This window comes from Danio rerio, chromosome 16 (genome assembly GCF_049306965.1).
Source record: "Danio rerio strain Tuebingen ecotype United States chromosome 16, GRCz12tu, whole genome shotgun sequence".
NCBI classification, from domain to species: domain Eukaryota; kingdom Metazoa; phylum Chordata; class Actinopteri; order Cypriniformes; family Danionidae; genus Danio; species Danio rerio.
The window spans coordinates 34168204-34312382 of record NC_133191.1 but is presented as its reverse complement, the minus strand read 5'-3'; the positions used below and the strand labels follow the sequence as shown (position 1 = coordinate 34312382).

General features: G+C 36.3%; 2 protein-coding genes, 1 long non-coding RNA gene and 1 pseudogene across 14 annotated transcripts; 1 reads left to right on the top strand and 3 right to left on the bottom strand.

The window, feature by feature from the left end:
* Nucleotides 1–50590: 50590 nt before the first annotated feature.
* Nucleotides 50591–92587, bottom strand: LOC141378225 (uncharacterized). 3 transcript variants are annotated; one of them, XR_012392192.1, is made up of 3 exons: nucleotides 92363–92587; nucleotides 91749–91827; nucleotides 50591–52409 (listed from the first exon to the last, which is right to left on the bottom strand). It is a non-coding gene; the product is annotated as an uncharacterized lncRNA (long non-coding RNA). The 3 variants fall into 3 exon arrangements; XR_012392191.1 differs by lacking the exon at nucleotides 92363–92587 and adding an exon at nucleotides 91905–92047 and having other exon boundaries at nucleotides 50592–52409; XR_012392189.1 differs by lacking the exons at nucleotides 50591–52409; nucleotides 92363–92587 and adding an exon at nucleotides 91905–92047 and having other exon boundaries at nucleotides 89869–91827.
* On the top strand, nucleotides 89797–142086 carry dgat1b (diacylglycerol O-acyltransferase 1b). Of its 6 annotated transcripts, XM_073924870.1 has the most exons (18): nucleotides 89797–90258; nucleotides 92437–92524; nucleotides 100006–100046; nucleotides 101832–101917; nucleotides 105300–105352; nucleotides 105905–106010; nucleotides 107311–107439; nucleotides 108585–108656; nucleotides 109052–109155; nucleotides 109568–109606; nucleotides 109686–109727; nucleotides 109816–109860; nucleotides 109991–110103; nucleotides 111683–111748; nucleotides 111926–112013; nucleotides 121234–121303; nucleotides 140687–140749; nucleotides 140916–142086. In XM_073924870.1, exons 1-18 carry the CDS (start codon nucleotides 90035–90037, stop codon nucleotides 141026–141028), a joined length of 1542 nt encoding a protein of 513 aa, XP_073780971.1. In that variant the 5' UTR covers nucleotides 89797–90034; the 3' UTR covers nucleotides 141029–142086.
* LOC137487861 (glutathione S-transferase kappa 1-like) lies at nucleotides 115197–120221 on the bottom strand (annotated as a pseudogene).
* gstk2 (glutathione S-transferase kappa 2) lies at nucleotides 122249–131260 on the bottom strand. 5 transcript variants are annotated; one of them, XM_073924438.1, is made up of 9 exons: nucleotides 131055–131083; nucleotides 130472–130752; nucleotides 128795–128866; nucleotides 128639–128720; nucleotides 128276–128389; nucleotides 126372–126517; nucleotides 125491–125607; nucleotides 125322–125415; nucleotides 122249–124218 (listed from the first exon to the last, which is right to left on the bottom strand). In XM_073924438.1, the coding sequence occupies exons 3-9, from the start codon at nucleotides 128864–128866 to the stop codon at nucleotides 124175–124177; spliced, it is 669 nt and encodes a 222-aa protein (XP_073780539.1). In that variant the 5' UTR covers nucleotides 130472–130752; nucleotides 131055–131083; the 3' UTR covers nucleotides 122249–124174. The 5 variants fall into 5 exon arrangements, with proteins under 5 accessions (XP_073780539.1, XP_073780538.1, XP_073780541.1 ...); XM_073924437.1 differs by lacking the exon at nucleotides 130472–130752 and having other exon boundaries at nucleotides 131055–131242; XM_073924440.1 differs by lacking the exon at nucleotides 128639–128720 and having other exon boundaries at nucleotides 131055–131135.
* Nucleotides 142087–144179: the final 2093 nt, after the last annotated feature.

The following is a 144179-nucleotide window of genomic DNA, read 5'->3' as shown; positions in this document are numbered from 1 at the left end:
ATGTTTATTTGCCACCCTTTATAGAAAGACTAAAATACTGGAGAAATACGGGAAAATACCTTTAAAGGACGATAGCTGGATAGAACTGTAAAATACAGGAAAATCCCAAGAAAAACGAGAGGGCCTGTTCACATAAAGGTTGAAAATGACAAATAGCAGTGCCCACACCACAAATGTAATACAGACTATGTTTATATTGCAGGCAAATGTAGCCCAAATCCAAATGTGAGTCAGATCTGTTTTTGTTATGACAGTGTGAGCAGCACAAACCACATGGAATCTAATTTTTTAATTCCGATATGTGCCACTTTTTCAAATGTGGTATTAAATCCAATACAGTTCTGGGATCTCATTTATAAATGTGTTGAACACAAAATCCAAATTGCAATGTGCGAGTCTGGAATGTGGGAGAATGTGGGCAGCTGTTAATAAACTGCAAGTAAACATGTTTAACTTAAATATTGACTTAATTGAACTACTTTGAATAGCCATAGGAGCAATAATCACTAATCAGCCCAAGCTCATTGTCAATACACACCCAGGTTAATTTGTGAAGACAGCAAAATATGTAACTGGAGGTACGTCTGCTTGCAGTTTTTGTTTTTGCAAATCCACCAGAGGCTACTGTCCTCCACAAGAACGTAAGCGGTTAGCTGGTATCACAAAAAGAAACCGCTCCGTAGCATTAAAGACAAAATGCAGCCACACACATACATAGACAGGGGTACGTATTCCCAATGAGCCTGTGTTGTCATTAATATATAAATGAAATTAATTCATTAATTAAATAATTTTTTGGGAAGGTTTCTATTTTATAAATTAGATGTTTTGCAATGTGACCATGGTGTGAAAAGCTGGAAAATGTTGGAATTCAGGCAACTTTTTCATAATTTTCAGTCGACATGTATTGCCATTCTGAACTGGTATAAACATCCTCTTATTCCTCAGGGGCTGCTGATTAACCCTTGAATATTTCACTACACGAGTGTGGTCAGTCTTGGGTGTTCTCTAGAGTGAACAATCACAAAAATAAATTCAAAACTAAAATTTAAATCTGCTTTCCCGTGAGGGCTGGCACTTAGCCAGAGAGGGATGCACACATCGCTTTTCATAGATCACAGCTTATGAGTGTTTTCAAAAACATTAACATTTTAGGTATCAGATATTGAAATCCACATTGATGCTGGCAAACAACCATTTATAGTTCAAACCAACACACTGCTGTTGTCTGCCAAACAGCAATACTAATTATGTTATTAATCTGACACCATGCTTTATTTACAGCATACACATTAGTACATAAATAGAAACTTTTGCACATGCGGGTCAATTTAGCACCATGATCAGTTCAAACTGAAAATCTAATATTGGCCAAATTTAAAACAACAATGTGAACAGCTATGGGAAAAAATCTGATCTGAGAAAGCTAATTTGAGGAACAAATTTCACATTGTAAAGCTAGTGTGGCATTTGTTGATTGAAATTAAACTATTTTCTTGTAGCACTGTAAAAATGAATGGCCTGTTGAAAGATGTACGCTATTTAAATGTGTAATAGAGCTGTCTCTATGTTCTATATGCATGGTTGATGAAATCACAGCAAGCAAGATCTCTTCAAGTCTTCATTTACTAGTCTTGCCAGATCTTGCTTAAAAAACATACAACTAAAAATGAACAACAAACATCTACTTTTTATACCTAAACCCAAATATCTTATTGTATATTAAGCCACATAACAAAATATCAAAACCTACGTTTTCCTACATTGTTCAACATGATTTTTTTCACTCCAATAAAAATTGTTTCAAATATGGTAACTGCTGTGTTCACTAGCGGCGTTGTATATGCTGGGGATCACTTCCTGTAGTCTTTTGTTATCGCCAGTGGTGTTTTTTCTGTTGGACATTACTTCCTAATGAACCACAGTACAACTCCCAGAACTCTTTGCGCTCTTCAACTTCTACAGCAGCTGACAATAATCGGAACACTCACACACAACTGTAGCTCATGATGCACTGATAACCAGGACTATAAGTACACCTCACCTTTACCTAAACATTACCGAGTCTTGTTTCTGTAGTGAACACTACAAAGCATTTTTCCTGCTTTTTTTCCTCGAACCTCATCATCGTGGTCAACTCCTCTCTGCAACCTGCGTTTACTTACATTATGTCCTTTATAAACTGAGATACTCTTTTAGTCCAAAGACTCCAATAAGAATTGTTTCAAATATGATGTTGGAGATTACTTCCAACTCCCAGATAACTACAACTCCCAGAACTCTTTGTGCTCATCAACTCCTACAGCAGCTGACAATAATCCGAACACTTGCACACAGTCACACCTGTAGCTCATGAAGTACTGATTGCAAGTACTATAAGTACACCTCACCTTCACTCTATTGAACATTACGAAGTGTTTTTTTTTTCTAGTTTCTTTTCCTGTGGCTTTTGATTCTTGTCTTCTGCCTCATTTTGATTTGTTGCCGCCTAGTCTGACCTCTTGCCTGTATTTTGACCTCGTCAGTTGAATTACCCTTCTGATCTTGTTGCTTCTGTTTTTGACCACTGCCTTATGACCTTGCCTTTAATAAACTGCTTTTGGATCCGCAAGTCTTTTGTCTGCCTAATAACAGTAATGCTTTAAATGTGTTTTCTGTCACGTTCCAAACGTACAGCACAGAAAACACAACAATTCTGCTAATGGCTAAAAGAACATTGTTTTTGGTCATTGTATAATATGATACATAATATATTCTATTTTAGTTACATATATATAATTTTTATACATACACTAAACATATATTTCTACATATGTATATTTTGTACATTGATGATGTCCTTTGTAATAGTCACAATATCATTATTGAATTATAATAAGAAGTGCATGAACAGACGTGCATTAGGCATTGACAATACACTCAGTAATGGTTGCAATGTGCCTACTGTGTCTTTAAGAGCAGGCTTTTTCTCCTTATTTTGTGTTTTGGGCATGTGATTGTTACTAAATATTTACTGCACTCAACACCCCCCTAAAGAGTTCAAACTCGGAGAGTGAAATCACACCAATTTCCGACGCGAGAGGGGCTATTTTCTGCCTTTGAAGCGTTTTCCAGTCCCTGACTATGCACCATCCTGTTGAGACGTGCCCAAAAATACACTTCTGCCAGCGTCCTGGCAGCACTGTAGCATATGCGCCGCGGCTGGCCTGCAGTGCCCCCCCGCAGAGCTGCCTGCGCTCGCATCATTGTCTTAAATACGAAACTGGCACACTCGACGGGCAGTCACCACATAATACCCCCTCTATGCTCTCCGCCAACACAAACATACATTTATATCTGAGGGACAGGATAAAACACAGAGAGTGGAGTGTTTTCTGCCATGGTGCGGCGAGGAACACTTTTACACCCACACAAAGGTCACAGACTGATTCAGTGTCCTCTGTTTGGATAGTTATCTCAGCGGGGATTAAGGGAAACGGTCTGTCTGATTGGATCTTGAGCTGAAGCTAATACTGCTGGCTCTCTCCGTTTGAGATATGGAGGAAGATTACAACCTGTGAGGGTGTCAAACAGCACAAAGTACACTGCATACTTCACCCCAGCCGTAGGTGAATTAATGCAATGCTTGGAGGGTATATTCTCGGAAATGGGAAAACGAGAGATATTTTTAAATGGCTTTTTCTTTTTGTTTTTTCCATTTTGTAAGCGTTAAGCAGGGCCTAATTTAGGCAAAATTATGCCTCTGTAAATATGTTAAACAACCCAGGCTCACTCTGAAAAATGTACCGCTATATACATTTCTAAAGAGCGCCAAATATGTCCTAGGAGCTACATTTTTTGCTGTTTTTTGTTTTCGTGAATCCACCAGAGGTAACTGTGTATGCTTTTTAAGATCTTAAATTTCTCTCGCAAGTGATATTCGCACCTGCTGTTTTTGCGTAAATCCACCAGGAGGCCGCTGTCAACTCACTGAGTGACTGACTAACTGAAAAACTGGCTGATCGATTAACCTTCCCTATACCCAACCGACAGTTTTAAAAAGCAATCCAGAAAATGAAATGCCCCCTGATTTTTTTACCACATTCTCGCCCTATTTACTTGTTTATTTAGTTTTTTGGCTTCTGTTTTTTTGTCTTAGCCACTTTCTGGACTCAAACCTCATCATCGTGGTCAACTCCTCTCTGCGTCTCAAGTCCGCCGACGTATATGGCGAGCCACTGGACAAACTAGTAACAGAGGGAAAGCCATCCATACAGAGGCAAGCAGTCAGCTGGTAAGCGCAAAAAGGAGCGATGTTATACCACCCCCTTTATTTTAAAGACGAAATGCAGACATGCGTCCTTCTGGCTACATAATTCAAAATCTGTAGAAATGCTATGTTTTCAGAAAAGAAGGTTCACTTTGCCATTGAATATGCACACTTTTGTAACGTAAAAAGGCTCCTTTTGCCACAGATCTATATTGCTGTGCAAAGGCAAAAGGCAGTAACTTTGTTTTTGATTGAAAATGTTATCGATTTTTTTTTCAGGACGTGCTTTATCACATGAATATGTTATCAGTGGTGGAAAGAGTACTGCAAAATCATAATCAAGTAAAAACTTGCCCAAAAATAGTAAAAGTAAATCTGTTCTAAATTTTACTCAAGTATGAGTAAAAAGCCTTTTTAAAAGTACTCAAGAGTAGTGAGCATTACACTGTGAAAAGTTGATGCGTTTACGTGCAGTTTGTGCAGGGATGTGTAAACGTAAAATTCTGTAGTGCATTTAGTGATCTTTCTATATTAGTTCATTCCTTCGAACCTTCCTTCCATTGTTTGTTTGTTCTGTCCTTTATTAATTTGTTGGTTCATTCCTTCATTTATTCCTTCCTTCATTTCTCACTTCATTCATTTGCTCATTTATTCAGTCGTTCGTTTATATTTTTGCTCTTCCTTCATTAGGTCCTTTGTTCATTCATTCATTCATTTTTTCCTTCGTTAGTTTGTTCAGTCCTTCCTTGAATCTTTCATTTATTTGTTCTTTCCTTCATTCGTTCTTTCAAATTTTGTTCCTTCTTTTATTAGGTCCTTTGTTCATTAATTAATTAATTAATTCCTTAGTTTGTTAAGTCCTTCCTTGAATTCTTCTTTTATTCATTCGTTCCTTCCTTTGTTCCTCTCTTTATTTGTGCACTCATTCATTCGCTCATTTATTCATTTGTTCATTCGTATGTTCGTTCATATTTTTGCTCCTTTCATTAGGTCATTTGTTCATTTGTTGTTTTCTTCCTACATTCGTTCCTTTCTACCTTCCTTCTTTTCTTCCTTACTTTGTTCAGTCCTTAAACCATTCATTCATTTGGTCCTTCCTTCGCTCCTCCCTTCATTTGTTCGCTTATTTATTTGATTGTTTGTTCATGGTTTTGTTCTTTCCTTCATTAGGTCCTTTGTTTATTCATTCATTTGTTCCTTGCTTCCTTCCTTAGTTTTAGTTTTAGTTTAGTGTTAGTTTAGTGATTGTTTAAGGCTGTTTGGTGATTTCATTCATCATACAGTTAACATCCTTCATTTTCTCATCACTAACATGGAGTCAATAAAAATTCTCTTGGTCATTGCATGCAAAGGTTTTAGACATCTTTTGGGGAATTTTAAAAGGTTACTAAAGTTTGTCCTGCGCGCTTGCGTTTTTTTTTTTAGTAACTTATTTGGTTTGGTGCGTTAATCTGATCGTTACTATTATTCAAAAGAAGGTAATGATTCTGAGTAATCCTCAGTGATGAAGGCTTTGTGCCAAAACGTCTGTTTGTCTGTTATCACCCGTAAAATGTAAGAAAAAGTAAAAATAAAAACAGTACGAAGCAATTGAGTGCGAATCATTACCTTCTTTTAAATTTTAAAAGGTTCCAAAAGGTTTGCTGCATTTATAAAGCGCTTATGTTTTGAGGTTGTTTGGTGTGATGCGATTTACTTTCTTTGTGTGATTTGATTGGACAGGAATTGCAGGACTGATTTTTGTACTTACAATCCCCATAGACAAGAAAGAAATAAAAGAAAGTAGTGACTGCAGGTTGAAGGAAATTAGTGGAGTAAAAGTATTAATGCAGCACTAAAAATATACTCAAGAGAAAGTAAAAGTACACATATTTAAAACTGCTTATCAAATGACAATTCATGTGAAAACTATTCAATTACAGTAATTGGAGTATTTGTAATTTGTTACTTTACACCGCTGTATTTTATCATGTGAATGTTGTTGTTTTTCTATAGTTCCTTAACTCCTGAATGCAATAAAAGTCACTCAGCATAATAGTCTACCAAATGTGTAAATGCATTGGATTTTTTAAAATATACACATACTTCTTAAATAGCTACAATGTAGTGAGCTACTTTTTGTTAGTATAGCCAGTAGCGCAGCAAAAACTACTTTCTCAAAAGAATAGCTCTATAATGTCAAACTACAGTCTCAAAGTGGCTTCCTCAACACTGTTATGGACTCTCATTCTCCAGCAGTCAGTATCTTGTCAGTCAGTCATTCTGTTAGACAGTACACTGCATATCAGCATATCAGATCTCAGTGAAGATCAACAGGGGCTCACAGTCAAAAAAAAGTGTCAGATGACTCACAGTCCCCCTGCAGCACTCGGTTTCTCTGCTGATGCTTCTCTATCACCTGATTTTATGATTCACACTCAGCAGAGATGCGCGATTCCAATTACACACATGCAGCACTTCTAAGTCAAGCACACTCACTAAGACACTGCATTTAAATGATGCTTTCTTACTTACAAAATCAACAGTGCACTATAAACGAACTTTTAGAGAGCAAAATCACATAGCAAAAGGCTATGTTCACACTAGTGCGTTTCATTTTAATATGGCTTTTTAGCCCAGCATGTACTTTGAGGTCAAGATTACATCAAAAATTCTAATACTGAAATTTGAGATCTAACATTGGCTTTAAAAAAAAACAGGTAAAAATGTATTACAGGACAGTCTTGTCATCGATTTTTTACACCAATATTTGTTGTCAAATTGACGTTGTTTTGACATTTGAAGAGCCTCTTTTATGGGTGAAAATATATTGAAAATGACCTTCCATACAGTGTGTAACACAGCCCTAAGTGAATAAAAACATCCAGCTGATGTTTAAATGTGAAAGTGCACCTTATTTACACATAAAATAATTTTAAATAAAAAAATTTACATAAAAGATTCAACTCAGAGTCATCAGAAAATGATTTGTCTTTCGTCAGGAACTTTTGCCTTTTGCATCGATGTCGACACGAAACAATACCAAATATAAAATGCTGGATCCGGTGAAATGTGAATTCGCCTTTTTCTCTTTAAACACTTGCACACTAGAGTGCAGATGTGTGTAGGATTTATCATGACTGAGATGAGTTTTTAGATTAAGTTTATTCATAAACTAATTTCGAGAGGATCACGTGATTATAATTGAACACGGCTGGTTCTGCATGAGCATGCATGATCCACCAATCAGGCCATTCCTAACCCACTATAAAGAGCCAGGGTTTTTCACTACAGTCATCTTCGATTTGAAGAATCCCCCCTTCCACCCCTAACTCTACACCTTTCCCTCCATAGGGTGGCACGGTGGCCCAGTGGTTAGCACTGTTGCCTCACAGCAAAAACGTCATCGGTTCTAGTCTTTTAACAGGCTGGTGGTCGTTTCTGTGTAGTTTGCATGTTCTTCCCATGCTCGCGAGGGTTTTCACCGGGTCCTCCGGTTTCCTCCCACATTCCAAAAACATGCACAAATTTTGCACTACAGTCAATCTCTCATCCTGCAGCATATATCTTCATAGCATTCAATTTTTAGTCATCAGTTCTTATCAAGGTGGAGTTGTCGAGATCTACCTGAGCTCAAGGCTCCCCTCTCGCTCTGCAAATGGGAGGGAGGCCAGGGCTCAAGGAACTTTTGGGCTCAGGGCTCTCTCACGGGACAGCATGCCAAACTTGCTTATAATCAATCATCAGCTAAGTTTGAACTCTTGAATTATAGTTAAGAATAGAGCAATGTGCTGGTGTTTAACTGCATTGCTTTAATGCGCTCCTGCACTGGGTTTACACATACTCTCTGCACTCTGATGTTGGAATATCAAGCCAATTCCATGTGTGTTCAATAAGAAAAGGTCTAAAGAGGGTTTTCTTCAATGCAAAAATTACTAGTAATTATTAGATAGAGGTTCGCAACAAACATACATTTCCCTGACTCCAGCATATTTACACAGCTAATTTTAACAGGTGGAGTTTTGGTGTAACGTGACTTATCAGTCATTCTGCAGTCCTTTGGCTCTTGTACCCCAGACATACTTCCTCTTTCTGCAACCCTACTCTGCATACTAGAACTGAACAATTAAGTGCATCTTCAATATATTTCACAACTTCTATTAGCAAAATGCTCCTTGTGACATGCATAGACTTCTTATTAGACAGCAGTCTAAAACAAGGGCCCCACACTATATTTATTCTTATTCTGCTATTTCCCTCTTGTTAGCAGTTTCAAGTGTGTCTGGGTAATATATGGTATTATACAAATGAAAAAGATTGATTATTCTGTTGTTAGTCTAAACACTTTTCTAATAAAAAATAAAGAGACAAAAGTAATAAAAATAGATTCCTTTTTACCACACTGACTACCTCAAAATTGTTGATAGCCCATGCTGGGCATTTCCCTCTGTCTCACGCTAAACATAGTCGACCAATTACAACAGACTGGGTCATCGGGCCAACCAGCGCAGATTAGCATCCCGGGGGGAGTTTGGGAACAAATGAATCGGTGAACAAATCATATGGGAGATCATACAGATTTTACTTTAAATTGTGTTGATTTACAACAAAAACAAAACATTGTGCTATTTGAAAATGAAGAAAATGTACAGGATGTGTTTATTGGTTTCATGACTCGTGTTATACAAAAATGAAACAAAATGAAATTGTCGATATGATTTTATAAAAAAAAAATAGTCCGTCTCCTCTGCAAAGCACAACCCTTTCATTTAGATTTTATTTTATTTTTTTGTTTGCAGTTTTTGTTTTCACGAAACCACCAGAGATGTTTTTTAGATCTCAAATTTCTCTCGCAAATGACATTCGCACCTACTCTTTTTGTTGCTGTTGACTAACTGACTGACTGAATGACTGGCCGATCGACTGACCCACCCTCCTCCTTCCCTAAATCCAACCAACTGACAGTTCTAAAAAGCAATCTAGAAAATGATTTTACCACATTCCCACTCTGTTATTTAGTTGTTTATTTATTTTTTGGCTTCTGTTTTTGTCTTATCCTCTTTCTAGAACCAGACCTCACCAGACTCGATCAACTCCTCACAGCATCCTAAATCTGCTGACGTACATGTCGAACTACTAGACAAACTGCTAACAGCGGGAAAGCCGTCCATACGGAGGTAAGCAGTCAGCTGGTAAACGTGAAAAGGATTGACATCATATTGGCCTGTAGCGTACGTTTTAAAGATGAAATGCAGCCATACATACATCTGGCTACATTCGCAATCTCCAGAAATGTATATAGGGAGACGTTTTTAGAATGAGCCTGTGTTGTAAAAGCAACCCCAGAGTCTTCAACCTAAAACAGCATCTGCAGTGTTTCTAAAATTGTCAGGTTTCAAATCAGTCTCACCGCAACTTATAATGTCTTGATTCAATGTTAATTTCATCCGTACATTTTTGTAAACTTTTCTCATCATCCAATGCGGGTAGGTTTAGGGATGAGGTTTTGGAACATGCCTTTTTTCATTAAATGTTTTCATATGAATGAAAGTGAATGGATTTGTACGGATTAGCCACATTTCTGACAATACATAAATAGTTTCATTTCTTCATGAGATGTAACATCCATTTTCGAGGTGTAGATGCCATGCATGACCTTGTCAAAAACGTATGTTTACAAAAAAAATGACTAGTGTAAATGGAGCCTAATAATAGAACACATATGCATCCTTTGTGGCTTCTTTATGCTCTACAGAGATTTGTTACACTAGAATAATAAGAGCAAGAAGAATGGTCCGTCTGTCAGATCTCACAATGTAATACATTATTTTCCAGTTTTTGGTCATGGCCGTAGGATGCACACAGGATCCAGAGGAGGGGAGGCATGGGGCGGATGGTCTTAAAATAAGCAAGTTCTGAAAGTCTAATTCAAAGACGGGCTAATCTGCAAGGGGGGGAGTGCGAGGGGCATTGTTCAGATGAAGATTGACAGGTGGAAGCAGAGAGAAAAGATCAAAGACCTCGACTGAGCCTTTGTGCTTTTGTCTAGACGAGAAAACTGTTGCCTAAGCATGTTGTAAGCAAGGACATCGAGATTAAGAGTTTACATCAGAGTTTGGGAGTGAAAAGTATTGCAGTTACAGTATAAAGTAGGCGCGATGTCATTTCACCAAAATATAGTTAAATTTATTTGTGCTTGTTCTATGTAAAACAAAACTAAGTCTATATCACAATGTATGAATCGTGACTCAAAGATTGACAATGATGCTACTGATTTTACAGCATGCTATCATTACAGAAATGTACTTCATGAAAAGTCGAGAGGTAAGCTTTTCATTTAATACTGTAAATATTCTGAAAGTACATAACCTCAGGTACAGAGAGCTGTAACATCTTCCATTACTAGAATACAGTAATTATACTTTATGTTCTTGTCATTTTAAAATTATAATAGTCGACATTTGAAGTAGATTAAAACCTTTCATCAAAGTTGTACTAAAACCAAATTGTCCTGTTATTGTCTTGGGACTGCTTTGATGAACTCTGATGATCTACTTATCCACAAATATTGACTATATTTAGCGATACTGTTTTGTTTTTACTTCAGTTTTATTTGTGGGTTGATTTTTGTTGCTCAATACAGTGTACAATACATATTCTTAATAATTTTCTTTTAACAACATTAAATTTTTTTTTTAAAAGTATTCCATTATTTTGACCACTACTGAGTAAACAATATAATTGTTCAATTAAATGATCACATTTTACAATAATATTTCTTTAGTTAATGTTAGTTATTGCAATTACCTGTACTAACATGAACTAATAAATAATACTTGTAAAGCATGCATTCATTGATTTTAACTAATGCATTAATTAAATCCTTATTCATGCAAGTTGACATTAGTTAATGTTCTGTGAGTTAACATGAATTTTATTGCAAAAAGATACAATTCACAACAGCAGTTAGACATTTTTACAAGAAATTATCTTAATTAAATTCCCTAATCAGGGACAGCAAACTAAAGCAACATATCCCTTATACAAGATCTTTTATTAATAGGAAATCGATTTTCAGAAGTAACTAGGCCATTAGAAAAAATACTTCTCTGTAAAAGTCTATAATTTCAATCTTAATGTTCTTAAAAGGGTCTTTATACGTCTTAAATGTGGCTTGAAGAAACCTGTAGAAACCCTGAACCAATATCAATAAAACATGACAAATATACAGTATACTGTAATAAATGTATTGTTCCTTTTTTGTTCATTGTACATTAATTAACATTAATACAATATTGGAAAGTGTTGCCAATTAAACTAGAATTAAACTAAATGAACTAAATAAAACTCTCTCAGTGTGGTCGAAAAAAAATTGCCTGCATGAATAATTAAAAATGTTTGAAATACTACAGCAATCTCCCACTGTCAGAACCTCACAAAAAATCATCTAAAATCAGCATCTTCTACTCATCCATAATCAAACCTTTAAGGCTCGCATTAACTGAAACCGAGCATTAAAACACACACAATTACAGCAGGAGAACCGTGGCGCTTCTCTGCAAACTCCTCCATCTCTCTCAGGCTTGTTCGTCAGCCAGAAGCTACTGGACTTATCTCGGCTCCAGCTCTGAAGAGAGAGGATCTCTTCCTGACAAGCCTGCTGAAGATAAAATTATCATATTTCACACCCGTGTCTCTCACAATCTGGCAAGCAGAGAGCAGGTGGTTTGCTCTCAGGGGAATCGTGCCTGATGCACAGCACTATATCACCAAACCACATCTATCAAATCCCTCTCCGCCTGCAGAGAAACGTTACAAGTGTGCCATTGTAGTCAACTTTCATGAGACTTATCTAAATCTACTTGTCACAAAGTGTTGACAAATTCTTAAGAAGCCATTTTGGCTTTATAGCACGCCAGGGGACATAAAAACATGATTGATCGCCATTAGGTGGTGTAGAAAAAAATGCTTCCTTTTTTCTGAAATCTACAATGCATGTGCTATTTGACAAAGACATTGCAGGTAAATAGGCTAAAAATGAATAGTTTAGTCTAGTGTAGTCTTATTTAGTTTTTGTTTTGTTTTGATTTGATTATAATGTAATGTCCGTTCTTCTTGTCACAGAGTGTAAATTTGTCTTGGTGACATAAATATGTCATAAATACATCTGGAATACTCGATTCTGATTGGTTAATTACAACATCCAAGGCATGTTATTTCAAGATAACAACCACTGAAATTGATAACACAGACTCATCTTGGTACTGTGAATCATCTTGAATATCTGTAGCATCCATATTGTTTATATTCTTGTCTGTCTCTCATTTTTGTTTACTTTTTGCTGCCAATTTAGGACTGAATAACATGTAGGTTAGTGTATGTTCCCTTTAGCTGTTTTCGTTTCTGTCAGAGTTGTGTTTAAGGCTGATGTTTTATGTTTATTTATTAGGTTTGCGGCAAGCAGCCATGTAAAAATGGGATAAAGTACAGTCCCAGTGGTTGTTTTCACAGGATTAAGACCTTCACGTTTCACGTCAGGCATCCAATAAGCCTGTCGATTTTTATTTACTTATAACAACCACTATTGGTGTAAAGTAGTCCTGCAGTCAAGTAGTTACTAATTTATTTTTTCTTGTCTTTGGGAATTAGAAAAATCAGTCCTGTAATTCCTGTCCAATCAAATCACACATAGAAGGTAAATTGCATCATAATAAACTAGTTCAAGACATGTGCACTTTACATTGCAGCAAACTGTTTGAAAGCATTAAGTGTCCAAGAAGATGTTCAAAATCTTTACACGCATTGACCTAGAGACTGTTTAGATCAGGGATGCCCAAGCACAGGCTGTTTCTCAATTCCAAGAATGCAGAGAACGGACTTGCGTTCTTGTGGAGACCAGTCTTGCCAGGTGTCCTTGGAAGAATGAACTTAGGAGACCACGAGGGCAGAGAACGCATCCTTTGAGATATGAGATGCTGCGATTTTTCTGATGGTCACATGACCATCACGCATTTTAAATGGTAAATTATTTAAACATTACAGCATTCATACAACGATTTATTATTTTTCCCCCTTTTCAAAATATTTACTTTGCATAAAAACATTATCAATATACTCTGCACAATACAAATAAAACTGATTTTAATACGAATTTCAGCAAACAAACACCCTAGTGTGTTTATTCCTTAATTAAGATGTCCATGGTAAGGTTTACTTTCACCGTTTTATTTAGGGAAACTCCTGGGATAAATAAGTTAAATCTCTGAACTTTAATAATAAATCTAGATAAAATGCTGTGCTTCCCACCTCCAGTCGTAACAACTTCTGGGACTTCCAAAGTGAGTTCGGTGCTCAAGTTTGCATCGGTGCGTCCTCGAATATCAAGATCACATCCGGGAAGTTTCACGTGTACTCTGTTCTTGCGGTCTTGAGCATTGGAACTGAACTTCAGCAGCTGATGATGATGTTACACGAGAACACGAGGACGCAAGACCGCTGAAGAACGCATATTGAGAAACAGCCACAGTCCTGGAGGGGTGATGTCCTGCAGATTTCAGCTCCAATTTGCCTCACACCTGCACGGATGTTTCTAGAAAGCCTAGTATGAGATTGATCAGCTAGCCCAGGTGTGTCTAATTGAGATTGGAACTAAACTTTGCAGGACACCGGCCCTCCAGGACCAAGTTTGGGCACATATTTACTGTATGATGACCGAAATGGCCTTAAACACCCAGCAGGCACAAGACGTCAACATGCTGTCAGATTGATATTGTACCCTAATGTCGTGGAGACGCTGCATTTTGTTTGAAAATGAAAATTGGGTTTACATCAGAACTCAAAGTCAGCCCGATGTCAATGTCCAACGTCCAACCTAAAACCAACCAAATATCAATGTCTAATTATGTTACAGCTTGACGTTGTGTCAATGTTACCACTATAACATCTATCAGATGTTGAATTTTGGTTGCCATAACTGATGAATAAATGTCCGCATTTGACATCAAAATAATGTTGTCCTTAGACGCTGGCTAGACATTGAATTTTGGTCACCTGACATCATAACCTAAATCTAACCTAATGTTAACGTCTTATGACATTGTGTGCCTGCTGGACATTAACTAAATGCACTACAGAATTTTACATTTACACAGACACATCCACAAAATTACATGTAAATGCATCAACTTTTAAAAGGGCTACTTTTTACTCCTACTTTGAGTAATATTTACAACAGGTACTTTTACTCTACTCACACAACATTTTTAGGCAAGTAATGGTACTTTTACTTAAGTATGCTTTTTCAGTACTCTTTCCACCACTGACAACCACCTGGATGTACTTTATCCTTTACATAACATAATAACCGCAGATGATAAGAAAATTTCAAGAGTTTAGATACAATCTTTTACTCTCTTTTTTAAAAATATCATTCTTAAAGAAGAAGAAGAAGAAGAAAAAAACAACTGCAATTGTGATATAATTTTTTATAAGCATTTCATTTGGCTCATTGCTGAACAAAAAAACAGCTTGCGAAACTAAAAAAAGTTAGAACCCTTTATTAATACGGAGTAGCCACAGCAGAATGAACCACCAACTTATTCAGCACATGTTTTATGTAGCGGATGCCCTTCCAGCTGCAACCCATCTCTGGAAAGCATCCATACACACTCATTCAAACCCATACACTACGGACAATTTGGCCTACCCAATTCAACAGTGACACATGTCTTTGGACTGTGGGGGACAGAGCACCCAGAGGAAATTCACGCGAACGCAGGGAGAACATGCAAACTCCACACACAAACGGCAATTGACCCAGCCGAGGCTCGAACCAGCGACCTTCTTGCTGTGAGGCGACAGCACTACCTACTGCGCAACCGCCAATTCTTGCTTTAACAGGATCAAATGAAAATGAAAATTAAAAATTTGCATACAGTGAGACAAATCATGAACATGTTCCTTTGGTAAAGACTTTAGAATATAGAGATGAGTTTATCCTGGTTGTACTTTGTCCTATTTTCAAAATGCATTGTAAATTATGCTGGAGTGTGTAGAAATGTATTTTCTTAAAAAGCTTTTAGCAAAACAGTCTTTAAAAATATTGAATGTACACTTGGTAAAGTGCAACAAAGGTATAACTTAAACATTCATTTTCAATTATTTTATTTTACATTAAACTTAAAAAAAAAAAAAAAAAAAAGAAACATGCTAAAATAGCCCAAAATCTCAGAAATGACATGCCTGCAGCGTCTTACCTCAAGGAACTATTTTGGTTTTGCAACATTTATTAGCAATTTATCATTGTTGTTTTAAAAAGAGATTGGTTTTTGAAAAGAGCATGATGTCATTGCTTGAGGTGGGCAAAAGTTATTTTGCACATCTTACTAATGTCATGTAAACAGATGTACTTTTAAAAATCATTTTGTGCTTACTTTGCCTTCGAAAAAAAACTTGGCAATGGCGCAAAAAAAAAAAAAAAACAGATCCACTATGGCAGAAACACTTGACAGCGGCAACTTTTTACTCAAGATTTAATCAGCTTTGCTCAATCAAAAACAGTTGCTGTCAGAAAATAAATAAATAAATAAATATTGTTTCTTTTTTTCTCTCATCTTCCTTTATAAATGATGCTAACAGCAGCTGTTGGTTCAAGAATAATTCTGTCTCTCTGACTCTAAATGTGTGAGTCTCGCTTTGGTGAGAAAACACAGACAGATCTGGAGCTGATCTACAGTTAGACATCATGTTGAATAAATGTTCGAGACCTCTCTATAAATAAAACATGTCTATTTTAAGCCCGTTTACTTTCACAACCAGGGAAATGCTCTCTGTGTGCTGTACCATCTTCAGTTATAGAATAAATACATATTTTATACATAGAGCAGGTGATGTTATGCAAGTCTGGAGAATAAAATGACCAATGATGTGGTTTCAAATATTAATAATACAGTGAGAATTAATTATATACAGTATTATTAATACAGTATTATTAATTATAATATAATATAATATAATATAATATAATATAATATAATATAATATAATATAATATAATATAATATAATATAATATATGAGCAATATCACACTTGTAGCAGTGTGATATGGCTGTATATCGACCCTTGTGTGAGGCATGCATTAGTGCCCCCACCAGTGATTGTAGCAATGCTACATGTGTGATATTGCCCTTATACAACAGCTCGACAACACAATCACGTGTATAAAAAAGAAAATCAAATACAGAGAATTTCAAAATCTTTAGAATTTTTGTATGAGGAACTACTTTCCTCCACCCTTACTTTCACCAACTGTTCTCATTCACTTCTACAGCTGATGGTCAGAACAGCAGAGATCGCTGCTACTTTACCAACATCACTTTAGAGCTAGTATTTGAATGATTCTCTAGCATAATGCCTAAAGTGATGACAAAACAGGTGATTTCGCTCACATTTTAAGTTCATAAGGCTGAACGGCATAAAATGTCATCAGTCTACAAAGATTTCCCATTTTTTTCTCTGTTGCAAACAGGATTTCCTTACTATTAACACAGAAAAAGTCAAAGCAGCACAAACACTACCAGTTTGTTTGTATAAATACAGCAATGTAAAATACAAGAGAGAGATCAACTCAGAATGTCACTTATATGATTTATATTAATGTGTTCTGCTGTAGTTTGTAATTTATGTCGAGAAAATGCTGTTTTTCTCCCCTAAGAATTTATAATGCAGTCTCTGTCTCCATCTCCATCTAAACAACTACATTCTCGACTAAATAAGCCTAAAAAGTACATTTTGTTGTCCAACAGGAGCAGTATTCGTCAAACTGTAGTGTCCTCTGCTTGTTGCTGTATGTGGGCGTAGTAATACACATGGGTGATGCTTTGAGACTGAACGAGTGCTGTTATTTGCAGAATATCACACGGCTATCAGCCAATCAGATTCAAGAAACCAGACAGAACTTTTGTATATAATATAATATAATATAATATAATATAATATAATATAATATAATATAATATAATATAATATAATTTAATATAATTTAATACAATATAAGAAAGTTGATTTTCTATTTTTCTTTTTTGCATGTGTCAAATGAGCCAATACTACATAATTTTCTGACTTTAAAACTGACAAGCAAAGAAAATACTGCAATTTTTCTGTTTATTTTTTACATATTTATTGCCAACTTCATCCCTATTGTGATTATATGACACTAAAGACTCAAGTAATGTCAAATTTAGCTGTGCAATAACAGTAAATACATTTTATATATAAAAATAGAAAATAACTATTTATTTAACTATTATATTATATTATATTATATTATATTATATTATATTATATTATATTATATTATATTATATTATGAAGCTTTATCAATTTCAGCTAGTGAGCCTGTTGCACTGTCATCACTGATATATATATATATACTTTTGCATGCGTCAGGTGAGTCATATATTCTTCTCTGACTTCCCTTTGACAAGCCAAAAGGAAAAACTGGCTAAATAGATACCGACATCACAAAGAGATTGCCTTCCCAGGGAAATATTAGAAATTTCAGCACACTCCCACAGCATTTCCATACCCACTTGACAAGTGACATCCATCAGTTGTGCCTCAGTGCGGCGCAGACCCAAAAAACGCTGCAATTACTGCTCAGACCAATGCACAAAATAATTAGGGGGAAATATGTTATTCTCTGACATCATTTTACTTCATTCTCTTATTAAGCCTCATCCATCACCAGAAGTCAAGACTGACTGTTTCGCTTTCTGACAAAAACAGCGGCTGAGCAGCCGCACCGTTCACCATCATTCTCAGGTTTGGACATATAAATGTGCCTCTTTCAGCAACAGGCGCGCCGAGTCTGCTAGCGCTTCATTGCTAGGATTAATTAGCTGGATTTGTATGACAATGGGGCTAGTGACATATGCTCCGCGGTTATGGCAGTAAGTGTTAATGAGCTTTGGTTCAACAGCCAGAGAATGTTGAGTCCATCTATAACGCTGCCGAACAAAAGGCTGCACGCTGTCTCCACGCGGCGAAGGTTGGGTGTTTACATTTCTCATGAAAGACTGTGATCCTTAATCGTGTTTTTCTGACATATGGCGACATGTTTCGCACAATGACAGGATTTCGTGCTCGCATGCTGAAGACGAATGTGTCGGAGAGAGGAATACATCAGGTCCATCTGTTGGGACCACACCGAGCTTAGTTACCAGTTTTGGATTGGAAATCTTTCGACCCACAGAAGAATGGCTCTTGGGCTTTCTTAAGTGGGGCTTGGTTTTTTATGGCCTGAAAGAATAAAGGTTTTCATGACTCATTAAATATTCAGAAGAAAAAGCTAAGTTCAGGCCAGAAGGAAGGAGCTTCGGGAGGCAATGAGTAACGATAATCACCAAAGCCATTTTCAGACAAATACATGCACATAATAATAAGACACTCAAGGGTGGATCAGCTATAAATAGAGCATCAACTGCAGATTGATTTGAGATAGGAGCTCTGGATGTGATTCAACCGATAACTCCTTGGCAAAAAAGGAAGAAGTGGAAGAAGTAGCACACGTCTTTTTCATCTGGTATTCACGATTGACTCGGTAGATATGAGCTCTAATTTATTTAGTCAAACCAATTTTACTATATAATGAGTTGGTCTAGCATGCTTCATCACGCTTGGCCACCAGAGCAGGACCACAGTGTATATTTCAATTCAATTACTTTTTAAATGAACTTAATTTTAAGAGATTATTCTTCATATTATAGTTTGGAATGATGTGGGTCAAGAAATGATTACAGAATGTTCATTTTTGGCTGGACATCCCTTTAGAGACCTAAGTTTTTTGGCACACCATGCATAAAGTGTCCATACTACCTGTACTGTCTGACAGGTATCACTGAAATAGGTGCCATGAGAAATCACACCTGTCTCTGTGACAGCCGAGGCTTGGTAAACAAACCATCATGCTTTTTCCAATCAGAAACACTCTCTGCGAATCATGGTGCATGTGGGTGTTTCTTCAAAAATGGCTAATTTTAGTCTGTGGACTTTTACAAAACTCTTTTAAAGGCACAAGGTGTAATTTTTATTAAACAAAGAGTTTAAATGAAGAGTACTTACATCACAAATCCCATCCAAATCAAGCTTTTGCTTTGTTTTTAATTTACGAGCGAACATGATTATGCTATTTTTGTATTTGTTGTGCGTTGTGAGAACATGCAGTGAGTCTTATTAATTTATTTGTGGTTGAATGAAAATGCAGCATGTTTTTTCAAATGTGTATGCGTTGTAAGGATTTTCAACTTGTGTGCTGTCAAATGGATAAAGATCTTTTTTTAATTTAGTGCCGTTTTTTATAATTGCATGTGTTTTCTTAAATTGTAGCACGTTAAGCTCTCTCAGCCACTATAGTTTTTAGACACCTTCGGAACTACCAACCCATAGTATAGTAACCAATCACTTATTTTTTATAGAGGTGTTATGGGGATATGCTGGATTTTATATTGAACAAGGCATTGTGTACTGTAAATTATAAACATTGACGTATCAAATTAACAATGTTATCAGCTGTCCAAATAGCCAACTAGAGATTTTCTATCAAAACAATCTCTTGAAATTGTGTTTTGCTTGTTGTTTCATCCATGGAGGATCAGCATTTTTGCAATGTCATTTTTAAAGTCAATTTTTCAATTTCTCAAAACAACAGTATAAAATGTACTTACTCAGATGACTCACTCTGGTCTTTTTTAGATTTTATTGTATATATCAGTGCCAAAGACCACAGTCACAAACAAAACTATAATTTGAAGACTGCAGTTTTATTAATCTAGATTGTCAAGCATTACAAAGTTTACATTTGTTAGTATTATGTGCCTGATGCACATTATAAGAATTTATAAAATGCACATTAAATGAATTTTTTTGGTTTTCAGTACATTTCATCTCGAGCACGATGTGTATCCCTGATAACAGAGTACACTAACTTTCCAAAAGGAAATGAAAGAAATCTAAATAAATAAATAGAGTAAAACTATTCATAAATATATGCATTTATTCAAATCTAATCTATGTACAATCTTTTTTTGTACATTTTTGTAACATTTTTATTTTAATTGAACCTAAAATCATTTTTGCTTTATGAAATGTTAAAACACAAATTCCCTCAACATGCAGACAGAATTTTATTTCTTTAAAAAAGTGGTGCATTGTGATAATGTGCCTCATTGATTCTGCCATCTGATTTAAAACCCTTAGAAAAAACATGAAAAAAACATTTTCCGGAAAAATCCAGTTATTTAATTGTGTTTACTTTATCTAAATGTACATGATCAATAGGTTTACGTAAGCTGTCAGTGACAGATATCATATTGATCTGTTTTTTTGGTTTACTCTGGATGCTCCCCAGACTGCAATGGATCATTTGTTTATGTGCCGCTCGTTAAACTTGGCCTTCAGCCTGTTCTTAGACAAACACACAGGCATCTACATGTACGAGCAGCACACTAGAACAAAGCATGTTTGCGAAAAAACAAACATCAAAAGGTCTGAAAATCTGCCACACTCTGAAACTTGATGGTAAGCGGTCGCTACAGAGCCGTTGCTGAAATTAGCTTGACTGTATAGCATCGGATGCTCTATAAGCATCTTTGATTTTAATGTCTACGATTTTCTCGCTCATTTTTTTGTTGTTGTCGTTATGGTTGTTTGATGTTTGACCCCTGTTACTTGGATCCAGACGTTTTCTCCCTTCCCTGTCTGAGTCTGGAGCGTAATTAGCATCAGGTTCTTTTTCCATACTCTTTAGCTTTTGAAGCTTCTGTGTTTTCCCCAAAAGACGGCGTGAAAGGCAGTCTGATCTTTCTTGATTGTTCCCTAGAGTTCTTTCAAACCATGGAAAAACATGTCATTTGGCTGTCTATCAACAAAACAATGAAATCAACCCAAATTAAGACCAAAATACACACACATTATTGCAAACACAGCTAGCACTGTCCTAAATAGCAACTTTAAAAAAACTCAGTCCACATTGTGTACGTTTGAAGTCAGACACTGTTGGACACAAAGGCATATTGGCTTTGTTTAAAAGAAGTAAAACCTCAAAAGCACTGAAATTACATCATACACATTCACCAAGTGCCTGTAGACTAGAGTAACAAGTAACTTGCTACTTTTTAATTTAATACTTTATTCTACTCTTCAAGTAACTATTACAATTATTATTACTATTATTGTACTGTTGTACTATTGTCAAGCTAATACACTGTACTTTTACTTTTACATTTGTACAGTTTTTTGAATACTCTACACTAGTAGGTTTCAACCAGTAGGCCATGATGCAACTCTTGTTAGTAGAAATATAATTGCTAATATATGTAAAAGTCATATTTTGATGCATAATTAAAAAATAAGAAACAAATATTAAATAGTTTCTATGCGTTCACTATTCAACTTTGCTGCTTGGTTTAATAACAAACCCACTAATTTTTGGGTTGAATACAGTACATGGCTGTTAATGGGTCCAATAGGCCAGTTCTGAGCCGGTTTTGACTGCTTGTCTGGCTTGAGACCTCCACTCACTGAACCTGTTACAACCAGGACAAGATTTGATATAAAGGCTAGGTGAATGCTGGGGTGGACCTTAAGATACTCATGCTTGTCTGGGTTGCAGGTGCTTAAAATTATCAGCAGGAATATGGAGATGAAATAGATACGTATATTAATAGATTTAAAAGGCAAAGTAATTGTTATTATCTAGCTCACAGAAGAAACATGAATAGATTATTAGGGCCCTTTTTCTATGTGGTCAAAGCATTTGTCCAAACATGAATGCACATTGCGGTTTCAGGTCAGACATTGCCAATAAAGGAGCCGATTCTCATGTTATCACTTGATACTACCTGCTGGTAGGGCTCGGAAGGCTGTTGTCATCCATCCACATGGTTAATCAGCTATAAATCACATACAGCTGTGGCCAGAAGTTGACTTATTCATTAATTCATTCGTTTATTCATTCATTCACTTTACTTTCGACTTATTCCCTTTATTAATCCAGGGTCACCACAGCAGAGTGAACCGCCAACTTATACAGCATATGTTTTTCTTCTCTTAAACTCCGACAAAACAGAATTATTACTTATTGGGCCTAAATCTTGTACTCAGCAGATCTCGCAACTCAATCTACAATTAGAGGGATACAAAGTTAGCGTTAGCTCTACTATAAAAGATCTGGGTGTCATATTAGACAGCAATCTAACTTTTGAAAACCATATATCCCTTGTCACAAAAACTGCCATCTTTCATCTGAGAAATATCCCTAAATTATGAAATATGCTATCCATCTCAGATCCAGAAAAGCTAGTCCATGCTTTTATGACTTCGAGGCTGGATTACTGTAATGCTCTATTTGTTGGCTGCCCAGCATCCTCTATTAACAAACTTCAATTAGTACAAAATGCAGCTGCCAGAGTTCTGACCAGGTCTAGAAAATATGATCATATCACCCCAATTTTATCCTCCTTACACTGGCTGCCTGTTAAGTTTCGTATTGAATTTAAAATATTACTTCTCACCTATAAAGCTCTAAATAATCTAGCTCCTGTTTATCTAACCAACCTTCTGTCTCGCTACAATCCAACTCGCTCTTTAAGATCTCAAAACTCAGGGCTTCTGGTAGTACCTAGAATAGCAAAATCGAGTAAAGGAGGTCGAGCCTTCTCTTTCATGGCTCCTACACTCTGGAATAGCCTTCCTGATAACGTCCGAGGCTCAGACACACTCTCCCAGTTCAAAACTAGATTAAAGACCTATCTGTTTAGTAAAGCATACACTCAATGCATCACCTAGCGGGTTCCACACAGGCTTCTGCATCTTGCTTATATACACTATGAACAGCAGCTACACTAATTATTCTCTTTATTCTCTATTTTCACCTGGGGATACTCATCCCGAGGTCCTCAGATTATGCAGAGTCACTGATTGGATCCAAGACCAGCGACGAGATGATCCCAAGGTTTCCATATCCGGGACCAGGCCATATCCTGAGCTGCTCCTGCGCTGATGGTCATGGGGAGTGGAGAACATGAGTCTGATTCCAGCGACGCTCCAGGGACAGACAAGTCTTCGCTGAGGCCATCTTCCAGCCTCCACCACGGTGACTGAAGCTCTGTACAAGACTTTTGGCCAGCGGAGAAATTAAAATGGTCGTGCCCAACTGAGTCTGGTTCTCTCAAGGTTTTTGTTTTTACTCCTATCAGGTGAAGTTTTTTTTCCCCCTCCGCTGTCGCCACTGGCTCGCATGGTTCAGGATTGGTAGAGCTACGCATCAATGAATTTGCTCTTCAGTGTTTGGACTCTCAGTAATGATTTCAAATCACACTGAACTGAGCTAAACTGAACTGAACTGAACTTAAACACTAAAAACTGAACTACACTGTTCCAGTTACTATGACCATTTATGTGAAGCTGCTTTGACACAATCTACATTGTAAAAGCGCTATACAAATAAAGCTGAATTGAATTGAATTGAATGTTTTACACAGCGGATGCCCTTCCAGCTGCAACCCTTCTCTGGGAAACATCCATACACACTCATTGAAACTACGAACAATTTAGCCAATTTACCTGTCCCGCATGTCTTTGGACTTTGGAGCACCCGGAGGAAACCCAAGAGAATACAGGGAGAACATGCAAACTCCACACAGAAATGCCAACTGACTCAGCCAAGGCTCGAACCAGTGAACTTCTTGCTGTGAGGCGACAACACTACTTACTGTGCCACTGGTGTCGCCAAGAATTATATACATTATTAATTATATTTCTCCTTCATTCATTCATTAAATTTTTTTGGCTTAGATCCTTTCTTAATCTGGGGTCGCCACAGTGGAATAATGCTGCATATGTTTTACGCAGCAGATGCCCTTCCAGCTGCAACCAATCACTGGGAAACACTCATACACAGATTTGGATCTGGAGTATTCTCTATTAGTATAGCTGATTATCATGTTGATGGATGATAACAGCCTTTTGAGCCTACCAGTAGGCGTAGAAGGCCCCTTCTGGCCCATATCTATCAGCTGATAATCACTGATAGCTCATTCAATCAAGTGATAACATTCAAAGAGGTTGAATAAAGTTACAATGAACACAATCTAACACAAATGTTGCAGGGCAGCAGGTTAAAACTTCAATGTAGGGGTAAAATCTGTCCCACACACAGGTCTAGTCTGAATGCGTTCTGCCTGATCTCTGATGTTCCACTGATGGTCTACCCGCTTATGGCATCTGCCAATTTCTGCCTGGTTTTTGGTTTTCCCTGTTTCCTTAAAAGTGACCGCCTGAGTCTGTCTGGCCTTGGTACCCTGATATATACAGTATAGTAAATGTTATGTTTATTCAAATTATTGGCAGTTTATTCAATAAATACAGTTAACAGTATTGTGTCTGAGTAAGTTACCAACCCTTCACAAATAGTAAGTCAAATTTATTTCTATAGCACTTTTCAAGAACAAGAGTCAAAAACGGCTTTACAACAAAAATTTTAAATGAGCAATAAAAAACAATCAATGCACGTTTCAAGGTTTAAGACACCCTAGAAGTACTTTTTTAAAATTTTAATTGTGGGGAAATTTGATTATTTTGAGCTTTTGTCAGCTAATTTCATTCTCCGGGTTTAAAATCATTTTTAGGGCGAGATTAAAATCAGAGACGTAGTGCAAACCTGCTTGGATATGAGTGATGGAATGATGACGTGTCAGTTTCTCATTATAATTCATAGTGGAATTTTCTTATTTTATAAGAAGAACCTGCTTCTTAAATGTTCACGAGAGCATGCCAAGACAGACCTGCCAAGTTGTAAGACCCAATGACTGAGTAAGACTGTGTCTGCACACAGCATGGGTTGTATGTGTTTGTTTCCATGATCCACAAACTTTGTTGCATGTTGTTCCCTGTGATGCTGTCAGGGCTGATACAGCAAAGCTGTTGGTTTGCAGCAAGCATTTATGTCGGAAGAGCTGTATGAGAGGGCGAGGTAGTGGTGCAGTAGGTAGTGCTGTCGCCTCACAGCAAGAAGGTTGCTGGGTCGAACCTTGGCTCAGTTGTCGTTTCTGTGTGGAGTTTGCACATTCTCCCTGCCTTCGCGTGGGTTTTCTCCGGGTGCTCCGGTTTCCCCCACAGTCCAAAGACATGCGGTACAGGTGAATTTGGGTAGGCTAAATTGTCCGTAGTATATGAGTGTGTGTGAATGTGTGTGTGGATGTTTCCCAGAGATGGGTTGCGGCTGGAAGGGCATCCGCTGCGTAAAAACTTGCTGGATAAGTTGGCGGTTCATTCCGCTGTGGCGACCCCGGATTAATAAAGGGACAAAGCCGACAAGAAAATGAATGAATGAATGAGCTGTATAAGAATTGGAAAATGGCGGACTTGTCTTTTATCAATTGAGTTTGTTACCATTCAGACACATCGCCTATATCCAAGCTGCGTGTTTGCCTATGTTTAAAATCCTCCAGATTACCGGCAGACCTGCTGCACTGTTATCAACTGTGTCTGCTTTTAGACCAAGGGATTCAGGAGGAGGAGAGAAGTCCTCCTCATTTATAGTGTTTATTTAAACATGATAATCTTTATAATGATATAACAAATAGTGGTTATTTGTATATGAAATTCCGAATGACAAATGTCGCAGGACATTAAATGACTTGCTGTTTATTTCTTTGCATTTAAACTATAAAATCATGGGTCTCTTAACGGTTTGTGTCTCATTTTGTGAGCCAACTGACAACAGTTTTTCGCTCCCTTCTTTTTCCCCTGCTCTGCCGGCCATGCCTACTTCTGCTCTACTTCATGCCTACTTTTACCACTGCTCACAGCTCTCCAAGCCCATCTCGAAGCATTATTTTGAAAAAATTCTGAGGTAGACTTGAAGCGAAAGAGGGGGGTTTCATGGCCCTTTAACAGTAAAAAGTTATTTTAAACAGGTGAGTAATAAAGCTGCACAATTAATCAAAACAAGATCGCAATCTCGATTCGACCCCTGGACGAACTTAATCCAGCACTTCTACGATTCTGTCAATCATATTTTTAAGTTCAGGAGAAAAGCAAAGGCGACTGCACAAGTCTTTTCATTGTTTCACATACATTGATCAGTGACATGGACACCTAGAAATGATGTTGAAAGAGTCACATACTGTATTTATAAGGTATAATTCATCTAAAAATGTTGTTTTTATCTTCATATAATGCTATTCGCAGCCGGGAAATCACACATGACGTAAGCTGCTGATTGTGAGCTGTTAACACAGAGAGGGCGGGCTCTACTTAATGACAGACGCACGTGGGTATACTTTAGAGAACAGAATCTGCATAGGCTGTAAGTTACAGGTAATAAAGTTGTAAATAATATTTAATTTGTGGCACACAGTGATCGTTTGAGAGTCGCGTGCAAAGTATGAACAGCACTCAGCAGTGAAAATAAAACCGAAATTGTGCACATCATTTAAATAATCATATCGCATTATAGATTTATGATTGTGACAAGCATTTGATATGTTTTTTCTTTCATAGCGAACAGAGTTGTGCATGAAAATAAATGTTTAGAGTGTCAGTATAACTACTCTAGCCTATATAATGTTGATTTTACCAGTGAATTAAATGGTCTTATAATGTTTTCAATGAAAGATTGCAAGCATAGGCCTATATCTCAAACATAATTAAACATCAAAATTATTATAAGTAAAATAGAATTATTTATAGAAACCAGTAGACCTACACATAATAATATTATTGTTGTTGTTTTACCATATGTTTGAGAAAAAACAATAATAATTGCAGACTCATATTTACCTTTATTTTACATCTACAGAATCGTGAGAAAATCATGATCTTCATTTTAAGCAAAAAAATCGCGATTCTCATTTTAGCCAGAATCGTGCAGCTCAAGTGAGTAATAAGCAGTAAATTGTAAATTTATTTTAAAAATAGAGTGTGCCACAGAAACATTTGGTTTTGTGGGCCACGGGTTGAATAAGTTTATGAACCACTGCACATCTCTGCTTCCTGTAAGAAAGTGTTAACAAAAGTGAATCAGGTCTAAACAGAACAAATCTGACCTGGCCACATACTGTATAGCTATATACTATATACTGTATACAATTATTTACATTTTTTTTTTTTGCCTACTGTGTAAACCGAACCTTTGTCTACTATTTGTTTCCAACTGAGCTCAGGGAGTATTTTTCACTGAGCCTTCAACAGTATTATTGCATTTTCTGTTTACTGTTCATGCAATGCTACTATAAAACTTGGCCAAAAGCAGTCATCTTAGTATGCAGCATAATTAGGTTGCCTACTTTTGGGAATAACCTTCACAGGCAGCACGCTAGGTTTTGGAACAGAGTGGAATTGTTACACCAGAGACGCCTTTCACTGACTGTACTGCTCTCTAAACTGGTGTCCAAATGTGAGGAAGTATAAGACTGGCGGCAAATCCCTCGTTACCGGAGCTTTTGGACAGTGTGGCGCTGTTTTGAGTGAGATGGTGCCAGTGAGTAGTAAGGAGAAAGGGAAGTGACTCAACAGCTTCAGGCTGGCTGGCAGAGGCTTTTGGGGTGGTGAGGGCGAGGTCAGCCAGCATGGACGGATCTGACAGCAGGCAGTGCCAGCTTGGCATCTCAGGGGCTCGGAACACGCTGCCAGCTCTCCCTGCAGAAATACAGAGGGACCACTCTCCTCTGGGATGGAGAAAGAGAGAGAAACAAAGACAGGGGTAAGGTGACGAATGTTTGCTTATGTGTGAGAGACAGAGAGAGCGAGAGAAAACAGGAAGAAACGGAGGCCAAATCTGCTGCCCCAGAGTTTAGCACCGCAGGCAATGGAAAGAGGGTAAAGACAAAAGAACAAACAAAGGCAAAGCTGCATAGCTGCATGGCTGCAGGTTGTTGACATTTAGCTGAGCTCAGTCCTCTATGTTTCCTCTCAGATAATGCACTGGCTTAAGCAACACTCTGGATCGTCAAGCAAAGAGACAGATTACTCAGCTAAATCAAGCATTTCAGAATAAATTAACGTCTTAAGGACGCCTTTATTTGCTGCTTAAATACAGTTTATTTTTGGCACAGCTGTTTCCAATCTTTTCCCCTCATCCATATGTGATGCTAAAGATCTGGGAAGATCTACTATGACTTGAATGTCAGGAGGAACGGGAAAATGCCACTCGTTGTTGTGGGTTGTGTAGAGTATTATACTTGTCTGATGACGAACTTAAAAGATTATGCATCTTCAGTTGCATTTCAAGAACTCACACTTAGCTGATGATTGATAGTAAAGTTTGTTTGGCATGCTGTCCTGGGTAAGATCTCTGAGCTCAGAAGATCCTCGAATCCAGGACTCCCTCCTGTTTGAAGGGCAAGAGGAGAGTTTAAGCTCAGGTAGGTCTCGAGAACTCCCCTAGTTAGTTAGGGCCTGTGACAAATAGATTGCTATGGAGAGATAAGCTGCTGACTAAAGGCTGATTTATGCTACTGTGTTAACATCTGCCTTGTGCGTAGTCGTGCAATTTACTTCTGTGTGCTCTTTGTGTTGCTCTGGAATAACTCTTCCGAAACACTAACTGGCAGTAAGTTTTTATGTTCCCCTGTGTCGTGTTTCTTAATGGGTGTTTTGTTTTGTCTGAACGCTATCTTAATGTACAAGAAGCTACATCTCAATCAGTGGCGGGATCCGACGGATGTGCAACAACATTAATCATAAAGTGAACACCAAGGTTATAATAGTTTTGGATTTTTCATTAGTTTTAGTTTCTTTCGTTTTGACTTTTTATTTTCAAATTCAGTTAGTTTTAATTAGTTTTAGAGGTAGATTTCTAGGTTTACACCTAGGATCCAGGAGGAACAATGCGGTTTTCGTCCGGCCTGTGGTACACTGGACCATCTCTATACCCTCACCAGGGTGCTCGAGGGTTCATGGGAGTATGCTCAACCAGTCCACATGTGTTTTGTGGACTTGGAGAAGGCATTCGATCGTGTCCCTCGCGGCATTCTGTGGAGGGTGCTCGGGGATTATGGGTTCAGAGGCGATCTGTTGAGGGCCGTCTCTTCCCTGTATGAACAGAATGAAGTCTGGTTCACATTGCCGGCAATAAGTCAGATTTGTTTCCAGTGCATGTTGGACTACGGCAGGGCTGCCCCTTGTCACCAATTCTATTCATAATTTTTATGGACAGAATTTCAAGGCACAGCCTTGGGCTGGAGGGGTTCCTGGTTAAGGGAACACAGAATTTCATCTTTGTTATTCGCAGATGATGTTGTTCTGTTGGCTTCATCAGACATGGACCTTCAGCATGCACTGGGGGGATTTGCTGCCGAATGTGACGTGGCTGGGATGAGAATCAGCACCTCCAAGTCCATGGTGCTCCACCGGAAAAAGGTGGTTTGCCATCTCCAGGTTGGAGGAAAGTCCTTACCCCAGGTGGATGAATTTAAGTATCTCAGGGTTTTGTTCACGAGTGAAGGAAGGATGGAACATGGGATTGACAGGCGGATTGGTGCAGCGGCAGCAGTAATGCAGTCGATGTACCAGTCCGTTGTGGTGAAGAAGGAGCTGAGCCGAAAGGCAAAGCTCTCGATTTAACGGTCAATCTATGTTCCTACTCTCACCTATGGTCATGAGCTTTGGATCATGACCGAAAGGACAAGATCTTGGATACAAGCGGCCAAAATGAGTTTCCTTTGAAGGGTGGCAGGGCGCACTCTTATGGATTGGGTGAGGAGCTCTGACACCCGGGAGGAGCTCGGAGTAGAGTCGCTGCTTCTCCACATCGAGAGAAGTCAGCTGAGGTGGCTCGGGCATCTGTTTCGGATGCCTCCTGGACGCCTACCTAGGGAGGTGTTCCAGGTATGTCCCACCGGGAAGCGGCCTCGGGGAAGACCCAGGACACGCTGGAGGGACTATGTGTCTCGGCTGGCCTGGGAACGCCTCGAGATCCCCCCGGAGAAGCTGGAGGAAGTGTCTGGGGATAGGGAAGTCTGGGGTTCTCTCCTAAGACTGCTGCCCCCGCGACCCAGCCCCGGAAAAGCGGCAGAAGATGAATGATTTCTTAGTTTTTATTAGTTTCTATATTTTAAAAATGTCTTCGTTTTAGTTAAGTTGAATTTGCAAGATTTAAAATCAACAGTATAAATATTGTATAATAACAACTCAGCCACACATTTTTGAAACATGTATTTAGAGAACACATGAACACTATCATCTACCACAACCATCTACCCATCCTCAAGTTAGACACACAGTAGTGATGTAAAGGGCCGGATTAACCTATGGGCATTATGGGCACAGGCCCAGGGGGCCGCCTTAGATTTTGCCTACTTTTCATCACGAGAAAGACAAGCGGGAATCATTAATAAGTGTGTGTATTATGGAGGACTCAAATTCCTAGAACTGGATTGGAGAGGTGTTATCCAAAATCATGTGCATTATAAGTTTGTAGAAGTTATACATTAAAAATACCCTTAAATATAAATTTTAGTACTGCTTCAGTGAAGTTGAAAAAGTATATTAAAATCCATTAATTTCCCCTAGTTGTATTAGTATTTTTTTTTCAAAGTGTGCTTTAAATGCTTTAAAAATAAGTTAAATCTTTGTAGTGTATATCAATTATTTAAAAAATGTGGGCAATACATTATAAATTAATTTAATTTAACAAATATTATATTAATCTTATTTTTTAAATCAACTATGGGGTGCAGCTATAGGGGGCCTTCAAGACATTGTGCCCAAGGGCCTCTGCATTAATAATCCAGGCCTGGTGATGGGAAGTTCAGATTTTTAACGCGGATGTTGGGACTCAACATTATGTAGTTAGCAATAGTAATTTCAGTCAATTAAAATGATCAGAAAAGTCTTACAGTAAAGTTTTGCAACCCAACTGAATCATGATTCACTTATTTAAATTCCATTACGATTGTCAGTTATGAAATAAACGTATGTTTTTTTTTCACTAGATCCTCTCATTTAAGCCCTCGGTTTACCCGCGCTGCAGTTTCAGTTCAGTTCAGTGGTTCAGTTCAGTCACACAGCAGGCTGGGGGCTGTACTGCCATTTGTTTGGTTCACTGAAACACGCATGCGCAGTATTAACAGTTCACCGCTTCTCAATGTAACGTTGCTGTTCTAATAACTGAATGAGAGTATTTATTGGATTATTTAGAGTTAGAGGGGGGCATTAGGCTTGTTATAAAGTAAGTAGTTGGTGGATAAGTGCTTTTTGGAGACGCGAATCGTTTAAAATGATTCAGTTCGATTTGGTGAACTAGTTCAACCGGTTCACTTGGAAGATCCGGTTAAAAAGATTCGTTTGCGATCGCTATAAAGAAATAAAACCCATTATTGGGCACAAACGTGTAAAGTAATACTTTTAAGTGTCTTTATTTAATGTTGTCACCGTGCTGCTGTCATGTCCAATCGTTGTTTTTGTCGTGGGAGCAACAATGAGGATGACTGGAGGAGAGCCAGCTCGATCTGGCCAATGGCAGCAGGAGACACTGAGGTACGAAAGGGTCAAACACAAACACCTGCAGCACAGAATATATTTACTTCTAAAAGACTTACAGTAAGATTGTGTATTAAATACATTTACAAACACGAAAACGAAGGAGGTTTTTGCTATCATTTTAGTTAGTTTCAGTTAGTTTTATATGTACACAATACAGTTTCAGTTCTAGTTTTTGAAAGAACTCATTTTTATTTTTATTTCAGTTAACGACAATTATTTTACATTTTAGTTTTCATTTTTTTCGTCAGTATTTGTTAACTATAATAACCTTGGTGAACACAAAACAAAAGTTTCCATCTAGAGCTCCTTCACAGGACTCGACACTTGTAAACACTCGCTCCAGTTGGTTCCCGCCCTCACTGGTCCCAGCTACCCACTCGACCAATCACAGAGCTTGTGTTACACGTTGTTATGATGTGTAGGTAAATCTTTTGGAGAGGTGCACATCAGTGTCGACGACTACGCGAAGGCTATGTCTAAGGATATGTGTGCGCTTGATGCAGAAGTATAAATCAGCTTTTAAGCATAGGAGCCTGACTAAGAGCTCATCTGTAGTGCCAATTTGATTTAGTCAATTCACTTATGTCCCATCATGAAACCGGGCAAGCACAGGGAGAAAATGTAAAGTCCACACAGAAACATCGACTGGCCTAATAAGAACTTTAACGTAGACTAACCATATTCCGTACACAACGATGTTCCGTACAGACGACCTTTTAAGGTTAATCTCTGAATAAATACTTATGGGTCGTAGGCAAGCTATATATCTGTGTAATCTTTCATTCTCACTCTTTCAGCCCCAACCACAACAGAGACATTCCTAATATATGTTTCCGAGTAAAATCAGTAAGTTTGCTACGTCCACCTAATGCGCTTGAAAACAGAAAGTGGGCAAGCTTAAAGTGCGAGTGTCGCCTGGGAAGGGGAGACATTTAAAGCCCCGACAATATGCTTTTGCATTTAATTCATGCATCACACGGTATTACAGTCTTTATGAAGTGAATATTATGTTATCACAAATTGTTAAATAAATTATCTTTTGTTGAATAAATGCTTTGAAATGGGGATGTTTAAACATCAATTGTGGGTAAATACCGCATGTCGCAACTCTCCGCCTGAGAGACAGGCTGCAAACGCTGTTTGGATCCTCCTTTTGCAGTAATGATGTTTATATTCATAAAAGGTCAGTCAAGTTAGCTTCAATGTGCATGAATTTAATGTTTTAATATTTTAAATTTTCATGCTGTAATAAAATAAACATGATATAAAAAGTAAATGATTTTGAAGATATTTCATTTAAAACTTTCATAAAAGAGTTATTTAATATATCATTCACTTCAAGTTAAACACAATAATAGTATATTCTGACATAAGATTTTAATAAGACTTCAAACAATGCCCTGTACGGAACACTATTTTAGTCGTGTACGGAACACCGTTAATACCTATCATCTTCCGTACACATGCGAAGGCGGTACTTATCCCATCTTTTCTCAAAAACTACTGGTCCAAAAGACATCAATCAAGATTTGGATTGTGCAATAGGTATTCTCCCAGAGAATGAACACACAAGCATGCTTATCTGGCTTTCAATGACGGAGGAGTGGTCGTTTGAGTGCGCTGAATAGCGAAAAGTGTACGGAACATGGTTAGTCTACGTTAACCAGTGACCTTGCTGTGAGGCAGCAGTGCTAACCACTGAGCCGTCATAAGAAGGAGTAGGGGTGGAAAGGGAATTCTTCAAGATGAAGATAACTAAGGTAAGAAACTCTGGTTATTAATAGTTTGTTAGGATTCATCTGATTGATAAATCATGTGTTAGCTAATGTGGGACCAGCCATTGGTCAATCATAAGCATGTGATCCTTTCGAAAACTTCACTTGTAGGTTTTCAAACTTTGTTTTAAATTCATGTTAAATATACTGTGTGGAATGCAACAAGAGAATGAACAAAACACTGTGAATCTGTGATGCAAACGTCATGTTAAAACACACAGTATAACATGTTTTGAATGGTGTGTTAGGACAGGAAAGTGTCAAGAGTTCAGTCAAGTTAAATCAGGATCTGAAAAAACTAAAAATTTTTATTGAAAAATACATTTTTAACAATAACTGATTAACCATTAAAGACAGACTTTAAAGATATTGTGTCTTAAAAGTCTATTAAGTGGCCTCAGCTATTATGTATGTAAAAATAAGTACAATGTACTCATTGTGTTCATATTGTTTTGCACAACACTTGAAGTGGATACAAATAAGAGACAGGAACGGAGGTGTGTGTAGTTGTGGGTTAAGGTTTAAATGATGGGTGAACATAATAATAATAAATGTAACACAATGTAAAAAATATGTGTGTACATAATACGTGCATAGTACCAAATTGTTCAAATGTAAGTACACAGTAGTTATGGCCAATTAATGTAAAGTGAGACCACATTAATAATTGACTTTACACAACAACTTTCCAATCAAAAGTCTACCAATGTACTCCATAACCCTGTTTCTATTGTAGGCCATGGTTTAATTCACTACCGTTAATCAACCCCTGACCCTTAAAATGAAAGTCATTTGAAAGTCAATGTGTTCTCTAAGATTATCCCAAATCTTCAGACTATATTTCTGTATAAAAAACGGCTTCAGCTTAATTACAATCTCAGTGGACCAGGGAGTGAGTTTTTAAAAAGTATGCAATGTCCACATGTACTTAATGAACACTTTTATTTAAAAGGAGCAAGGGGAGTCTGGTTTTTCATGCTTTGACCCCTCAATATGATACAGATTTGAATTCATTAGGCAAAAAGTCCAGTCTCCACTCCAGTCTCAGAGGACCATTTAAAAAGTAGGTTTTTGCTGCTTGGTCAGTTTAGTGAAATGAAATTATGCTAATTCAGCACTATTCTTAAGGATTTAGAGCAACTTTATTTTACAGTACACTCCAGGAAGGTGCCAGGAAGAACCAAAAAAGGGTTTTCACAGTGATGCCACAGCACATCCAATTATTGGTTCACCAAAATGGGAAGAACATTTTCATTATCTAAAAAACGTTTTTCCATTGTAAAGAACCACGCCAATTAAGAACCATTAGTTTTTAAGATTGTGAAGTTGAATAGAAATAAACACAAACACCTTTTGAACCAAGCAGCATCTGTCCAAATATAGTCTATATATAGTTTACTTAGTTTAGGATTCTAAACTGAGCATGGATGAACCTGGAGATGGTGACTCTGGAATATCAAACTGTAAGGAACCCGAGTGTTCATCCCTGAGGGCCTGGAAAACTGCCAGGTGAACAATGCCTCCATACATCTGACTATACTGTTCTGCCTCATACACTTTCTCTCTCTCGCTCTCTTTCTCCCTCCTGAGCTGCTACAGTATATGATTCATTATTAAACCAACAGTATATCTCAAGCTTGTGCTGAGGTTCTCCAGTATCCCTTCGATCCCCTTGTAATTCCAGGGTGAAGCAAGAATTGGTTTTAAATTAGTTTCCGAGTGAACACTTGAATCGCTCTCTCTCCCTCTCAAAGAGTGACCTCATTAAACAGATGAGCCACAGGGCCTGAGAGCAAGTGCAAAAAAAAAAAAAAAAACATATACACACAAACACACAGAGACAAGCTAAAATTATGAACAATGTATGTTATTGCTTTACAGAAACCATTATGATGAAAACTGTTACAATGAAATGTTGAAAGAATATTAATGTTAGTAGGCGGCGTAGTGGGTTGCATGATCACCTCACAGCAAGAAGGTCACTGGTTCGAGCCTCAGCTGGGTCAGTTGGCATTTCTGTGTGAAGTTTGCATGTTCTCCCCGTGTTCGCATGGGTTTTCTCCGGGTGCTCCGGTTTCCCCCACAAGTCCAAAGACATGTGGTATAGGTGAATTGGGAAGGCTAAATTGTCCGTAGTGTATGTGTGTGGAAAAGTGTGCATGGATGTTTCCCAGTGATGGGTTGCAGCTGGTGGAGCATCCACTGCATAAAACATATGTTGAATAAGTTGTTGGTTCATTCTGCTGTGGCGACACCAGATTAATAAAGGGACTAAGCTGAAATGAAAATGAATGAATGTTAGTTAGCAACAGAACAAAATTTGACCTTTGATGCAATGTTAGCTTCTTAAATTAAAAGATACTTCAGATGTTTAATGAAATTGAAATGTATTGAAACCAACAAGAACTGAAATTTAATAGCAACTTGAAAAAAAGAAGAAAAAAATAAATAAACTGACAATGCAGTCAAAGACCCATACAAAATCGTATTTCCTTGTTTCAGCTGCACGCACATCAACAAAAAAACAAGTTGCCTAAACATTTTCCGCATAAATGATGCTGATTAGTGTAGCCCAGTTACACATGAGCAGAAACAAGACAAATTGCCAAGTCTGTGGAAAATTCCTCTTTTTTTTCCTCTCGGCAGTGGAGCTGACAGAGCAAAGGTCCTTAGAAGCAATTCTTGAGTCATCATTTTTTAAAACGCAAACCTCGATTTCAAACATTGGCTCGTAATCAAATAAAGACGTTGGTGAAAGTCCATCCATCTTAAAACGCTCAACAGCGTAAAAACCGAAGCCTAATGAACCAGTGGAGAGGGAAAAGAGCTAATTGGCTTGAATCCTCTTTTTTCAGCTAGATGCCATTCTGTTTTAATGTGATGATAAGTTTATTTAAGCTGCGCTTATGCTGACTGACATGGGACCCGAACAGATCAGTGTATAAGCATTTTTAATTGCAGTACCATGTTTTCATTTCAGTTTCTTTGCCAGGGTTGCACTTTTGTGCCTTCCCTCTCACGCACAGCAGGATGAAGACAAGAGAATGATTTGGTATGCTGTTCACCGTTCAGCCGCTGAAATTGAAGTTATTATATATAACAGAACTCTCAGAAGCATTACAGAAGATGCTTATAATGTTCGGTTTGAACACTTAAAGTGGTTTTGTCCTTGTTATTAGATTGAGCACTGCTGATCTAATATTCCTGTTATTACTGTAAGTGCTTCAGTTCCTGTTGTCTTGCCCTCTCCACAATGTTCTGCAGTTAATAGATTGTTTAAAGGCAGTTGTTTAAATCTAAATGCAGAATTGGGTTTGTTGGGAGCTGTTTATTTCATTAAAAGTTGACACAACCTCAATAAACACCGACATGGCAACTCAACAAACTGATAATTTAGTTTAAGTACAAGCCTACACTGGAATATGATTTATGATGTGCCGATTATAAGTGACGCACATGTATTGTTGGCTGGATCAGTATTGGTAAATATATAAATATATAAAATATATAAATATATATACGCTAATTTTTTTAAGTTATTGTTATCGGCCAGATAAATAGTATATTCAAAAAATAATAAAAAGAAAATAAATTAAAAAGAAAATGAAAAATCTGCCTATAGATTATGGATTATTTCTTCTGGGTGGAACCACCTCAACTCTTTTGCAGTAAGGGTTTCAAAATAAAAACAGATGTTCACTCTATCACAGTTATTTGTGACAAATAGCAAGATTTGTATTTAAATGCGTATATATTGATTTTAGCGTCCAAATATAGTTATCGGCAGTGCTTAATTTGTAAATTGCAAGGTCCCGGAACAAAGTGTGATGATGGATCCAGCATGTGATTAGAGTAAAAAGAGGTAACAGCAGGGTTTTATTTGTGCTGGGACAAGCCGGATTTGGACCTCATTTAGGCGAATTCCCCTTATCACATGCCAATGAAAAACATTCATGCTAACCTGTAGCTTGCATATAATTCATTTTAAAAAGCTCATATTATACAGATAATGTCAATAGTGTAATTGATGTCAGCCACAGTTTCCATGTCTCAAATAATTATACAACAGTTAACTAAATAAACAAGTTAGTAAGTTGTTAACTACATCTTAAACACTGCAATGTATTTTTGTCACACTGTTACAAACCCCTGATGTTAGTCTAGGGTTGTGGGGTTTGACATTTATTTAATTAAAATATATTTATATAAACAGTGAATGAGTGGAAAGACAACCAAAGTAATGCCAAAATATGTGTGTTTTTATTTACAATCCCAAAGTGAACAACAACAACGAATTAATCAAAAATAAAGAAAAGGTAAGTAAGGCAAAAATATACTATTTACAATATGTACAACACTGAGACAAATAAAGACGGGAAAAACAAGAGAGCTGGCAGAAGGGACGCGGGCGGCGCTAAAGAAATGAAAAGAACAAAACCCAAACTAAATCTAACTTCCCAGAAGTATCTAGCTAACTAACTATGTGAAAAACAGTATAATTAACACACGAAGATCTTCCGAGTCCTAACTATCTACACTATCTATCTATCCAAAAAGTACAAGGAGTGGCGCTCGCCCCTAACCTAGTGTACTAGACAGCAGAGTAGTCCTATGTGTTGCGAAATGTATGTCACGTGACCTTCTTACCTGTCCGCTTCGTCCAAGCCTCGTAAACAACGATAAACTAAGAACAATGTACGAATAAAAGACGGATAACGTGCACACAGAACGAGCAACAACAAAATACACAGTTAGACGGGTTATTTCAAAACGCACGCGGTAAATACAAACAAGCGACAAAACAGCGAAAGAGAAAAATGCAAGCAAGCGAAAGCGAGTGGTCTGGCGCGCGCTTTTAACACGGGTGGTCTTTTCTTATTGAATGTGACGTAAGAGTGACGTAACCGGGGAGGAATGACTGACAGCTGAATGGACCAATGAACGGAACCTGAGAATACACGAGAGCAAATACGGTAGAACAGAGCGAGAAAGAGAGAGAGAGAGAGAAATAAAAACACAGAGAAACAGAGCACAAAAAACACAAATACATAACACTCCCACCCATGAGAACAAACATATAATATTGTTTGTTAAAAAAAAATTGTGAAATAGAAAGAAAAAAATTCGCAAAACCAGGCGGTTTAATCACGACCAACTACACACACCTGGAAAGAGCATCGGCCACTATATTGTCGGTGCCTTTCTTGTGACGGATTTCCAGGTTGTAATTCTGTACAATCAAAGCCCAGCGCATGAGGCGCTGATTTTGATTGTACATACGGGAGAGAAAAACTAACGGATTGTGATCGGTGTAAACAATGATTGGAAACGAACTGGAACCAAGGTAAACTTCAAAGTATTGTAATGCCAATAGTAATGCAAGTGCTTCTTTCTCGATAGTGGAGTAATTAATTTGGTGTTTGTTGAATTTTCTGGAAAAATAACAGACTGGGTGCTCGATGCCATCACGGTCCTCTTGGATAAGTACCGCGGCAGCACCTAGAGCACTCGCGTCTACTTCCAGTTTAAAAGGAGTGGTGAAATCTGGGGCCACGAGGACAGGAGCGCAGCAGAGCAAAGCTTTTATGCTCTCAAAAGCATGCTGACACTCAGCTGACCAAACAAATTGCTGAGAGGGACTAAGTAAATTCGTGAGGGGTGAAACCACACTGGAAAAGTTTCAGCAGAAACTCTGATAGTACCCCGACATGCCCAAAAACCGGCGCAACTCTCGCCTGGTTTTAGGTACGGGAAATTCGGCTGTGGCGGAGACTTTCGCAGCGACTGGCCGAACTTGACCTTGACCAACTTCCTTACCAAGGTATGTGACGGTCGCCCTAGCAAATTCACATTTTGCCAGATTTAATGTTAATGTGACGTTGGACAGTTTTTCAAAAACAGCAGCAAAGAAATGTGTTCAGACCATTCAGATGAATAAACCACTAAATCATCCAGATATGCGTTACAATTTGGAACGCCGAATAAAACCGTTAATAATTAATCTTTGAAATGTGGCAGGTGCGTTTTGCAATTCGAAGGCCATAACTGAATATTGCATGAAGTGATCTGGTGTAACGAAGGCTGAGATAGCAGAAGCTTGCGGAGTTAACTTGATTTGCCAGTAGCCCTTTAACAAATCAAGTTTAGTGAAACTTTAGCGCCGCCCGCGGATTGGGCCTACTCTGGGCCTTTGTAAATTAGCAGGTTGCTTTCACACTCAAACAAACTATAAATACAAACTATTTTAATTGTTTAAAATGGGTTAATTGATCCCGGGCGAGCCCCCAAAAATGTTACAAGCCCCTGATGTTAGTCTAGGGTTGTGGGGAGCACTCACTGATTCCCACAGATGCTGTTTCTCTGCTATTGTAGCAGATTAACGCACTTGTCAGCGCAGATTATACCGTCAAACAGAAAAAAAACACAAATACATAACACACACCAAAAAGAGCTCTTTTCTAGACAACATCCAGTAGTGATGTTAAAGTCTTGAGTGAATCAGTGTATTGGAGAAATTTGTTTAAGATTTATTAAATCACCAACAATAATTAAACATACTAAATTCAGGGTCACTTATTATAATTGAGTTTTATTTACAAAATCAGCCTTCTTCCACCAAATATAGCCAAGTTAATAAATTTTATCTGCTTAGCATCTATTTACAGGGTAGGCGAAGGAACACTTCAGATTCTAGAGAGCATTTGATTAGACAGAATTACGATAAGCTGCAGAGTGGTGTAATTAAAATCACTGATCTGTAATGGTGAAAGAATAGACAACCTTAAGGCCACAAAAGTTTAGTTTTATTTTTTTTATTTTTAAGCATCATGTTCTTTAATAACACAAAACTCATTGGGCTCCTTAACTCTGGAATGGCTATTGAGCCACAGCACATCTAATCAAATACACAATAGTATCCCAGGTGAAAAAAAGTGCACTAAAATACACTTATTTAAATATACTTAGTACATTTTTCAGTAATGTACTAAAAGTGCTCTATTTTCTCACACTAATTTTGTACTTAATGTACTAAAAGATAGTATTAAGTATATGTTAAGATAAACATAATACCATCTAAGTGCACTCAACTGTGCTATTTTTAGACACCCTGAAATTGAACTAAAATGTGCTTTTAACATATTATATCTGTATTTTAAAAAATATATTTAGTTACAACTAGAAATACACTTGAACCCTACTTTTAAACATTTAAATACATTTATGACTAAATTACAGTATAATAGTAAAATATTAAAAGAATATACAAATTGTAAAAAAAGTGTGCTAAATACTGTATTAAAAGTGCTCTATTTTCCCAAACTAATTTTGTATTTAATGTACTAAAAATTAGTATTAAGTTCAGTTTAAGATAAACTTAAGTACATCTAAGTGTACTCAACTGTGCTATTATGAGACAAAATGAAGCTGATCTAAAATGTGCTTTTAACATACTAAACATACACTTAACTGCATACACTATGCAGAGTTATACTGAAACCTTAACCATTCTTAAATGAATCAGTTTTATGAATGAGCAATCACTTACTCATACAGGCGCTCACTTGTCGCCACCTACTGTAGTGTTGTAACAAAGAAACCTGCAGAAGGAGTCCAGAAATCTATACACTAGACTGAGACTTTATCTATGGATCTATTCAATCCATGGAACTAACTAATGTACAGCCTCTGAGGGCTTTTATAGTTGGGTCAGTGTGAATTAGCCTTAATTCTCTGTCACACAAATTGCTCAGCTCTTCTCCCTGGGGCTTGTCCTGTCTTTTATGTCCCCTGCAAAATGTGGCCCTGCGGATTGTAATTTCTCCACACACACACTCACTGATTCCCATGTATCTGCCCTGGCAGCTCTGTTTGCTCACTGACATTTGTGTAAGGATTTTTTCGGAGGTTTAGTATCAGCTGTACCCCTGGCTAATATCCAGATGTGTCTTGTGCTCCACTCTCTCTTTCTCTTTCTCCGGGCTGAATAGTTTGTTACGCTATTATTTTTCTACAACTCTCTGTGCATGTACCCTGAGGCTCCACCCACAGATGCTGTTTCTCTGCTATTGTAGCAGATTAACGCACTTGTCAGCGCAGATTATACCGTCAAACAGGCATTTTTAGCAGCAGGAGTCTGACACAGCAGTGAGTAAAGAAACTGCAGCGTCGTCATCTCTTGTGGAAATCAATAACGTGTGATCAGCGGAGGAGAACGCCGCTGCAGCAGCAGCAGCAGCAGAGCAGTGACACTTGAGTACCGCAGCCGCCAGACGAGGAAATACACATTCAGCTCCACTTATATTCCAAAACCATCAGTCTAATCCAATTTGCTCACTTGAGGATTGTGGAATTTCAGATTTATAAGTGTCTGACAATTGTGAAGGCCGTTATAGTTAACAAGAGTTCAAGTGGGGATAAGAAGTTTTCTCACTCCTGGGTGTTTTGTTGAGCAAGGTTTGGCCTAGTAGACTTTTACAGAACGAAATTGTTTAAAACACACTTTCTATACTCTCAGTAAATGCCTTCTAACAATGTCCATCAGAGTATATATACTACAGGTCAAAAGTTTGGGGATTTTTTAATGTTTTTAAAATAAGCTTATCCTGCTCACCAAGGCTGCATTTATTTAATCACAAATACAGTACAAATTGTAAAATAGTGAAATGTTACTGCACTATAACACAACTATTCAAAAGTAGTTTGTCATTTAATTTAATCATTTACTGTATTCCAGTCATTTTAAAGATGAATTTTCAGCTTCCTTACTCAAGTCCAGGGCTCTACAACAACATTTCGAGGGTGTGAAAAAAGTGAAAAACGGTGGTCGGTAGGGAGGTTTGTGGTAGCGGACGAAAGTTAAGAGTCTGGGAAGAGAGGGATAGGGGTTCGTTGTCAAACAAAGAGCGGGGGTGTAACGGAAGAAACTGAAGGGGGGGGCTTCATTTGGTGGGTACCAAATAGTTTCTCTGGTTGCGACAAAATAGTGGAATCATCCTAATCCCCTCCGCCCCCTAACTCCATAACATTGTGTGAGTATTTGCTTTTTGTTGAAATATTAAAAATTCCCCAAAACTTATGTCCTTTAAAAAAAAAAAGAGTCCCAATTTAATGATTTTTGTCACATTTTCTGACAAATTTTCCTATCTTATGTTTGGAAAGTGACGTTAACAAATACAAAATATAAAGAAATAAAAACTATTTCTCCAATATGTTAAAATATACTAATAATATAAATATAACATAAATGATATCTTAATATTCGAAAGAATGACAGACTTATAAGCAATAAGAAAATCTAAATGGAGGTCAATTAAAAAGCATTAAACATTATTGATTAATGCGAATAAAAAGTAAATGTGACCTTTCTAAATAAAATATTCGTAAAAATGTTCTAGTTGTGCAGTGCTAAAGAAGCTTCAGAAGTGGGCTCTTATATATGTGCTCCACTTATGGCTGAATTATTAAGATTCTACACTGTGATTGTTCAGTTTTAATACAGTTTCATGTTATCTTCTCTTTATCTGTTCTTTAATAATTAGGGAGCACATATATCTATGTCTGTTCTCATTCTAGGACTGACACATGCTCTCAACAAAGAGTGTAGTCATTTGGGGAAAAAAATAACTATTGTGTAGTCAGTGTCTTCGGTCCATTAAAATACAGTAGCTGCTGCTTTAACTCTGAGTGTTGCTTGCTTAAAAGGTGACCTATTATGCCCCTATATAGAAGATGTAAAATAAATCTCTGGTGTCCTCAGTATGCATCTGTGTGTCACATGCAGGGAACAAACTGGGGAACAACAGAGACAAGGAGCCAAGTGCAGGTAAAATAAGATTATATTTTAGGCGAACAGGGTCAAACAGAAGTGGCTGGTACCAAAAAGGGCAATCCCAAAACATGGTCAAAAAACTGGCATAAAATTGAAATAGGCGTTAAACAGGAACAAGCAATAAACAAGGCTAAGGTCAAAAACAAACAGAATCAAATCAATTAAATCAAAATAGAAGAATTAAATAAAAAAATGCAAACATACATCAACATCAAAGACTCCATCCTAAACTGATGTTTCTGTAGTGTTTAAATAGTCTGAATGATCAGTGATCACAAGTCTCAGTTGTGTGTCTTATCAGCTGTGATCAGCAACTGGTGTGTGTGACATGGCCTGATGGGATTTGTAGTTCCTAAACAAGACATACAGTTAAGTCAGAATTATAAACCCTTCTGAATTATTAGCCCCCCTGTTATTTTCCTTTTCCCAATTTTCTGTTTAACGGAGGGAAGATTTTTTTTTTAACACATTTTAAAACATAATAGTTTTAATAACTCATCTCTAAATTTATTTCATCTTTGCCATGATGACTGTAAATAATATTTTACTGGATATTTTTCAAGACACTTCTATACAGCTTAAAGTGACATTCAAAGGCTTACCTAGGTTATTAAGGTTAACTAGGTAGGTTAGGGTATTTAGGCAAATTATTGAATAATTATGGTTTGTTCTGTAGACTATCGAAAAAAAAAAAAAACTGTCGAAATCGGGATTTTCTCAATATGTCATCTTTAGAGGCAGCCGGTGCTCAGTGAAACATTTGTGACTTTCAGCAGTGGTCTGCTTAGCCCAGCCCTGCAGAATATATGCTGTGAATTAGTCAAATCTCCTTTTGCAAAACCTTGACCGTTATCACATGACTCAATTTCACAGTAGCGAAGGCTGCTGACGTACGTAATTACCATTCTGGGGATTAGCCATGCGTTTGCACTTCAACTTGTATTGACCTGCAGAAACACACACAGATGTGTCAGAACAAAAGTCAAGAAAACGGACAAATGGAAGGACTTTCAGATTGGCTGATGATGCTCTTCTCAGTTCTTCTGGCTGAGCATGCGCTCTTGTGTCTCTGGTGGTCATTTCAATGACAGCCTCCAAATGGAAAATGACAGAAATTTCAGGAAATTAAATTAACCAACAGGGCGCAGCAGTGGCGCAGTAGGTAGTGCTGTCGCCTCACAGCAAGAAGGTCACTGGGTCACTGGTTCGAACCTCGACTCAGTTGGCGTTTCTGTGTGGAGTTTGCATGTTCTCCCTGCCTTCGCCTGGGTTTTCTCCGGGTGCTCCGGTTTCCCCCACAGTCCAAAGACATGCGGTACAGGTGAATTGGGTAGGCTAAATTGTCCGTAGTGTGTTTGTGTGTGTGAATGTGTGTGGATGCTTCCCAGAGATGGGTTGCAGCTGGAAGGTCATCCGCTGTGTAAAAGCTTGCTGGATAGGTTGCTGGATTATTCCGCTGTGGCAACCCCAGATTAATAAAGGGACTAAGCCGACAAGAAAATGAATGAATGAATTAACCAACATTTTGAATTGATATACATTTAATCAATCAAATTGTGAATGTTATGCAATATATTAATTTAGGACTAGATTTAGACCTTTTTAAAAATGTGTAATTTAATTACTTTGATAAAATAAAACCCATGATACCCCATAGTACCCTGATTTTTCCTAACTGTGTCTATATTTCATCATTACAGTAATGGATAAATAAAACCTGCATTTCTTTCATTCTTGTACAAGTTTGGTTTACTTTGAGTTAGCAAAGGTTTTCAAGGTTAAATGTATGAATTACCTTATTGTTTATAATAAAAATACTATAAAATTTATTAGTTTCTGATAATAACATTGTTTAAATATTTTTCTGCACATTCGCTCTATTAAATTAGATTTATTTAGGGAGTCAAATAAATAATTGTAAATACATTTATATCTATACATTAACCTTTTTTTCACTCCGTGGACAAGAGATGCCCCCTTCCCCATATAGCTCAGTGTTTACTGATCATGCAGGAACCCTGCATTTTTTCTGAGTTCTCTGAGAGAATTAAACACTAAATCAATACACCTGCACACAGACATCATTCGGTTTTCAATTACAACGACCTTGTGGATCACTTTCCCCAGTGATTCCAACAGCAAACGCACACATAAGACCTGTGAAGCTGTTCTTTTGTTTACCTTTAAGCAGCGAATCAAGACAAAAAACACTTTTTAGATTCATGAGATGCACAATAAAAGCATCAGCTTCAAAACAACAGCCCACTGCTGTTCAGTTCTTGTGCAAGAATTCCATCAGTTGAATGCAATTGTAATTATATGGTACATTTTGCAATAAAAATGCAGCTTTTATTGTAATATGCAATAAAAATGCCTGTATTTAAACGTGCAAATGAGTCAAATTATCTTACAGTTAAATATTAGGCAACACGGTGGCGCAGTAGGTTGTGTTGTCGCCTCACAGCAAGAAGGTCGCTGGTTTGAGTCTCAGCTGGGTCAGTTGGCATTTCTGTGTAGAGTTTGCATGTTCTCCTTGCGTTCGCGTGGGTTTCCTTTGGGTGCTCCAAAGACATATGGTACAGGTGAATTGGGTAAGCTAAATTGTCCGTAGTTTATGAGTGTGAATGAGTGTTTATGGATGTTTCCCAGAGATGGGTTGCAGCTGGAAGGGCATCCGCTGCGTAAAAAAAAAGGGGGAATAAGTTGGCGGTTCATTCCACTGTGTTGACCCTGGATTATTAAAGGGAAAAAGAAAAAAAAGAATAAATTAATAATATAAATATAAATAAATATACAAATTGACAAAAAGAAAATGGTAATTTATCCTGTAATCACACAAATAAATTAATAAATTAATAAAACTGGAGAGTAAGCAAACAGAAAATTACATTTGAAACACGAATAAAATAATAAAATAAATGAAAACAGTAAATTCAGTTGAAATCTATTAGCCCTTCTTGGATTATTTTATTCTCTTTCAAATATTTTTAAAGTGATGAGCAACAGAGCAACAAAAAATTTTACAGTATTTTCAATAATATTTTTTTTCTTCTCGAGGAGATGTTTTTTATTGTATGACTGGATTAAAAACAATATAATTTTTTAAGCTAATTTTATGGTCAACATTATTAGCCCTTTAACATTAATATTTATTAGCCCTTTAACATTAATATATATATATATATATATATATATATATATATATATATATATATATATATATATATATATATTTGTCTATTTTTATAATAATTTATATTTATATTAACTGTGAGACCATTTTACTTACTTGCAAGTTTAAATACAGGCATTATATAGTATTTTCCATTGCATATGACAACAAAAATGCATTTTCTAGCCAAAATAAAACAAATAAAACTTTCACCAGAAAAAAAAATATATATATATATTATTAAACTTACTGTGAAAACGTCCTTGTTCTGTTAAACATAATTTGGTAAATATTTAAAAAAGAAAAAAAATTCAAAGGGTTTTTTTTATTCTGATAACAACTGTATATATATATATATATATATATATATATATATATATATATATATATATATATATATATATATATATATATATATATATATATATATATATATATATATATATATATATATATATATATATATACTGTATTTATTTACTGTGTTATTTTATTTTTCTTTCAAATATAATTTTCTGTTTGATTATTTTCTAGTTTTAGGTTGATTTTTCTGTACAAATATACATTTATTTGTGTGAGTACGGGATAAAATACAGTTTGTATTTATTTATTTTTATATTTATTTGTATTTATATTAACTGTAAGATAAAAATCGAATTGCAAAATATACCATTACAATAACATTCAGTTAATGGAATTCTTGCACAATAACCGAACGCCATATGCCATTGTTATATAAATATTGATTGGCTAGAGAACAAAACCACTGTTGGCCCAACAGTGGCCCAATTGCCTAGTTAACATAATAACCTAGTTGCATCTTTCAATTGCCCTTTATGAATGCCGAATACTACACTCTTAGAAATATATAGGTACGCGAGCTCACTGGGGTGGTATCCTTTCCAAAAATACTAACTTGTACCTAAAAGTTCCATTTTAATACCTTAAGGGTATATTAGTACCTAAAAAGTGCAAAAGTGTTCCACTTGTGTTCCAAAAGTGTTCCACAAATGTGTACCTTTTGAAAAGGTACCACCTCAGTTACAGTTCACGTATACCTTTATTTCTGAGAGTGTAGTATCTTGCAAAATGACTAGAAAAATATTGGGTAATCATGATTTTTTTTAAAAACTAATAGAAATTAGTTATTAAAGCTATCATGTTTAAAATGTGCTAAATAAATTCCTCTCTATATTAAATAGCACCTGGGAAATCAATTGAAAATTCATATTAGGAGAACTCTACATTCAAAATAATCACACATTTTGTGCTCTAAAATGTATGTTTTTCCCAACGCTAAAATCGAACACACAAGGCTGTACTTATAGCTTTCCACTGAAGCAGCAAAACAACATTTTTTAAGTGTCATGAGATGGACAATAAAAGCATCAGCTTCAAAACATGCTGTCCAGTGCCTGCGCAAGCAATCCATCGACTGCAAAACAGGAAGACAAGAAAATAATAAATAAATAAAAAATACACTCTTCCAGATGAAAGTGTTTCCGGAAGTCTTTGTGGCGTGTATGGCTGTCAGAGAGGCGAGTGTAGAGTTTTACGTGCTGTTTGTTTCTGAGTGAAAAGGAGGCGCAGGAACACAGAGCCAACAGCAAGGAGCCTCTTCAGCTGCCAGTGTAAAGAGGGCCTTTGATAACACCAGCACACTCAGTACACAGCTACGCCAAATACACTGAAGCACTCCATACACATGCAGTCGCTGGAAGAACCACAAGCCCTGTCACACTGTAGTAGATATGGGCCATAGAGGTATTGCTAATGCACTTCAGTGTTGTTCAATCGGCCTGTCCTCATGCGGGAGTCACACTTTAGTTTTGAGTCTTATCCTTGTCAGTGTTCATCATAATCATGCAGAAGGCTGACCCCCATCTCGTCTTTTTGTCAGGAAAAAAATTTGAATTGTGAGATATTTCAATTCTGAGTATACAGTAAGTAAGAATTCCTGGCTATGCAAGTTGCAACATATTGTATATACACTGTTAAAAATACTATAAAAATTACAGTAACGTCCAGGCAGGACTGTATATTTAAACATTGTACAATTAATTAAATAAATTACAATTGTAATCTAAAAAAATACAGCGCAGTTTGTATTATTTATTTACAGTGTGCTTGTGAATTTAACAGTCTTACAGGCAACCAAAATTACTGTTAAGTTACTGTAAGTTTTGTAGTAAATGTTTTACTCTGTACTGAAATCACAAAACTTATCAACACAAGGGTTAGTTTATCAAAAAAGTAAAAATTGGCTTATTGTTTACTAACTCCCAAGTCAATTGAGGTGTATCTGACTTTCTTTCCAACAAAGTTATTCTAAGGCCATGAAAAAGTCTTATTTGGTTTATTTTGGCTAGAATAAAAGCTGTTTTCTGTTTTTTTATACACCATTTTAAGGTCAAAATTATCAGCACCTTTAAGCTAATTTTATTTTCGATAGTCTACAGAACAAACCATGGTTATACAATGACTTGCCTAATTACCCTAACCTGCCTAGTTAACTTAATTAACCTAGTTAAGCCTTTAAATGTCACTTTAGGCTGTATAGAAGTGTCTTGAAAAATATCTAGTTAAATTTTATTTACTGTCATCATGGCAAAGATAAAATAAATCAGTTATTAAAGATGAGTTTTTAAAACTATCATGTTTGGAAATGTGTTGGAAAAAATCTTCTCTCCTTTAAACAGAAATTGAGAAAAAACATTTACAGGGCGACTAGTAATTCAGGGGGGCTAATAATTCTGATTTCAACATTACATGCAGGGCTTGACAGTACCACCTGCCAACCCGCCAAATGCAGGTAGATTTCAGCTGTGGCGGGTTAGACAGCCGCTCTTACTAGCCACTTTGGTTAGTTAAAAATTATTTTAAATTGCTGGCTCATCACTAAAGATTAGAATGTTAGTTTATGACCGTTTGTCAGTTGTGTGCAGATGTGATCTTAAGCAGGTCGCACACCAGAAGCGCCGCTCGGCGGCGCGCCGTGCAGCGCCACGCCGCGCCATGCATTTTAGAATTCTAAACATAGGTTTCTATCAGGATACACACACCGGCGCCGCAAGTCGGCGGCTGTCGGCGGCGCCCGGCGACGGCTCAGGACGCAGTTCATTTTTCAGCCGCGCCACAGAGCGCCATCTGATTAGTTTCATGTTAAATATCATTCGAATGTGCGCGTCTGGTGTGCGATACTTTAAACTGTCATGTATGCGCCGTGTCGCGGCGCCGAGCGGCGCCGAGCGGCGCTTCTGGTGTGCGACCTGCTTTAGAATCAAGAAGCAACATGACTGATAAATATTAACTGTTCATCTGTGCAAAAGAAAGCAGACGAATGAGAGGATCACACGCACAGTGAGACACATCCTCACTCACTGACGAGGGCTTTAGCGTTTAGCCCACACACAGCTATTTTGACATGTTTTAAAAGCTTGCGTGCTCTTGTTTCCTTGCGTGAACCAATCGTGCCTAGAAACACAACGGGTGCGATAGGTAGTCTTTAAAATAGACTGGAAAAAAATGCATGCTCATGCATCCACAGTCGTGCTACTTTCAAGAGCTTGAGATTCTTTGTAAGCAGCAGCAGTTGCCGATTTTACTTTAACCATTATTTGAACGAATTATTAATAGACCTAATCTTTACTGTGCGCGTGCTATCATCCTTTCATTATGGCACACGGAATGTTTTTAACCTGCTTTCATTTGCTTACAGTTATTTTTATAAATGATTTATTTATCACCCTTTAAAATAATGTTGGTTTAATAGGAGATTTATGTATAGTTAACTGGTGATCTGGGACCTTTGAGTCACTGCTGTTTTTTAAAAAGCATTTTTTTTTGGATAAAAATGTGTATGTATACTGCTATATTTTGCTTGTTTTGACACATTATATGGCAAAGAAATAATTAGTTTGATGTGGGCAAAAAAAAAGGTAAATCCTTAGTGTTGAGCCCTGAAAAGCCATGTGAAATAAAACTAATTACAATGCAAAACTACTGAGCAGGCTCATACACATGTGGACATAGCACAAAATTTAAATCAAGTAATTTTAGCATGACAAAGTCAAATTTATGCATATAAAATTTTCCCAACAACAAAATTGTGACTAATAACATTGGAAAACAACTAGCCATAGTGTCTGATGATTAAAAAAGTTATCAAGCCCTGCATACACGGGTATTATTACAAACAAAGTTTTTCCCACTTTCATTATTTTTTAAGTCTCTGTAGAAATGTAAAAGCGCACAGTGATGCATGTTATGGGCATGATGAACCAACATGGCGATAATGACACTTTTATACTGAGTTCACACCAAATTGCTAATTAAGTATATTTCGCAAATAAATTGCATTCATGTCAATGCAAATATGAGTACTGAGACGGATTACACTAATGTGCATGAGTTGCCCCCTCTGTTTGGAGTGAACCCAGATGCGTTGGCCAATCATAGAGGAGTAAACAGCACACACACTGACGTCATGAGGCTAAAACTAGGGTTGTAGTCCACATGACCACACTGTACCTAGAGTTTTGGAAAAATTTTTACTCTGGTTGGAGTTTTTAGAACAGCCTTTTCATGTGGACAAACAGCAAAATCACATAGAGAAAAGTGCAGTTTTGAAAATACCCATGTTCCTTTGGACAGGGCATAAAAGTGGTTGTTGCTAGATCAAATACCCTTACCCCAATCCTTAACCCAACTATCACAGTACTGTAAAAATATAAATTATTGTTATACAGCGTTACAAAAATGATGCTATATTGATGTGCGTATCCGCAGCTGTATCCTATCTACTCAACCCTAAAAATCTTTAATCTTCCAACTCCAAGTTTAAGAAAGGCAGTTAACTGTTGGGAAACTTCTTCATTCTGGAAGTTGAATACAGTGTATGCATTCATAGTAATGCTTCACATTTTTTATATTCATATTTAAAAACTTGCAAACACTTTTATGTCCCATAATTGTATTCACAAGAGACTGATTTCTGGTGGAAGTGCTGAATACAAAACAGTGGCAGGGAATAAGTACAACAGTAAAGGAAAAGCAGACTCAGAATTTTTTGAACTAAAGAAATTTTACATCTGCTGACTACCATTGTAAAGCTCGAAAGATCTGATTTTTTAATATAATGATTATTATATGCACATATTCATATTTAGTCATATACTCCTTAAATGTCTTGATGGTAAGTAAATTATGAGGAAAGTTTCATTTTTGGGTGAACACTTTAAAACTCTTTAAAACTTAAATGTTTTTATTAAATGTTGAATTGGCATATGTGAGGAAAAAAAAGTCACAATTATGAGTAAAATAAATCAGAAAATAGCAGAGATTTTTTTAAACATTGAATTGTCATCTGTGAAATATAAAGTTGCATTTATGAGCAAAATAAATCTACAAACAATCTGCAATTTTTTTACATTTAATTGCCAATTTTGAAATTAAATTAAGCAGATAAAATCTGAAATATTAAGTTCAGTATAACATTTTTGAAAAATATATCATCTTGAAATTCAAGATGTAAGAATCAAAGTTGTGAGAAAAAATACTGACTGCGACTTATTAAACTTAAGTTTCAAGAAATAAATGTGCAGTTAAGAGAAAGTTTGAAGTATAAGAAAAAGCTGTTATCCATGACTTGTAAACTCAAAATGAGAGAACTTAATGTAAATTTTGAATAAAGTTTACAGGTTTTTAAATTGTATTCCATCTTTGAGCCCACCACACACACACAAATCTCCTCTTTTCTCATGGTGTCATTTTGCAGTTTTGCTTTATCCGAGTGCTGATTCTCCATATGTTCATCTCTGTAACACGTCTCTCTGGGTGGCACCACGTCGCACCACACCCTGCTGATGCCGCAAGATGAACAAAAAGACATGTTTAATGTTCGTCCCCCTTCTCCTGCTGAAAATGTATACAAGCTATATCAATTAATTGTTAGCAAACCACGTTCTTTCATGCACTTACTCATTCTCCTATACAAATTGACAGGCTTTTTGTGCACACGGGGAGAATGCACTGTAGCTCTCAGCATAAACATCCCGAACCAATTTTACCAGTGGATGCAGTTTAGCGTTCAAAGGAAATCTTTGTGTGTGTGTGTGTGTGTGTTCGTGTGTGTGTGTGTGTGTGTGTGTGTGTGTGTGTGTGTGTGTGTGTGTGTGTGTGTGTGTGTGTGTGTGTGTGTGTGTGTGTGGGTGAAAAACTCCATCCTGGTGGCTGTAATTGGAGAATTTACAAATCATGACCTCCTGCGTTACCCTTGAGGAGGTTTTTTCTTTTTTATGGAAGCTTGTTTCCGTCATGGAATTAAAGAATAAAAACGTGAATAATTGAGACTTTTTATGTCATAATACGTTTTTCCTCAATTTGAAGTGTGATGAACAATCCCTAAATTTTAAAGTTATGAGATATAAAGTCATTATATAATTGAAGACATGGGGCTCTATTTTAACAATATATGCAAAGTCTAAAACGCATTTGCTATTTAAAATGGCAGACTTTGTAAGTGAATAAACTGCATGCTTTAGTAGTGAGTAAACATTTAAACAGCCCATCTGCAGCACAAGGAAAAAGAACGAGTCTCCTCCATTCAGCCTCTTTACCTTCTCTTTATTTTTATTTTACTCTTTACTCCTTTACTTTCGTGGATAAGGAAACGGTGTTGTAAACACTCCACTAAAGACATCCATTAGCCTATTTATTTCATTTTGTTTATTAAGCGCAAAAATTTGTTTCAAAACTACTTCTAAATTTTGTTCTAATTTCCAGCAAACGAATAAATGAACAATAATAAGAAGTGTTATATCCAAGCACAGGTCCTATTCTTATGCCCCATATGGTGATGCGTCAATTTTCAAAACCCGACAGTGGGACAAATCTAAACTTGTTTTTATTGAAACAAATATCAATATGCATATAATAAATAATACTGCTAAGAATAATAACATTATAACATTTTATTGTCATAAATAAACTAAAAAAGCCCCCGACAAGAAGGCATGGAGGCAGTGGTTTTTATATTTATGTAGAAAATGATCATTTTTGTAACATTTTAATCCTTACATTTTTTTTCATATGTAAAGATATTTGTGTATTAATGTACATCCTGTGTATTAAGCAATATTAAGCAATGTGTACGTATATTGGACCTGCATAGGCGCATAACTAACGCTCTCTGCACTGTACTTTACACCGGGGTTTTTTTTTTTCTGGTCAATGTTGTGGTCTATTTCAGTTCTTTAAAATAGCAACGTGCCAACAATGCACTTTAACACACATGATTTTTAGACCGGCACACTCATGAGTCCACAATGTGGCACAACTGGAGGGGTTGCCACAGCGGAATAAACTGCCAAATGTATAGTTTTTATTTTACATTTTCATTTTTGCAAGAAATAAATGTGATTTTTTTTGCAGAAATTCTATAAACTGGCAATTGCAAAATATTAAAGGCACAATTGTTGAGGAAAAAAAGTCAGAAGTGCAATATATAAACTAAAACTGTGACTTATAAAATTATAAAATCGCAAGAAATAAACCCAAAAAAGCCTATAAACTGAAAATTTTGACCAAAATAAGCTTAATTGTGAAATGTAAACAAAATTCTGAGAAGAACATTTGGAAATGCTGTTTTTTAAATCCTTTTTTTTTTCCCTTTGGGCTTCCATATATTGCAGGTCACACCCCATTCAGGAACATTAAGGTACATAATGTGGCAGTACTTGTTTGGCTATTTAAAAGTACAGTTGTAAGTTAGCCGGGTCCTGTGATTCAATGTGGCAGCTCAGAGACGAAAATGAGAGGTTTTGTTTTCATGGATTAGATTGTCAGCCCTTATAAAGAAAGATAAGCTCTGAGCTCCAGTAACATGGGACCAAGCCCTCAAATGTGCTTTTGATGAAGACAAATGGTGGAAAGGCTCGTTTACCCATCAGCATATAAAATAAGGCTCATTTTCGAACGCAGTGCAGAGAAACATACATATTCAGTAACTAACTGATGAATATTCAAAATCGCCCCAAAGTCTGCATGTGATTGGCTCATTATATTGTACAGAGTGCGCTATACATATTCTCATCATTCTGGAGGAGAAATGCAGCTACTGAAACTCTGGGATACAATGGAGGAAAAAAAAACAATTACTGAGGATTGATGCTCTGTAATGTATGAAATCAGCTGTATTGATTTTTCTAAGTCAACTCTGGTTTGGTCTGTTAACAATCTTGACTGTCAAGAGGTGAAAAATAAGCTTCAGAGCAACACTTCTGTTTAAACTAGAATAAAGTCATTTAAAAACATTGAAAAGAATGATTGTGTTCCACTCAAATAATTTGATCTGAAAAATAAAACCTTTTTTCCTTTTGAGTTTTGGTTGATGGCCATTTTTAGATGATTGTGTTCAAAGTTTAGTATAAGAAATTTGAGCCTTTGGTTGACAAACCCAATTAACTGAGATTATCAAGATCGATTTAGTTATGATTGTTCTGTTTGTTGTTGTTGTATTATGTTTTAGATAATTGGCCATATTGCTATGGCTATTGCAACAAGGCTATGAAGAATATTTTCAGCACTGCTAATGAAAGTACAGTACCATGGCAAAATAAATCATATTTGGCAAAGAAAATGTGTGTTTTTAATGAGTTGTCCTCGTGGGATAACGTTGGCTTGAAAACTATTATAAACCATATAGCAGAACCAGTGTAGTCCAATTCATGAGCATGTGACTCTTATGAACCAATTCTTTAATTTATTTGTTGAATGGAACTTGTGCACTCACAAGGCTAACAAAAGAATCCTTTTAAAAAATAAAGAAAAATGATTACTTTCCCATTTATTTAGAGTGTTATTAAATGTTAAAAATGGCCATTTTTTAATGCTTTAAAAAGGTTTGTCTGAAAACTATTTTGATTGCTCTCTGAACACAGGTACAGTGGCTCAGTGGTTAGCACTGTTGCCTTGCAGCAGGAAGGTTGCTGGTTTAAGTCCTGGCTTTAGGTGCTCTGGTTTCTCTAGTCCAAAGACAGTCGCTATAGGTGAATTGAATGTGCAAATTCTCTAAATAGAACTAAATTGGCTGTAGTGTACAAGTGTGTGAAGAAGAGTGTATAGGTGTTTCCCAGTACTGGGTTGTGGCTGGAAGGGCATCCGCTGTGTAAAACTTATGCCGGAATAGTTGGCGGTTCATTCTGCTGTGGCAACCACTAAAATAGAGACTAAGCTGAATGAATGAATGAATCAATGAATGAATGAACACAAGTACAGACCAAGCACTCAAAAAAAAGATATGTGCTGCTCAAACTATATATTTAAAATGAACTGAGTCAACACAATTCTTGACTTTTTTGGGACAACTTAATTGTCTTATGTTTAATACGCTTAAATTTGTAAAATCAACTTAATCAATTTGTGTTGGGACACCATGAAGAAATTGTGTGGAACCCAGCATTCTTTGCATTGAATAAAACACACTCTACACTACCTGACAAAATCTTGACACCTATCCAAGTTTTAGGAACAACAAATAACAACTTGACTTCTAGTTGATCATTTGGGATTTACGCTTATTTTACCATAAAATAATATGACCGTGTCTTATTTTTATATTATTTAATTAGGACAGTAAGGTTTGACTTTGCTTAGACAAAAGTCTTGTCACTTAACAAAAATAATGTACAGTATAGAATATAAAGTCATGGTGCAGTGGAAAAATAATTAATATAATTAATATTGTGTATGACTCCCATGAGTTTGGAGGACTGCATCCATACATCTGTGCAATGACTCAAAAAACTTATTAATAAAGTAAACTGGAATAGCAAAGAAAGCTTTCTTGCAGGACTCCAAGAGTTCATCAAGATTCTTTGGATTCATCTTCAATGCCTCCTCCTTCATCTCACCCCAGACATGCTCAATAATGTTTGTGTCTGGTGACTGGGCTGGCCAATCCTGGAGCACCTTGACCTTCTTTGCTTTCAGGAACTTTGATGTGGAGGCTGAAGTATGTGGAGTGCTATACTGCTGATGTATTTGCCCTCTCCTGTGGTTTGTAATGTAATGGGCAGCACAAATGTCTTGAAACCTCAGGCTCTTGATGTTGCCATCCACTCCACAGCTCTTTTGCATACCCCCATACTAAATGTAACCACAAACCATGATTTTTCCATCACCAAACTTGGCTGATTTCTCTAAGAATCTTGAGTTCATGCACATTCCAGTAGGTCTTCTGCAGTATTTGTGATGATTGGTATGCAGTTCAACAATTTATTCATCAGAAAAATCCACCGTCTGGATTGAAATGATCAACTAGAAATCAAGTTATTATTTGTTGCTCTTAAAACTGGGTTCGACGACAAGACTTTTGTCAGGTAGTGTATCATTGTATTTAACATAGTGTATGAATCTTTACATATTCCGAAACACAAGTAATTTAAGTATTTTAATATAACTACTAATACATTGTATAATGCTGTATAACAAATGTATTACGTTGTATTAAATTCATTAAAAAATAATTCAAAGAACAAATTAGCCCTCTGAATTATTAGCCCCCCTGTTAATTCCCCCCCCCCTCCCCCCAGTTTCTGTTTAACAAAGGGAAGATTTTTTTTCAACACATTTCTAAACATAATAGTTTTAATACCTCATTTATAATAACTGATTTATTGTATCTTTGCCATGATGACAGTAAATAATATTTTACTAGATTTTTTCAAGACACTTCTATACAGCTTAAAGTGACATTTAAAGGCTAGGTTAATAGGTTAACTAGGCAGGTATAATGATGGTATATCGAAAAAACATAGCTTAAAGGTGCTAATAATTTTGACCTTAAAATGATTTTTTTTTAAACTGCTTTTTTTCTAGCCAAAATAGAACAAATAATACTTTCTCCAGAAAAAAAATATTATCAGACATACTGTGAAAATTTCTTTGCTCTGTTAAACTTAATTTGGGAAATATTTAAAAAAGAAACAAATTCAAAGGGGGGCTAATAATTCTGTCTTCAACTCTATATGAGTAATATATATTCATATTCATATATATTATACAATCACTTGAACAGATTGCATATCTAAAATACTGCATAGAGCAGCCTCAGAAAATGCAACTCACCTCTTTCCAGAAGCAAAGCTTATTTAAGGCAAGTTGGATTCAGTACCTGCCCAGAATCTCTAATGCCATGTGAAATACCAACAGGGGGTATTTTCATGGCAGTGCCCATGAACTAGTCCTCTGCTCTGGCACAGTGTTTGCTGACTACACTAACTCTCGCGCTGTGGGCCAGATGGCAACACATGTTTGCAGAATACCGCAATCATGTTGTTTGGTCACAGTGACCATGGAGACATGCAGACCACCAGCTGGTAATCAACCAGATGCCCAATCACATCATGGAATAATGACTAGATGTTGGTAATTTGTGTACAGCTCTGATGATTAAGTCTTGTTTGTTTAGCAAGTAGTTTATTGACACAGTGGATTCTTATTTTGGCGATGCATTACATTTATCCACATTGTTTGTTTAAACCGCATTTCCTGTGGCATTTGTCTTGATTATCACGGTCACAAAAGGTTTGCGAGGCTCATGCAAACTCTCCGAGCCATCTCTCAATCCATCATCTCTCCCAACACCTGTTCGTTGTTCCTCCATGTTCATGATAAATCTTTCTGTCTTATTCGCTCACTGCTGCTCATCCATCCATCTCTCCATTTCTGCTCCCTCGCTCACGTTCTTCATGCTGGGTCAGGACTGAGAGGTCTGGGTGCGCGGTTGTTAGCTGATGCCCTTTGCGGAGCAGCAGGGTTCTGGCCCATCTGCCCGCTTCGGCTCTTTACCCTGTCTACTGTCAGAAAGCAACGCACTCCAGATGCAACTGCTGTGACTGCTGAAACTTCTGAGCCAAAATGGCTGCCAAAGCTCAAAGACCTTGGTGGAAGTTGATTCCGAAATATGATCCAAAACCAGATTAGACTATGCAAACTCCAAAGCTAGAGGTGCACAAAACAGATCTATCCGAGTGCAGAAGGTGGTTTTATCTTCATTTGGGTGCAGAGATGTGACAACCTTGCAAATTAGGTACTTTGATTATAAATCATATTCTCTGAGGTTAGGCATGATTAAAGACTTGAAAAGGGAGAACACCTACAAACTGGCAACTGTGAAAAATAAAGGTGCAAAAAAAGTTCAAGTACACTCAAGAATAGATATCTATCCTATAAAATATCCTGAGAAGAAAACAGAATTGATAATAACAAATAATAATTATTATTTTTAAATTATTTGGTGTAAAGGGGCTTCCTGTTTTAATCTGGTAGCTCAGAAATTAATGTTTTTGTAGTTAACAACGATAAAGTTTGGTGTGCTTTGTTGGAAAAATGAGAACCCAGCCCAGGAGTCTCATTTCAAGCAGCATTCTTTAATGAGAATGTGTTTGTTGTTCTGCAGTCAAACAGCGTCTTTAAGAAGTACAAAAGTCTGCAACAGCCTACACCTACAGGAGACACTTTCAATGACACGAGTAGTCTAAAATGAGGCTGCAACAAGTCTGTAGTTTGCAAGTTTAAAACAAGTCTGAATTGTAACAGAGTTGTTCTGTCTGTTATATGTTTTTGGGAGGTGGCTAAACAAGGCATGCAAATGAAGTAGGTAGGTAGGTGAAAAATCCTGCCCAGCCACTGAACACACAAGTTTATCAGCAAAAGGGTTTCCTTGGCCTGAAAGTATCACCCAAAGACATCCCATAGGATTTTCATTACTTTGAAGATATTTTATTGTCTCTTATACCTTAGCACCCTAGAGCTTTGAATGTAATGAGATCATTAAAAACCAAAAAATATTACCTTTCAGTTATATATATTGTGCTTAGCATATACAGTATGAGTACACCTTCACAAATGTATCTTTTAAATTCATATATATATATATATATATATATATATATATATATATATATATATATATATATATATATATATATATATATATATATTAATAGGAAGGTGTACAATTTTATATATGTGCATATATTCATTAGATTAGTCAGCCAAATCTGAAGCTAACAAAACAACTTAAGGTAATGATCCAAAAACTTGTACATCCAAATTTATATGTTATGAAAAATATTAAATACCAATTTAAATAACAGAGGAAAAATCCAGAGAAGCAAAATAATGGAAAAAATGTGTTAAAATTTTATAGGTTGTAATTTGTTTTGCAATATTTAGCTTGAATTTAGTTGTATTATCTTTCGATTTCTAAACATGTTTGGTGACAAATCACTGTTAATTTGATACTAGATTATACACTCTCAGAAATAAAGGCACATGAGCTGTCACTGGGGAAGTACCTTTTTAAAAGGTATATATTTGTACCTGAAGGCTCCATAATGGTACCTCAAAGGTACTTTTTCGGTACATTTGGGTGCACCTATGAGGTATCACTGTAGACTCTTTGGGAAGAAATATGTATCTTTTAAAAAGGTACTGCCCCAGTGACAGAGCTCCTAGTCATTTTATTCTAAGAGTTTATAAATTAATATTTTCACAGCTGCAAGCATCTGTTATGGGTCCAGTGATGTTTTTTCCTGCAACTCTGAAATATTATTAGAAGACATGAGATAATCTGTTTGATATGCCAGCAAACCTAGCTATAGGTTTAATCAATACCAGATAAACTCTCCAAATAATATAAATGCGTTAAAACAAAAGGACTGGTGTACCTCATTCATATTTATAAATTAACATATCATAAATAGTTTTAAGCTACAGTTGTAAGTTAGCGCGGTCGTATGAGTTAATGTTGGAGCTCAGAGCTGAAAATGATCACATAAAATGATAGCCTGGTGTGCACTTGTCGCTGTTGTTCTAGCACATGATGGCTAAATGCCACGTGCATCCACCATTATACAGCCTGGATTTTAAAGCAACAGCAATTTAAGAGTAAGAGCTGAGGTGTGTGTGTGTGTGTGTGTGTGTGTGTGTGTGTGCGTGCGTGCGTGCGTGCGTGCGTGCGTGCGTGCGTGCGTGTTTGTGTGTGTGTGTTTGTGTGTGTGTGTGTGTGTGTGTGTGTGTGTGTGTGTGTGTGTGTGTGTGTGTGTGTGTGTGTGTGTGTGTGTGTGTGTGCGCGTGTCACCATCTAATGCGAGTGTGGAATCGCAGCAGCGTAATTGCTCCATCCACTTGAGTACATGTGAGATGGCACATAAGCTCAGATGATTAAAAGATAAGATTTCAAAGACAACTGTTTCGCGCTCAGGCAGCTTTTAAGTGAGGTGCCAGCGAACTCATCTGAGCCAAATGTCCTTCCTTTTTACTCTCTCCATTCCAACAAAATCTACTGCCAAGAATAGACATAAAACACCCATCTTATTTACCCAGCTATATTTACATCCTGAAGGCAGGCCCACATTATTACAATACACGGTTGATAGTATACAATAAGCAGCACTGTTCTACCTCCACAAATTGGAAAAGTTTTAAGCCATGCATAAATCTTTGGAAGCCACTTGTAAAGCGAATAAGTATTTACAGTATAAATCAACTTGTCCATGACCCTTGTAATTCCACATTTCCACAGTCCCATTCATCTCTCCTCTGGTGGCGCATATAGAAGCATGTTTTTGTCTCTGGATAAAAACGTAATTGTGTATTTTTCAATATTTAGGTTTTGTTAATCCTACATGCGTCTGTAGATATCATTTGTTATTTTTTTTCCGAGACCTTGACTTTATGGGCTGTTTTTTAACGATCTAGATGCAAAGTCTAAAGTGCATGCACAAAAGCATTAAAAGTGTGTCTGAATCCACTTTTGCTATTTTAAAGATGGAAAAATACGGTTTGCAGCCTGGCACATGGTCTAACAGGGTTGCTTATTCTCTTAATGAGATAAGGGTGTGTTTGAGGCGTAACATACATTAAACCAATCAGATACTCCTCTCCCATTCTTTTTAAGAGTAAGTTGCGTCACGGCATGGCACATTTGCTATTTACATGATGGACTTTGTCAGTAAAAAAACTGAATTCTTCACTAGCCAGAAAGAGTTAAACAGACCATCTGCAGCACGCAAATAAAAAATGAGCTTCCTCTATTCAGCCTCTTTACTTTCTCGTTTTCTCTATTTTTTCCATGCTTTACTCCTTTTGTGGAGTAAGGAAACGGTGTTGTACGCATTCCGTTGAAGACATCTATCAGCCTACATATTTAATTTTGCTTGTTAAAAGTTTGTTTGTCAAAGATTTGTTTTAAAAACTATTTCTAAATTTAGTTCTAATTTCCAGCAAACGAATAAATGAACAATAATAACGAAGTGGGGTCAAAAAACTGAATTATATCTAAACACATGTCCCATTCTTATGCCTTATATGATGCCCAATACGTCTCTAAAACCCGACAGGTGGACAAATCTAATCTTGTTTTTTATTAAAACAGATATAAATATGCATATAATAAATAATACTGCTAATAATAATAACATTTTACAAATGCGAATAATCATGAATAAACTGAAAAAGCCCCCGAGGTGAAGACATGGAGGTAGTGTTTTTATATTTACTGTATGTAGAAAATAAAAAATTGTGTAACATTTTTATTCCTTATTTTTTTATATGTAAAGATATTTGTGTATTGATGTATATCCTGTGTGTATTAAGCAATGTGTAAGCTGCATAAGCGCATAATTAACGTGCTCTGCGCTGGTCTTTAGAGCAGGTTTTATCTGGTCAATGGCGCAGTCTATTTCAGTTCTTCAAAATAGCAATGTTCCAACAATGCATTTAACACATCTTTACTTTTGACCAGCACACCCATGAGTCTACAAAATGGTGCAAATGCAGGGGCGGACTGGCCATCTGGCAGACTGGGCATATTCCCGGTGGGCCAACGTACTTTTTGGGCCGGGCTGATCATCGTCTTATGATCTGATCAGCCCATAAAAGGCTTAGCAGCCTATTGTTTTTTTTCTGCCTTATTAATTGACGCTGCTGTGATCTGTGACACTCTGAAAGTAAGATGCTTTTTTTCCCTAGGACAGACAGACCGGGCCGGCCCATGTGACTCTCTGCAGCCCATTGAATCTTTTCAAAAGACACCAAACACGTCTTGTGCCCTATTTTGCCCTATCGTGTATATGATAGGGCCCTATATCTCACTATGTGTGACCTCTGCACAAATGTGTCACACATTCTGTAGCTACTTTGTATTACACATTTTCAAGTTTATTTCTCTAAAAATTGGACTAAATTTTCCATTGTGACATTTTATCTCACATTATGGCTATATTTTACATTTATATTTGTATATTTTTACATTAGCATTGTCTTGGATAAAATAGCAGAATAGTCACAATTACAAGTAACTTGCTTTTTGCTTAAGACCAAAGCTGCTTTTCTCCACAAGATTTAATTGATCTCACATTTACATTACTTACTTATGTAATTATTATAAAAGGCATTAAGATAAGTTCTTATCTGTTCAATCATTACTGATTTGTTGATGTATCCAGGGAACTTTCTAATTTAACACTGGAACAGTATGATAAACCTTTTTATGCATGTTTTATATTTATAAATGTCAATTTTCAAATTGCAAGCCAATATTTCTAGAATTTATACAAGAGATTAAAAATTACTCCAGATTCACTTAACAAGAAAGCACTTAAAACATATACAATTTGCACAACATGTAGAATGTATAATCTATTAAATATCTTAATTGCTATTTTCTTCATTTTTGCTCTCTTCACTCTCAATGTCTGTATCTATTATTACTATATATCTATCCTCAGATCACATTGATATTTCATTGTTTGTTTGTTTTTTGTTTGATTTCTGTTGTTTTTTCAATTGGCTCCATTGTATATAATCCAATGATTATTATTGTAAATGATGTGCATCAAATGTATTTTTCTGTTATACAATAAATGTTTAAAATAATAATAATAAAAATAAAAGAAACTGGGAGAGAATGATGTGCTGCCAGGATCTGTTTTAGGCCCTTTTTCTTATACTGTATACAGTATGCTTATACTGGAAAATTTTATTAGAAGACATGGAATTGGTATTTCATCATTATGCTGATGATACCCTTTATCAGAGTTAATAGAGTGTGTTAAAAGCATAAAATAATTTGTTGGCCAATTAAATTTCTTCTATTAAAAGATATTGCTCATTGGGACAAAAACCTGTTTATAAGCTGTCAGAATACAGCTTGAATTTTGAAAGGATGTACTGTGACTTAATCCTTTACAAGCAGGGGTGCACAAAATTTTCCTTATGAAGGGCCAAAAACCAGACTTGATTGAGGCTATAGTGGGCCAAAGGTAAATATAGTTTCCATGATTATTTTCTAAATTTATTAAATAATATTTAAAAATGACTAGAAAATATTATGTAACTAATTCAGTTTTTTTTTTTTTTGCATTTTGTAATGAACTTATTACAGTAAAAACAAAACAATCTAACTTATAACAGAATTACACTAGTTTTTTACTTGACTTGCTCAAAAATCAGATTAATTTAATTAATTTACAGTTTAAATTAATTAATTTACAATTTAATTTCTGTTTGCTTCTTTTGTAGCTCAGCGAAAAAAAAAAAAGGTCTCTATGTTCGCCCCCCATCATTCTCACTCTTCTCTACTGTCATATGGGATGGTGGGCCAAATCAAAGGTTACAATGGGCCAACTTTGGGCATCTTTGCTCTACAGTCAACGCCAGGTTTTATATTAGACATCATTGACCCTTTTTAAAAATCATGTCTTCCATCTTACAAAAAAACATCCTTTTTCCACCTGATATTTTGGCAAGGTAACAACTGTTATCTTTTTGAGATGCAGAATAGCTACTTTATACATTCATGAGCTCTACTTAAAATTTTGTTTCTCACAGTCACAAGTTCATAACTTTATTTTCATGATATCAACATTTCTTGCAAATGTGACTTTGTTTTTCTCAATTTATCCCGCAATGAACTTTTGTAATCCTATTTTCACTAAAAACTAGGGTGAAAACTGGCTTCCATGATTCTTTTATTCCCGCTCTGTCAGTTCACCCCATTCTTTTTCACATCACACACTCTCACCGTAATGACATGTATAAGTCAATAGAGCTCCCTCCCAACAAACAGCGTGTTCAACCCATATAAAGAGCTCTGATGTAATGAGACAGCGATTTTAATAATTCAGATTATTTCCCTAGTGGGACACCTGGTTTGTTCGTCTAATTTCATAGACCTGACATCCATTCCACATTAACACTTGAAAATACTGTTGCCTGATTTCTGAGTTAAGCCAGTGCTGACAGCCGTTTAATTTGCACTGGGAAAGCTCTTGGAGAAACCGTCTATTAATTATAGGAATCAATCAGAGAGCTCTTGGCCAATTGGCCATGCCCAATCCAGACTGATGAGAGGGCCGATCGATGAGTCCACAACGCTCCCTCTTTCAGTACCCATGAATCAGCACCTGTTTGAAAGCTGGAATAAAACATTAGGATGTTTTGTTGTGAACAAGACAGAGTGCTGGGGTACACAGAAACAGTGACTAACAGACTGTTCTTTGAATGATTGTGTAAATGGCATAAGGAAGACGAAACTCCCCAGATTTAAGACAAAGGATTTATTATAGCAGATGGAAGCCCGTTGGCGGTACAGGAGGTTATCAGTATGGCTGCTTTAGGTTTCACTGACTCTGAATTGATTTCACTTTCCCATGAGGCAGTGTGACACTCTACTGCACCAGTTTCCTTCTAGATTAAGTTAAATAGGAGTCTAAAAATCTGAGGTTTGTAATTGCTTAAAGTTGTATGAGTAGGGCTTTTTTGTCAATAATGGCATATTTGCAATACACATACCACCATTTGTCCTCCGTCTGCAGTTTGTCATTCATTGTTTCATTGTGTTTACACAAGTACACAAGGAAGGTTTATCAAGTAAATCATGCTCAGTCCCATAATTATGGTGACCAGATTTCCGTTTGTTCCCTGGACAGACACATATTTCATCTCCCATGTTTTGCTCTAAAGTTTTGTGCTGCAACTGAAGCAAAAATGTTCTGTAAATATTCTCAATGCAACTAAATACTGAAACTACTGATTTATACGAGGTAGATATGATGCTCTCCTTCCAATAATTAGTGAGAAAATTTGATATCCCACAGAAACATTTTAAATATCTGCAGGTAAATAAAAGTTTTACATTTAGAAAATAAAACTCATGCAAAAATATCATTGTAAACTATTAGATTTTAGTTTACTTATTGTTTTGTTCAGATATCTTGCATTTCAGCAACAATTAACGCATTTGTTTTACAAGCACTCTCAAGGTACAAAAAATGTACTGAACATTGTTATTATTTATTTATGTTTTAATATGTACTGTTATTATTTGAATCTATGTAATTTATTTACATTTATTTTGTTTCTTTTTGCTTTCTTTTATTAATTTTTCAGGTATTTTGTTCTGTAGTTCAAAAAAAAACAATAAATTGGGGTTTTATAAAAAAAAAAATACTGAAACTATTAAGAGACACAATGCAAACAAATATACTGTAGAAACATGCTGCAAAAATAAGCAATGCAACCAAATACAGAAACAAGCCATCTCCCATTTCCTTTAAGAGTCAGTTGCATCATGCCATGGCAAAACTGAAAGCTTCACTGGCGAAAAAACTGTTAAATAGACCATTTGTAGCGGGAGGATAAAGAATAACCCTCCTCCATTCGACCTCTTTACTTTCTCTTGACTTTTACTCTTTATTCCTCTACTTTTGTGGAGTAAGGAAATGGTGTTGGACTCACTCCGCTAAAAACATTCATTAGCGTACATATTTAATTTTGTTTGTTAAGCGCAACAATTTGTATCAAAACTATTTCTATATTTAGTTTTAATTTCCAGCAAATTAATAACTGATCAATAATGATGAAGTGTTATCAAACAACTGAGCTATATCCAAACACACATCTTATTCTTATGCCCCATATGGTGATGAATACATCTCCAAACCCCGACAGGTGGACAAATCTAAACTTGTTTTTATTAAAAAAAATCTGAACTGAAAACTGAAAAAATCCCCCCGAAATGAGGAATGTATGTAGTGTTTTTATATTCATTCATTTTCTTTTCAGCTTAGTCCCTTTATTAAAGTGAAACCACCAACTTATCCAGCATATGTTTTAAGCAGCAGATGCTCTTCCAGCTGCAACCCATCACTTGGAAACATCCACACACTCATTCACACACATACATTACGGACAATTTAGCTTACCCAATTCACCTATACCCCATGTTTTTGGACTTGTGGTGGAATCCGGAGCACCCGGAGGAAACCCATGCGAACACGGGGAGAACATGCAAACTCCACACAAAAATACCAACTGACCCAGCCGAGACTCGAACCAGCGGCCTTCTTGCTGTGAGACGATTGTGCTACCCACTGCGCCACCGTGCTGCCCGTTTTTATATTTATGTTAAAAATAACAATTTTTGTAACATTTTAATCCATGCAATGCACTGTGTAAGCTCACATGGGAGCATAACTAACGCGCTCTGCGCTGGACTTAAGACCTGCTTTTAGATGATCAATGTTGTTGTCTATTTCAGTTTTTCAAAATAGCAACACATCAACAATGCGTCTTTACACACCTCATTTTAGACAAGCACGCCCATGAGTCCACAAAGTGGCGCAAATATATTTGCTATTTAAACAATAAGGCGCAAAACGTGAAAATTACCGTTGCACTTGTCTGAAAATAGCAACAAATTGCACCAACCACATCTTGCGTCTTATTGGGCCGAGTGTATTATAGGGCCCTATATCTCACTATTGTGACTTCTCTCAACAATTGCCACTTTTTGCTCATATTTACACTGCAAAAATAGCTTTTCTTGCTTATATTTTTGTCTTGTTTCTAGTCTAAATATGTAAAAATTTCTTATATCAAGAAGCATTGTCTAGACAAGCAAAACATATTGTCTTGTTTTGAGAAATAATATGCCAATATTAAGTGAGTTTTTCCTTAAAACAAGCAACATAATCTGCCAATGGGGTAAGCAAATTAATCTTGTTTTTTTCTTTTGCCATAAATTATTTTGCTTACCCCATCGGCAGATTATTTTGCTTGTTTTAAGGAAAAACTTACTTAATATTGGCATATTATTTCTCAAAACAAGACGATATGTTTTGCTTGTCTATAAAATTCTTCTTGATTTAGGAATTTTTAGATATTTGGACTACAAACAAGTCAAAAAATCTAAGTAAGAAAAGCATTTTTTTGCAGTGTATGAATCATAATTGTGACCTCTGCACAAATTTTTCACACATAGCTACTTTGTATTACACATTTTCAAGCTTATTTCTCTATAATTTGGACTATGTTTTCCATTGTGATGTTTTATCTCACATTATGGCTATATTTTACGTTTATTATTGCAGCCTTATTGCGCCATGTGTATGATAGAGCCCATTCTATTACTTTAGTGAATATTTTCATTACTTTGCTTGAGTTAGTGCTGGAATTTTGCTTTGTTTGTTGGTCTTATATATAAATATGAAGAGTTCAGATGCTATCTGAACAGAGGCATCTAGCTTTGCCATATGAAATTTTTTATATTATAGACAAGATGCCATAGAATTTATATACTATATTCTATAGCATCTTGTAGAATAAAAACAAAATGTGCTACATCATATATAGCTTAACACTACCAGGTACAAACATCCTCCAAATCTTTAAAGTATAACCAAATATCAGAAATAACAATGCAACAAAACATAGAATTGCAAATATTTCCAGCACAATAAAATATTCACAATGCAACCAAAAACAGAAACACACTTTAAATACTTCTAACATAACAGTTTCATTTAGTTATTTTACTTACTTGCTCCCTATTAACTTACAGGTCTGAAACTTTTAATCGTAGCCACCCTTCAAATGTTTCACCCTACCCATAATGTAGTTCCCCTGTAGTGTCCCAGGGTTAAATACCTTCCCCAATGCTCCACCAATGGTCAAACGAAGGTCAGGGACATTAAAACAAGCGTTCGTTTTGAGTTAGGTCAGCACGAAGAGAAGCCCCGCAGGCAGTTTAATCCCACAAGCTTGCATTTACTGCGTCTGAATTGCTACCCACTTCATTTAACACCTTTTTACATATGCGCACTTACATATTTATACCAGTGCACTCTTCTATGAGTTCCCATAGCAAGCAGACAAATGGTTCTCAAAGGCAGTCAGGCACTTTTAGTGTCCAAGAAGAGAAAAACATGTCAAAAAAAGCCTCAGTGTTGCACAAAGCAGTCCCGCTATACAGTCGGAGTGTTCTCTAAGCCTAAAGGAGCTCTCACTTTTATCTCAGCATGTGGAGACTTTCATGCTGAAGCCTTTTTAAAGCACTACAGGTGCTGCTAGGCAGGATTGTGGAATTGCAGAAAAGCATCAAATCATGACATATGTAATGGAAAAGGGAAATGCATAATTTACAGACATTTTCTTAACTTTGTCTGGTTTCCGCAGACTTTAAAGTCAGCATGAATTGCTGTCTGCAACCCATTTTACTTCTCTAATCTGACATATAGCTGAATTAAACAGGGTAGCGAAAAAGTAAAATGCTTATAACGTTCAGGCTAAATGTGAGTTTGCTGGACAAATATCCAAGGTATTTGGCTACACTGCAAAAAATGCTTTTCTTGCTTAGATTTTTTGTCTTATTTCTAGTCTAAATATCTAAAATTTCTTATATTAAGAAGGATTTTCTAGACAAGCAAAACAAATTGTCTTGATTTGAGAAATAAAATGCCAATATTAAGTGAGTTTTTCCTTAAAACAAGCAAAATAATCTGCCAATGGGGTAAGCAAATTAATCTTGTTTTTTCTTTTGACGTAAGATTATTTCACTTACCCCATTGGCAGATTATTTTGCTTGTTTTAAGGAAAAACTCACTTAATATTGGCATATTATTTCTCAAAACAAGACTATATGTTTTGCTTGTCTGGAAAATTCTTCTTGATTTAGTAATTGTTAGATATTTGGACTAGAAACAAGACAAAAAATCTAAGTAAGAAAAGCATTTTTTGCAGTGTACCGGTTAACAAAAAAATATCAATATCAAATAATGCAAGTTTGTTGCTTGTGACTTTATATTCACCAATTGTGACATTCTGTCTCCCAATATTGTTATATTACATATCTGCCGTGGTGGAAAGAGTACTGAAAAATCATACCCAAGTAAAAGTAAAATTACTTGCCTAAAAATGTAGTAGATTAAAAGTAGATTTTTAATAAGTAGATTAAAAATATTACTCAAAGTATGCGTAAAAAGTAGCCCTTTCAAAAGGACTCAAGAGTAAGTATAGTGAGCATTACGCTATAAAAAGCTGATGCATTTACATGTAATTTGTGGATATGTGTGTAAACGTAACATTCTATTGTGTATTTAGTTATTAACCAGCAGACACACAACATCATAAGACATTAATATTAGGTTAGATTTAGGTTGTGATGTCAGGTGACCAAAATTCAATGTCTAGCCAGCGTCTAAGGACAACATTATTTTGACATCCAATAATGACGTGAAATGACGTTGATATTTGGTTGATTTTAACTTGTGTTAGAAAGTGACCAAAATCCAACATCAAGCCAACATCTTAAACCAGCATCGTTTACATCAGATACTGTTATTTATTTGTCAGATGAGGCAAATAAAATCCAATGTCTGATAGACATCATAGTGGTAACATCTACACAACGTCAAGCTGCAACATCATTAGACGTTGATATTGGATTGATAATCTGATGTCATGTTGACGTCTTGTGCCTGCTGGTTCTTTGAGGCCATTTCGGTCATCATACAGTAAACATCTGTCTAAACAGTCTCTGGGTCAATGCATGTAAAGATCTTGAACATCTTCTTGGACACTTTTAAGGCTTCCAAACAGTTTGCTGCATTTATAAATTGCCCATGTCTTGAGGTAGTTCATTATGATGCGATTTACCTATTTACTTCTATGTGCGATTCATTTTAAATGTGGGTCAAGGCAGGCCAAACGTTTAAGACCCACATATCAATTTTTTTAAAACATCTGGGCCAAATACTACATTTTAGATCTGGCCCAAATCTTGTGTGATGCCCTAATGACGGTGCCACCTCTGCCAAACTCAGGCCGTGTTTGGTCCATATGCTGTATACCAGTGCAAGATAAATGCCTTAGCTTTATACCAAATTTGGGCCAGAATTCTTTGCTACATGGTAACCAATTTTCCTTTGAATTTTCACTATTCAGAAAATAATACACAACAAATTGTTCTGTTTTAATGGCAAGTACCAAATTATCTGTAAGGCGGCATAGTGGCTCAGTGGTTAGCAACTGTCGCCTTACAGCAAGAAGGTCGCTGGTTTGAGTCCCGGCTAGGCCAGTTGGCATTTCTACATGCACTATAAGTGAATTAGCTTAACTAAATTGGCCGTAGTGTATGAGTGTGTGAATGTGAGAGTGTATTGGTGTTTCCCAGTACTGGGTTGCAGCTGGAAGGACATCCACTGTGTAAAACATATGCTAGAATAGTAGGCAGTTCATTCCGCTGTGGTGATCCCTGATAAATAAGGGACTAAGCCAAAGGAATTGCATGAATGAATGAATGTTATTTGTATTTAATGTGGCACTAGGTATTATTACAGTAATTTATCTTGGTATAATAATAGGCTAATAGGAAAAATCCAGATTAAAACATAAACATCTCAAAGAGAAGCTGATGATTCATTAACATAGAGTCAAGGAAGAAGGTCAATTTAGATTTTATGTTGACTTTAACTAACCATTACCTTTATGTCTCGATGAGCCAAGGGAAGTGCTGCTGTATTAGATTTTGGCTATATGCCCAGTATCATCATGTGCCACCCTGAGCAGGCCCTGAATGAGCAGGTATACATGTGTGTGTAACAGAACATGAAGCAGCAGGTCTTTAACGTGCCACTTGAACTGATGGTCATTGGCACTGATTATCCCATCATGATCTGAAGACACTCATGTGATGACGGAGGGTGATTTTGGGTAAGTGAGTGTCACTGCTGATTATAATCCTGCGCTAAAGACCGGTGGCGTGTAAAAGAGTCAAAGCGGCGTCCCTCTCCCAGACCTGTCATTTTGATAATGAGATGAGAGCGGTGGGCGTCGTGAAGCACAATTCCAAGGAAAGGATATTCGCATATTCTTTGACCTTGGCTGCAAGCACCGTAATGCATTCTGAGGAGAGAGTGCATTTTTCACTTAAAACAATAACGTGATTCCATGTCACGCATCCTGAATGTCATTCGGCGTAATAATTCACTTTCACACCAAAAGATCTTGGCGCCCTTGATAGCGTGACTGATGGGTGTCAGTGTGAGTTTCCATGTTAGATGTAACTGAGTATTTAATCATAAAGGTTTCAGCTAGCAGGGACAGGTTTAAGCAGCGCTAAAAAGAGACCTTATATTAAAAATCCCAAATGGTATCAAATAGCATAAAGTGTGTCTAGAAAATACACACTTCACCATTACACTACCATCAAAATGTAAAGTAGAATAGAAACTTGCTTTTATATTGTTTATAAATTCTGATGCTACCATTTGAATGTCCTAGCAGAAATCGAGACTAATCAACCATTAGAAATCTACAATTGTCCAGGTTTGCCCTTCATTGGATTGTCTTGACCATATTTGCCTGTCTAAATGTACTGAATTGATTGGCTGATAAAATATAGTGTTAATGAGCAGCAGAACCAGTAAATATAAATGAAAGTAACAGAGTAATTGCTGTTCTTTTGATCTTTTGAAACTTCCTTGTTCGTTCGTTCATCCATTTTCCTTCGGCTTAGTCTTAGATTGCCACAGCGAAATGAATCAACTATACCAGCATATGTTTTACGCAGCGGATGCCATTTAAGCTGCAACCCATTAATGGGAAACACAGATACACACACATTTACACAGACACTCATACACTACGGAGAATTTAGCCTACCCAATTCACCTATAATACATTAATATCTGGGGTCACCACAGTGGAATGAACCGCCTAATAATAATAATAATAATAATATGCAGTATGGTTTTCAGAAACATAGGCTACTTAAAACAAAAAAAATGGATCAGCACAGCACTGAAGTAAAGATGCAAAATATTTTGTGCTATCAACGGCAGAATAAACTACATATAAAATTATAAAATATACTAATTAAATATACAAAATATAAAATACAGTAAATATGTTGCTTTAAAGGATCACGAAACATCACAAGACTTTTTTTTTACATTTGTATGTCCCACGTTGCTAAAACACTATATTTAGCTAACAAGTGAAATTTGGTTGCTTTTGCGTTGTTTAGAAAAAATCTGTTCTTCCGGTTTAAAATGAAATGTTGAAGCTACATCACGGATCATTGTGTAAATTCTAGCGTAGAGACTGAATGTCTGTACCAGCCGGTACAAAGTGATTTTATTAAGTTTTCAGCAGATCTGTTCCTTGATTCATGAGAAAGACTTGGTTTGAACCAATCAGCACGCTTTATTTTGAACGAGATGCAACTTCATTAATATGCATGATATAGCTTCGAAGACTCTTTTTACCTGTTTCAATGTTCAGAGAGATGCCATGTTGTGTTGCCAACTGTAATTCAAACAAGTAGTAGAATAATTGTTCGGAGACATGGGTCATCAGTGTTGTATTTATAAATGTGCCACAACAAAGGGTTTGTTTCATTTCGCCATGATGAGAGCACAGCTCGTGTGTGGACCCAGGCAGCTGCATTTCAGTGGTCTGCTAACACGTGACTAAACCGTGTTTGTTTAAAAGCTTTTCGAATCTGGAATGGTGAAATCTGGGTTTACCACTTGTCTTTTTTTTTTTTTTAAAAGTTGCGTTTCCAGTTTGTGTTGATTGTCCTGTCTCTACGGATTTGGTAAATGTGTTATCAATGTTCATTGTTTATGTTTATTCAGATGGCAAAGTTAGTCAGTATTGTCATCAGTACTCTTTTCATGCAAACCCTTACCCACTTTCGCTGTTGGACACTCTCACCTAAACAAAGCTGGACTCACCCACTTCCCTGATTTATTTCAAACTAGAGGTGTGAAGGGTTTAACTTGTATTTGTAGCCTGATGAGGATAGAAGACTAGATAGTGTATGTTGCAGTAGTTTCAACCCAAATTTGGGTAAAATATAGACAAACCCAAATGCTGGGCTAAAAATATAATTTAAAATGTAACCCGTAACATTTCAGCCAAGCATTTTTAGATTGTTTATTTTTGTTTTTGTCTTTTAACAAAAGACAGTACAGTGAAACTGAAACAAAGAAACTTTCAAATTGCTGTGAATAATCGGACTTGAACAGAGGGAGAGTGTGAAGGTACAGAGGAAAAGTGCAGAGAGGATTTGATGGAATCTGTAGGGGGTTCAGTATCTGTGTGTGTGTGTATCTTTGAGGGAGGGAGAGCGAGAGGATGTGCACCTCTAGAGGTACAGTTTTCTACTTTGATCTGTTCACTTGGCCCACATTATGAGGTGGAGAAAGAGGTTAAAGCTTTGTTTGTGCTGTTTTTTTCTTCAAGATAAACAAACGCAAACTGACTGCTTCCAAAGTCTCTGCAGATCCCTTTTACTTTAAACGTGCGTGTGCATGTGTGTGTGTGTGTGTGCTTGTGAATGTAATTTATATAGAATTAGGCAAGCATGTAATCACTAAGGAGACATACCTTATTTATCACCAACAATAAAACCCTCCCCGTCCTCCACCCCTCTGCCAAAAACAAAGCACTCCCTCCGGAAGCTAAAGAACAATAGGACCGCCTTTCATGTATACCAGCATATGTGTGTGAACCCCGGGATAGTTTCATAGTATACAGTAACTCCCACGTGAGAGAGGAGGAGATATTGATTGTTCTGAACTGCAGAAATTTTCTCGCTTGTATCTTTCATCGCTCGCTCCCTCTCTCTCTCTTTCTCTCTCTCAGCCTATTGTTGACCTTGTAAAAACACTTTTTCCCTAGGCTGGAAATGAGATGTCCAAATTCAATCTGGGTGCTGACAGGCAGTGTTTGGATATAACAGAGTAGGATGGAGGCAGGCAGGCCAAGGCATTGTTGCATCACAATGGCTTTACAGGTTTTTTAGTGCACTGTGGGGGAGATGCGATGCCACTCTAAACATTGCCATCTGGTGGAGACCACAGTGATATTCTTTCATGTTAACACCCCCAAACACTTCTGGATTCTTAAAGCATTGCTGGTCATAAAGAGGTTTACCTGTCACTTTAAATTACATTTATAGTTCCAGTCCTTGAATTTAACTAGCCAAAATACTCTCAGAGACTGCTTCTGTTTTAATCCCTATGTCTTTCTCTGCATACATATATATTTAAGATTGTGCATTTAAGGTCCATTCGCAATTATTGTTGTTGCTCTCTAGTGGAATGCATTCATGCAGGAAAAGGTTGCTTATGCAAATCTTGCATAAGGAAGACTCTTTTCATGCTGATCAAAAGAATACTGCTTGGTTTGAAAGTTTTTACTAATTAAATGCTCTTTCTGGTGTCATTTATAAAATATATATATGCGGCCAGGAAAAACATTTTTTTTTCTTATTAATTTTTTTCTGTGCAAATCTTGAATGAGCAAATTGTGAAAAATTTGAGAAATGAGATGGGAGGACAGGTGCAATTTCTGTGCTAAATTAACTTAAAATTAATAGCTAATTACATATTTTATTATGCAATATTAGTGCTGAAATTAATCTAATTATATTATATTATTGTCATGGTCGTGGTGGGGAAAAGGAGCGAGGACTCAAGTGCAAAGAAACAATGGGTATTTATTAATAATAAAATAAAAATAAAAGGCAAAACAAAACTACCCCGAGGGGGAAAACATTAACAAAACACACAAACTTAGCTGGGCTGACAAGAAGGCAAGACTGGAGCAGGAACACGGGGAGTGTAGACAACGAACTGGCAAAGGACTGAAAACATGAGGGGGATTATAAAGCAAAAAGTAAATTGACACACAGGTGAACACAATTAACTAATAATGGGTTAACAAGGAGGGTGGGACTAGACAATAGACGGGAGAGCGCATGACACAGAGAGACAATACAAGCCATGTGCTCACATAACACAACACTGAAGCACACGACAAAAGCACGTGACCACAATGTAAACACCGAGCCACGTGCTTTGACAAAAGACGCAAGACACGAGCACACGATGAATGAAAGCACTCACCGTGCGCTCACACACGCAGCGTGCATGCTTCATCCCAGCGCCGACCAAAACCGAAACCAACAAGACTGAGACGCTGGGAATGAAACACCACGCTGCTGATAGACGAAAACACAAACACGAGTACAAGAGCGCACGCGTCTGAGTGACGCAGAGCGCGCGGCCCCATCAAGCAGGAGCGCTCACATTCTGTGTACACCCACGACGGTGCGCGCACACACAGAGACAGAAACAGGACCAGACATGGGTAGTGTCCGAGTTCTGCCACCAAAACAAGAATTTACAAGACCAGAGTGGCAGAACCATGACAATTATATTATATTATATTATATTATATTATATTATATTATATTATATTATATTATATTATATAATTATAATAATATGATTATATTATCAGCGGGCCAATCGGAAATAATAAATAACACCTATTTATTGTAGTCTATTTATTTTACATGTGTTGTGTTTAAAAATAATTAAAACAAAAATATTTATTTACCTGAATCGCCGATCCTGTCTTCTTCTACTTCCCTAAACAACAACAAACAATACTACAATATTATTTTACATTATATTATATTGTATTATGTATTATATCATACTATTGTAAATGTTGCTAACAGGGGAACAAAAGAGTACTGCTACTATCTTCCCCACTGCAGTCAATGTATGCAAAAGTTCCTCATGCTGATTTTGCTTGTTCAGTTTGGTCACATGTACATACTTCACCAGCCGAATACTACTTGTTTTAAAAGTGATTTCTAGTAGTCATTTTCACACTTACAAGTCATTTCCACACTATTGATATAGCATCTGAAAATCAGCCTTCCATCACTATAACCTACCACCGGCTTGCAAGTTGCAACCATGGAGACATTTGTGAGAGATGATTCAGAACAGTTTTTTTGGGAACTGCGTAATATAATTGCATCTGCTGCAGCCATGGTACAGCAACAAACATGGTACAGCCATGATACTGCAGCCATGGTATAGCAACAAACTTCCTTGATTATTATGACTTCAAGACTTTGGCTGTTTCTCAATATGGGTTCTTCAGCGGTCTTGCGTCCTCGTGTTCTCGTGCAACGTCATCATCAGCTGCTTAAGTTCAGTTCCAATATTCAAGACCGCAAGTACGGAGGACGCGTGAAACTTCCCGGATGTGTTCTTGATATCGAGGACACACTGATGCAGACCTGAGCACCGAAGTCATTGCAACTAGAGGTGGGAAGCGCAGCATTTTATTTAGATTTATTATTAAATTTCAGAGATTTAACTTCTTTACCTCAGGAGTTTCCCTAAATGAAACGGTGAAAGTAAACATTACCATGGACATCTTAATAAAAGAATAAACACATTAAGGGTGTTTGTTTGCTAAAATTCGTATTACAATTTGTTTTATTTATATTGTGCAGAGTATATTTATAATGTTTTTATGCAAAGTATATATTTTGAAGAGGGGGAAAACAATAAATTGTTGTATGAGTGCTGTAATGTTTAAATAATTTCCATTTAAAACATGTGAAGGTCACGTGATCATCAGGAAGAACGCAGCATCCCATTTCTCAAAGGACGCGTGCTCTGCCCTTGCGGTCTCCTGAGTTCGTTTTTCCAAGGACACCTGGCAAGACCGGTCTCCACAAGAACGCAAGTCCGTTCTCAGCGTTCTTGGAATTGAGAAACAGCCATTCACTTAGTGGATGCTTGACTGAAAGAAGTGTATTTGGTGTGCTGTCCCAGGGAAATGCTCTGAGCTTGGAAAGATTTTCAAGCTTGGCGCGCTCCTCTTAATCGAGAACTCAAGCCTGGTTCTGCGAAAACTCCCCCATTCTTTTCAACCGAAGGCAAAGTGGAGACTAGTTGTTGGAGAGATACTGAGAAGTCAAGGATGGTTGAGGTTGTTTGATTTGGTTATTTATCAGGATTTTTATTTCAAATTGGATTGATTGCTGATTGGATGTTAGATTGCTAATGAAAGGCCAGACGTTTCATACACTTGTGCTTCTTTCAAAATTTGTTTATAAACATCAGGTTATGAGAGTAGTTCCGAGATGCTAATGGTCTAATCCGATCCAATGATCTATGCTAAGCTAAGCTAAGTCTGAAGATCAGCTAAATGGTATGAATATAATAAAACTAAACTGTTTAGGAGAGTTGTGAAATGAGCATATTTCCATAAAAATACAAATGTGGAGTGTTCCTTTAAGTGAACTTTGTTTTAGAGAACTGCGTATATAAACATTAGATATTACGATCCAGCAGTGTGTGCAGTTACCATTTTTACCAGCAGGTGCTAATGAAGCCAGCCAGACTCTGACCTTTGGTTGAACACATCCTAAATTCATCTTTATGGTGTCATTGTTTTTTTGAACAAAACCGTATCATTTTACTCTCTGTCTCTTCCATTCTCTGTATGTACCCCACTGGACTAGGCAGATCTGTATGGCTTCTCCGAGCTTTGAATGATTCTGTCTGAATCAGTCGTGCTCAGCTGTGTAATCCTTCTCTCCGTTGAGCAATGCATCTTTATCTCGCTCCTCCAGTGTGTGTGTGTGTGTGTGTGTGTGTGTGTGTGTGTGTGTGTGTGTGTGTGTGTGTGTGTGTGTGTGTTTGTGTGTGTGTGTGTGTGTGTGTGTGAGGGTGTTGCTCCTGCAGCATCTGTCAGCATGTGCTAGCCTTTCCGCTGAACAGAGCACTTTGAGCTGCCTTTGTAAGACAATATGCAGCCATAGCCAAGGCATATGCATTATAGATTACCTCTCATAAATAGACAGACAGAAAGAGAGGTGGCAAAGAAATATATTGTTGAAGAGTTCATAAAATCTTACATCTTTCTCTTAATTTGCATTAGACATTAAAGTTGCACAAATGACAGACGAATGGAATCTGTCTGAAATAATGAGCTGATTATGACATTTTCATTTAAAATGAATTAATTACTGTATATCTAACGGGTAATTTGAGAGACCGCAGATTTCATAAGTTGTATATATGAAAACAAGGAAGGATTCGCGATTGAATGTGGATATGAAGACTCGGTAAGCTCATTTCCCCCGACTTAACCTCAATAACTCAGAATTTTAACTGGGGCAACAGATTGTCAGAGTACGATTTTCTGTTCAATGTCAAAAAATCTTGACAGATGTGCATGATGACACAGAAGAAGATGCTTTTGTTTTTTTTATCTTTTTTATTCATTTATTTAGGTGGGACCAGAGAGCAGGAAATGATGAAGTGAAACTGTATTTAAATGATGATGGCCCAGGATTAACAATAGAGAATTTACAATCTTTTGTTTATTTTAACTAATATTTTGAGGTTGTCATGTTTAATTTATAGGACGAGAGAGCAAACCATGAGGAGCAGAGAAATTAAAAGGATCAGCATAGGACTTTAAGGGGGGAATCGAACTCAGGTCACAATGAACACCACAGTGCCATGGGTCACTATACTAACCACTACACCATTTGCTCTGTGATTTAAACTGGATTTAAATGATTATGGTCCACAATCAAGAAAAGTGAATTTACAACGTATTTAAATGATGGTGGTCCAGGATCAACATTAGTGAATTTACACTGTATTTAAATGATGATGATGGTCCAATATCAACATTTAATTGATGATGGTCCAGGATCAACAATAGGGAATTTACACTGTAATAAAATGATGGTAGTCCAGGATCAACATTAGTGAATTTACACTGTATTTAAATGATGATGATGGTCCAGGATCAACATTTAATTGATGATGGTCCAGGATCAACAATAGGGAATTTACACTGTAATAAAATGATGGTGGTCCAGGATCAACAATAGTGAATTTACACTGCATTTAAATGATGATGATGGTCCAGGATCAACATTAGTGACTTTACACACTATTTAAATGATGATGATGGTCCAGGATCAACATTAGTGAATTTACACACTATTTAAATGATGATGGTCCAGGATCAACAATTGTTAATTTACACTGTAATTAATTGATGGTGATCCAGGATCAACAATAGTGTATTAATACTGTATTTATATGATGATGATGGTCCAAGATCAACAATAGTGAATCTACATTGTATTTATATGATGATGATGGTCCAGGATCAACAATAGTGAATTTACACTGTATTTAAATGATGATCGTCTAGGATCAACAATAGAGAATTTTCACTGCTTCGTTTATCTTAACTAATATTTTGAAGTTGTCATGTTTAATCTATAGGACAGTAGAGAGAGCAAAGCATGTGAAGTAGAGAGATTTAAAGGATAAGCATAGGACTTTAAGGTGGGATTCGACTCGGGTCACAATGAACACCACAGCGCAAAGGGTTATTACACTAACCACTACACCATTGGATCTGCGTTTTGACACTGTATTTAAATGATGATGATGGTCCAGGATCAACAACAGTGAATTTACACTGTATTTAATTGATGATGATGGTCCAGGATTAACATTATTGAATTTACACTGTGTTTAATCAATGATGGTCCAGGATCAACAAAAGTGAATTTACACACTATTTAAATGATGATGATGGTCCAGGATCAACAATAGTGAATTTACACTGTATTTAGATGATGATGACCTAAGATCAATATTAGTGAATTTACAATGTGTTTAAATGATAAATGGTCTTTTATTTTAACTAATATTTTGAGGTAGTAAGGTTTAATTTATAGGACAGTAGAGAAAGCAAGGCATGAGAAGCAGAAAGATTTGAAGGATCAGCATTCAACTTTAAGGTAGGAATCGAACCCAGGTCACAATGAACATCACAGTGCCATGAATTTAAATGATGATAATGGTCCAGGATCAACAATAATGAATTTACACTGTATTTAAATGATGATGGTGCAGGATCAACAATAGTGAGTTTACACTGTATGTAAATGATGATGGTCCAGGATTAACAATAGTGAATTTACACTGTATTTAAATGATGATGATGGTCCAGGATCAACATTAGTGAGTTTACGTTGTATTTAAATGATGATGGTCCAGGATCAACATTAGAGAATTTAAGCTTATTTAAATGATGATGGTCCAGGATCAACATTAGTGACTTTACACTGTATTTAAATGATGATGGTCCAGGATCAACAATAGTGAGTTTACACTGTATTTAAATGATGATGGTCCAGGATTAACAATAGTGAATTTACACTGAATTTAAATGATGATGATGGTCCAGGATCAACAATAATGAATTTACACTGTATTTAAATGATGATGGTCCAGGATTAACAATAGTGAATTTACACTATATTTAAATGATGACGATGGTCCAGGATCAACAATAGTGAATTTACACTGAATTTAAATGATGATGATGGTCCAGGATCAACAATAATGAATTTACACTGCATTTAATCGATGATGGTCCAGGATCAACAACAGTGAATTTACACTGTATTTAAATGATGATGGTGCAGGATCAACAATAGAGAACTTGCATTGTTTTATTTTTTTAGCTAATATTTTGAGGATGTCACAATTAATTTTTAGGACAGCAGAGAGAGCAAAGCATGAGGAGCAGAGAGATTGGAATGATCAGCATAGGACTTCAATGTGGGAACTGACCTCGGGTCGCAATGGGTGAACACACTAACCACTGCACCATTGGCTCTGTGATTTACAATATATTTAAATGATGATAATGGGTCAGGATCAACAATAGTGGAATTACACTGTATTTAAATGATGATGATGGTCCAGGATTAACAACAGTGAACTTACACTATATTTAAATGATGATGGTGGTCCAGGATCTACATTATTGATATTACACTGCGTTTAATCAATGATGGTCCAGGATCAACAAAAGTGAATTTACACACTATTTAAATGATGATGATGGTCCACAATCAACAATAGTATTTACACTGTATGTAAATGATGATGGTCCAGGATCAACAAAAGTTAATTTAAGCTGTATTTAAATCATGTTGGTCCTGGATCAACATTAGTAAATTTACACTGTGTTTAAATTATTTTTAACTAATATTTTGAGGTAGTAAGGTTTAATTTTTAGGACAGTAGAGAAAGCAAAGCATGAGATTTGAAGGATCAGCAAATAACTTTAAGGTGGGAATCGAACTCGGGTCACAATGAACACCACAGTTCCATGGGTCATTACACTAACCACACTATTGGCTCTGTGATTTACATTGTATTTAAATTATTATGGTACAGGATCAACATTAGTGAATTTACACTGTATTTAAATGATGATGATGTTCCATGGTCGACATTAGTGAATTTAGACTGCATTTAATCGATGATGGCCCAGGATCAACTCTAGTGAATTTACTCTGTATTTAAATGATGATAATGGTCCAGGATCAACATCAGTGAATTTACATTGTATTGAAGTGATGATGGTCCAATATTAACAATAGAGATTTTACACTGTTTGATATATTTTAACTAATATTTTGATGTAATCATGTTTTATTTATAGAACAGTAAAGAGAGCAAAGCATGAGGAGCAGGAAGATTAGAAGGATCAGCATAAGACTTCAAGGTTGTAATCGAACTCAGGTCACAACGAACACCATAGTGCCATATGTCAACACACTAACCACTACACCATTGGCTCTGTTAATTCACACTGTATTTAAATGGTGATGGTCCAGGATCAACATTAGTGAATTTACACACTGTTTAAATGATGATAATGGTCCATGAGCAAATAGGTTATGGTTTCATAGTGTTATCTTGCAATTAGTTTTTATTTCACATGACTTTTCAGAGCTCAAAAATAAGGATTTACCAAATTTATCTCTGACCACACCAAATTTTTAAATCAAACCAAGCTGTATACTATACATTTTATTTAACAAAACATTTCTTAAAAATAAATAAAAGCAATTGACTTCTAAAAAATAATTATTGTCATGTATCAAAAATATGCACAGTAATCTGTCCTGGCTGAAGGTCTCTCGGATCACCAGTTAACTGCACATAAATGGAGAGTTGATCTCCCATTAAAGCAATATTGTAAAAAAAAAAAAGACTTCACGAAAGGAAACGGGAGCGCACACGCGTTTTTAAGCAGTCGCGTACACACATTTTAAGAAGTTGCACGCATCACATCAGCTCAGGGCTGGAGTGGGACTCTTTTTCAGCCCTGGAGTTTCAAGCCTTAGACCGGCCCACCTCAGTTCACCACTGACTATATTAAAATAAGGTCATTTCCAATTCAGTTTCTAATTACACTATCACTTCTTTTTTTGAGAAAACAGCTGTTTTAGAACTTCAAATGTTTAACAACCCTTAAAGTATTATATATCTTAACAATAAAAATGAAAAAATAAAAATAAAATGTTACCCAAAAAGGACCGAACCCAGGTTGGCCACATCATAACCCAACATGCTAACCACTGTACCACAACAGCTGTACATTGAATGGTGACTTATCTAGTTATATCATCATTAACCTGCAGGCTGCATCTTGCTCACGAGGCTACTAGAAAATATATAAAAAGAGCTGAGCTGCGGTAAAATAATGAATAAGGAGGCTGTGGTCAAGTAAATAAATAAATTATTTTTAAAAAGTGAGACTGCTGAGAGCAACAGATTCTGGAGCTAGGGACACCGGCCCTCACGGCCAAAAAAACAGACCGGCCCACCGGGAATTCTCCTGGTCCTCCCGATTAGCCAATCCGGGCCTGTATCAGCTGTTAGCACGAGTGATCATCATCCTCTCATTCGGTATTCACTTGCTTTCTTCTGGGTTGGCGGGTGTTAATGTAAAGCCCTGTATATGTATATACATGTATATACACACGAGTGGCAAGCAGAGGACTACAGTTTGACAAATATTGCAGCTGTTGGACAACACAATGTACTTTTGAGGCAAGAATGTAGTTGTTTTGTAGCAGCGCAAAGACGTTTGACATTGTCCATCCACAAGATGGCATTTCATGTTGTTCAGCCTTATAATCTTAAAATGTCAGCAAAATCATCTGTTTTGTCATCACTTTAGATATTACGCTAAAGAATCATTCAAATACTAGCTCTAAAATGACATTTGTGAAGTAGTTCAGCTGTTTCTGACATCAGCTGCAAATGCGAATAAATGGCAGAAAAAAAGTAGTTTCTCGCACAAAAGGGTTTTTAGACTCTCCGTGTTTGATTTTCTTCTTTATATACACGATTATGCCATAAAACTTTGATATAAATGCAATATCACACTCATAGCAGTGCAATATGGCCGTATATCCTCACTAGTGGGACTCTAAGGCACACCTGCCACTAGTGTCAATATACAGCCCTATCGCACTGCTACTCGTGTGTTATTGCTCATATATACAGTATACATTATATATTTAAACAGATTTAATTTAATTCCTAGAATGATAAAAAAAACATTAAGTAACTGATTAAATATGAAATTCTCTAATCTTAAGCTCTAAAGAAAACAAATAAGCTGTAATTACCAGCATGAAAAAAGATTCTGTGGGTCAGCATTTTCTCATACTCTGGAAGTTAAGTGGCGCTGAGGGCCTCAGGTGGAAAGAGCCGATCCACAGGTGTGTTGTAGTTGAATAAACAGAATGCGTATTACTATTCATGAGGCAACATGCAAGCTTTCTCTGCCTAGAGACCTGTCCATCTCATCTCCTCTGAACAAAACACAAACTGTGACAACGCAATTATCAGTTTTTAATTAAACAAACATCAACAGAGCATACACCGTGAGCGCTGAAGAAAGACAAAGTATGCCTGAGAGAGTTTGTGTATGAATGTGTGTGTGCGTATGTTTTCACAACCAGACACTTGGGTTGGAATGAGCTCAGAAAGACAAAACATTCTCCCGTGATTCAAACTGAGGGACAGTTCACATAAACATGAAAAAATATGTTTTTTGAAAGTCATTGGAGCCTAATGCCATTTTTAATCTAACTTCCATTTTACGATGCCCTATTTTTTATTTTTTTTAACACTTTGAGTCTGCTGTCAAAAGTAAGATTTCACATTTCAAATGTGTATAGGTGACCATTGTCAATAGTTGTACATAACCATTCTATTGCTCAGTCAGAGATCTATAAGTACGAGTGAAGTGTTAATTTCACTCTCAAAGTGTGAAAATTAACACTAATTAAGTGTTTATAGGTCCACACTAAATAGAGTAAAATTTACAACTGAAATTGAGTTTTATTTTTACACTTGCATAGCGTTAAAAAAACACTGCTACTGCTAACGCTGTTTTTCACTCCCCCTACATATTTGTACGGAGTAAATATGCTAAAACTACAAACTCAGTGTTAATAGCTTAACACTAAGAGTGTCCTTCTTAACAATAACAGTGTTCATTAGTCTTCATAAAAATCTAGGTTTATATTTAAATGTATTATTAGGCATTTAAATTGTTTACTAAAACAATTGATCCTGGACCATCATCATCATTTAAATACAGTGTAAATTCACTATTGTTAATCCTGGACCATCATCATTTAAATTGTAAACTGTATTGCATTATGGGAAAGTGTGCATTGATCATTTAAAAAAGGTTTTGAGAATGTAGCATTGACTGAGCTAATGTTAAATGGTAATTCTTCTGGCCATTCTGCAGTTGCCTGGACCGTACTAAAGTTCAATTGTCCCCCCTTGCCACCTTCTCGGTTGGTTTGTGACACTGTCTTTACCCCTTCTGAACCCCGGAATGCTTGCATCATTGAGCTGCTGTTGAGTATACGGCAGTCGCTAGGTGTCGGACACAAATGCAAAGCACCAATATGGAAAGACGTACGCACATCACGGTCATTCTGCTTTTACTGAATCTTTTGGTTTTGGATATGCAGAAAGCAATTTACGTCCATCTGCCACAAAAATATAATAATTTAGCACATAATGTGATGTCTGCAGAAGCTTTTTTTGGAGGAGAAAAAGTCAGTCCCGCTTGTCACCAAGGTACAATACGTGACACACATACAAACACACAAGAATGAACGTTATGAAAACAATAGTTTGTTGTACAGTTGGCGGTTCACTTCCGTTATTTGGTACGATTGCATTCTTTCTAGAAGTGAATCGGACTAGCGTTCGCATGAACTGTACCCCAGACCACCTCTTTCAGACGGACTCAGTTACAGTTCACTATTGTGCACCCCAGTTCAGAAGACACATTCGAACTAGCTAAATGTACCGTACTCTGACGTCAAATGAACCCAGGTGCGGACCAAAAGTGCTAGTGTGAAAGGAGGGTCACACACCAGAAGCGCCGCTCAGCGCTGTGCCGCCTAGTGCTATGCAGTGCCATGCATTTCAGAACTCTAAACATAGGTTTCTACCAGGGTACACACACTGGTGCCGCAAGTCGGTGGCTGTCTGCGGCACCCAGCCATAACTCAGGTCACGGTTCATATTTCTGTCGCACCACAGAGTGCCATCTGAATAGTTTCATTTTAAATATCATGCGAATGTGCGCCTCTGGTGTGCAATACTTTCAACTGTCATGTGCGTGCCGTGTCGCGGCCCTTATGTTACCATTCATGTCAACAGTAAAAAATGGTCTGTGATATATAGAATGCTAAACTAAAGTTAAACCGTCTATTATGTCAACTCACTTTAATAACACATACTCTGAGAATTTATCTTAATTAGCATTGTAATTTTGTAACTACTGTATTGTTTTTATGGTTTGTTTTATGGAATGTCTGCAGCAATATGGTGATGCTCATAACAAATTTCCTCTCAAGGGCAATGATGTTTACTACTACTACTACCCATAGGTTAAAAAAACATTTAAAGAAAACATCTGAAACAACGCTAATAATTATATTTCTCATAAATCAAACCAAGAACTGCGCAATAACATTTTTCTCTGAGCGCATCTGAACCCAGCCATCATTCATCTTTTCTGGGCAGCATAATGACTTGTTAATCTCATAATTTGTCCTTTGTCATTCAGTGATGTCACTGTGGCAGACATTACTTTAAAGAATCCACCTGAGTGTGAAATGATGCGTGCGAGTGAGCAAGCATGAGGAAGACAGAGACGTATAGAGAATGACAGCGATATCGGGAGTCAAGTCCTTGACTGAACTGCAAAAGTGCTGACACGCGTGCCACCCCTGAAGTGTCTATCAGTCTGCCTGGATCGCAACTGAGATAAACTAGCTTTCGGTCCCTAATGACTGAGTAAATGTGGCATCCCTGTGATAAAACATGACGTGCCACTGCGCCACACAGTAGTGAGTGATTTCAGCCTCACAACTTCATTACAAAACCAAGGACACGCTCGCAGACGGGCACATACCTCCTCACCTCAGGCCCGCGCAACCAAACGCCAATGCCAGCTTGTTCTGACAGCCCTGACAGAAGAGAGGGTCACAAGTCATGCGGCCAGGCATAAAATACAATCAACCTGTCACGGAAATGTGTAGAATTAATCTTTCTCGGGCCTTTATTTCATCCAGAGGCTTGCAGCCAAGTGAAACAAGCGGCAGTATCTTTACTAAGGGAACAAACGCAGTCAAAGGAAATCTAACGTCACTTTTTGAGCATGAATTTAAGTACATCAATGCTACTGACATGGAAGGATCAATTATTAATTAAACACCTTTTTCCCCTTTAAATTTTAGATGGAGCGGAATCAAAAAATAACCGGCTTTCACACACCAACCATTGGATGGTGGCACGCAATGCAACAGTTTTCGCTGCACTGCTTTGGACACAGCATCCAAAATGTCTTTCTCAGGTTCATGCTTGCACTCCGTTTTGCTGCAGAATGTTTTCTTGTAGTTTACTTTGCAACTTTGATAAGAGGGAAGGTGAAATGTTCTGCCTCGATGAGCACTGAGCATCTTAGTGAAGCTGTTTGAAGTCAGAAACTTCAGACGACAGATAACGCCTGCCTGCACACTGCACATTTCCCAGCTTATATGCACCTGTTTTGGTGACTGCTAGTATAAACTGGGAATTAAATATTTTGAAATCACATCAAATCCTTAACTTCGTCTGAAGAAGAAAGTTACTGTGGTTTTCAGTATACCAAAGGTATATATCATTAAACTGGTAATAACTAACCCTTATAAAAAAAGCTGTATTCTAAGTTTCAATATCCCCATTCTTTTTAAACCTGGAAGATTTTATTTAAAATATTTTATTTGTATTATTATTTCATATGGGGTCACAGTGGGTAGCAAAAATGCCTCACAGCAAGAAGGTTGATGGTTCAAGTCCTAGCTGGGTCAGTTGGCATTTCTGTGTAGCTTGCATGTTCTCCCCATGTTCGCAGGGGTTTCCTCCAGGTGCTCCCATTTCCCCCACATTCCAAAGATATGGTATAGGTGAATTGAATAAGCTAAATTGGCTTTAGTGTGTGTGTGTGTGTGTGTGTGTGTGTGTGTGTGTGTGTGTGTGTGTGTGTGTGTGTTTGTGTGTGTGTGTGTGTGTTTGTGTGTGTGTGTGTGTGTGTGAATGCAAGAATGTTTGGGTGTTTCCCAGTGTTGGGTTGCGGCTGGAAGGGCATCCGCTGCGTAAATATATGCTGGATAAGATGTCGGTTCATTCCACCCTGATTAATAAAGGGATTAAGCTGAAAATAAAATGATTGAATGATTGAATGAATGAATGAATGAATGAATGAATGAATTATGCCTTCTTATCTTATTTGAAACAATTAAATGCCAAACTGAATTCCAGTCTCACACAATGTCCTATCAGTCATAAAGCAATGCTGCAACAACATGCATCTTTTCTATAAAAATGTGAGTTTTAGTCCTCCTAACCATTGTCAATGAGTTATAATGGCTTCTGTTTTAGAAACATTGAAGCTGGAACAGCAACATAAAAACTTGACAATTTGGAAACTTTGGATAGACTCTTTTCACAAGACTGTTATGACAAGTTCAACTGTCATCTTTATCTTAAATCCTTGAAAGCTTTTTAATTTTTTTTTAACTGTATGTACATTTATGTGTAAAATATGTATATTTGCGTTAAATTACAAAAAATCCATTACCGCTGGTGTGTTTCTAATGCTGTGTCTATGGGAAGGACAGTACATTTTTATGTTATTCTGTCTTCTGGCTGTCATTATCAGTCTCATAGATTTTTTTTTTTCCTTTTTCTGAAAGTCTTGATAACACCATAATGGAATTTTTGTTTTATTATTTAACCAAATGGCAATGTCATTCATTCATTTTCCTTTCGCTTATTCTCTTCTTTCATTAGGGGTCGCGGAATGAACCACTAACTTATCCAGCATAATTTTTACACAGCTTATGCCCTTCCAGCTGCAACCTAGCACTGGGAAACACCCATACACTACTGACAATTTAGCTTAACCAATTAATGTATAGCGCATGTCTTTGGACTGAGGAGGAAACCCACACCAAAACACTCCACACAGAAACGCCAACTGACTTAGTCTGGGCTCAAACCAGCGACCTTCTTGCTGTGAGGTGACAGTGCTAACCACTGAGCCACCATGTTGCTGTTCAAATGGCATTGTAAAAAAAGTATTTGTAGTACTCTCCCATTCACTGTCTGTGCTCTAGATTAACCTAGCTATGATGACTTCTGCTACAGAGAAACCAAGAAATGTGGGTCCATTATGTGCTTATATCATAAATGAAGACCCTTAACTAAGAATGATTAACATCATTGAAACCTCTTTTCATTCACAAAAGGTGAAAAAAACTGCAAAAATCTTCTTAAGATTATAAAAGTGTTTTTGCACTATGAAAGAAATATATTATGTGAACGTTTTAGGGTTTAGTGAACCAAAATATGAAAGCCCTTGTGGTTCTTTCTTGCTGTGGACAGAACAAAATAATACATTTCATAAATCCAGTTGAACTGAATGGGATTATATCCATATGTTTCAGGCAGCACAGTAATTTATGAACGTATTCGTCATATTATTTATAAACGTCGTGTTTTAAAACAGACAGACGGTTTAGAGTTACACTATGTACTGACTCCTATTGGTTTAGGCGAGTCGTTTTACATGAAAGAATGAACGCGGAACTATATCCGGGGGAAAGTCGTAACCTTGCCCGATATTCGTGTTTTTAACAAGCGTGCTAAAGTCCACGCACATTCATTTGAGTCACCGCATTATTACAAATCTTGCGACACCCTAAGAACTTGCAAAACTGGGGCTTTTAGCAAAAGCTTGTTTTTCCGGTCGCTGAGCCAAATGAGACTCCTGCCTGGACTCGGTTTATTTAATTTGTTTGCTCAAGGCTTGCTGTAAATTTGCTGGAATCATGATTGACAAGGATGATTTCGGGCCCGTCACCCGAAATCGGCGGCGCGCGACCATCACGAGTACCAGGAGCGAGTCTGTGAAGCTGCGAAACGGCGCGAGCGCGGCAGCAGCAGCCGCTGACAGTGGTCTCAAAAGCGGACACAAGGCGCGGGAGTCTCTGGCGAAAAACTTGCAGCTCAACGAAGAAAACAAGAGAAAATGCGACCGCTACGACAGAATGAGGTGAGAGAGGTAGTCTACGCCGAGACGTCATGCTAAAACGCAGGTTGTTGTCGTTTTGGGGGCATTTATAGGAACGGTGACAAAGATAGATGGTCACTGCACAGGGGGAGGAAAAAGAGATTCACCAACGTGCGTACAGTAGCCTATGGCACAGCACAGCATAAGATGTTTTACACCAACACGAAAAGTATTTCATTGAGCAAAGCTGAAATAAGTAGTGTTTGTGAGAAATGTATCCATTCTTAAAAAAGAATATAAACAAACGCACATGTGGACATAGTTGACCAATCAACAAATTGACTGAAAAATAACTTACATTTTACATACTTACTACAAACATTTGGTTTATTGAAACGTTTAACAAATGTTAAAGCAAAAACTATGCCTGCAATATTTCAACTTATTTTTTCGCATATAGTATTTTTAATAAATGTAAAATGAAACTAAATTTAACATTTAGTGTTCCAATTTATAACATAAAATGACAAAAATAACAAAGGTTCTATGTTTTATTATCAATAACGCAATAGCCTACCAATGTTTTACTTTAGAGGAGTTAATCTTGATCAATAATGCAATAGAGTTATTCTTGATTTTTTAATCACAGTAGTCTAAATGATTTTGACCAGTTGGCTTTTTAATTTATGGTTAATAATGGTAAATAATTCATGGTAGTAGTAAATTAATTCTAAAGTAAAATAAAGTCATAAGCAGATCACAAAAAACAGCACTATGACTTATATTAGGGGTCACCAATCCTGGTCCTGAAGGGCCGATGTCCCTGCAGTGTTTAGCTTCAACTTGCCTCAACACACCTGCCTGGATGTTTCCAGTATACCTAGTAAGACCTTGATTAGCTTGTTCAGGTGTGTTTGATTAGGGTTGGAGCTAAAATCTGCAGGACACCGGCCTTCCAGGAACAAGTTTGGTGACCCCTGACTTATATTGTTATTCTTTTTTTTTTAATAAGAACAATTTTTTCAAATCCTGTTATCTGGAGCCACACATGCAGCAAACTACTGCGTAATTGACGTAGATGATATTATTGTTTTTACACAGTCACATTAAGGAACTGTACTTGTATCATAATGACAATTATTTAAGTGACTGGCATGCAAGCAATTCCAGTATGTGTGATTTGTTTTCCAGTTCGTTCATTCATTCGTTCATTCATTCATTCATTCATTCATTCATTTCATTCATTCATTCATTCATTCATTCACTTTCTTTTCGGCTTGGTCCCTTCATTAATCTGGGGTCGCCACACCAAAATGAACCGCCAATTTATCCAACATATGTTTTATGCAGTGGATGACCTTCCGGCTGCAACCCATCACTGGGGAACACCCATACTCTCTCAGTCACACACATACACTACGGACAATTTTAGCTTATCCAATTCACCTGTACCACATGTCTCTGGACTTGTGGTTGAAACCCACACAAATGCAAGAAGAACATGCAAACTCCACACAGAAATGCCAACTTACCCAGCCGAGGCTTGAATCCGTGACCTTCTTGCTGTGAAGCGACAGCACTACCTGCTGCACCACCACGTCATCCTGTTTTCTGTTAACATGAAAAATAATAATGATTAAAAATCTTTGTACCTTAAATGGCAAAATACAGTACAAAACCTACAGAACATTTTATTATTCAACTCATGTTTATTTCTATTGCGTTTTTACAATGTAGATTGTATCAAAGCAGCTTAAAATAGAAGTTCCAGTAAAGTGAAACTGTATCAGTCCAGTTTTCAGTTTAAGTTCAGTTTAGTTCCGTTCAGTATGGTTTAATTTTCACTGCTGAAAGTGCAAACACTGATAAGAAAATCTATCAATGCGCAGCTGCACAAGTCCAAAACCAATCAAGCCAGTGGCGGTTATCCCTCAGATACATAGTCGGTGCCAACTGGAAAACATTAGCTTTATTTTCATTACACAATGGTGGAAATAATCAAATCAGATTTCATCTACGGTATTTAAATCTAAATCCTGATCAGATCAAAAGTGCCCATGATGCACTTAAATAAGGACAGATTCACAGTTAATTTCAACAAATTTACTTTTATAAAACAACAATAGTGGAAATCTACATGCTATACCAATATAGCACATTATTAAGATCAGTCATCATTGCAGTTTTTTATTTCTTGTCCACTTTTTATTCTGTATTCAGTTGCCACAAGTTGCAGGAGTCGATGTTGAGTTCAGCGAGCAGCTTCAAAAACTACAGAGGGATCCTGAACTGGTGTGTGGTAATGCTGGTAAGTCTGAAACAGTCACATATGCTGATCCCCGCTGAACTGCAAGCTGTGACCTGCCAACTCATTCTTCTGGTTAAGTTGTGTCACAGATATCAGTGTAGGTTGTAAACATTCCCTTTCGCTCGGAGGCGCTGCCAAAGATTAGTAGTTATATTTTTCACTGCCACTTGCGTAAGACATTTACAGAGATAAAAAGGTTAGCAATTATGATATGGTTTAAAAGATGTCAACTTGTTACTCAGAGTCCATTGGTTGTTTTTTTATGAGAGTAGGGTTGGTTCAGTACCATACTACCAGAATGTAATTTCTCAGTATTGACACCATATCTATACTCTTAGTGACAAATAACCAAGCTTAGAAGTAACTGAATTGAAACCTGTTATTCTGTATGTTATATGCTTTATTTTGCTTTCTTAAGTATAAATAAAGTGTCAATTTTTTTATAATACAATAATAAATATAATAAAAATGTAACCAACGTACAGTAAATGGTAATTCTCAGTGCTCTATACAGAAAACTTTTTTTGTGTGCAAACGTGAAATCTAATCAAAGCATAACAATGAATTACATTTATTCCATTAGTTTTATTAAACTATAGGTGAATTGAATAGGCTAAATTGGATGTAGTGTATCTGTGTGAATGCAAGAGTGTATGGGTGTTTCCCAGTGTTGGGTTGCGGCTGGAAGGGCATCCACTATAAAACATATGCTGGATAAGTTGGCGGTTCATTCTGCTGTAGTGACCCCTAATTAACAACGGGACTAAGCTGAAAAGAAAATGAATTGATGAAAGCTTACAAACTATGGTTTCCATATTTGGTGACTGATTTTCAAAACAGTTGACATAGGAAGAGTTCATCAATTTTCAGTAAGGATATTCTCAGACCCATAAGGTTTCAATTTGTTACATGAATTTTAAATAGCAATGCACATGAAATATCATGAACGTCTGGTCTTGAAAGTTTGGTACTACACTCAAACAAAATCTGACTGTAAGCTCATTTTTGAGAAATCAACTTTAGGTAGAAAAAGACCAAACTTAAAAAGATACTTCATCCAATAACTGAATTATTTTTCATTTTTTTTTACCATTTTTGGGTGAACTGTCCCAATAAATCTATGCTCAAGTATTCAACAATTTAATTTGAAATAATGTATTGTGTTTTGTAAAATAGCACAAATTATGGATTTAAATGTGGAAAAGTACATACAGCATATATATAAACGTAATTTACCGCGGTTGTTAGGTGCTGGAAAAGCATAAAAATGCACCTTGAAAGTGCTTGAAAAGTGCTGGAATTTGAAGTTGGAAAAGGAGTAAGAACCCTGTTTTGATCTTCATTGATTTATTATGTTTTGTTATTATTTAATTTTTTTGTTTAAGCAATCAAAAGTTGTCTAACTAATGAAAATATTTTCCCAACTATTAATATTACAAAATAAGATTTTACAATTGAAATAACATTTGTGACATTTCTAACATAAAAAATTGCATATTTAGAAAAGCAAATTTTTTTTAGTAATGAAATATATCTGTTTTTTAATTTAATAGGTTTATTTTTATCATATTTTTATCAAGTGCACTCTACTGTACAACAGGCCTATATTTCCATAACTTACTCAAGTTAAACCAACCAAGAATTAAGGTTGCACCTTATTAAAACAATCTGACATTGCAATATTTTGTTTTACTGCAATATATACTGCAATATGAATTCACCAGATAGCTCTTTTTGGGAAGAAATCTTTCATTTAGATTGATTGACATATACACACAAGATACACTGTATTCATAATATACAACGATACACTCTTTACATATATAAACTCTATACATATACACACAAGATACACTGTATTCATATACAACGATACACTCTATACATATATAAACTCTATACATATACACACAAGATACACTGTATTCATATACAACGATACACTCTATACATATATAGACTCCATACATATACATATGCACACAAGATACACTTTATACAAATACACATGATACACTCTACATATGCACACATGATTCTCTCTCTCTCTCTCTCTCTCTCTCTCTCTCTCTCTCTATATATATATATATATATATATATATATATATATATATATATATATATATATATATACATTTCTATACATATGCACACATGATACACTATACATTGCATTCATTTACACACACATGATACACTCTATACAGTACATATGCACACTCTATACCAGGGATGGGCAAACTTGATCCTCGAGGGCCGGTGTCCCTGCAAAGTTTTGTTCCAACACTAGTCAAACACACCTGAACATGCTAATCAGTGTCTTTAAGATCACAAGAAATCTATAAGCAGGTGTGTTTGATTAGGGTTGGAGCTAAACTGTGCAGGACACTGGCCCTCCAGGACCGAGTTTGCTCACCCCTGCTCTATACATTTGATATACACACAATACATTCTTGATACACTCTATACATATACACTGCATTCATATACACACATGATACATTCTATACATATGCACACATTATTCACTATACATTTACATTGCATTCATATACACACATGATACACTCTAAACAGTGGATATACACACACACATTACATTCCTGTCAGGGTCTGGGATAGAACCGGGTCTTGAGTGGGACACATGATACACTCTAAATTCACTGCATTCATATACATACATGATAAAATCTATGCATATACACATATGATATTTTATACACACACTATACTGTTGATATACCCACAATACATTCCTGATACACTCTATACATATGCACACATTATATACTTTACATTTCATTCATATACACACATGATACAAATGCACACTCTATACAGTTGATATACACACAATACATTCCTGATACACTCTATGCATATACACATGCGATACATTCTATACATATGCACACTCTATACAGTTGATATACACACAATACATTCTTAATACACTATACATATGCACTGCAGTCATATACAATTATTTAATAAATACATTTACACACATGATAAATTCTATACATATGCACACATTGTTTACTACACATATACATTGCTTTCATATACACACATGATACACTCTATACAGTGGATAAACACACATTACATTCCTGTCAGGGTCTGGGATAGAACCCGGGTCTCCGGTGTGTGAGGTGGGACATTTACCACTGAGCTATTGGAAGGTGATAAATATGATGCATATACACATTCTATACATATGCACACACCATACTATTGATATACACACAATACATTCCTGATACACTCTATACATATACACTGCATTCATGTACACTCTATATCAGGGCTATTCAATTAGTTTGGCATGGGGGCCGGTTCATGAAAAGCATCCCAAACGGAGGGCCAGAGAGATATGACTTGCTATATGAGTGATGACACAACTACATAAGAGCTCATTTGTTGTATTTGTGCTCATAAAGACCCATGTTGGCTTTTTCTACATTAAAATGTTCTTATATTGTATTTTAAAACAACTGCATTGTCCAATTGACTTTTTTTGTTTACAAACATTCAAAATGTTCTATTTCGCACAAAAAACAGAGCATTGCTGAAGTAGGCTTCTTCTACATTCAGACACATTCATATGTTATGTTTTGAACAGCATAACAATTAGTGATGCAACATTATAGATTTTGGTTGTACAATTTAGTCTAAAGAATACTCATGGTTTCACGGTTATTACGTCTAATGTAATTTAGAACAACAAGCGTTATATTAGGGAAGTAGCTATTTAGATAAACTGCTGTTATCATCTGGGTTCATGCATATAATCTTTTTAATAATAATTCGTCTAACATATATTTTGTTTACATTGCACTGAAAGGAACGCACAACTCTCCGTTGTTTTTCGACTGAACTAAATTTAATTTTTTGTCTTGGTCACACTATTTGGAGGGCCAGAATAAATTTCCTCGGGGGCCGGGTTCGGCCCGCGGGCCGCCAATTGAATAGCGTGTATATGTATAGATTGTATCATGTGTGTATATGAATGCAGTGAATATGTATAGTGTATCATGTGTCCATATGTACAGAATGTGTAAATGTGTAGTGTATCATGTGTGTATATGTATAGAGTGTATCATGTGTACACCTTCCAGATGCTCAGTGGTATATACACATTCTATACATATGCACACACTATACAGATGATATACACAATGCATTCTTGATACACTCTATACATATACACACATGGTACTCTCTATACATATTCACTGCATTCATATACACGCTATACATATGCACACATGATACACTCTATACATATACACACATGATACATTCTATACATATGCACACATTATATACACACACACAATGCATTCCTGTCAGGGTCTGGGATAGAACCCGGGTCTCTGGCGTGGGAGTAGAGTCACATTTACCACTGAGCATCTGCAAGGTGATGAATACACACTGTTTACATGTACATTCTATACAAATACACTGCATGCATATACACACATGATACTCTACACATATAGACATTTTATCCATATGCACATACATTATGATATACACAATACATTCTGTTCATATACACACACAATACACTCTATACATATACGATACACTATATTCATTTACACATGCACGCTCTATACAGTGGATATACACACATCTGGGATAGAATCCACGTGTCTGGCGTGAGAGGCGAGTCACATATACCACTGAGCCATTGGAAGGTGACGAATATATGCTCTACACATGAGACATATACATACATGATACACTTGCACATATGGACACATGATACACATTCACTGCATTGATATACACAAATGATACAATCTATACATATACACATTACACATATATACACACTTCATACATATGATACACTCAACACATACACACACTACATTCCTGTCAGGGTCTGGGATAGAACCCGGGTCTCTGGCATGGGAGGTGAGTCACATTTACCACTGACCTACTGGAAGGTGATGAATACACACTTTTACATGTACAATACATTATTCATATACACATTCTGTACATATACACTGTATTCATATATACACTTCACACATATGAACACCATACACCATACATATTCAGACGTTACACTCTCTCTATATATAGACACATGATACACATACACATACACGTTATACGTAAATACACTCTACACAATACATTTCATATGGACACATTGTATATGTTACACTCTATATATACACACACACACTCCATACATGTACACATGAGACACTCCATACATATACACTCGTTATACGTAAATACACTCCATACATATACATATGCACACTATACATTCCTGTCAGGGTCTGGGATAGAACCCGGGAGTGGGAGGTGAGTCATATTTACCACTGAGCTACTGGAAGGTCATGCATATATGCTCTACACATATACACAATGTATACATATGGACACATGATACGTTAAACTCTCTATATACACATAATACATCTATACATATAATACATTCCTGTCAGGGTCTGGGATAGAACCCGGGTCTCTGGCATGGGAGGTGAGTCACATTTACCACTGAGCTACTGGAAGGTAATGAATATACTCTATAAAAATACACTGCATTCATATACACACAGTTGATATACATTCCTGATACACTCTATTCATATACACACGATACACTCTATACATATGCACACATGATACACTCTATGCACACATGATACACAATACACTCTATATACACATTATATACATATGCACACATTATACACTATACACTGCATTCATATATACATGCGCACTCTATACAGTGGATGTACACACATCTGGGATAGAACCCGGGTGTCTGGCGTGAGAGGCGAGTCACATATACCACTGAGCCACTGGAAGTTGACAAATATATGCTCTACACATGTACACATGATACACTCTATACAAATGCACACATGATACACTGTATACATATACACATACGATACACTATTCATATACACACTCCATACATATGGACACATGATACACTCTATACATTTACACATTCTGTACATATGGACACATGATACACTCTATACATATACACTGCATTCATATACACACATTATACAATCTATACATATACACATGATACACTTTATACATATACAAATTCTATACATATGCACACATGATACACTATACATATACACACAAGATACACTGTATTTATATATACACTTCACACATATGGACACATGATACACTCCATACATATGCAGACGTTACACTCTCTCTATTTATACACACTCCATGCATATACACATGATACACTCTATACATATACACACATGAGACACTCCATACATATACACTCGAAACATATACACACATGATATACGTAAATACACTCCATAGATATACACACAATACACTCTTTACATGTACACACCATACACTCTATGCATATACACTCCACACATATACACACATGATACGTTTTATACATATGCAAACATTATACACTCTATACATATGCACACATGATACACTCAGTATGCCTTGGTAATCTAAAAATGATAGTTCACGGGAAAATAAGTTTTCACTCACTGTTTACTTATTTTCAAGTGGTTCAGATGCTTTTTTCCGAATTTCTTCTTTCTGTTGAACAAAAAAATAAGATACTTTGAAGAATGTTAGAACCCGTTGACATTCATAGATCGAATAACAAATGCTATGGAAGTAAATGGCTACCGGACAAGTAACTTCAACTCTGAGAACAGGACTGACAGTTTCAATTTACTAGAACTTCTATGTTAAGCTGCTTTGTCACAATCTACATTGTCAAAGCACTTTAGAAATAAAAATTTATTAAATTGAACATGAATGAGTAAATGATGACAGAATTATCACCTTTAGGAGAACTATTAAATATCTCCTAGACTTAATAGGTTTAATTTTAACCAAGAAAAACCCACACTTGACATAATTAAATTGCAGCAAGACATTTTAAGTTACGCTGGATGCTTTGTGGCAGTCATGCAGCATGTGAAGAAGCGTTGATCAGTGTATCTGTTTATGGAGATGCATTTAATGCCAAGTGACACCTAAAAATAAACAGGCCGAAACAGCTTGTCTGTCTAAACATGGAGGACAGCCAGCCAAGTGCTTGTCTTCAAAACTGTGAAGATTGCATTCACGCTCTTCAACTTACTGTTTATGCGAGCTTTGAGACGACTCTATTTCGTCCTATGCTGCAAGTTTTCTTTTTCCTTTCATATTCTGGTGGTATGACTCTGCTTACATTAGCATTTTCTTCTCCTCTATTGTTTTCTCTTGTTCTGTACATATGAATAAGTATGTCTGTCTTCTGTTTAGATTTATGAATGGTAATTTTAATTTATCTCCGCAAACTCTATAGAGACAGTGAATAAGGATCTTTGGTTGAGTTTATTTTGGTTGTTCTGACATGCTTAGCTAGCGTTAGTGATGTATTTTGTGTTGGATTTCATTTGTTTTCTTCATGTATGTGTGTATGTGGTCTTTCGCAGGTTTTGAGCAACGCACGTCTCTTTTTAGAAAACCTTCTCAGGTATGAACAAATATGTGCAGTTTTTGTCAAAAGTGTTTTCACCTATCTAAGTTGTAGGAGCAACAAATAACAACTTGACTTCTAATTGATCATTTGGGATCACAAATGGCTGATATGAAAGGCAAAAGCCTCTAGATTACACTTATTTTCCCATAATAAAATATGATCATGCCTTGATTTTTAATTTTGTAATTAAGACAGTATGGTCTGACTTTGCTTAGACAAAAGTCTTGTCACTTAACAGAACTACAGTACAGTATAGAATATAAAGTCAGTGGAAAAAGAATGAATATTGTGTATGATTCCCATGAGCTTGGAGGACTGCATCCATACATCTCTGCAATGACTCATAGCTTATTAATAAAGTCAGCTGGAATGGCAAAGAAAGCATTTTTGTAGGACTCAAAGATTCTTTGGATTCATCTTCAATGCCTCCTCCTCCATCTGACCCTAAGACATGCTCAATAATGTTCATATCTGGTGACTAAGCTGGCCAATCGGGGAGCATGTTGACCTTTTTTGCTTTCAGGAACTTTTATGTGGAGTATGAGAAGGAGTGCCATCCTGCTTTCGAATTTGCCTTTATACCCAAGGCTGTTTTTGTTGGCATCCACTCTGCAGATCCCTTGCACGCCCTCATACTGAATGTAACCCCAAACCATGATTTTTCCTTGAACAAACTTGACTGATTTGTGAGAATCTTGGACCCATACGGGTTCCAATAGATCTTTTGCAGTATTTGTGATGATTTTGATGGAGTTCAATTGTGGTGCCACTTTTCCAAATGATCAACTAGAAGTCAAGTTATTATTTGTAACTGGGATTGAAGACAAGACTATTGTCAGGTAGTGTATAAAGATATGGAAAAACAGTCCACTTCAAATTCTATTTTTTAGGATTTACTACATTTATGAGTCTGCTAATATTTATTCTGACAATACTTAAAAAAAATGTTCCTAGTAAAGTAAAATTAGTCATAATAACAAACGTTTTTGTTTGTTGTGATCAAATATCTGGGATGTTTCACCAATTCTTGTTATTTTTTAGTTTAAAAATGAATGTCAACATTTCTGAAAACATTCTTTTTTATTTTATGAAAAGAAAAACACTACATGAACACATTGTTTAAATCATATATTTACAATTATGCATTTGGCAGAAGCTTTGATTCAAAATGACTTAAACTAAATTGAAGGTACATATTTTACCAGTTCCTGCTTTCCCTGAGAATTAAACCCACAAACCTAGCTGTACTATTACAATACTCAACTATCTGATCCACAGAAAGGCTCAAACAACTATAAACATTTCTGTATGTAATACATTTACTCACACAAAAGTGTTTTTTGTACTACTCCATCTGTCAAGAACGTCTAAAAAATAAAGGACCATCAGAATGTGTTAACAACTGACCTTTAACAACAAATTTCCAGAACAGCAAGTGTCAATGGAAACTAAAATGTTCAAACAGACTCAACAGTTCTGCTCTCAGTGTTTTGAGTCTCCTACCATGGAGATGAGTCTATAGGGTTTGTTTGATAAGCCTACATGCCTTCATCTCACTAACTGGAATGAAACACTGAACCCCATGCTGAGGGAACCATATGCTGTCATCATGTTGCTCACTGCTGCTTGAAGACAGTATATATATATACAGCTGCCCGTAGAAAATACCGCAAATAAAGCCCAGCTATGAACAAGAGACAAGCACTGTAAAGTAAAGACAAGTGTACAGATGTTTTGATGTTTGAACATCTGTAATTCATGCCATAATTTGTGTTGTAGGTATGGCATTTTAGTGGACCCCATTCAGGTGGTGTCTTTGTTTCTCAAGGACCCTTATAGTTGGCCTGCTGCATGTCTGGTTATTGGTATGTATGTTTTAGGTGGACATATATTTTACATATTTAAAGACATAGTTTAGAGGAAACAAACAGCATTGTCACCATTTACTCACTCTCTACTTGTTCCAAACCTATGTGAGCTTTTTCTTTGGTTGAACATCATGGTAGATATTTAAAATAATATTAAAGGGGTGGTCCAGAGTGTATTTTCAAGGCTTGTTGTGTTTATAAGATGCAAAGCAATGTGTGCTCATGATTCATTTGTAGAAAACCACATTATTTTTTCATATATCTTACTTTATATATAGCTACTTTGCTAACATGAAACTGATATATAACGTCAGGCTCTGATTGGTCAGCTAACATAATGTGCTGTGATTAGCGGAGCGTCACGCCTCAAATAGCACACACTGTGCCTCTGCTGTGTAAATACTGTCAGTCAGTTTAACTGTGTCAGTGTGAGCTTCAATTAGGCAGAAAATGTAGAACACATAGCTGAACCTCACACCTGCTCTCTAAAAAATTTAATCTGACAAGTGTCTTTCACATATATTTGGGTTATAAGCATGTGTAGGTAATATGAAAGGTTTACATGTCTTTTGCGAGTTTGTTATTTGAGATGTAGAATGCGTGGAAAGTGGCCGCATAGAGAGACACTGCAGAGCTGGTGAAGATTGTGTATGTTTACAGCGGTTTGACGGATAAACGAGTTTGGAGCTAAAAAGTTATCGGTGCCAAATGGCATTTACTGTTGTTTACATCCTTGTTTATGTAAACATACTGTTATTGCTAGACACGATGTATGTAGTAGATCAATTTCAACAAATTAAAATACTTACAGGTTGTGGGTTACAATCCACAGCTTCTTCTATTATGGTTGGAGCTGCTTATTATTTTAGGAGATTTTAGCAGAATCCAGCACTGAACTGACAAAGATTTTGAAAGCTGTTCTTTGTCGAATGCTAGCTATATATATTTTTTATTTATCTCTGGAACATAAATAAAATTAAATTGTTAGCACTTCTCTCTTTGTGTCGTGTTCTTTGGAAGAGAAAAATACAGAAACAGAACAAGGTCTGTGCATTTGGACGGCATATTAGCTTTCTCTGCTATAACATTAGAGCACTTCTGTGTCAGGTGAATGCGTGTTACCTGAAGCATTTGTGATCTCACTAATCCGGATGTTTTTTGTTTAGTTTTTTTGTAGTCCCCAAACTTCGCTGTAGGCTTTGCTAAGCTAACTCTCTAAAAGCAGATGTCTCCCATAGCATTGAACTTTGAGCATATTAAATTTTGAGATGTTGTTTATGTTCACACAGCTACATTACACATCAACTAAAGTTTAAAATATGATCTTGTAGTGGACCACCCCTTTAAAAATTGGTAACTATTGACTTCCATTATAAATATTTTCCCTATTATGGATATCAGTGGCTGGCTTCTGGTTTCCAGCATTCTTCAAAATATTTGTGTTTAATAATAAAAAAAAGGTTTGGAAGCATTTGAGGGTGAGTAAGTTCTCATTTTTGGATGAATCAATCTTTAAATAATATAATTTGATTTCAGATTCTCTGAATATTTCACTTTAATGCATGTGTTTTAAAAACATATAAGTATGTATGAGCTTTTTTTGTAAAGCAGTAGGTAAATTATCTTGTTTGGTTAGTAGCAGGTGGTGTGATTGTTCATTGTTTGACTGCTTTTTCTGTATACCTGTGTTTCTGTATGCTTGAGCATATGAGTGTAAATGCTTCCCTTTTTTTGCTTGTGTGTTTGCATTTGTGTGTGTTTGCAAGTGTAATTGTGTGTATAGGTGTACATGTGTATGCTTTTGTGTGTTTGAGTGCATGAGTTTGTGTGCATGGATGCCTCCATGCATGTATGTTTGTGTGTGCGTGTAACGCCGGGGAGTAACACCACAACAGAAGTTAGGATCCAAATGCAGGTTTAATCATAGCCAGGCAAGCAATGGTCAACACAGGTGCAAACAGATATATGAGGGCAATCCAGAGTCGAAGTCAAAATAACAGGCAGATGGTCAGAGGCAGGCAGCAAACAGAATTATAGTGATGTGACGTTGTGTGCCGAGGCTTCGAAGCATGTATCAAAAAAACGATACATCTCTCAGTGAAGCAGTGTACCGGAGCTTGATTCGTTTTGCCATCATCACGTGATCAGTGACGTCCGAAGCTTCATTTTCGCCTTTACCCACGTGACTGCTTCGAATTTTGATTCAAAGGTATAAACACCCTCAAAGTGTATAGCGAGAGAATTTGCGTCTATTACATACATTTGTTTCAAAGCACTGCACCAGTCCCACACACCAGTAATTAAACTAAACTACAATAGTATTTTTTAGTAAAAAGGTTTTGAACAATACTAAAGTGTATTAGCGTATTTTTTTATGACTATCTTTAAAGAAAACCACCGCATATCGTAGTGTTGTGTTTAACAGAGACCATCTGGTGAATGCGACCCTGAAACATCGTTCACATAGCGTCCTCCTAGAGCACTCGCCTCCCAATCAGGATTCGTTGGTTCGATCCCTGCTTGGAGCGGGACTAATTGTGTTATGATAAACTTTTGAATACCTTGGATTTTACTACAATCATCAGTTGTGTAATGTAATATATCTTGTGTAAAAACTACAGTAATTGAGTAATTTGTTTATATTGCTGTTGTTGTATTACTACATGAATGAGTTGGTCAGTTGTGAACATTTGACATTATGGCAACACAGTGCTTTCCCACACTTCCACTAGAAGAGGTCCTCATCGAGCTCTGATATAGAAAGCTTCGAGTAACGAACCTTTTTCCGATACAATTGAGTCGAGCGCTTCACTGGTTCAGAAAGCTTCATTTCACCATCATTACAGAATTAAATAAATAAACAAGGCAAGGATCAAAACACGACAAAGGCAGACAAAGGAAACGCGTTGTAATGTCACTATCAGTAAACAAGACTCGCCCATGTGAATGAGTGTGTGTGCTGCTTAAATACTGTGTGTAATCAGTCTTGTAGCAGGATCAGCTGTGGGAGTCTAATCAGTGGAGACTTGGAGCAGGTGTGTGTGTGGCATGACTGAATATGTAGTCCATTTATCAGCAGATTTGTAGTCTTAAGTGTGTGTTTGTGTGTGAGTGTTTACCAGCAACATCTGGTGGTTGTTCGCTGGTGAACATGACAGTGCGTATGTGTTTGTGTGTGTGTTTGTCTGTGTATGCATGTTTGTGGCAATGTGTGTGTGCACACTCTGTCTGTTTTCCTAGTTATAAGATTGATTTTGAGGGTACAATTGTGACCTTCTTGTGCTTTACTACACTCATCAAAAATGCTTTTATAACTTAAAATGAATTCATTTTTTGAATATTGTTAATATGTGATGTTCTATTTACTCTTTTCCTGCAGTTTGTAATGCTTTTATACTTGTGGCACTGTACACCGAGAGAAAGCTAGCCATGGTGAGTTCAAAGCCTTTTACAATTTGACATTTAATCAGTTTATTGTAATGAATAAAGCAATTGCCATAAAAATGTTGGGGGTTCAGTCACTTCGTACAGTATAATTTGGCGTTTCAAGAGGGTTGAGTAGAGTTCAAATTTAGAGGGTGAATTTGATTCTTTGCATTTTAAAAAGCCTGACATATCCGAGAGAGCTTGCGAATGTGAACAGAGTATCAGCACATTTGCTCAGATGGATGCATTGAAACTGAATGAACATATAAATAGTTCAGGCATTTTGCTGATGTTGGCTAAGTCTTGCATTAAAATAAAGTGTAGGGCACTTAGAGAAGAGATGCATGTTTATAGGCACTAAATGCAAATTGTTATTTGTTGTAATGCCTGTTTGTTGTATGCTTTAAGTGTGTTTTATGTAATTTTCACCATTTGTAATGCCAGTTCTTAATGTGTGATTGTTATTATCTCTGCGAATTGTGGTTTGACATCAGTGTTGCGTGATCGTAATGGTTTATTGTTATTGTTTTTTCTGCATTAATTCTTTGTGTTTTGCAGGGGTCGATCAGTGAAAAGGTCGGCCTGCTGATCTACATCTTTAATTTAACAATCATCTTGTGTTTTCCAATGGTTGTTGTTTTAAAACTACCATCTATTACGCCAGGTGAGTTTGTAAATCGTGCGTCCGCTTTCATTGTGTATTATGGATATAATAAAACATATTTTATATTTTATTATTAACATATATATTTGTATGTATATTCATATTTTTTACAGTATTACAACTGTTAATTTGTATTAATTTATTAGACTGTCATTTCTCTTCATTTTCTTTTCGGCTTAGTCCCTTTATTGTTCTGGGGTCGCCACAGCAAAATGTATCGTAACTTGTCGAGCTTATGTTTTTATGCAGCAGATGCCCTTTTATTAGACTGTTATTAAGGAAATTTATAAGAAAAATATATATTTATTTTTATTATTTTTAATTTTATTAATATTATTTATATATTATTTATAATAATTGTATTGTTGGTAATTTATTTAAATCAAACATTATTAATGCATCCATAATGTAGCCATTTACTTTTATGTTTTATCGTATTTTTTCTGAACTTTCATCAGCACAAAAATCAGTTTTGTTTGTAATAGCATTAATATTAATTATTATATGCTTGTAATGTGATCAAGCGATTCAGCTTTGCAGAAATGATTGGGCATAACCAAACTTTGATTTACAGACTGAGCTAATCCACCTTCATACCTTAAGCTCTCGTGAACTCCTCTGGCATTTCATTCACATGAAAAGATAGAACATTATATTGCAACTCATTGCTGAACTACAGCCACAACCTAATGGTTATTTGTGGTGCTCATTAGGTTGAAGCAGATTCATATCGGACCCCTAATTAGCAACAAACTGATAGATTTGTCCATTGTCAAATACTGAAACCTAAATTTGCTGATAACACAATCATGTGTTCTAGTAAGAAATATATTCCCTCACTTCCTCCTCTCCATACCACAACTGTCACCGGCTCTCCTGTCCGCTATCATCTGTTTGCGCCACAGGAGGCGAAAATGTGCCTCCATCTGTCAGCCTAGTGCTGCACACACTGCTCCTGTACCAGACAGCCAGGTCATTTCAGGGGCCGTCAGGGCCTGTGTTGGTCCCGGTGCCCTCGAGTTCGTCTCTATAGGGCATAGACGCTCTCCAGAGCCCCTGCATGGCCCATTTCCACCCAACATATGGCTGCTATTGATAAAGCCACGTTGGAAGGAGAGCCAGGTCTGTGCACGCTACACTGGTGATGGGCTATGAGTCTGGACATGCTGGGTCATGTGAATATGACTTACAGTACGGACCATTGAAAGGTTGCATGCTGCTTTTTGAAAGTGTGTATCCAGGTATTGAAAGGATGACATGAGTGGTGTGTATGCTGAATGTCTGTGTTTTCTTTATGTAGTTGGAGGGGCATTTGCCTTAGGAATCTACACCATCCTGTTTTTGAAACTGTATTCATACAAAGACGTTAACAAGTGGTGCAGAGAGAGAACACAAGCGAAGGCCCGCAGCCTCTCTAGATCTCTTTCATGTGAGTAAATAATTCAAATGTTGTGTATTTAGAACTTCTATATTGCTAGTTTAATGTTTTGATTGCTTATAAACGTGTCTCGACTTCCTCGCCATAGTATGCTATCGTGACAAATCATGTCAGAAAACAGTCAATACATTATGAACGGTAATAGTATGGTCTTTTACTAAACCAATACTGAGTTGCGATGCATCGTAGAAACATTAAATTTTGACACTGCTAATCATTCATTTATTTTGTTTTCGGCTTAGTCCCTTTATTAATCTGGGGTCACCACAGTGGAATGAACCACCAATTTATCCAGCATATGTTTTGCGCAGCGGATGCTTTTCCAGCTGCAACCCATCACAATGGGAAAACTGCTAACCATTATGCAATTAATGATTTGCTTTTTACAATGGCTATGAAAATATTTATGCAAATAATGTTAATATTTAAACTAAAGTTTACACAGTTCTAACAATGCAACATTAGGATTTCTCAGGACATTTTTAGGGTTTTTGTGGCCCAGAAATACTTTCTACAACATTTTAATTTCTTTTATTAATTTTTTTGGTTGTGAGAATATTTTTGACTTTTGAAAATTCACCATACATTTTTTATAGTCATTTGTTAATTTGTTTGATTTAATATTACTCTCAACTAAAGACACAATGTTGGTGGACAAAATGTTTTCAGCACAAGTCTATTCTTGGTTTAATTTTGAAGCCCGCTAATTAGAGGTCATGTTCACTTGTGGCCTGTATTTTTTTTTACGTATTTGAAAGTTGTCAGAAAGTTTAACCTGTTGCTATAAAATCAATCTGCTGCAGCAGACGGTATTGTTGTACTGTTAATCTAACATAAACAAACCAATCCAATTAAAAATAATATTTAAAGGCTGATGGCTTTTCACTTGCATGTTATTGTTTTTTACTACAAAAAAAATCTATTTTTATCTTCTGTGGATTTTGGTTAAAATATTGTAATTCTAATATGTAAATAAAATGTATTTGAAATTTGGAAATCATCAAGCAACCCCGTCATTGTCCCACAACCCCCCCCCAGGGGGTCCCGACCCCCACTTTGGAAACTGCTGCTTTAATTGAATACTGCATTTAAATGACTCCAGCAGCAGATTTGTTAATTTCTTGATGTTTTGTTAGGTCCATCACCTCCATCTACATCCAGCAGTATGCAGTCTTATGTGTCTTACCCAGGAAACCTCTCTCTCAGGGGTAAATCATGGTTCACACAATAATAACTTTCAAAATATACACATTACTGTACACAAGTTCTAGGCCACTAGTGTTTTCACCAAAAAAAATAGGTTTGAAGAAGTTTATTTCTATATTTTTCTGTAACATGTAAGTATAAAAATAATTATTTACATTTTCAAACATTACTTTTGTCATTAATTGTAATTAAACAGTGAGATTATTGTCTGCACAAGGAGTCTTGTCATATTTCATATTGACATGCTACAAAAAATATAGAAATAACCCACTTTAAACCTTTTTTTTTGTGAAAATTCTAGTGGCCTAAGACTTTTGCCCAGTAATCTACATTATTATGAAATCTTACAATAATGTTGTCATTATATCTTCAAACTATTTTGAACTCTGTTTTTCAGATATATACTATTTTGTTTTTGCTCCGACCCTGTGCTACGAGCTTAATTTCCCCCGATCTGAATCAATCCGAATGGGATTTCTCCTCAGGAGGCTCTTTGAGATGGTATGGCGATAGGCTTGCACATATTTCTTGACAGTATTGACAGTTCTTTCTCATTATTACATTGACGAGTCGCGCTACCAGATTTGTTCGCAGTATATTATGGCTTGTTTGTTTTGTGAATATCGCATTTTTGCCTAAATCTGCAATTGGCAATAAATCATAAGAATTAACTTATTGTTTGCAAACAACTGCTGGGAGCTATGGCAGGAATATATGAGGGTAATTTTTATTTATGAAAGTGCTTCTTGTTAGAGCATTACTTGCAGTTAAAGCTGTTGCAAATTACACATTTAATTCACTCACGCACACACATACACACACACACAAAGAGAGACTTCTCTAAACAGCATCGTTAACATTTTTGTTTAACATTTGCTGAGAAATCAAAATCTGTTCCTCTTGTCTGTTACAGTTGCTTCTCACTCAGTTATTGGTTGGTTTAACGCAGCAGGTGAGCATCACATCAAACTTGGCGTTTTCATGTCTTGGAGACATATTTCATATCTAATGCTCTTTCTGTTGTCTTGCAGTGGATGGTGCCAATCATTCGGAGTTCAATGAAGCCATTGCAGGTGTGTTCATGTGCTTTATCTTCTGTTGTTCAGCGCCTTGAGAATAAGCGCTCCATTTAATTCAGTGAAGCGCTTTTTCATCTTTCAGGAAATGGACTACACTAGAATGACAGAGCGGCTGCTTAGGCTGGCAGTAAGTAAAACAAACTTTAGGGTCAATGCATTCTCCTCAGAATAGAAAGTGTTTTTGCTTAGATCTGGCATGTTTTGATGGAGGATTTGAAACGAGAATCAAATGATGGAATAATTTTTTTTTACACTAGGTGCCCAATCATCTCCTCTGGCTAATATTCTTCTACTCGTTTTTCCACTCCTCAATGAACTTCATGGCTGAGCTGTTGAGGTTTGGAGATCGGGAGTTTTACCGTGACTGGTGGTGAGTGATTATTATCCCTTTTGAATGAGACTCAATCGAATCGAGTGTGTTTACCTGGTCAATATAAGCAGATGACAATCAAAATTTCAGATTTTTTTAAATAAATTGTTTTTATAATCTTTAAAATTACAGAAATATACTAAAAAAATAAAATAAAATAGCTTTTATGTGAGATTCCAAGCTTAGACAGATTTTGCACCGTCAGCTAACTTCACAACCCAATCATCAGTGTCAAAAATTAAAAAATGTTGAAAGGAAAACTGTCAATTTCTTCTGTTATCCTATCACTTCTTTACAGTACCCATGAATGCAGCACTTTTTTTGTTTTGATGATTCTATGTCAACTGTGTAAGTCGACAACACAATTTTATTAGGACAAGAATAGCGATGACAACTTTACTAAGACAAGACAATATCACAGCTCAAGCTGAATACATGTCCACAGTAAGGACTGGTGGAAGTCTTGGTGAAATTCACAGATAAGAAATGAAAGGAAATCTGTATGTGATGTGTACCTCACATTCAGAGACATGTGCACATAAATAAACTGCTTTAACACTAGTAAGTAATTTAATTGTAGATAGCTGAAGTTATATGATATGTATACATTTTCCACCTCACCGGATTTATATCACCGCATTATTATTAGGTCATGGCAAATGAAAGTTAACAGTCTGAGCTGGGTAACAACCTGTGTGAAATATTTCTCATTTAAGAAATGTGCTATTTATTATAAGCAGTAGCAATGCATATTTTAGAGTGTTTACTATTAATATCTTTAAAAAAAATCTAAAAACATAAAATATGTATAAACTTAAACCTTCATGTACTGCTGACTCAAAGTAATCTTTGAAAGCAGTATTTAATGAATGTACACTTTAACAATACTAAAAATGTATGTTTATTTTTTCTTTTAGCATTAAAATAATTGGTTTGATTTTACATTGTGTCAAAATAATCCAAGCAAAATTAATTCTGTCAGAATATTGTCAAAATTGTCAAAATCTTTAATTATATTTTATAATTAGTTGGGAAATTATATGATATGTTTATGTTTTCCACCTCACCTGATTGATATCCCTGTATTACCTTGTTATTTAGATATTTTATATACAAATATTTTAAACAATATAATCATGCATATACTTACATACACAAACATTTACACACACAGTATGCATATTTAAAATGTTAATTGTCCACAGTATAAATAAGATATAAGTTAAATATTTAGACATAACCACTACTACTTTCTATTGTAGCAATCATAATAAAATAAACCACCTTTTAAAAGAAACGTGATGCATCAAATAAAGATTGTATCAATTTCATTACACCAATAGATGGCAACAAAAATCCGGTTTTGATGTTTTTAAAATCTGTTAAACCTCTAGTTAGAGTAAATTACAAGCTAATTTGTTTAGCTGTCTATTCAAAGCATAGGACGGTTGTGACCTCTATTTTACAGTTATTGTTTTTGCATTATTATTAAATGAGCAGCTAGAGGTACCACTTCCCCAACATGCTGCATTTGAAAGGCATAAGTCTCAGATGTATTGTGACCCTGTGTTTGTTTCAGGAACTCTGAAACGATAACGTACTTCTGGCAAAACTGGAATATTCCCGTGCACAAGTGGTGCCTCCGGTGAGTGAACGGCAGGTTTGAAAGCGACAACAGACAGCTGTTGAAATACGACACAGTAAAACCCACACAGACTATAATGAAGAGAGACTATAATGTGATCTGTCCACAAGAAATATATGGTTATTTACTGCTCACACTGGCAGCGAGTTTATGTGCTTCTCTCTCCTGTTTTCAAAGGCACTTTTACAAGCCGCTGCTGAGACGAGGTGCCGGCAAGTTACTGAGCCAATCAGCTGTGTTTTTCGCCTCTGCTTTTTTTCATGAGGTGAGATGTGCATAAATCACACGTTGTTTTAAATATTCTGTCAGGTCATGGCAAATGAAAGTTAACAGTCTGAGCCGGGTAACAACCTGTGTGAATTATTTCTCATTTTAGAAATGTGCTATTTCTCATAAGCAGTAGCAATACATATTTTAGAGTGTTTACTATTAATATCTTTAAAAAAGTCTAAACATAAAATATGTATAACCTAAACCTTCATGTACCGCTGACTCAAAGTAATCTTTAAAAGCACTATTTATTGAATGTGCGCTTTAACAAAACTAAAAATTTATGTTGTTTTTTTTTTCTTTTAGCGTTAAAATGATTTGATTTGTTTGTGGTTTAAGAAATTTCTTTGACGAAATGTCAGTATATTTAAACAATTTGTCTTTTATTAAATATGTAATCATTTAAATGTATGTCCTATTAAATGGACTATAAAATGTAATTAATTATTGGCTTATTAGTATTAATCAAAATTGTAATAGTTTAAAGGGTACTGATGCGAATTATCTTTTGTAAGCTGTTTGGACAGAACTGTGTAGATATAGTGTGTCCACAGTCATATTGGAGTGATATAAATACAATAAGCTTTTATTTTTAATTTGCTGACGTTAAAATAGGATCCAAATCCCTCCCGTTTTGAGGCCCACCACAATGTGACCTAGGTGGGTGGTTTCCCCACCCACCAAATTTTTTTGACAGCTACATTTTAACATGTTTCAGTTGTATAATCATATCATCAAAACAGGATGTGCACAAAGCAACTGAGATTAAAATATTGGTTCAGCTCTCTGATCATCAATCATCATCAAATGTGGTAAAGAATGAGTTTTTAAAACACTGCATGTTTGTAATGAATTACAGCATTTTTTCAGTCTTTACTTCATCACCATTGGTGCATATCAGTATGGTTCTTAATTTCTTCAATGCCGGTTTGTGGACTTAAATTAGGTTTATTTTGTACATTAACATAATGGATATCCATACAAAAGCGGATATTAACGTGTATCCTGTCACATTTGCCATGCCAGTACAGTGCAAAATTAACTGCGCACTATGTGTGTGTGTGAACTTTGTAACAACATTGTGTGTGACTCATCGAAAGGCTTGAATTAACTCCACAACAAATACATCAAATAATCATTGGGAAAGTTCATACTGTAGTATTTCTCACAAACGTTACATGAGATCTGCTTCCTTCATGTCAGTCACTGTGCTGTTTATCTGACGCAGCTGAGGCGGAGATTGAGGCTCACTCTGACAGGCACGTGGGATCAATAGGCAAGGAGAACTAGCATTAAAGGCACAGGCAACAAAAACAGCTACATTGTTTTCAAAGCAGAAAATTCCAATATTCTGGAATAAATAAAAAAAATAATAATAATCTGATGGGTGTTTTGAGCTGAAACTTTGAGCTGAGGCATCAAAGACTTATCTTAAATCTTGAAAAATGGGTCAAATAGATGCCATTTAAAAATCATTTTGCACTAAAATCTAAAAGATTGTTTTAGAATCCACTTATGTATATAAGGTCAAAATAAAAATAATAATTTCAAATAAAAAAAAAATTATTAAGAAAAAATAATTATTTTAAAATAAATACTGTAAGTTCTTTAAATAATTTTGAAACAATTGAATATGTCAGTTCTCAAAAAGAAATATTTAAAATAAATATCTCCTGATCCCAAATGTACATTCTCAACACATGAATCTGTGAAAGACAAACTTTTAGAACTAAAATATAAAATACTTTAAGCAAAAACAAACACCAATGTACACAGTTTGATAAAAACAAAAACTTTCTTGGGCCATTGCAGTAAGCAGCTGTTCACAGAAGCAGCTGCAGGCTCTAGAATCATTTGTAAAACCCTCGAAGTTCTGGTTTTCCTGACTCAGAAGCAGGTGCCCGGCGTTTGGCTGCTCGCCACAGTCTTCAGAGCAGATGAAGGTCACGAGGAAGAGGAAGAACAGGCTCCTATCAGGCTGCTGTTCTCTCTGATAAGCTGAGAGCTGAGCTGAAGATCTGTCCCATCCGCAGGTGCAGGCAGATAGTATTCTTAAGCGTCTTATTAAAAAACATTGACCTTCACAGGATGCCTCAGAACTGGACCAGGATCAGAGTAATGACTCTTCCAGCTCAGATGGAGAGTGAAGCTTCGTCTCGGGCATATCTAAAACCAGAGCTGCGAAGATACGCTGAATTTTTAAAAGGGCTTTATTTATTTAGAGGTGATATGCGGAGGGTGTGAGCTAGTCAGGGGTTACAGGCAGGCCAATCGTCCAAGACCCCTGGAGTTAACTAGAGGTTAAGCAGCTAGTCAAAGGACACCGCCGCAGCAGTCAACCCTTCGGTACTTAATCTTAACGTGATTGTGAGTTTCCTGGTGGGAAGGGAAAGGCATTAGAGTCATAAAAACTGACATGAGGATTTAAATCAGCAGCACAGCAAAATGTATGGAGCCAAATTAAAAGTTATTCAGACACTTTCAATTTTTTTTTAATTTTCACAGTTTATTTGCTATAGTCTAAAAAATATTACGAGAACTCATAGTAAATATATCTTGATTATGTCATCTAACTTAATCCAAAGTTACTCTATTAATTCAGATAATTTTGAATGTAATAAAAGTGCAATGGATCCTTTTACCAAGACCGTTATGATGCGTTTTAATGGTCATCATTATCTTAAATCCTTGAAAATTTGTAATATTTAAAATTTTTTAAACGTATGAACAGTTTTGTGCGTTTATGAATGCATTATACCATTTTTGTATAATGAAACAAAAAAAATCAAAAACATGAGTTACCGTTTATGCAAGGAGTTTCTAATGCAGCGTCTATGGGGCTGACAGTAAATTTCATGTTACTCTCTCCTCTGGCTGCCATCAAACTATTTTTATCCTTTTTCTGAAAGTCTTGATAACACCATTGAGGAGTTTTTCTTTTATTATTTCACCAAATAGGTGATTTCATCCCTTGGAAGGCCTGATCTGATCCGACCCTTTGGATAAAATTGGAGTAGCAGACTAGCAGGCTGCTTTGTTCTTTTTATTTCAGATGTCGCTTCAGGTCTCCATTGGCTTAAACACTGGCAGATTTACTTGCTCTTGAGTGTCCTCCTTGTGTGTGGTTTATCTGAAAGGCAGATATGCAAGTGTATTAATTAAGAGTTGTTATCCCAGAATAAAGAATTATTCACTATGTACAACCGAATCACCGCTTGTGAAAGCAATGTAGTTTAATCCAAAACAAACTAACACATGCGCACAGAAAACCATACTCGTGCATCACAAGGCTGATTTATACTTTCGCCTGGGAACGTCACTGGGAGTCGCCCTCTGTTGTTACAAATAATAGTACAGTGGAGAGTGTGTCAAGTATAAACTATATACAGTATGGGCCATCTATAGACCTGGAGCGCAGGCCGATTTACGGCACAGACAGTTCTACGGCCCGGGCAGTGTTACAGCCCAGACAGTTTTACACCCCTGTTCTTCCTGATGTGTCCAGTTGGAGGTGACAGATGTACAGCTAGCTGGTAAATGTGTATGCGCTGCTTCTTTGACGCGTTGCTCCTGCTCTAAAGACTGATTTATACTCCGCGTCAAGCGCACACGTATGCACTGACACAGCCTACGAATGGTCGCTCTGTGATTGGTCAGCTTGGTAGTGCTGATGAGTGTGGGTGGTGCTGATAGCTGCAAGCCAGATGGAGAGAGTGTTTACAAGTGGGAAGTTCTGTGAAGGAACTCCAGATGGAAACTGTTGTTTTATGTTTACCTTATGATTAAAGTTATTGTACATCGGCTGATTCCTGCTTCAAAATGAGCAAGTTTGAGCCACTTGTACATTAAAGTAGCGTTCAGATAGAACAAAACACCAGCGAAGAAACTCGACACAGAGGAACATAAACACCTACTGCCAGCTAGCGTTTCTGAAGTGTTATTGCAGAACAACATAAAACAGCTCACAGAAGTATAAATGCATGGCTACAAGCAAGGCATGCGCCATGAGTTACGCCGATCACTCGATGCACAAGTAAAACCTGGCTTGAGTGTGAATGCTGGTTGTTAAAATGCAAACACACTGTCCATGCGTCACGAAAAGTAGCAGTTGTAGTAGTAATGGTTGTAGTAGTTGTTGTAGTGGTGGTGAAGGTAGTAGTAATAGTAATTATAACATTAGTTGTTGTTGTTGTTGTTGTTGTTGTTGTTGTTGTTGTTGTTATTGTTGACATTGTCGTTGTCGTCATCGTTGTAGTGGTGGTATTAGTAAAAGTTGTAGTTGTTGTATTGGTGTAATCATTGTTGTGATTCCCTACCAATGATAGGTTTTTGTTCCATCTAAGTTTTTTTTTATATTTATATTATTCACTTGCTTTTTTTTATATTTATGACCTATAATATACTCGTCAAGGTGAAAAGTTGTCTTGTGAGTTGTGATGGTATGATGGATGAGAGTGAATTTACTATTGAAGATTGGAGGCAGGATTGGATTTGAACTGCAAATCAAGTGCTTTGTACACACCTGGCAACCTAGGCCGGTCTCAGAGTTGAGTGTCACTCGGGTGGGCAGGAGGGTTTAACGTAACCACTTTTTTTCACCAAAGTTCAGCGGTTCAATATTAAAGATTTGAGACAAAATTGTTTTGAGAAATCTTGGATTTGGGGACTGACTGAGAATTTGAATCTTTCTGTTGCCATCTCTGCCATAATTGCAGTCAGAGTTCAGTTTTGTGTGGGTTGTGCGTCAGCAAGACATATACAGTAGTCAAGAAATATACAGTAGTCAGCATTTGAAGTGGATCAAAAATGTATTGTCCTAAGACAAGAGTGGGTGTTGTTCGTCAGTTTTAGTACAACTTGAAACAAAGAATTGAATTGAATGAAAGCTTGTGATCCACTTCAAATGTTGACTGCTGTATACTAGACATGTACAAGAAAGTCACCTGAAAAAGTGATGTATTTATCGCTTTTGTTCTCATCAATCAAACTGTATGTCTTTAAAAAAATAGCTTGTATTTTGTGATCTAAATGTTTTAATTAGGCAACTTGACTTATCCTGGAAAAGCATTAAATAATAATATATACCGAATGATAGGTTCCTGCAAAACTCAACAGCTCAGATTGAAGATCCTCATTATAAACTTAGCCTATCAACCAATCATATAACCCTATTACATATGTCTGTAGAAAATCATTATGCCCCTTTGAAATAGTGACTTTATTCGTCATACAGCCTGAAATCAAATGAACATTTCCAGCCTTTGAAATGTTTTGTAGTCTTCTCCTAACCTGTGTCTTCTACAACTTCATCCTAAAAGGTTCACAGGGTATGATGATTCTCTATAGGCTCTTTATAGTATAAAGAAATATATACAATGTGGAACAGAAGTGTGGAACAGAAGTGTCACATTGTGGTCTTGATTGGACAAGGCCCTGCCCACTTCTCCCCTGAAAGACAAAAGAAAGAATGATTGGAAAATTAACCAAAGTTTTTAAATCCTTTTAAAAGTCTTTAAAATCATCAAGAAAACCAGCTATGGTATAAATAATAAAGTAGGTGAGATGAACATTCATCATCCAATTGTATCATTTAATTATTTTAACCAGTTTGGCAAGATGGTTAATTGACAAGTTGTAGATAAACTCGTAAATACATATGCATGACAGAAGCTGCATGTTTTTTTTCAACAAAGTATTTATTGACACATACAGTAAATGGATGGAATGATCAGATTGTCCTGGCTAATACAACATCACTAAAGATCTTACTTTTAGAAATAAAAAACATGATACTTTCCACCTAAAGCTAATTAGTACTATAATGAGTTTAGGTATCACGTAAGTAATCCAATGCTTGTCATGAGATCTGTAATTTATTGTTAATTAAACTGACGATGATAATACAATGAGTGATTCATTCACTGCTATTTATTTAACTATAGTAACTTTAATAAGAATCAATAATGATGTCTGATTACTTGATTTAGTTAGGCTAAATTGTTTAATTTAAACAATTAATTAAACTGCTCTGAAAGAAAAGATTCATGGGTTTGGGGTCATTTGGGGATTTTTATTAAGGTACATACAGGGGCCCGATCTCAGAGTTTTGCATAGGGCCCCTGTAATTTAGGACTGGCTCTGCAAAAATAAATGACTCTTTGTAAAAAAATTAATGGCATTAGTCAAACAAATTGTTAAAGTTGGTTAATCAGGTAGTCCAATCAACAGTTACCAACACTTAAATTGTAGTTACCGATGCAATGAGCTATGAGCTCAAATCTGTCACAACCAAAGAAAACTTCAACCTTTCCATTAAAATGGCACACAATGATTGGAAGACCAAAGGCCTGAAAAAGGAAAAATTATATGTTTACTGCAATTTAAAAAATCATCACAAAGAGGCTGTGGCATAAAGTCACTAACATTTTTGTCCAAGGCTTCCTGTGTGACACTCTTCAGCTTGTCTTTAATTGGCTGAGAGCTGGCATTAGTCAGCATTTCTTCCACCTCATTGGCTGAGAGACCTGCCAGTAATCCTGCCTGCACAAAGCATGAACCCAAAAAAATGTCAAACAATAATTTGCTTTAGGCTTTAATTAAATTGACAATATTTTTTTTTTTATATTTAAAAGAGCCTTTTGGTGAATATTTGTTTATTTTGCCACATTAAGTATTTGAGCGAGGGCAGCATGGTGGCTTAGTACTTAGCACTGTCACCTCACAGCAAGAAGGTTGCTGGTTCGAGTCCCGTCTGGGCCAGTTGGCATTTCTGTGTGGAGTTTACATGTTTTCCCCATGTTAGCATTACTGGGGTGCGGCTGGAATGGCATCTGTTGTGTAAAATATCGTGGAATAGTTGGCAGTTCATTCCACTGTGGTAACCCCTGATAAATTAGGGACTAAGGCAAAGGAATACTAATGCATGAATGAGTATTTTATTTGAGCTTTACTGATACTTGAGCATCTGTAGATGTATACGAGGCCGTTGTACTATTTGCAATATTAGTGTTGAATTTTACAAACATGATTGCACACAAATCAGCTGTTTCTGGTTTTTCACATGCATATCTTTCAAATTGCTCTAAGATGCTCTAGTCTTTATAGTGTACCGTCTCGGCTTAACCACAGACATTACAAATAAAGACCAGAGGTGTAAAGAAAACCATGCTTAAAATACAGATAAATAAAAGAAAAAAATTATTCCATTACAAGTTATAAGTCACAAATTTCAAAACCCCTTGAACAAAAGTATATTATCAATGTGTCGATATTTTAGTTGTACTAAACATAAATGTAATTTTTCTGTAGTTGTGGCAGAATCCAAATTAATTAAGCTCTATGTTTAATCAGTTCAGTTTAATATGAAAGATTTAGCTATAAAGCAGCACTATAATAAACAGTAGTGTGGTAATTCATCTTAAATCATTTCAAGTTTCTCCTCACATACAGAGTCATCAATTAGCTGCTAAAGTATTCTCATTCATTGATAGTCTTGTTCACTGAAGAAGAAATAATAGCAAAATGCACACGGTCTAGTATCTAGTTAGGTCTTGTCTCTATTTTTTTTATTTAAGGCAGCAATGAATTGCAGTTGAATAAAGAGTACATATATTTTTAAAACATAAAAAAGTTCTGTGAATTTGAATACCTTTGTTCAAAACTGGAGGGGGATTCAGACATCAGTTTCCGATCTGTGAGCAAGTAACGTTGCTTTTTATCGACCGATCCAGGTTCAATGTTACCTGTGGAACGAAAGTGGAACGAACTTGATTGAAAGTTTTCATCTCCTCATTGATAAATGCAGAGGTGATGTGTAATGTGTTTAAATGAATACACTATAACTTAAATTTTGTTTTAAGAACTATTTTTTTGTTGATAAATAATCAAATTTAAGTAGAAGCAAAAAATTGTTTGACTTTTTCTTCCATTACCTGAACCTTTAAAAACTCCGCCTAAAAAGGTTGGTTTAAATTTGAGGTCAGTGTTCCAAACATTTGTTGTAGCGACACAGCACCTAAAAAAATCAATTATATTGATATTAATTGCATGGCAACTGACTACACTTTAAGCAAAAAAAAAAAAAAAAAAAAAAGATAAAAAGACAGACCTCAAATGCCAGCCAAGAATAAGGAGAAACAACATCATAGAACAATTCACCACTTTTCTGGAACTGGAGATCTGTAATATAACCACAATGATCACATAATTATAGTCTATACAATTTTGTGAAAAGCGAATCTTTCACAGGCATAATGACATAATACTTTGCAGTTGGTCCAGATATCCTAGTTCAAGTTCAACCACAATGCTACATAAATAAATGACTTAACAAATGACTGAAAATAAAAAAGAAATGACTAAAATTACTTTTATTTTAATTGACAAACATTTTTCCCCAAAATACATATAAAATCATGAAATGTTGAGAATAAACAAAATTGTGAACATAATGTCACTTCTACACTAGGTTATGACTAATATATGTAAGCTATATGAATGAAAATCTTACTTTTTATTACTTAATGGATGAAACATGTTGCAGGTCAGCGTGGAAGACACAATGCACTGCTGAATAAGAAAGCTTTTTCAAATTTGCTCTAATGTGCCTGACACTGACAGAAATTAAGAAAATGAATCATCCTTTCCTGAAAATATTTGTGCATTGGAAGAGTTAACTTTTAATTTATTTATTAACTTTATTTATTTGTATATTAGCTTATCATTTACCAGAATGCATTAAACATCTTCAGTAACATACTGTAAACTGCAAATGAAGTAATACTTTAATAATACTTTAAAACAACGACATGTACAGTATCATTCTGTACATGGTGTGTTCTGAATATGTAAGGTTGAGATGTATAAATAATTTATTTATTGGGCTAGAAATACTACATTATACTGAATAATCCAATGCAAAATAAAAGCTGGGTCAGTTGGCATTTCTGTGTGGAGTTTGCATGTTCTGTTTGTGTTCCACACAGTTTAAAGCTATATGCTCTATAGGTGAATACAGTATACAGTTACAATATGGTAGCAGTTATTTACATGAATATCTTTAACCTACCTTACTGTCGTTCTCCTCTTATTTGGTGTGGTGTTAATGGTTTATCAGGCTGTTTTATAGTGCCACTGCCACTACGTATTAAACAGCATGGAGCCCAAAATGCATGGGTGGTTTTAAATACATGAGAGCACTGCATTTGTTCTGCCAGGACAGAATGAGCTCTGCAGTATGTGCCGACTGGAAGGGTTTTCTCATCCTGAAGGTTTCCAGCAGTTCTGGTAGGAGGAAAATGATATTATTTTATTTTATTTTTATTTTTATGTATTGTATTTTGGGGCAGCACTTTTGCTCAGTGGTTAGTGGGGCTGTGCGATTTAGGGAAATATCTATTTTCAGATTTTAACAAGAAATTTTAATTTGATTTATGATTTATTTTGTAGTCAAGCTTCAGCTCTATAATCTGTAACATAGTTACTTATTGCTAAAATGCAGTGTGTGTTAGTTAAAAAAGAACTGAAAAGATATTAACTTACTACAACTTTTTACAATTTGTTTATAAATATTCAGAAATTAAACACTCGTTTTTCTCAGGAGCAAACAGTAGTGAGTTATGGCGTTAGTTAGTTATCTCCTGGTGCCTTCATGATGTTTTTTCATATGGTGTAACAGCTGCAAACAACTCTGAAATTGTACTTAGCTGTTGCTTGCCAATAGATTGAGTGTCACTGGCAATACTTTTAGCTGACTTATACCAAGAAACTCCTCATATAGCCTGATGTGCTTTTTCAGGTGCTGGTTGTTGTATTTCTACATGTTGTGGCAACAATTCTTACAAATGACCTGTTTTTATTTGTTGTCTGTGACTTTGAAACCAAAATATTCCCATATAACCAACATGCTGTTTTTCTTTTATATGAATTTGTCCATTGTTTCTGAAGTGGCAAATGCCATCATCCCACTTGTCTGCGCTTTCTTGTTTGTTTGTTTGTTTTAGTGTAGGCTTTCTGCATAGATTGGTTGTCCTATTCTGTGCAAAATGAAGTGTGCTCACTCAATTGGCTAGTAAGACTATCACACACAAACGGCAGTCACGCATTTAATCTGGGTGGGGGAAATTATATAATACATATAAATATTTCATATTGCAGCCTCTTGCGATTTAGCTAATCGAAATGTTTCACATCATGATTCAATTTAGATTAATCACACATCCCTAGTGATTAGCATGGTTAACTCAACATTTAATATGTCCACCCATGTAGTCCAGCTATAATAATCTTCAATGTGACACTGAAGAACACACAAAATATATATTTATAGTTAATTTTAACATTTTAATCTTGAAACTCTATTTTGAGTTTCACAATATTACTCTTTTTAGTTCATTTTTGAATAAATAAATATACATTTGCGAGCAGAAAGGACTAATAGAAAAGTCTTTGATTGTTAGTTTATATAGACATGCATCTTATTTTCTGTCTCTTGTGTACTTAGTCCATCACTGCCAAACATCAAAAACAATGGAGTGTGCTTGGCTATTATGGTTGGTATTTTAATAAGTTGACAACTTGCAAAACTTTGTGAAATGTGAAAGTTAGCCAAAACCGAGTCCGTAATTTTTCTGTCTCACACAAACAAAGATATGCAGTAGGATATGAGTTTCCAATACCTGTATTGTTCATTACTAGCTAATGCTGCAATTATGATGAGAAAACTCATGTATGCTTAAGTATTCTGTTCTGTTCATGGGCACATCCTGAGAAATTCTGTTTTGTGGTTTGTTGTGATTGTTGTCTTTTGTCCATGTTCTTTCTAAATATCAAAAAAATTCATTTGGAAGCAAATCGAGACCCACAATATGTTTTCGCAATGTTTCTTCTGTTCAGCAAGCTGGTATTTATTCATTCATTCATTTTCTTTTTGGCTTAGTCCCTTTATTAATCTGGGGTCGCCATAGCGGAATGAGATGGCAACTTATCCAGCATATGTTTTACACAGCCCTTCCAGCTGCAACCCATAACTGGTAAACATCCATACACTCTCATTCACACTCATAAACTACAGACAACTTAGCTTTCCCAATTTATCTGTACCGCATGTCTTTGGACTGTGGGGGAATCCCACACGAACACAGGGAGAACATGCAAACTCGAGGCTTGAACCAGCGACCTTCTTGCTGTGAGGCGACAGTACTACCCACTGCGCCACCGCCTCTCCTGCTAGCATTTATTTGATCTAAGTTTTTAAATATTTTTCAGTTTGAATATATATAAAATGTGATTTTTTTCCTGTGATTTCAAAACTGGTAATAGAAAAAGTTCTAGAACTTGTGTTGACAGGTGACACACTGCACCAACAAATGCACGGACACAATGCCTCTGCCACTGAGGCTGTATCTCTGCTGTGCTTAAACATATTAACACCCAATTTAAGGTGTATCATTGTCACCTTTAGACTGACCACACCACAAAAACTTGGATACAGTGTCACCTATTTGCCAAGACTTACAGAATAAACCATTCATAATTCATTAATAATGAAACTTTGTCAGTGCCAGTGGTGTAGTGGTTAGTGCGTCGACACATGTACTCTGGTGCTCATGGTGACCCGAGTTTGATTCCCGCCTTGCGGTCCTTTGTCGATCTTTCACCTATCTCTACTCCCCATGCTTTATTAGGGCGTTATTTGTTCAATAGTTTTAGGACAACTTTGATGAAAGCTTGTTATCCACTTCAAATGTTGAATGCTGTATACTAGACATGTACAAAAAAAGTCAACTGAAAAAGTGATGTATTTACCGCTTTTGTTCTCATTAATCAAAACACATGCCTTAAAAATAGCTTGTATTTTGTGATCTTAATGTTTTAATCAGGCAACTTGACTTATCCTGGAAAATCATTATTTATTAATATAGTAAATGAAAGGTTCCTGCGAAACTCATCATGAAAATCATCATGCCACTTTGAAATAGTGACTGTATTTGTCATACAGCCTGAAATCAAATCAACTTTTCCAGAAATTGAAATGTTTTCTATTCTTCGTCTAACATGTGCCTTCTACAACTTCATCCTAAAAGATTCACAGGGTATGATGATTTTCTATAGGCTCTTTATAGTATAAAGAAATATATACATTATGGAACAGAAGTGTCACATTGTGGTCTTGATTGGACAAGGTCCTGCCCACTTCTCCCCTGAAAGACAAAAGAAAGAATGATTGGAAAATTAACCATTCATACATTTAATTTCTTGTCGGCTTAGTCCCTTTATTAATCTTAAGCAGTGGCGCAGTAGGTAGTGCTGTTGCCTCACAGCAAGAAGGTTGCTGGTTCGATCCTTGGCTCAGTTGGCGTTTCTGTGTGGAGTTTGCATGTTCTCCCTGCATTCGCGTGGGATTCCTCTGGGTGCTCTGGTTTCCCCTACAGTCCAAAGACATGCGGTACAGGTGTATTGGGTAAGCTAAATTGTCCGTAGTGTATGAGTGTGTGTGAATGAGTGTTTGTGGATGTTTCCAACAGATGGGTTGCGGCTGATAGGGCATCCGCTGCGTAAAAATGTGCTGGATAAGTTGGCGGTTCATTCCGCTGTGGCGACCCTGGATTAATAAGGGGACTAAGCAAACAAGAAAATGAATGAATGAATGAAAGTCTTTCAAATCATCAAGAAAACCAGCTTTGGTATATATAATAAAGTAGGTGAGATGACCATTCATCATTTAACCTGTTAAGCAAGATGGTTAATTGACAAGTTGTAAATGAACTTGTAAATACACATGCATGACAGAAGCTGCATGTTTTTTCAACAAAGTATTTATAGACACAAACAGTAAATGGACGGAATGATCAGATTATCCTGGCAGATACAACATAACAGAAAAAACATGCTATCATAAGTAATCAAATGCTTGTCATGAGATCTGCAATTTATTGTTAATTAAACTGACTATGATAAAATCAATGAAAAAATAAAAAGAATCAATGTATATTTAATTTATATATTGAAAAAAAGTATAATGAGATCTGATTACTTGATTCTGTTATGACAAATTGATTCATTTGTACAATTAATTAATTCAACTGCTCTGAAAGAACTGATTAATGGGTTTGGGGTAATTTTGGGATTATTATTAAGGGACATACAGGGGCCCCCATCTCAGATTTTTGCTTATGGCTCCTATAAGTTTAGGACTGGCTCTTCTAAATGTGTAAATAAATGAATGGCATTAGTCAAACAAATTGTTAAAGTTGGTTAATCAGGTAGTCCAATCAACAGTTAACAACACTTAGATTGTAGTTACCGATGCAATGAGCTATGAGCTCAAATCTGTCACAACCAAAGAAAACCTCAACCTTCCCGTTAACATGGCACACAATGAATGGAAGACCAAAGGCCTGAAAAAAAGAGGGGAAATTACTTTAAAAAATGTTGACAGAAAGGAGGCTGTGGCATAAATAAAAGTCACTAACATTTTTCTCTAGTGCCTCCTGTGTGACACTCTTCAGCTTGTCTTTAATTGGTTGAGATTTGGCATTGGTCAGCAATTCTTCCACCTCATTGGATGAGAGACCTACCAGTAATCCTGCCTGCACAAAGCAGAAACACAAAAATTGTCAACTAAAATTTATAAAATTTTCTTTTATATTGAATAAAGCCTTTTGGAGGTTGTTGGTTTATTTTGCCACTTTAAATATTTGAGCTTTATTGATACTTGAGCATCTGTAGGTGTTTAGGAGGCCATTGTGCCATTTGCAGTATTAATGTTACACATTACACAGGGTTTGCTTCTTGCTGTAACCCCAGATAGTACTGTGCGCATATTGCTTACTAAACCTTAGAAATTTTCTTTGTTGTTTACTCCTCATTCTTCTGCACAGCACACCCATGATGTACCTTCCATATTCTGTAGACAGCTATATTTTTTCCTTTGAGACAGAAATAAATTGTAGTTAAATAAAGAGTATACACATTTATTGATTCATTCATTTTCTTTTAAGCTTAGTCCCTTTATTAATCTGGGTCTCCACAGCGAAATGAACTGCCAACTTATCCAGCGTATATTTTATGCTTGAACCAGCAACCTTCTGAGCATATGCATTTATACATAAAATTAAAAGGAGTAAAAGTGGTTAGTTAGTTGGTTGTTGAGAAAAATATTCTTCATAGTCAAATAGCTGAACATGTTCTTAAGTACAGTAACTAATTACACTGAACTAATTGACAGCACTGAAACTAATTGAAAATCATTATGTAAATGAGTACTATTTAGTGATTTTTTTTGTTTTTTTGTTTGTTTTTTTGTTTTGTTTTTTGTATTGTTTGTGATTTCTTAATCCTAGGCATAGGATACCTCAGTAAGCGAGAGAGGCTGGGTAATGTCCTGATGCTTTTGCCACATTCGTTTCCAAAGCTCTCTAGAAACCTTCTCCACCAGCACATTTTCCTCTTGGTTTTTCTCTGCTATAGCAGTCACAAAGCGCATTGCAGGCAAAGTATCTTAGATGGGAAAAATGAGAGAAAAAAATGATTAATAATGTTTTTAACTAGTTTAAGAATAGATTTAAGAAAAAAATAGATAGAATTACTATAAAAACCTTTTGTCAAAATGTATGCTTCCATAAACCCAGCCACCATGATGAAATAAAATGAAAAAGTCAAAAAGTGTTGAGCAAAGCCATTTTTTATTAACTGTTCAGAACAAGGGGCGACATGGCTCAGTGGTTAGCACTGTCACCTCACAGCAAGAATGTCGAAACGCTGGTTTGAGTCCTGGCCTGGTCAGTTGGCATTTCTGTGTGGAGTTTGCATGTTCTGCCTGTGTTGACGTGGGTTTCCTCTGGGTGTTTCGGTTTCCCCCACAACTCCAAAGACATGCGCTATAGGTGAATTGAATAAACTAAATTGGCCATAGTGTGCGTTTGTGTGAACGATAGTGTATGGATGTTTCCCATTACTGGGTTGCAGCTGGAAATACATCCACTGTGTAAAACATATGCTGGATTGTTGGCGGTTCGTTCCGCTGTTGTGTCCTCTGATGAATCAAGGGACTAAGCCAAAGGCAAGTAAATAAATGTTCAGATTAAGATCTACTGTATAACATGCACTAATAAAATTCAATTCATTCTATATTTTCAAAGGTTTCACACACCAGAAATAATAGCATTTTTTTACTAGTGTCTGCAGGACACTGTAGTTTATTTTAGGGCTGGGCGATTTGGCCTAAAATCAAAATCTTGATTATTGGACATTTAACACGATAACGATTATTCATTCATTCATTAATTTTAAATTTTTTTTGGCTTAGTCATTTTATTAATTTGGGGTTGCCACAACGGAATGAACCGCCAACTTATCCAGCACATGTTTTACGCAGCGGATGGCGTTTCAGCTGCAACCCATCACTTGGGAACACCCATACACTCCCATTCACATAAATACACAATGGACAATTTTAGCTTAACCAATTCATCTATACCACATGTCTTTGGATTTGTGGGCGAAACCAGAGTACCTGGAGGAAACCCATGTGATTGCGGGCAAAACATGCAAACTCCACACAGAAATGCCAACTGACCAAGCCAAGGCTCAAACCAGCGACCTTCTTGCTATGAGGCGACAGCACTACCTACTTAAGAATAGGACCATCGTCCTACTTGATTAGAGATCAGATGTGTCTGCAGAAGTAGAAATCTGCCACAGACTTTAACAGAGGAGGGTCACGTGACATGTAGGGAATGTAATTGAAAAAGTCCTTCTGGAAAAAATAGATCAATTATAGGTTCTGAATGTCGGTTTTGATTACTTTACAATGAATCGCCAAGCCCTAGTTCATTTATGTAAGTGAAAATAGCAAAATAAAGTCAACTTTGACTTTATATCCAAAATTTCAAACAGTGGACTAAAGCAATATGAAGTGAAGAAACTGCTGCAGTAATTCTGCGAAAAAATATTAGAGATCGGGTTTGTATGAAACTGGTTGACAGCAGAGCCTATATAGCCTGTCATTGAGGCTGAAAGTGAACCAACAAAAGTATTTATAGCTGTGTGCATCTTGTCATACCAACAGTAGTTTGAATTATTTTGGTAGATTGTAAACAAAAATGTTCTGAATTTTGTTCTGACGCACTGAATTAGTCATATTTTATTACTATTTTCGAAATTATAATGAATTGAAAAATGTGCTTGTTTGACTGTACATTCATTTCCATTGTGCCTCATTGGCAACATTTTAAAGAAAAACTGTGGTTTGAATACCTTTCTTACAAGGCGAAGGTGGATTTACAGGGACCCCATAGTACTCAGACATCAGTTTCAGATCTGTGATCATATAATGGAGCTTATTATCGACCATTCCAGGTTCAGTGTTACCTAAAAGCAAAACAAATTGGATTGAACATTTTCATCTTTTCATTATTAAAAGCAAAATACAGGTGACGTGTAGCTGAATTATAGTGTAGCTGTTACAACGTGCTACCAGAAGGGCCTGATTTACAATTAGTACACATAAAACAAATCAACTCTTATCCTGTATTAAGGTCATTTTTTTAAATGAATGACTTGATTTTCAAATTAGATCTAGTCAGGAATTAGCAAAAAAAAAAAAATTCCATCCATAACCTGAACCGTGAAAAACTCCTCCTAAAAATGATGGTTTAAATTTGAGGTCAATGTTCCAAACATTTTTGTAGCGACACAGCACCTAAACACAGAAAATCAGTCATATTGGTACTGATGGCAAGACAAAAAAAAAAAGACAAAAATAAAATGACAGACCTCAAATGCCAGCCAGGAATAAGGAGAAACGACATCATAGAACAATTCAACCACTTTTCTGGAACTGGACATCTGTAATATAACCACAATGAACATAATTCATTCATTTTCATTTCGGCTTAGTTCCTTTATTAATCTGGGGTCGCCATAGAGGAATGAACTGCCAACTTATCTAGCATATGTTTTACACAGCGGATGGCGATCTTAGTTCAAGTTCAGCCATGATGCCACATAAATAAACAAATTATAAATTATAAATTAAAAAAAAAATTATTAAATAAAAATAAATGGCTAACATTGCTGTATTACTTTATTAATTAGCATACTGTAAAATGAAATACAGCACTTTACCATATTTTTTTTTACCAAGTTGAAGCAAAGTATTGCACTAATTACAGTTATTTTTAGATCATACTGTACATTTTTAGATAAAAGTTTATTTTGCCTCATAATTAATAATAATATTATTTATAGTGCTAATCTAAGACCTGTGAAATATACAAGTGCATCTATAAACTACTTATTTTAGCTGCTGATGTGTAATAGAAAAAGAACACTGAATCACAAACAAAACATATATCAATTGTTATCATGACCTAAACAGGTGAATACAAGCTTACTACACATACTAGAATAAAGCAGGCTAAACATATGAAGATGGGTGGGGCTTGGTGAGGAAGGAAGAGAATGGAGTTAGGGAATAGTCTGTAGTCTCATTCAGAACGTCCATAATGACGCTCTAAACGGGGTGGAGTAACCAGTTCTTTAGAGAAAAACCCCATCATTTTTTGTGCAAATTACAAACAATCCAATATTAGTTTGGGTAAAATCATTCACTCGTTTTTTCATATTAAATGAAATTTAATAATTGAATATATATATATATATATATATATATATATATATATATATATATATATATATATATATATATATATATATATATATATATGTATTAAGAAATGAAAAACAATGCTACTTATTAATAATAGTAATTTAATTTTATTAAAATATAATATAATAAACATAGGTTACCTAAAGCTTTCGTCATAACCCACAACTGCATTAAAAATGGCACATATTGTTTTCAAAGTGCACTGTGAAGGGAGCGCAATTGTCAATATGAAGTTTGCTAAAACTGAACTGTAAAAAGACTTTAGAAGCAAATTACGCCTAAGAGAGATCACTTTAATGTTTTTTTTTTTTTTTTTATCATTCCAAGTTTAAATGTTGGAACGTTCAAAAGGAATAGGACATAGGTGGGATAACAGGGAATAGAACACAACCAGGAACTATGCTTCTAACTTCTAAAAGTTTGCGATGCAATTTGCAAATGTTCATTGAAACGATGGATTTGGGAAACGCCAAAGGCCCTTAGGTGGAAACAGGGCAGCAGCACTTCTTATAATTCTGCAGGAAATGATAAGCACTATTCAGTCATAATAACATCATAACAAAGCATAATTAAGTGTAACATAATAGATAGCTAAACTGCACTTAATGTAAATTGGGAACCTATCGATGATTATCATTACCTGAAGGCCTAAATCATTGGCAAAAATGTATTTATTATAAAGCTTATTAATATAAAATATTTTTCTTAGTATTTCTACAACAGGAGAGTGCAAACATTTCTCACTTAGTTAAGTTAAACATCAGACATGCACTTTTATAGACCTTTTATTCGAGAAGCTGTTGTCTAATGATTATCTGTTATTGGTAGGATACTCCCTCAAAAGAATGCAGTCATTTGAAGCACACTGTTGAGTGCACATGCATCATCTGCGTATATTGGAGCCTGCATACCCAGATAGCAAGCACTTATGGGCAGATTCTGGTTAAAATGTGCCACTTTTGGCTCAGTCTCGTCATCGGTGAGAAGATAATAAACCATGCAGAACTCTTCTGGCTGACTGATGCAGGATGTGCTAGTGGTAGCTCAATCTGTCTTATTTCATCTAAAAAAATGGGTAGCGCATCTTGTCAGCTTCAAGTGATATAGAATGAATGAAAACCTTAAATAAGGGTGTAAGGACATCTTGTCAGCTTCAATCGTTTACAAACTACCACTCTAATAAAAAATTAAACAAATTTCAAATAGTTAATTTTGAAAGACATTTGAAGTTAACAAGATATGCTTTCACACCCACAATTATTAATTCTGATAAACATTTGATAAACACCCCTGATTTTTCAGATGAAACCTGACAGACTGAGTTACAATATGATAGCATTATTTACATGAATGTCTTGAACCTACCTTGCTGTCGTTCTCCTCTTGTTGGTGTGATGTTGATTGTTTGTCAGGCTGTTTTATAGTGCCACTGCCACCACCTACTAGACTGGCTAAAATACATGGGTGGTTTAAAATACATGAGAGCACTGCAATAGTTCAGCCAGGGCAGAATGGGCTTTGCAATATGTGCTGACTGGAAGAGTCTCATCAATGGGGTTTCCAGCTGTTCTGGGAAGAGGATAATGATTTTCTTTTAATTTAATGTAATGTATTTTGGGGTGGCACTGTTGCTCAATGGTTATCATGGTTGACTCAATATGGAATATGTCCACCCATATAGTTCAGCTATATTAATCTTCAATGTGACACTACGTTTCCATCCACCTTCATGTGCATTTTGTATGTGCGCATAAAAAAATGGTTGATGGAAACGCCAAGATGCACCTAAATTTTGAAATGCACATAAAAACATATTCGCATAACTGAGTAGGAAAATTTTTATTCGATAGAAAAAGATGCGCATAAACTGCAATAAAAACACTATTACTGAACAAATTCCTGTATGAGCATTAAAAAGGTCATGTGATTTTGTTATAAGAGATCATGTGAAGATAAAAATGTGTGTGTGAATGGACAAACCAGCAGGCTGACCACATTGTAGAATATCTGAAATGTTGTTTTGGTCATTCTAAAATGCCTTAACCATTTCGGTTTTAGTGCTATATTATTAATTACCTCCAGAATCAAGAGCTTCTGTGCTCCGCGTTTCTTGTCTTCAAATGCCATTGTGTGTTCACTGCGTGTCAGGATTGCCTTCTGAGGCACAAGTCATTTGTTAAATGAAGTAAAGATTCACGCAGCTTCTCCTACTGCAGCAAATTCCATTTTTACTGTTGATATTTGGCGCCAGTTAATCAGCAAGTAACAATTTTGTTTGCTTTGACTTGTTGGATGGAAACACTGCTTTATTCGCACATCTTTTATGCGATATTCCTGTTTTGTGCATAAAGTTAATTTGTATTTTTGGATGGAAACATAGCTACTGAAGAACAAACTACTTCATTATTTATAATAAATTGTAACATTTTTATTGAGATGCTTATTTGTACTTTGAATTATATTTCACAGTATTACTTCATTTTACTTCATTTTTGTTTATCCATAAATAGACATTTGGGGAGCAGAAATGCCTTGCAGAAAAATCTTTTTCATTTGTTTATATAGACATACATCTTATTTTCTCTCTTTTTTATTCACTTTCTCTGCCTTGTCTCTACATTGTTTTATATTTGTCACAGACAGACATCAAATAGTGCCACTGGTGTGTGTACTCATTGAAGACAATGTTAAGAACCTAAAAATATGTGGGCCGTCATGATGTCTGGTGTGTGACCCCCTCCATGTCTTTAAAATATTTCTGAGAACAATCATACAGATGCGGATACATTTGTACCAGCTCTGCTACTTAAGCCTCCAGTGTGTTCATTTTGCTTGTTGTTCTCCTGTCTGACCTCCATGAATATGAGATATCATATTCAACTGAGTCAACTGAACATCAAATAAGGCATCGTTTCAGAACACACCCACCGATTGCATAATTTTCACAGATGTCAAATGTGTTTAGGAGCTACGATAAACTCCCCCAAAAAGTTAGTAAGTTTTCATCTTTGATAGGTCTCACGCAGTCACATAGTGCGAGTTCACCAAGCTTGAACTTTGCAATGCAGGGACATGCAAAACTTGTCGTCTTTCTCTGCTACCACTGTCACAAAATGCATCAGAGTCACAGAGTCTAGCATGGCAAAGAGAAAATGGAGAACACATCACTTTTTCTTTTGGCTTGTTCCCTACTTTATCAGGGATCGCCACAGTGGAATGAATAGTCAGTGACTCTGGCAATTGATTTACACAGCGGATGCCCTTCCAGCCACAAGCCAATATTTAGAGTACAATCCTCATTGCTGGGAAACACCCATACGGTCTCTCATTCTCACACTACGGTAAAGTTAATTCAATTAACCTATATTGCATGTCTTTGGTTTCTGGAGGAAACCAGAGCACCTGGTGGAAACCCATGCAAATATAGGAGAACATGCAAACTCCACATAGAAAGGCCTCTTGGTTGAGCTGGGACTTAAACCTGAGTCAACCATGCTAACCACTGAGTAACAGTGCCGCCCTAAAATAAAATAAATTAAATTAAATTAATAAAAAAATCGTTATGATTTCTTCTTTTGAAATTACGGGAGTTTTGTATGATTGGTGTGAAATACAGGGGATTATGGGAAAATTAGAGTGATGGCAGTTATGGTCAGGACATTTTGTCCTGGCTGAACCATTGCTGTGTTCTCTTGGCAGGCTCTCCAACCAGGGCCACCAATCCTCTGTAACTCTGTAACCTCAAACTATGGCACGTGGGCCACATGGCTCTGTAACTCTGATCCAGAATGCAACAGCAAGAGTTTTAATGAGCCAAAAAGAACACAGCTGTTCAGCTGTTACTGATAGCACTTGCATTATATCCAAGGTGATGTTTACTTACAAAACAGCCACTAGACCTGCAACACTTTACCTAAATTAGTTAATTTGGAAATGTATTACCTCCAGAAATGTGCATGCAAGTGAACAACACATTATGGCGGCAACCCAAAGAGGCACAAGACAATCATGTCCCAACCCGGGCTCATTGTGGAAACGTAGCCCCGCGGACGTTTCGGCAGACCGCAAAATACGTCCCAGGAGGTACGTATTCGAGCAGTTTTTGCGGATCCGCGAGAGGCCGCCGTGCGCGCTTTTTCGCGTCTCGGACGCCTCTCGGGAGCGCGCCCCTTCGCGCCCGCGCTGTTCTCGCATGAAAAGCCGCCGGAGGCCGCTGTGGAGCGACCATCCGTCTGACTGGCTAGCTGAACAACTGAACGATCGACTCCTCCTCCTTCCCTAAACCATTCGCTCGAAAAAAAAACTAAACGCGGCCATACGTACCTCCGGCCACGTAAATCGCGGTCTCCAGAAACGTCCGTGGGGCTACGTTTCCAGAATGAGCTTGGGTCGTCATGTCCATATGGAGGATTACCAAGGGCGGTCTGGCCATTGTGAGACCCGGTGAGACCCGGTGGCCTGATGATCAATCTGGGATGCCACCATAAATCTGACAACCCCTTTTCACGTACCGAAATATTAAGCATATTTCCGCTTTGAGAATCTCACCTCTCTTTTGCCTTGACTCTCCATCACCACCACACATGCTTGAGTAAATAGAAAAATGCCCACTTTATGGTGGTTAGCATCCACCAAGCTCACAATGCGTTGCCACTGTAAACAGAAAGTAGTAAAGTAGTTGGTGCCTGTAGCCTATGGATTAGTTCATCGATATACAGAACTGAAGTGCTCACGGCTCAAGTTCGATTCCTGGCTCAAAGTTTTTTGAGAGTTCTCTGCTCCCTACACTTTTCTCTTTATATATGATCTTCTCAAACCCATTTTTTTGCTTCCGTATCTGGCCAGGCTACAGAGTGCTTGACCTGTCAGTACCAATGACTGTAAAAAAACATAGACAACGCAACAGAGCCTTATCCCATTGAACGCTTTGAAGGCAAAATGCCCCATGACGGGCACAAACTGGCGCAAAACACTGCTGAAATTGGAGCCTGGGCATGCACAGGCCTATGCAGCTGCTGCAACATCACTTGTATGTTGTTTATAATTTTTTGCCTCTGTTTTAATTTGGTTTATTCCATGCCAAATATTTGGAAAATAAGAATTTATTTTATTGTTTAGTAGGTGTTTTCAAATAAAAATCCATCGGTAAATGATCAATATAAATAATATAACATTTATAGTTCTATTTGTTATATAAGATTCTTCTTCTTGAACATCAATATTTCATAACAGCAAATTCAGTAGATTAACTCAATAACATGCCAAAACTCAAAATGTCAGAGACGTCCTTTAAATCAAATTCAAATAACGTTACAGGAGATCAATGTGGTGATCGGCTAACATTAATTTTGTCTTCTTAATTATTATTTCAGACCCATTAAAAGAATTACTGCTAGATAACGATCATCTATGCTCACCCCATCATGGCTAGGCGTGTACCAGCAAACTAATAATAAAGCCCGATAACTTTACCGAATAAACAGTGATATATCAGATCCCATAGGTCAGAAAGTAGTTTACTGCTGAACAACTCATTTTATGATGGTAAAATAACACAGAAATTGAATAATAACACTTGAACCTCCTCCTGAAGCTCCAACAGTCTGCTTTGAAAATCTGTCAATCACAACTGTCAGTCACGATGACACACTCCTTTTTTATAGCATTAAATTACTGGCTAAAAATATACTCTTTACAAAAATGAAGACCTGCATCTATATCAGCATGATAACCAGTGCTTCTATTGACCAAAACCGTCTTTTGTATGGCTTGTTTCATATGCAAACAAGTATCTGCATCTGAAAAGGTGGAAACCAAGTGGTCTTCAGGAAGTCAAGAGTTATGACCCAGCCAAACCAGTTGGGTGATCTCTCGGGGGGTCATATCCTTTGTTATAAAGTAGTTTCTCACAGACAGTACTTTAAGTTAAGTTGCTTGAAGACATTCAAGTCATATCAGAGAGCAGTCATATCAGAGAGGTTGCACTCACAATGTTTTTAAACAGTGAGCATGTAAATGAAAGGCAATTAATTACAACTTGATAGCAGTCAAAATGTGCAACACGTAGTTTATGTAGACTATTTATGTGCTGTGTTAGCAAGTAAGTAATTGTGACAGTATTAATAAGCAATAAAGGTTTTAACTCAAGATTGTACAGTGCAACACATCAGCATATGACCATCATAGATTAAAGGCATAGTTCATCCAAAAATGTAAATTTATAGTTAATTTGCTCAGCCCATCAAAGATGTAGGTGATTTTTTTCATAAAACAATAAAGATTTTTAGGTGATTTGTGTAATGCAAATAGTCACCTGTTTTTGAGATAAAAAAATTACACATACAAATGCACTGACAGGTCCAGAATATGTCCCAAATGACGCATCAAAGAAGGCTTTAAGACCAAGCTGAATCCCCTGTTGGCTGTTGCTTCGGCAGGACTTCAGCTATCAGTTTTGGCAATGCAGTGCAATTTATTATTTTTTATGAGTCCAACACTCAGATGTGCACGAAAACATACAACATACATGTTTACATTTTTTTTTATTCAAATGGCCAAATTCTGACTGAGGAAAGTGACTTAAGTTCTGTCCAGTTTATTATTTGCCTGATAAACAAAAAAAGTTTTTAATTTGAAACTTTATCATGTTCATATTTTTTTATTCTAATGATACATGATATAATACATTTGTATTTTAAAAACAAGCATTTTTTTATATTCCCTTTTTGTAAATCTTTAGAAAATATTTGGTACATTAAAACATGTGGTTATTGTGACCATTTTACAAGCTAATCTAGCACAAAAAGTGCTTAAAATGTCAAATTTAAAACTTTTAAACCTCATAATTAAATAAAAAATGATGTGAATAACTGCACAAAGGTCCACTTTTTGAGAAAAAAGAACCACACCGTTTACCAGGCTGACCACAGACCCGCAAAGCCAAATCAATTTCTGTGATTTTAGATGATGCATTAGTTATTTTCTATCAAAAGATGTGAGCATTAAACCAGTGTGCACATCTGGAATATCTCGAAACATTTGCAGATAAAGCATCCTTTTCATTCAGTGATTCAATGAGAACAAAATCATCTCTTTATAATTAACTGACACCAAATAATAAAAAGTAAATTAGAGTTTGCTGCAGTAGAACTCACTGTGGCGGATTTTCTTAAGTAAAAAATGACTTGCATCTCAGAGGATGAAGGCAAAATGCAATGGTGGCTTTTGGAGGCATGAGACCGTTCTTTGGCTTAAGATAAAAAAAAAAAAAAAAACTTTTATGACAGACTTTGGCTAAGGAATTTCAAGGCACACTCACACTACGCTATCTGTACCATGCCCAGGCCCGTTTCCTGGATAGTTTGAGAAGTGTGAGTGCTCTGAATCGAAACTGCCAGAAACTGAGGATGAGACATGACTTTTAAGGGACTGCTTTATATGAAATTATTAATCATTCTTATTGTTTAATGAACGCAAACTGTCATAGATTATTAAAGACGCAAAGCCCTCACTGCACTACAGCTGCACTCTTAGCAAACCTAATTTCTGCAGCACAAGGACTTTATGACTTTATGATTGTTTATGAGCGTCAGAAGTGGCTGATCTGTGTGGCGAATTATTTGCCTGCGTGCCAGTGCATCCCAAACGACTAAAACGATATAAAGAAATCTTCACTGTGCTGAGCAAGTCCGCTTCTTAAATGGAACATTGCATCAACAATGACGTAAGCGTGCTCAGGTCCGAATGCAATGTGAGTGCAGGCGATCGGGGGAGACGGGAGGGGGGACAAGCGTGCTTCAGCCCTGTTCAAGGCAACTGTACTTAGTGTGAGTAAGACCTTAGAATGACGAAAACAACATTTCAGATGTTGTGCACGGTGGTCAATCTTTTTGTCCATTAATGCCGCATCATGCCCATTTATTGTCATCACACGATCTGACTTTTTAGATTCACAAAAGATTTTATGAGCATTTTCAAACTTTAGTGAGCAGGAGCCTCGTGCATACGATGCATTCAGGCGGGAGGAGATTACACTGAGGATGACATTTCTTTCCAAAATGGTTCTAACCTGTGAGTGTCCAAGATGCGGCTATAAATTACTCTCGCAGGCATGACTCCATACTGATAAATGAACTGGCGTCTGAGTGCGCTCTCAAACATAGATCATGAAGCGACTGGATGCAAGTGCAGTGAGCATGCCAAGAACTGTTTTTGGATTAAAGCTAATAATATTGTAAATAATGTTCAGTTTCTTGTACAAACCAATTATTACACTTACATAAAATTACGCATTTATCAGGAGCCACAAGCATTATTTGTGGACTTGTTTGTATGTGTTTATTTTTAATCTCAAAATTAGATTGACTTGCATTATATGAATCACCAAGAATTACAGATTTAATGGTGCAGTAAGTATGTAAAGGTGATCTTCCACAATGCTAACAGCTTAGCTTAAATCTCAAAATCACAGTCCCTCCCCTGCCGTCTAAAGCCACGCCTTCTGAAACATGAGCACAGCAAAAGAACCCTCTCTCATGTGTTAAAAGTGACTAGTGCTTGTCCGGCAGCATGCAAGCCATACTGCTATTTCAGAGAAAATATTTAGAGTTGCATGGTAAACAATATAGGGAGAGACCAGGCAGAATAGCGCTATTTACTTGTGTTTTGTTGTTAAACTAATTAAAATCTACTTTATAAATGCTGTAAAAGTCCCTTATGAAACTGAAAATAGTCTTATCAATCTTTCATTGGAAGAATTAAGTGGCTGAACAACACTTCTGTGAAGATGTAACCCATTTGTAACAACAACATCTAATGTTACATCAGCTTTGCGTGAAGCTAAAAGAGTTTTAAAGCAGAACGTTACCTGTCTAAGAGAAATCCTTCAGACATTGTGTCTTCCTTTCTCCAGCGTACAAAGGTAACTCCAATATTGATTCAGGTTTTTTAAAAAGTTTTGATTCTGAGGTGAATTAATTGTAATTTTTTTATTTTAGATTAAATATCCCTTTAGGAGCTCTATTTTATTGATCTAGGCACAAATTCTAAAGCGTAGACGCCTTTGCATTAAGAGCATTTCAAAATCCACTTTTGCTGTTTTAAGGATAGAAAAATCTGGTCTGTGCCCTGGCACATGGTCTAACAGGGTTGTGCTTATTCTCTTAATGATTTATAGGTGTGTTTTGAGCATAACATGCATAAAACCAATCAGAGTCTTATCTCCCATTTCCTTTAAGAGTCAGTTGCATCGCGCCATGGCATATAAGCTATTTACATGGTGGACTTTGTAAGTGTAAAAACTGGATGCTTAACTAGTGAAAAAACAGTTAAACAGACCATCTGCAGCGCACGGATAAAGAATGAGCCTCCTCCATTCAGCCGCTTTACTTTCTCTTTAATTTTACTCTTTACTTTGTTACTTTCGTGGAGTAAGGAAACTGTTGTATGCACTTCACTAAAGACATTCATTAGCCTACGTATTTGATTTTGTTTGTTAGGCGCAGAGATTTGTTTCAAAACTATTTTTAAAATTAGTTCTAATTTCCTGTAAACAAATAAATTTACAATAATTGCGTGTTATGTTCAAAAACACATCTTATTCTTATGCCACATATGGTGATAAATACATCTACAAAACCCAACAGGTGGACAAATCTAAAGTTGTTTTTATTGAAACAAATATAAATATGCAAAAAAATTAATAAATAAAAAAATACTGCAAATAATAATAACATTATACAAATGCAAATTGTCATGAATAAACTGAAAAAAGCCCCTTGAGATGAAGAAGGCATGGAGGTAGTGGTTTTTATATTTACGTAGAAATTAACAATTTTTGCAACATTAAACACTTTAGTTGTCTTAATATGTAAAGATATTTGTATATTAATTTTGTATATTAATGTACATCCTGTGTGTATTAAGCAATGTGTAGGCTTTGAACCCACATTCATAACTAACGTTCTCTGCCCTGGACATACCAGCTTTCAGTTGGTCAATGACACAGTCTATTTCAGTTTCGCAAAATAGCAACGTGCCATTTATGTATGAGAAATGTATGTATGAGTATGAGTGTAAAAATTACTGTTGCACGGGTCTGACAATAGCAACAAATCATGCAAAATACGTCTTGCGCCTTATTGCACTGGGTGTATGATAGGGCCCTAAGTGTTAAACCTGTCTAAATCATGAGTACCATTTGTTTTTGTTTTTTTAGTTTATGCAATACTTTACTGAGATATACTCTGATTTAACTTCAGTGAACTCAGACTCAGCTTTATTATCCTGTTAAGGAAACTAAAATTGCAACAAGGTACCATAACACAGGCGACAGGCTACTCTCTGTATTATTGTTTATAACTCGTTTATATAGTTTTTAAGCAGCAATTATACTTGTACATTTTCTTTAGGTGAACTTAAAATCATACCAACAGATTACAGTGTATGTTATTTTTGCACACTAGGGTTTCAGCTGTGTTAATATCTAGGTGTGATTCTCTAAATTTATGAGACAGTATTTATTATGCTATTCATTGCAAAAGATTAAACACAACAACTATGCTTATAATCTTTATGGTATATTTCGATCAAAAGATTAAGCAAAACATACTTTATTCATTCATTTAATCATATTCTTTTGGCTTAGTCCCTTTATTCATCAGTGGATGTATTATCCAGCAAACTCCACACAGAAATGCCAACTGGCCCAGCCGGGACTCAAACCTGCAACCTTCTTGCTGTAAGGCAAAAGTGCTATCCACTGAGCCACCATATCACGCCAAAACAGACTTTATTTGTGAAAACATTAAGTATATGTACATCTACTGTACTTTTTTTGTTTAAAGAACATAGGTCTATACTATGAGCACACTTGAATAAGCTTCTTTTTTCTGTAAAGGCAGTGTGAAATGTGAAGCAAGACAAGTGTGAAAAGCCATTTGGAAACGCTTACTCGGTAGATTAACCTGTTTAACATGAGTGTATCTCTCTTTCTGCAGTATCTGGTCAGTGTTCCTCTCAGGATGTTCAGACTGTGGGCATTTATGGGCATGATGGCACAGGTATTGACCTTTTTAAGCATTTCGATTTAAAGCATTTTCGATTTTTTGTGCATTAAAAACTACATGTTACGCCGGTGAAAATGATCCAAGCCTGCTAGCTGAGCTGTAAAACTGCATGCAATCTTTTACATGTTTACATTTCACTTAAAACTGATCTTCATTTCAGATTCCACTGGCATGGTTAGTGTCCAGGTTTCTTCGAGGCAACTATGGAAATGCTGCTGTGTGGCTCTCACTCATTATCGGTCAACCTATCGCCGTTCTCATGTATGTTCATGACTACTATGTCACAAATCACCAAGACGACCTGACAATCAATGAAGATCTGTAATAATCCTGATTGGTGCACTTGGTTAAGCAGCTACACTGCTAATTTCTGCGATAAAACTATATAGATTATTTTGAGGGATGTAAACAAAAACAATGATCCCAACCTGTTTCCTATATTACATTTTTAATTTCTACAGCTTCCCAAAGTCCAAAAAGAGCCACAATATTGATAAATAATGTTTTAATAGCTGTTTTAACATTAACATTAAGTTATGATTGAATCACCTCTTGTTATAGTTATGAAATAGTTTGATAACAAGCAGGAAATGTTCATGGGACCACATTAAAATGGTCTATTGTGGAAATGCTGCTGCGAGATACACTAACATATTTGAATATTATCTTTAAACCTGTTTGCCAGTCTATGCAAATCTCTGCCAATAGAAACGCACAGAAGTCTTTAAGCTTTTACATGTACAGTACTTTTTACATGACACGTCTACAGGTGTCAAATACTTAACTAAATTAAATGGTTCTTATTTTTTAAGGGTTTATTGCTAGTTGGCATTAACAACCATTCGAGAGACTTTCTCACACTCAGGTCTATGTGCTGTCCCTTTTCTCAGCTATTTATCATTTGCATAGTGACTCTGTAGAAATGCTGGAACTGATCACTGCACAAACATATATATGTTGTTTTGTAGGTAGGTGTCAATCGATAAATCTACAGTTTATAAAGCAATGCAATATAGGTACAGACAAAGTAATGTACTCTTTTATAAATGTTTTTAAAGCAATTTGTGTGTGCATACACTTTAAATAATGTTAACATATTGACGTGTGAGCAGTTTTCGTAAAGGGATGTGAAAGGAATTGTTTTTAAATCTAAAATATGACACTTCCGTATTATTGTCATTCGTTTTATTTGTTAAAATGATTTTAAATGGTGTTTTTTATGTATCTGACCTACTGCTGCCGTCTGTGCTCCGTTTAAAGGCATTATGGGACCTACATATAAAAGGCGCCACCTTGTGGTGACTTCTGAGATTAAACAACCCTGCAAATGATTGCACTGTTGCTCCGTTATTTGTTTTCATGGAGGCATTTATCAAGCGTAATTGTATTCACTAGAGAGAAGCGGATGCATTGTAATCTCACAGTGTGTTATTTTTCACAGATCAGGCCTTTCCAAGGCAATTTGTCCTCACATGATGAGGGTGCCAGATCCTCACAATCAGTGCAAGTATGTGATAAATGGCTCTGGAGATAAGTCTTATAATAGCTACGGGTCATATTGTATGAACATCCTATCGTGTGCCGCAGTGCCACAGACGCTCTTCAAGAGCTGTGTTATCTAACTGCTTCGCCGTGCTGCGATCTGTTTAGTATACATTGCCATACATACAAAAGATTGGAACAGCTGAAGAATGATTACGGCGCAGAAAATCAATGCTGTATGTGTCACTGTTTATTCCGTTAAACGACTTATATCAAGTTGAAAACATTCCCACTTCGAGCTAAAGTTTACCGTTTATTTGCAGATGCACTGTTGTTCAGGGGTTTAGAGTCAATATAATAAATCTATTTAAAAGTAGAGAAATGTTTAATAATAATAATAATATTTAATAATATGACAGTCAAATTTTACAGAAGCACAGTAATTGTGTTTTTGCTCAATTATATGTAGCATTAGTGAGAAATGAAAATATATACCCAAAACAAAAATGTGTAATAGGTAGGGCCAGACAGAATCTGCTGCCATCTTTTGCTATTTCTGCTAAGAATTTTGTAAAAAAGAAAAAAAATGTATATATATATATATATATATATATATATATATATATATATATATATATATATATATATATGCTAATTAACTGATTCATATAAAATAACAAATAATACCGGCGAGGCAGTGGCGCAGTAAGTAGTGCTGTCGCCTCACAGCAAGAAGGTCGCTGGTTTGAACCTCGGCTCAGTTGGCGTTTCTGTGTGGAGTTTGCATGTTCTCCCTGCCTCCGCGTGGGTTTCCTCCGGGTGCTCTGGTTTCCCCCACAGTCCAAAGACTGAATTATCCATAGTGTGTGTGTGAATGTGTGTGGATGTTTCCCAGAGATGGGTTGCGGCTGGAAGGGCATCCGCTGCGTAAAAACTTGCTGGATAAGTTGATAAGTTGGCGGTTCATTCCACTGTGGCGACCCCGGATTAATAAAGGGACTAAGCTGACAAGAAAATGAATGAATGAATAATAAATAATACCTTTTTAACTTTTATTTAATGTTTACAATGCAAATCCAATTAGATTAACCTACTTGGTAAACAAAGCAAGTCTCTTATATAATATATCTACTAAAAGACAGAACATACTACATTACTATCTGTATTGTAAATATTTTATAAACATTTATAAACAAAAATAAACATTTTTATGTTAGTCAATAATAATACTAAAATTAATTTGACAAATTAATAATTATAAATGTACACACATTTGCACATGTAAATGATGGGCTAAACATCTGCAGATTTCTATGCACGCAGATTCCGTGTGGGCCTAGTTATAGGCTATTATAAAATGCCATGAATATTTGTTAATAAAGAGGGGGGGGGGGGGGGTTGGGGGGGGGTTGGGTTGGTTCAGAAGGCCCAGCCCTCACTAACAAAGGTCCAGAATTTGTCCTACATTGATTGCTGTGCCATCATGGTGAAAATAGGCCATCGATAAAGGCTTTAAGACCTATAGTGGAATCCTCTGTTGGCTGTCACTTTGGTGTGACTTCAGCTAATCAGCTTTGGCCAGTGCTTAACAAATATTTTTCATGTGTCCAACATCCTGCTGTGCAAGAAAACACACAATGTCATGTCAGAGAAGTTCTTTTTGCTACTGTATTGTTTTTAAATAGAGAAAACATTTTATAAGTAGCGTTTATTATAAATCTTGGAAATTATAAATTTCATCCTTATTTTTAAAACAAAAAATGACCAATAAAAAGGTGTGGAGCACCAAAAACAGCCCATATTAAAATTGATTTGATTACTATTTCAGCAAAATAGTAAAAAAAATGTGGTTAGGATGACCATCTGACAAGCTAATTCAGAATAGTGCTTAAAATGTCACAAAAATGCAGTATTTACATTTCATAATTAAATAAAATGAGGC

Excerpts from the sequence above, each read along its gene's own strand:
- dgat1b (XM_073924870.1), top strand. The coding sequence starts at position 90,035 with ATGATTGACAAGGATGATTTCGGGCCCGTCACCCGAAATCGGCGGCGC. Across the intron at positions 109,607-109,685 it reads TGGTTGGTTTAACGCAGCAG|TGGATGGTGCCAATCATTCG; the intron begins GTGAGCATCACA and ends GTTGTCTTGCAG. Across the intron at positions 110,104-111,682 it reads GAGTTTTACCGTGACTGGTG|GAACTCTGAAACGATAACGT; the intron begins GTGAGTGATTAT and ends TGTTTGTTTCAG.
- gstk2 (XM_073924437.1), bottom strand. The coding sequence starts at position 128,866 with ATGTCCAGTTCCAGAAAAGTGGTTGAATTGTTCTATGATGTCGTTTCT. Across the intron at positions 125,608-126,371 it reads AGCCTCTCTCGCTTACTGAG|GCAGGATTACTGGTAGGTCT; the intron begins GTATCCTATGCC and ends TGCTTTGTGCAG. Across the intron at positions 124,219-125,321 it reads GCTCATAGCTCATTGCATCG|GGGAGAAGTGGGCAGGACCT; the intron begins GTAACTACAATC and ends TTTGTCTTTCAG.